This window comes from Lepidochelys kempii, chromosome 2, assembly GCF_965140285.1.
Source record: "Lepidochelys kempii isolate rLepKem1 chromosome 2, rLepKem1.hap1, whole genome shotgun sequence".
NCBI lineage: Eukaryota > Metazoa > Chordata > Testudines > Cheloniidae > Lepidochelys > Lepidochelys kempii.
In genome coordinates this window covers 15,824,530-15,957,187 of record NC_136381.1, presented here as the reverse complement: position 1 = coordinate 15,957,187, position 132,658 = coordinate 15,824,530, and the positions used below count along the sequence as shown (strand labels likewise).

The following is a 132,658-nucleotide window of genomic DNA, read 5'->3' as shown; positions in this document are numbered from 1 at the left end:
AGTGGTGCAGCTGTGGCATTTCTAGCTCTGAGTCTCCAGCCCCAGGAGCACCTGACTCCTGCATGGGTGCACTAGCTGGGGAGCAGATGCAAAGAGCCACTCTACCCCTCCATCCCCACCCCCACCTCATGAAACGTCCAGGAACCAAGGAATGTCGAAGTCCTAGAACTCAGTGACTGCAAGGGCTGCTGTCTGGGGGAGACGGGGGGGCAGGTGTGAGTTGTGCCAATCATTCCAAATCAGTGCTCATGAACCTTCGTACCAGACCCACATGATCATGCTTTTTTCCACTTAAAACTCCATAATGCACCATAAAAGATTTATGGTGCTATAATGCAGCGTGGCCAAGAAATTGAACCCTGATCCAAAGGGCTCCAAGGGATGAAGAGGTTTGTGGCTGGGCTTCCAGGTCATCCCTCACGCTAGATGTACCTGAGCTGTGAAGTGAAGATCAGGAGCTAAACTTTTCCAAGTCTGAGAGAGTTTGAATCCAGTGTTCTGATTCAGGCCAATCTGTAAAACCATGTACATAACCCCGGGCCCTTGTTTGTGGATATATATACACACACTTACATATAGTGCACCATAACATATTCTCCTAGACACTTTCAGTGGCAAAGAGAGGGACCAGGCAAAATGATCAAAGGATATAAAACAACCAGAATCATGCTCTAGGGTGCATTTGTTTAACTTTTTTTCATAGTGTGATTAGCTAAACATTAGCGATGCCAGAATGAACTGTTGGCAGTGGACGTGACGCATTGTTTACATCAATGGCTGAAAGACGCTCTTGTGAACTGATACACGACCATCATCTCCAGGATACGGCCATTTTCAAGTGAAGTGAATGCCTATCAGCCACAGAGCTTTTATCAAGAGAATTCTGTGTTTTATTTGTACCAATTGAGAGAATAATAGCGGAAGGAGGTAAACTCCATTTGTGGTTTGAGATGGAGACCTTCTCCTATACTTTCAAGAGAAATATGAACCTTGTGGTGCAGAGACTGAGGACATCTGGGTTCACGTCCTGCCTCTGCCACAAACTTCCTTTGACAAGTCACTTAATCTCTCTGTGCCTTAGTTCCCCTATCTGTGAAATAGGAACAACAAGAATCTTATTCTCTAGGCTTTGTCTGTCTAGTTAATTTAGACTGTAAGCTCTTCAAGGCAGGACTGACTCTTGCTGTATGTTTATACAGTGCCCTAGCACAATGGGATGCTGATCTCCGTTGGGACCTCGCGGTGTTACAGTCATAGAAATAACACAATAATAATGCTAGGGAGGAAATGCCAATCTCTGAGCTGGTGCTAGAATTCTTTTGGTGCTACGTTCTACAGCAAAGATAAAGCTAAAATACTCTGTGCTGGGGGGAGGCCACAGACAAGGCCCTTTGGCCCAAACCCTGTTCACTCCAGGCACAGAATCCCATGGACATTCATGTACTTGTATGAGGAGGGGTGTGTGTGGAATTTGAGGGTCTGTTCCCGCTGCCATCAGCAGCGAACCTCCAGTTGGGTTTGAGGTCGGTAAATTTGTGATGTCTCACCCTCTGTGGGTGCTTTACCTCTGTAAGGACTGAAGGCACAAGCCTCAGTGGTTTGGAACCATTTAAAGCAATAAGTACATCTGATGCAAAAATAAAAGTACCAAATATATAACTTAAACAAGGTGTCTTTGCACTGAGTCAATTAGAACTTAAAAACACTGAGAAACGTATATGGGATTGTAGCCCCTGCTTGCTAGAAGTGGCACTCTGTCCCCCTCCAGTGGTGGCTAGGCCACCTAGAGATCCATAAGCCTGCTACAGCTTTGGAGAACAGACACGTGCCAGTCAGCTCCAGAGGTCCCAGGTTTGATCTTTGCTGCCTACTTTATGGGTCTTCAGCGTTACATAATTAAAATGCAAGCACGTTGCATTCTGTCGGTAATATGATCACTAGCATTGTATTGTATATAGGTAATGTCGGAAGTTACAGAGCTCATAAATACTAAGCGATATTTTAAATTAAGCCACTGATTACTCACCCCCCGCTTTTTGTTTTGTTTAGGAAGACCAAAATGTGCAAGGTACTTTAAGAAGAGCAGCGTATTAAAATGATGGGACTAAAATGCTCAGTGTTACAAATTAAATCCAAGCACAGCCTTGTCCATACACATATATCATTTCAGACTGTGATTTCATTATGTATAGAACTGCCAGAGCTGTATTTGTACGTATCATTGTTCTGAGGTATTTAGAAATTTGTTGGGAAGGTGCAATTGGTTGTGGTCAAGAAGCCTTTGAGTTATGTTAGCTTCATAACAAATGTAAACGTAGGACTTGGCTGTACAACACGGTGTGTGTTTTCCCAGCTGAAATGCTACAGCTACACTTTAAAGGGAATAAATAACTGCAAAAACAGTGAATTAATACACAACTGCCTCCTTATTTAGAAACATTTAGAAAGTGTGTGTGTGCGCGTACGCACAAACATATACATCTGTCCTGTTCCTTCCTTCTCTTCTGTACCCCTCAACCTGCAGGGCCCAAATATGAGGTGTCATGTGTGTCAAAGACCCAAAATGAAAGACACACAAAAAAATTAATCATTCAGGAAACTTAAAACGTGATGGGATCCTTTCCTCTAGCAAAAGGCCCCTCATGCCCCAACTACCCTTTGATTTGTATCTACAGGTCTCCTTCCTTGTACAATACATGTCACTGGACCAGGACAACCCAGTCCCTACCGTTTGCCCAAGCCTGAGTGGGTAGTTTGGACTCCATAATGCCTTTTGACGCCTCCCCTTGGAGGGTGCAGGGTTTTTCCTTGCTGGGGAGGAACGACTTGCAATCCCCACACAAGATTTATTCACAACAGACAGAAAAAAGAATTAAAAGAAGCTATTAGTATATTTAGATTTACACTTCTCCTACGCTAGAGAAGATGCTTAACTACAGACAAAGCTCATTATTGTGCGAAGTTTGGTCACCTTTTTCCTAAACCAGCTTTTACTAACCAACCCCACCCCACCGCGAGCTAGGTTACCCAAACCAAGCGGAACTGTAGGGGAGCAACTGTTCTATGGAAAAGCGCTTGGAGGCCAAGGAGGACAGTATGAGGACAGATGCCTCTATCTGTAACTTCTATGACTGAGGCATGTTGTAGCTGTGTCGGTCCCAGGATATCAGACAGACGTGATGTGTGAGGCAATATTTTTTATTAATATTCCTTAAGGCATAGACACGCTCACCCCACTTTCCAAGCCATAAGACTCAAGAGGGACGGGGCCTTGCAGAATATATCATGCTGTTGGGTATCAGACACACAGGAGGAATGCACCTTCTCGAAAGTAGGGGCTGCCCTAATTCAGGGCCTTGATTGCACCACAGCATGAGTCCTAGCTGGTACCAATGGTACCGCATGGTGGTACGTACCCCAGTTGCAGTGTCAGTCACCACCGTGGGTGGAGTATTCCTCACCATGGAGATTAATAGAAATGCCAGCTCCGCCATCACATGTAGATCTCCTGGTACCACGAAGGTCCTCAGTTCACCGATGGTGCCACAAATCTCCATGCAGGAATAGACTGCACCAGGATGGGTGGTGCGGAAGTAAACAATGCTGAAACAAACCCTGTCAAGGTGCAAGGGAGCCTGGGGATTTGGTGTGAAGGGACTGGCACTGAAGTGAGTTGTACCAGGGCAGAGAATGGCACTATGGGCTTGGTATCCAAGGCAGCAAGTCATGGTGCCAGAGATGGTGCCAAGGATGTACTGTGCACCCTTGGGGCTCCAGCAGTACTCATCCCACTCCATGAAGTCCCCTTGGAGTGGGAAGTGACTTTGAATCTCTTTTTGCTGGGGAATTTCCAATGGATCTTTCTCCCACTCTCCCCAGAGGAGTGATGTGCCTACCTGAGTCCCCATCATGGCCGGCTTAGAAGATGGGACTCAATGCTGATCTGGAGCTCACTGATGCAATTATGGACGTAGACTGAGATGGTCTGGAGGGAGCGGGGGGAGGGGTGCATCATGCTTGGATGAGAGGAAGGCCGCACAGAGTGAGCTAACTGGGATAGTTTACAGCCCACCTCTCTTGCCCTTGGGGCACTTTTAATAAAAAAACTTACAAACAGAGCTTTTCAGGGATATAACCTTCCCCAAGGCAGAAACAGGAACTAGTGTGGTCGCCATCAGAAGGAAAGGCTGAGGTCTGAGGCTTGACCATGGTACCAGGGAAAATCTTCTGGCCAATAATCAGACAAAATCACTCCACGATGAAAGAATTGCCAGTGGACAAGCTGCACTAACACATTAGTGCTCACTGATGGGACCCAAGTATTTACACTAACGTTCAAAAGAAAGGGCCTTGAGAGGTGCATGCTGGGGCATTCTGAATCACAGCCATTGAGAGGGACCTGAGGGGTGGTTGGCCCTGCACTGCCCGATCACTCCTCAGTTCCCTCTCTGCCCAGTTTGTGAACAGCCAAAACTACTCATGTCAAATTTGCAAATAGTTTCAGGTTGACCAAAGCTGTGTTTTCCCCTCAAATAAATTATTCATCTGGAAAACTTCCACCCAGCTTTACTGATCAAGAGAGTCTGATCTCGAATACATGGGGGTGGAGGTGCAGGCATCCCAACGGTGGAAAACATCTGGATGTTCACGCGAAGAAGCAGCCTCAGTTTCTCCCCCCAGGTTTTGTTTGCAGACTCTGTTAATTCATTCGTTCAACCAAGGCAGCTTTGGCTTCAGTGGATCGTTGTCATAGTCAAAGCCCAAACATCTGGTAGTTGCAAGGAAAAGCATGAAAACACGCCCTGAGGGCTCGGCTCCAGAAAGCAACCAAGCAGCACTGTGCTACTGTTCCCAACACAATGGGCACCTGCTCGATGCCTGGGCCTCCTAGGTGGCATTGCAAATAAGACAATACAAATAAGAGACCTAAATGTATTAAATATCCCATGTTTTTTTTTCACATTTGGGGTGGGCAGAACTGCCTTGCAACAACCGATCCTGGAGCTTGCTCCAGCAAATTGATTCCCCAGACAGTGAATGCATAGCCCTGGCTGTTTCTCAGCTACTTTCACTACTGTTCCTGTCGCTACTAGGTTCTCAGCAAATTTGTCTGTCAGCTCCTCAGACAAGATGAGAAACAGCTGTCCGCTGCTTCTTCCTCCCAGACACGTGGCATCCCCCAAAGCATGTGGTCTCCGTTTGACAGCCACTGGCCTTTTTTTTCCCCCACTGGCCACATCTGAACCAGATTACGGAAGCCACCTGCGTCTGGGTCATCTATACTTTGCATGCTGAGACCCCGTCTCTGGGAAGAGGGACACACTTGTCACATTTTATGCATGTGATAAGGTTCCACTGAACCAAATGAGTCTGCTCAAGTGAAGATTCGCAAAAGGACTTGCGTGCCTCACTGCCCCTTTAGGTGCCTAAATCCCAGAGTCAGACCCACCGGGATTCACAACCCCCACCCCCCAGCCCACAAGTGCCTAAAGTCACTGAGCACCCTCAACATTTTTTTTTTTGCAGTAAAATCTCTCTGGGTGCCTGTATTTCTGCCTCAGAGCATGTGCAGTGCAAAAACTCATTGGCACAGGGGCCTCTCTCTCTATGACAGCGATTCTTTCATTGCTTATCCAGTGGAACTGCTTCAACAGGAGAGACTGAGACCACTACAGTAGACTGGCCCATAGCCCAGTGCTTTGAGCTCCTGCCTGAGAAGTAGCATATCCCAGCTGAAATCCCTTCTCCCCCCCAGGTGGGGATGGGACTTGAACCAGGGACCTCCTATCTCCCAGGTGAGTACCCTAACCACTGGGCTAAAGTTAAGAGGGAGGGGGAGGGCTGCCACTGCTGCCTCCTGTTCCCCCACCCTTGCTAAAATGGAATAGGCCCCTCACCCGAGAGGGCTTGCAGCTGAGAATCCCAAGCAGCGGGAGGTGCCTCCCTCCAGCCCAGACTTGGGAGCCTATCTAAGAAAGGGGCAGAGCTTGGCGTACACCCCTTGGCTTGGCAGCTACCTTAGGTGGGGAGCCTCCAAGGGTGCTGGCTTTTGTGACTCCCCTTCTGAGGTGCCTGTCTCTCCCCGTTTGTTGTACAGGGAGCAGAGGTGCTGAACTCAGGCTTTGTGAATCCCAGGGATTTTTCTAAGCACCTAGAAGTTAGGCGTGGGAAAGCTCAGCATCACCAAGCCTAAGTGTCTTTGGGAATCAGGGTGACCAGACAGCAAATGTGAAAAATCGGGACAAGGGGTGGGGAGTAATAGGAGCCTATATAAGAAAAAGACCCCAAAATTGGGACTGTCCCTATAAAATCGGGACATCTGGTCACCCTATTGGGAATCAAGTCCCACAAGCCGATAACTTTTCAGGATCAAGGTTTTATTCTTGTCTCTCAAAGTCACAGAACTGAGCTGTCTCATTTCTTCAGCTTGCCTTGCAAAAAAAGAATTTCGTTTAGATTTTGTTTCCCCAAACTATGCCTAACACAAATGTGCTAAAAACCCCATGTGTCTAGCACCGTGGGATCCCTATCCTCATGCTTCCAGTGATATCACAATGAATTGTTTTTATTAGGGCAGGGCCCACTGACAGAGCAGGAGCTGACCCGAGTGGAGCTCCAGTAAATATTTTCAACCCCCCAGGAGTTTTTAATAGCATGTGGGGGGGGGGGGAAGGCGCTCCAGGAAATTACCAGAATTTAAGCCCTGCACAGGAGACAAGCATTTACCAGAAAAGCTCACAATCCGTATCACTCACCAGCCTCAGAATGAGCAAATTCAATGAACACAACCACAACAAAACACAAAAATACTACCTAAAACAACATGGCCTGGTAAAACTCTCTATTTGCAGAGCCCACAACTAGTTAAAACAAAAGAGGAGCACAGCCACATCGATAGTATAATTAGTGCAGATGAGGAACAGCCTCGGGAGGGGCTCTTTGGATGAGCAAGATGAGCTTTCGTACGGGCCAGTATTGTCAGGACCAAGCATTCAAATTTTACCAGTCAGATTCCCACCCAAAGTGCCGAGATAGACACAGAACCTTGTGGCTGTTAAAGCAGTCTGTATAATGCCTGCCTTCTTCCCTTTGAGCCTTCGGTGCGGAGCAGCCCACCTCCCGTTTGTAGCTGATCCTTTCTGATTCAAGAGTCAACCTGAAATGCGGGCCCAAAATTGCAGGCTGCCCATCTACGTATTCAGAGGAATTTCCCCTGCTTCTAATCTCTGAGAGGAGGGGAGCTGGTGCCTTCCTTATCACTCTGTAGCCTCCTTCCCTAATCTTCCAGTCACTTCCTCCCTCCCTGTCTCTTGCCCAGTCCCATTTCCCCTTATGTTGCTCCACAATCTCCTGTCCCACAGCTGCTCCCGTATACTGATCGCCTCCAGATTTTCCCTCCCTCTCTTCCTCCATCAGTCAGGTGCCTCTCATAGTCTCCCTCTCTGGTGCACCTTTCCCTTGTCCCCACAGATCCCTATCCTCATATTATCCCTCAACTCCCCAACCTGTCCCAGCCACTTCCCTCTGGCTTCCTCTTGCCCCACACATTCCTTTGACCCCACCACCACCCTCCATCCCCTTAGGCGTCTTGCTCTCCCCACTGGCTCCCACACTGTGAAACGACAGGGGAGTTGTATCCACCAGCTCCGGCTACATGGAAAGGACACTGTGCTCTTCATCTTCTTCACTTTGCCATGGCCAAAGGGTCTCTGTTGTCAACAGTGTATGCGCCACATGGCTTCTGCTCGGCAAGGAAGGTGGCTATGGTCCATCTGTGTAAGAACCTTCATGGCTGCTCATTTATAGGGCCACCAGGTGGCAGCACAGAGTCAGGAACCGGGAAGCAGCAGGGTGCTCGGTAAAATTGCCCAAATTTCACCACAAGAAAGCAGTAGCCAAAAAATTACCCGTCGCCACTTCAAGATTAACTGGCTAAGGCGTTGTAAAAGTAGCCCAGTCAGCAAAAAATCACAGAGGTTGGCAGCTCTGGGCTGAGGCCCGGGATTGCCCTGCCCCGCTGGCATCTCAGCTTCCCAGCTCGCAACAGCCCCCACACCTTAGGCCCTGGCTGGGCTGGGTTTAATCTGAGATAAGAGCTCCATCACCAGACATGCCTAACTCTGGAAAGCTGCAGCAGGGAGGGAAGCTTCCTTGACCGTACTCCAAAAGACTCAGCAAGTCTCCTCTTTAGTCCAATTGGCTCTGGGCAGGTCAGACAGCCCCTGTGCCCACTTGCAGAAAACGGACGTAGGGTGTTCAGCAGATTAGGCAAGCACAAGCCCTTTGGGGCTATTACTAGTCAGCAGGTGTGGGGGGGGCTGTGGGGGGGTTGCACACGCTCTGAGTTGTTTAAATATCAGACATAGGGGTCACTAGTTACCAAACATAAAACCTGCATATGGCTGAGTGGAAATACCATATCCACACGTTAAAACCTTGCCTACTGTGGCAGCAACAACTGCTCACATATGCAGGGGCCCGGACTGCAGAGAGACTGTCAGTAACCCGTACTAGCCCATGATGCCAGGAAGGCAGAATGCACACGAGACGTAGCAGCGCAGTGGCCACTTATAACCCATACATGCTGGAGTCACAGCTTTATGGGACAGCACAGCTGAAAGCAGAACATACTAAAACCATGTCAAATGCTGCAGCAGCTGCTTGTTGCCCGAGAAGTACCGGACAGACACGAAGAGGATTCCAAACAGCAGGGAGAAAAATAAGCAGCTTTACTGAAAACTGCTTCTCCCGCCTGGCCCATCACTCACAGCAACACGTGACACTAATAAAAATCACATCTAGGTTATTTATCTGGAACTGGAGCTCTCCAGCTATTTGGCCTGCAGCAACATGTACACAAGCTCCCTTCAGCACACACACTCTGCTGTGTCAACAGGAGCCAGGTAGCAACTCATGCCCTGCTGTTACTGTTCTGCATTTAAAAGGACAGAGGGGGAAATCTGGGCCAAAAATCTATTCAGAACTCTCCAGAGGGGTGGCCCTGGAGGGGAGGGGGGGAGCAACATTCACCCCCAGATTTCAGAGATAATATCTCTCCTTTCCTGAGTGTGGAGAGAGAAGGTGTGATGTCTCAGCTACCCCAGATGGCAACCAGTGATCTCTCTCATGGGCCCCCTCAGTATAGTATCTGGGAACCAGCATAATGACAGCGCTGTCAGTGAGCCTGCAGGGCCACTTTGGCCTTTGGTGCTGTCAGGTAGCAGGCATGGAAGGATTGCTGGGACAGGGGTGGGGGGGATTTTGTGTCAAAGTTTTTACTGCTTCTCTTCAGGTAAGATCCTCCCCTGTGGTTCGCGATACACAGCCCAGTTTATTCCTTCCTTACAACTGCTTCTATTTCAGAATGGGCTGTTGGTGACTGGCTAGGAAGAGTGGAGCACTAAGTGAATTAATACTCCTGTACTGGAGTAGCCAGTCTAACCTCTGCCTCCCATGAGGCAAGCAACACAGAGCACACATCTTCTGAGCTCCAGGTAGGGGCCCTAAAGCAGATTTAAAAATGCATTCAAAAGCCACGCCATGACCTTCAGTGGAGTAAAGACAAGTCATTTGAAGACCAGCACTGGGAAATTGTTATATCCTACCCTTTGCATCACTTTAGTCTTAGCTGACTACATACCCACCCTTTCACAGAGCCACCACACATCTTCACTCTTAGGGCCCTGAAACCTTTTGCAGTTGATCACAGAGGAAATTGGTCATTTTTCAAACAGAAAGTCAGATCCATCTCACCCCAGCACACTGATTTACACCACAAGAGACTTGAAGGAAAGTTCACAGAATAAGTCACGTAAGGACTAGTTTGTCCTCTTTGAACAGGAGACAGTTACTTCTTAAACCAGCTCTACTAAACATCTGAAAACACAAGTAAACTTTGACAGGCCAGTCCCACAGTTTGTTAATCAAATGAAAGGTGCATACTCATAGTAACTTAAGCTTTTCTGAAGCACTGGGGAACACCTATAATTTTTGTATACATGTAGTTGCATCCTGCCATGAAGTTATTAGAAGAAAATCTATTTAAATATATAGTATTGGCTAATGTATCTATTGAAAACTGACATCTACCAACCCTGGCATTAATGCCTGAGGCACATACTAAAAGCCTTAGTAATGTAGTAGGACTGATATCACTACAAGATGCTAGCTAGGTAAATTCTGCTGTAGCTCAACAGGAAAAGTCTGCTGGCCAAAATTTGGAAAAATGATTGGGAATTTTGGATGCTTCAGGCGGGCCTCTTTAAGGCATGTTTATTTGGGCACCCAAAATCAATATTTTCAAAAATCTTGAGTCTGGATGATTCTTTAGTTCTGTACATATTGAACAAAAATTCACCCGAGCAACACAATTTGTAAAGTAGGGATGTGAAAGAAGGATTCCAAGTACAGCAGCAGAGACTTGGGAGGAGGATCATGAGGAATTACTTAAGAACTGTGGGAAGAAAAAGCACATGTTGATTCAGGTTGTGATTAAATATCTGTAAGTTACCCTACTATGAGATCCAAGTGCTAACTCACCCTAAAAGCTACAGTTCTTCAGCAGCATCAAGCCTAGCTCTTTATATAGTTCAGCATTGTTCCTTACCAAATGAGTGCTTTTGTTGCAAAGTTGCCATTCATCATAGAGGCCCTGAGCAGCAGGTCTCTTTATTGCAAGAGGGATTGGATAGCTTCCTGCTCGTCTTAAAGCCAAGCAGTTAATTTTTATTTAACAGGCAGACTACACTCCCTGGTAGGAGTGTTTACCCATTCCTGGAAGAGATGAGAGAAGGGCACAGTTGTACCCTTGTTTCATAGGATGGTTGGGCACACATTCATACTTAGGTTTTATAGACTGGTTATTAAAAAACAAGTCCAGCTCTTAGGGTCCATACTGTCTAATCACTGCTGCCTGAAATGCTGTTACCGGGCTCAGGTACATTAATGATTTTTAAATCGTTTATACTTAGACCAGAGGGAGAAAAAAATGGGACCAAAATAAAGTCCGAGCAAAGCTGAAAATCCATCTGTTGAAAATCCTGATCCTTAAATCGCTCCCCATGTAAGGACAGTTGATTTATCCAACATGTATTGACTAAGCTCTCTTTATCCAACACACACCTGTGCCCTTTGTTAACCTGCTTCAGTCCTCTCTACAGAACCTGCACACATTGAACTTGATCAATATTTCCTCAGCTCTCCTCTGTCAAACACTCGCTCTACGTATCTTTTTTGAACTCCACTGCTAACTAGAGCTTGCAGGGGCTGCTTCTCAGTGGAGTGTGAAGGTCATGGCTGTCCCAGGGAGAACGACTCCAATTCAGGCTTCATGTGACTTTTATGCCACTACACTGCAGAACAAAATGAGAGTTCTGCAGTAGACACTCAATGTCTAACATCCTGTGGCCTAGAAAAATACACAATTCTGATTAGTTTTAAAATGGAATTAGGTGTAGGTGTAGATTAGCTTAAGAACAGACCTAGGTTTTAGTTAACAGGAAGCTGTATTTGAGATATGTTCTGGACAGGTCTATTAATGGGACTGAGGAAAGTACAGTTCAGCACTCAAGACCATTGTCCTATTCCTGCAAAGGGGGGTGGGGGGAAGAGAGACTAAGGGATCTTCTCCAGATCTCCACCAAGGGAATGCAAGTCTAGGCTCCTGTATTCCACTCCCAGCTTTACTCCCATGTGACCTTGGCCAAGTATTTTCTCTATTTATAATAAAGTGGCAATAACATCTCCCTCCCCCAGGGAGGTTGTGAAATTCAACTTCTGTGGAGCACTTGGTCACAGGACCTGAAATCCAAAGTATTAAATGATCCCACATCCTATGTAAAGTCCCCATTATGCCTACACATGGGAAAACAATCCTTGCACTGAACAGCTTACAGCAACAATGGGCAAGGGCAAAGAGGATCATAGAACGGGAAGGGACCTCCAGAGGTCATCTAGTCCAGTCTCCTGCACTCAAGGCAGGACTAAGTATTATCTAGACAAGGGGTGGGCAAACTACAGCTCAGGGGCCACATCCAGCCCTCAAACACAAGCTGGGGAACAGTCTCAGGCTTGCCCCACTCTGGCACTCCAGTTGGGGAGCAGGCTTGCGGGCTCACCCTGCTCCACATGTACTGTGGCTCCACACAGCTCCTGGAAGCAGCAGCAGCATGTCCCCACTCAGGCTCCTACATATAGGGGCAGCTAAGGGGCTCCATATGCTGTGCCTGCCCCAAGTGCCACCCCCACAGATCCCACTGGCTGGGAACCAGAGTAGAGCAAAAGAATCTTGCTTACAATACTCCTAATACATCCCAGAATGATGTTTGCTTTTTTTTTTTTTTTTTTTGGCAACAGCATTACACTGTTGACTCATATCTAGCTTGTGATCCACTATGACCTCTAGATCCCTTTCTGCAGTACTGCTTCCTAGGCAGTCATTTCCCATTTTGTACATATGGAACTGATTGGATTTTTTCTTATTGAATTTCATCCTATTTACTTCAGACAATTTCTCCAGATCATTTTGAATTTTAATCCTATCCTCCAAAGGATTTACAATCTCTCCCAGCTAGTGTATTCTGTGCCATTATCTAAATCATGAAGATATCGAACAGAAGCGGACCCAGAACCAATCCCTGCAGGACCCAACTTGTTATACGCTTTAAGCATTACTGAACCCCTGATAACTAGTCTGTTGCTCTTGTACTATAGCCAGAATCAGGCCTGCTAGTTCACTAATGTATAATAGGGCTGGGCAGCCTGAAGGAGAGCCAGAATGAATTCTAGGAACATTAGAAAAATGAAAGGGAAGGAACAGAATCCAAGAAGAGAGTGATCTCTGATGCTGCATCCCTGCACTTCATGTTATCACTTTTCCAGATCCTGTCAGAATAGCTGGTAAGAACTTTGCTGCTCACTCTACCTCTAGGACTTTCATCTGTTCTTCCTCCAGGATGGTTCAGAAGAGGGTAGGATGCCTTAACCCTCCCACCCCAGTATAAAGTAGCATACCACAGTAAGGGGACTATATTTTTCAAAATGGACACCACGGTGGGCTGACCTGAGGCCACCCCTCTAGTGTGTGGAGCCAGCCCAAGCCCCCCTACCAGCCACCCACCTAGGGTTGACCTAGGCTAAGCCAGCCATCCCATGTAGACCTGGGGTTGTTGCTCCTCCCCCTGAATGTTCCTCCACACCCTACTAGTGGTTGCATCCCCCATTTTGCCAAAAAGTGACTGTCCCAGCTGAAACAGGATGTATAGTCACCCTACTGTGCAGGGATACTAAAAACACTTACTGGATGGCTTTAGAAAGTAGATACTATGCTCATGAAAATGTGAAGCAGTATGTCAGCTATGAGGGGCTAGACAGCAGGCAGGGTAAGCTAAGCCTGAGAGTTAAGGCATGTGGAAAGGATAAAGTGCAATCATCTCAAAAGATCTGTGCTCAGGATACAGGATTAAGACAAGACACTGCAAAGTTACAAATTTATTTGTTTTGAAATAAATACAAATAGTTCATTAAGAAAAACTTTTGATAGACTTTACACAATAGCTTTATTCTCTTTAATGTTTGTTCTTTCTACCAACCACCATGGAAACTCTGCACAAGAGTGTAAGTTAAGTCAATGTGGAGTAACCTAAATTGTGTTCTTCTGAACAAGAACTACCCAAAATATTTAAGTTTTACCACTTGCTATTTAACTACTCAGTTAAACTTTTCATAGCTACATAAGAATTGTGATGTAGCAAATATGTATCAAAGCAAATGAAAGACTGTCCCAGTATGTATAGAAGAAAAACTGAACACTATGAAAACCTGTGGGTAGTAGAAAGGTGCCATACCCACTTACTTCCAAAAGAAGATAACCTGGAGATATCAGTAGGTTACACCAAGATGCAGAATCATGCATTGCTAAGTTTACAGTCACTAAATATTATGTTTATCAATTACAAAGTTGCCCCTCCCACTGCTGTGGAATACATTTCTCAGCACCAGCAAATTCAAAGTCAGAGGTTTTAGGAGCTAGTAATTAGTGACAGTTGAGTGCACAGTAATTACAAACCATCTCAGTTTTTCATCTTTCCTCAACAATTAACAGCTGTATCTGGCTTGGTTTACAGAATTCTGAGTTTTACAATTGTGCTGAATACACAAAAAACCTCAAACCCCAACAATTAAAAGCCATACAATGTGAAAGTAAAAACTGCTTCCACTGAGCAGTCATCATGGTCAAGTACAGCTGCTGTAAGTGTCAACTTTGCCACCAAGTTGTGAGCTCTTTGGTTCAAGGTCCCGCCAAAGAGAAAATATTAACCTGCTTTTAAAAGTTAAACTGGGTCTTGTTAAGCAGGTTTTAGGATCCAGGAGGGTGGGGGCAATAGGAACTAAATCTCAAAAAACCCCAAATACAAAAAACCTTGCCTATTTTAGTAGCATATTATTGTACTTAGGAAAAAACAGGTTCAAATACTAATTAGGAGGCCTATAAATGCACAAGTTTAATTTTTTCCTACTCTTTGAAATTAAACTATATACAATTTGAGTTTAGCTCCAGCTTCAACATGAGGCTGTACCATTTTTTTAAGTCAACCATAAAGCACTGCTTCCCCTCCACCAACAAAGCCTTAGGTTTGTTTTTTTTGTTTTGTTTTTTTAAACATGCCAGAAACTGGGTCACTTTATTTAGCCAAAGAAAACGAGATAAGTGGGCATATCGTAGCTTCAAAACTTTGTTTGAACAGGATGTTGGGTAAGTCTGGTTTGATTTTGAAATTTTCACAACCATGTAACTTTTGGCACGCAGCCCTTAAATTTTGGCATCAGTTGGAGGAGGGCACAATAGCAGCAACCATCTGTATTAAGTAATAAAAATAGAGCAATTGAGATGTTTGCTTTCTTTGGTCTCTTTCAAACTGGTAAACAGAGTTCATCTTACAGGAAAGCTTGATATTAATACCAGCTATGTGTTGCGATACACAGTGGGCAGTCATTAAAACTTTTACAGTTTCAAACTACATCCAGGTTTGTGTGTTTTCTTTTTTCTTTTTTTTTTTTTTTTTTTAGGTATTTAACAAGAAACTTCCATGGATTTGGGACTAGGTTGTTCAGTATTGCCTGCAGAGTTAGGAGTGAGCTCAATGCGTGCGTCTGGGTGGGTGCGGTTTCTGGACCCATCACCAGTATGGGATCTGCTCCTGGTACCCTCACCAGTATGGGACCTGCTTCTTGTTCCTTCCCCAGTGTGGGATCTGCTCCTCTGTCCCTCCAAAGATGTGACGCTGGAACCAGATGCTGTACGGGACCTCATAAGCCTGGTCATACTAGCTGAAGGCACTGAAAGAAGAGTCTTGTATTAGTGGATTTGTTTAGAATAATTCAGTGCGTTTGAAAGCACGCCCTTGTCTTGAATTCCCAAGCTGACAGACTAAGGCCCTGATCTCGAACACACTTGTGCACATGCTTAATTGTACACATTTAAGTAGTCCCGCTGTTCATAATGCATGAAGTTAAACAGGGCTTCAGTAGAACAGTACATGTGGGAAATCAGGTACAAAACTGAACAAAAACAGGGACTAATTAACTTTAGATAGGCATTAAGAAAAAGACTGCCCTTCAATTCACGCACAAGTGTTTAAAGCAGACTAGTAATTTTATGCCAACAACGGACCTTTATTCTTCAATTCTAATATACACACTTCAAGTCACCTGTGTCTGATGGTTATTACAATGGAAGGGAATGTGTAATTTCTAAAGCGAAGTCATTTTAGACTCATACTACACGTATTATGCATGTCACAGCAGAGCTAATGTTGTATACAAAAGATGCTAACTCAAACATTCACAAGGAGGGGTTGAGTTTCCCCTTATTATTAAAATTCAGTTTAAATATCCATGCATTATGTGCACACAGGGGAGATGCACAGAAACCAAATACCAAATGTCAGCTTTGCAACCGAATTGTGCATGCATTTCTAATTGGGCAGACCGACCGCCAGGGTCATATCTACCTGGTCTTTACACAGCCAGGTCAGATGTTTGCAAGTTTGTGCACTCCTGCTAAATGTGCAGCGATGACCCACAGTTGCATGTGGCATTTGAATCAGGCTCTGAAATTATGGTTCAAATTATGCAAGAGATTCATTTCTCCAATACATGAAGCAAAAATGGAGAAAGGGGAATAAAAGGCAGTAAAGAGATTCTCAATAGCTCATGCTGCAACTCTCCCAGGAATGCTATGCAACAGCTCACACCGTTCAGGAGTCAACTTAGTTCAATTCATCTCTGCAGATTTAATATAGTAGCATGAGAATATTTCATTCTCTGTCTTCTAGTTGGAATGGAGCACTTTATTTAAGGGCATCTTTACAAGCTATGCAGCCAAACCACCTCAGGTGGCACCATGGCAAGTTATTACCAGCGAAGTACATACAATGGTCACAGTCAAGTCACACTGAGATAGCAGGGACAAGATAGGAGAACTACAGTATCTCAGGTATCACTGCATATATCACCTGTGGGCACCAATATTACTGATTGGACTAAGTCCTCATGCTACTCTGCTGTGGTCCACATGCCCTTTCCCTCAGACAGCAGATATTTTGTGGTGTAATCTAGGTTTTCACAAACAGGTTACTCTATTACCCCACTGTAGAACTTAATTATAGCTAGGCATTCTTTTAATAAATACATACTTACTGTATCCCATTCCCTGAACAAAATATTTGAAAGCTTCTGCAAGCTTTGCAGGCTGTAAAAGGAAATGGAAACACATTGAGTACAGTAATTGTCAAATGAGAAACACTAGTATAAGTAGTCTTATTCTCCCCCTGGGCTCTACTCAATAGTGTTACACATATAAAGAATGAGTACACAACTGAGAAAATTCCCTAGGTCAGATTTTGTTCTCTCCTCCTCTGCCCTGCCACCCCTGTTATATACCTATTGTACATGAACATTACTGTACAGCATGTTAGTTCAGTCAATTCTCCAACTGACCTCCAACAGGCCCAAGTTTTGCTGATTTGCATAGTTTAATAGACTGCTACTACTCTTGAACTGCTGTGTGTATACACACAAATGTTTTCCTCTGCTACTGGGCAAAGCAGTGACTCAACAAACTGGGGTGACAATATTTTTAATTGAACTTATGCAATATTCTTTTGCACCCCAAATCTAGAGAATAATGGCTCTTCGGTTTAACTTTACATAAAATCAACAGGAGGAGCAGAATAAGCTCTACATTGGTATTCAAGCTTCTTAAGGTTTTGCCATTCTAAACAACTTTTAAAAAAACAAAACAAGGATGGAGTGTCTTTCTTGCACCCCTCCCTGTCACTAATCACATTATACACCGCTAGCGCAATCTTGATCTCTTTTCAATTGTAGCTGTTTACAAATTCCAGTTTCTTCAGAGTAATTTCATACCTACATTTCAGAATGCCTCCATTTGGCTCAAACTAGAACAAAACGTATACCCTGCAAGTTAGTGTATAGGGTCAGCTTCTTTAGTGAATCGCCCTAAACAATAGTTAAAATAGTAGTGTACAAAGTCTGTTGTATGAGGAGCCTTGGAATTTATGTCTAAACAGATTTCAAAAACACTTGTGCATTCTACTAGACCAGATTAGTGCACATAAGAACAGACTAGTTATTTCCTGCCTCCCATCCTGAACCAAACTATAAATAGCACAAATAACTAAATATTTGACTTAATGATCGTTCAGAAGCAGTAATCCATGTTAGTTTAGTCAGTAAGCAAAAGGTAATGTCTATATTCCAAATACAAACCCTTACACAGTTAAGGCTTAATTAGTGGAAATATCCCATCCTAACCTTAATTTTGTGCTTGGTTGATCTTTAAAGAAGAGAGATCAGGTGACAATGACATTACTACTCATGAATGATAGCCACTTAACACTTGGGAACAATGAATACCCTTCAGAATGGGGCCCCATTTGTCACATTCTGCAAAACAGACTAGTGTAATGAGTTTCAGAGTAGCAGCCGTGTTAGTCTGTATCCGTAAAAAGAAAAGGAGTACTTGTGACATCTTAGAGGCTAACAAATTTATTAGAGCATAAGCTTTCGTGAGCTACAGCTCACTTCATTGGATGCATCAGATGAAGTGAGCTGTAGCTCACGAAAGCTTAGAGACTAACAAATTTATTAGAGCATAAGGTGCCACAAGTACTCCTTTTCTTTTTACTGTAAGAAGCATTAGCAAGTTCAGTCAGTCAAATCATACCTGGGAAACTTGAGGGAGACCACCACAGTCTGCCATCTATAAGAAAGTAAAAAGGTAGGTCAGCACAGTACCAGAACAGGAGTTCCTTTGAGTTCAGAGATTGTACCAAAGAAATATATTCAAGGTTTGTGTATCTGGCACTTTGGAGACAGACATTTATTCTCATCACACAGATAGGAAAGCTTGAGTAGAAGGCAACAGGTAAGGCTTTTTATAAGGTGAACACCAGTTTCTTAATGCATTAGAAATCCAGATGGCCAGCGCTTACTGGATTTCAATGGTATGCCTTGGCTATGAACAGGAAGATGGCACACAGGTGAAGGAGGAAATACCCTTACAGGTGAGGGTATTAAAGTCAGCAGCAATGGCTGAGATGGTGGAGGACTCCAACAGGAGGTAGATTTGTTAAGGGAAGCAAGATCTGTGAAAGCAGTCAGACTGTCTACACATTTTTTGTAGCACTTAAGTTTTCTTGCTTGTCCACCCCTTCAAAAACAAAAAAAAAACAAAAAAAAAAAAAACAACCACACACCAAAAAACACAGGAACAGGAACATTTCAGTGAATGCTATGAACAGAAAGTCAAATTGTGAATTACAGGAAGCCTGCAGTCCTATCGGGGATTAGCTAGCAGTAAAACAAATCTTGCTAATGGTCTAGTTATAGGAACGTAATTCATAACCTCAATCTCAGAAAGAGTGGTCATGTACAGAGGTCTCCAGCTGAACAATGACAGATGAGAATTTATGATTGCAGGGTGAGGGGGGCAGGAGAGGATTTAGACAGCTAAAATTCTCTATTAATGTTAGACCAATGCAACAAAACATTGAGAATCTATTGCTTTGACAATAGTACTGACTGCCTTCTTAATTATATCCTAGTATGGAATATGGCATGAACACCAAGTCTTGACTAGACACTTTCTATAAGAGATTAAATAAAAAAGTTCAGTACTGCAAACTACAGATGCACCCACTCCATGACTGAAGAGCAAATACTAGAAACAAGCTCTCTTCTCCCAAAACTCTTGATTTGGAAATCCACTGTGTCAAATAAAGGGAAACATTAAAAGCCACTTCTGATTCTGAGCTATGCTGGAAAGTAGCCCAGAGTAACAGAAAAGGCAGCCAGGTAGGACAGTGAATGAAAATCAGAACATTACATATTTATTCTACAGAGTGATTACAGCTTGTTTTGTTGTTGCAGGAAGAGAAGAATCTAAATAAAAATGAGTTTACAAAAAAAACTTCAATAAAGATTTCAAAAGTAAAGATGGATTCAACACACACTATGTCAGTTGCAAAAGGTTTCAGACAAGGTCCAGGGGGTATTTGGGCCTGCATATTCATCTTTTAGAAGGAGCCTTCAGCTCTAATCAAGTTCTATAGGAGCAGAGAATGCGCTGCACTTCGCAGGAGTCAGAACCCTGAGGTTAACTGAACTATTTGAAATCTCCCAAATAAGTTTTGCTGAATTAAAGGGTGACTCCAGATGAACAGGTGCACTGTTTAATTATTTAGACCAATTCCTTTAGGATAAGGACATTCTATCAAATCACAGTTGAATGGGAAAGTTGAATGTTTCCTAGAGAGGGGCACTATCTAGCTAACAAGTCTGTCCATCTGCCAGTCAGAAAAAGCAATTAGAAAGTCTTAAAGGAGATAACTGAATTGGAGACAATGTCTATACTGCATGTTAGGGGAGGGCTTCCTCAGCTCGGTTACACATACTTCTGCTAGCTACCTCTCTTCAAGCTAGTAGAAGTATAAATAGCAGCATAATCATGGCAGCTCTGGAAATGGCAGTGGAGGCATTACTGAGCTATACCAAGTACAAACTCTGCTGCAACCAGCATTTATACTTGTGCTAGCTTGATGAGAGGTAGAGAGAGTACTTGTACACAAACAGGGGAATCCCAACCCTAACTCGCAGTGTTAACAGTCTAGGACGACTGAGGGCTTGTCTATGCTAATCTGCAGTTTGGACTTTAGGGGGAAGAGTTACAGCATGCAATAGATTGCTGTGCTGTAATGTTAATGCAAACGAGGTACCTTTCAGTTTGCATGTGCAGTGTCCACATAGAGCAATTACAATGCAGCACTTTGAGTGCAGTAATTCACAACCATGTAATGCAAATGTGGGGCAGGGCAGACAGTCTGAAACTTGTGCAGAAAACAAAGCAGAAAACAACTCTTTAGGTGGGGCAACCCAGCCACCCTGGGCAATGGCCTGTGATATGATCATGATGAACATATTATGCAGTCAGTCACTATGCTACTTGCAGTATTCTTGAGCCCAGAATGTTTGTGGATGAGTCTGCTCACAGAAAGCGTGCAGACAAGAGAACAGAGCAACTGCACAATGTACATAGGTGCAACTATGGACCAGAACAAAACTAAATCCAATTTTAGGTTTATGAGCATCAAATACATTTAATCAGGCATGTCATTCCCTCAGTCAAAGTTAATATTTAACTAAGGTTTAGCTCATCTGTCCCCATTCTCTTCCCTCAAACCCTCTTTTGAGGTTTCAGGAGGTTTGTATGAACCAGAAGTCTTTAAACCACGATTTGAGGCCTTCAATAGCTCAGACATGGGTTAGGGGTTTGTTACAGGAGTGGGTGGGTGAGATTCTGTGGCATGCGTTGTGCAGGAGGTCAGACTAGATGATCATAATGGTCTCTTCTGACCTTAAAAAGGGTATGATTATGCCACTCCAAAATGACCATTCAACAGGTCAAAGTCAGGGTCTCAAACTTAGTAAAATTGATTTAAGTCTGTTTCTTTACATATGTAAAAGATTTAAATGGTTTTCATTCTACTTCTGGTCTAGCCTGGGCCTGACATAAGGCAATTAAGAGAAAGTTGTTGATCACTTGTGATCAAATAAATTCTACAAAGTGTCTGGCTACTGAAATCCAGAACGTTATTTGTGACTACTCCTTTGAGGCAAAAATATCCTATTAGCAGAAGCCTGACTAGTTCACTCTGCAGCAGCATTTTGCACTGACAATACAGTTTTACTTCATTAAATGACCCCCTCCTAATCCTGTCAAGTACCAGTTTTTAAAATCTGTTATAGGATAAGTTTCTAACTATATAGCCAGTATCATCCTCTTCTTAATGGTTAGCTCAGGGTTTCAACCCCGAGGTTCTGTATATTGTCTGTGAGTCCACCGTTTAAAGACACTTTTGTCCGCAAGTTTAAATTACTGTATACATATGTTGTATAACTAAAATGGTCTTTAAATTTAAAACAAAAAAAGACCAACCCCTTCCCCCCCCCCAAAGGTGAAAAAGTGTGTGAGCCCACAGCTATTTCCCCTCCCTCCTAAGTCTGAAGCATGCAAACAAATTCTCTCCAAATATTGTTTCTGCAACTGATCTGTTTTCTATCCTCCACTCCAGTAATGATTTCATTCACTAGTGCTGACTGCTCTGTGCTCAAGAACAAAAAACACACTTTCCCCAGTTAAAACTAATCTTACACAAATTTAGTATGTACTGGCATGTACCACACTGAGCTCATTTGTGCTCTCTAACTTGTGGTCTCACTTAAGACCAATGTGGTTGCATCATCGTAAAGCAAATATGTAATTTACGGTTCTTATTCCTATTACCTTTAGGAGTGTGGTCTTTGTTGGGTCCAGCTTAGAGTTGCACTCTACCTATATGGAAAAATAGCCGTGTTAGCATCTTATTTATTCTCATCTTCAAGACCATTAGTCTGAACTTATTAGTTCTTTGTGGTTCTCTCATCCAACTACTTTTTCCTTAAGTTAATTGCATTAATACCTTGTTCTCCAAAAGGGTTTGGCATACCCTAAATATTATACATCTTAGATTTTACCCCCTGTAGCTTTTCTAAAATATTATTCAAATTTTGTTCTAATAGTCTATTCCCACATGTACAAGCAAGTCCATTAGCAAGGAATTAGGAGAGTTTTGTGCTTCAAACACTGTAGTGGCAACAAACTGGGTCATGTGACTGGGGATCATGTGGTAGAATCCCAAATGGTAAGCAGCCATATGGCCAAAGAATAGACATACCCATTAAGGCACAATATTTTAAGTCAAGCAGCCATCTGAGGCTAGCTATATTGGCCAAAGCAACACACTGCTTCCAGAGTCACCAACTGCAAGACTCCATTTAACAGCAGAGAACATGCTACAATACTGGATTCAGATTCTCCTCTAAAGGAAACACATTTTTAGACCATTTTTCTCAACCAGCTCCTTCTATGCCTAAAGTACTGCTATGGCAACTGTCCCTAGAACAGTAGCCATTACATAATGGTATCCAGACAGAGGCTTAGACATCTAAGAACAGTGACTGCTCTGTCTTGAAAGGTCTGACAGGGAAGAGCTAACTGTGCTGGGTCAATAGCAGGAGACTTTCCTATATGGGTGTGATTTCTGCAATGCTGCTATAACTTCCCAGTTTGCATACCGATTAATACAAAGGAAAAGAAGTCTCTTTATTATGAAAGTCTGACTATACATACCACAGCATCAACAGCAGGAGAACTGTCACCAACCACCAACAGTGAAGGGCATCTGGTGGGGGCGAGGGGGGGGGTGGAGGGAAGAGATACAAGGCCATGGTTATTTCTATGCTCATTTCAACTTTCTCTGCCTCCACCCTGCTTTTCCCAAAATTCTCCTTTAGTATGATTGGAAGGATCCTGACCTGGTTAAGTGAGTAGAAGCAAGTTCTTGCATCTAATGTCCTAAAGATGTACCTGACTAGTTTTATTACTATTCCTGGAATCCTCTATATTAGTGAACAGCCATGTATTTTCTTCTACTTTTCTCCTGAATTCTTGTACATCTTCCCCTTTTTCCTACCACTTTTTTCTTAAGCATTTATCAGAGAAATGGTTATATTTTTTAAAAAGTGGAATGAGTTTGATTACAGAAGTTTAATGTTAAATTTAAAGTTTATATGTTATCTTTCATTAACCTTATTTTTTCTACTAGCTAATGAGCAAGTTTGTCTTTTTATTCCCTCCCCACCCCAGTAAACAAAAGTTTTGTAAAAGCACTCATGCTTCTAGTGGTTATATATTATACATACTTATGTTCAAATTGCAAGGTGATTGTTTTCTTAAGTGGGGTAAGGCTTCAAATTAAGCCAATTACATCCACTTTCTAAGCAAAGCAGTTTAAACCCCTTAAACTCAGGTTTGCAAATCCATCATACTTAAGAGTAAAAGCACCACCAGGCATCACCATCTTCTCCACTATTTAATCCCCACTTGAAGTACTACCCATCATGGACATGCTTCCCCTGTGACAAATTAACTGAACAGGCTGGGGAGGGGGAGAGATGAGTGACAACACATGCAAAGATTTAAATGCTTGCAATTGCTCCTCCCTTACGGCTAATTAAAGTTTTTAAACAGAATGCTATAGTCTGACCTCTTCACTGATTCAAGTTTGAGGATCACTTTACATCCAACTTGCTGAGACTGCAACTTTAGGAGGCACAACAAACTCTTCATGAAGGAAGTCATGATGTGCAGCAAGTTTTTAAACCCGAAATCCAAATTTTGAGACCCCTTTGTATCCATAAGCAGCAGCATGCATCTGCAATACTGAGCTGCCTTTTTATTATTATTATTAATTACTGAAGTGTACTGAAGCTTATTTCAATTAAAAACCTGGAATGTATATGCAAAAACACCCACCAATCATACCATTGCTTTAAGGCCTTTAACACACTGATATATTAAAGAGCAACTTGAGAGCGTCTCCTTGTGGCACACGATATTAAAACACTTAACCAATCAGGATGCTTTTATTATGTTCACCAATTGTAACTGGTAAAATATTTGGTCAACCATTTTTATTTAAATATACTGTTTAAATATGAATATATTGTAAATAAAACAAGGAGTTCACATTCCTGTGGTTCTTTTGGGTAATGCTGATTGCTAATTTGGCTCCTGAACTGAGATTGAGTATCACTGCTCTAATGACTGTCCCCGTGACAGTATCCATGCCACCGATAGTTACTCAAATCTAGCACAGATTTAACGTTTTTCCAATTCATACAAACCAGTAATATACTTACTGTAGAGTAACAACATTTGTTCCAGGAACAGGACGCTCAATCTCAAGATCTCTTCGACTGAAGATTGAGAGAGAAAAAGCTTATTGATACATTGGGATTCAGGTATTCACGTGAATCTCTACACTTTTCCAAACACGAAAACATAAGTTACTTAAAGAAAAGTATATATCAGAGATACAGCTGAGCTTTCTTTAGATTTGTAGTTTTAGTTTAGTCAGCCCCTGAAGTTTAAAAAACAAAAACAATACACGCGGTAGTGTTAAGATGACCCTTTGATAGAGTTATGGTTTCCAATACACTCTAACAAAAGATCAAGCAGAATTGTATCTGCTGCATAAATTATATTTGCTTGTCCCTTGACTAATTGCTTAACAGATTTCACTGTAAAGACTAATTGGAGAACAAAGTATATTACCTGTTGTATGAGTTGACAAAGAGATGAAGATTAGTTTGATTCATATCATGGACAATATGTTGGCGATAAGTCTGGATCAGATCATGGCTGTTATGAATCTCTTCCTAGATTAAAAATAGGATAATTTAATATTAAAATACTACTATGATAAGTGGCATTGTAGCATTGGTTAATTACAATTAAGACTTAATAAAACAAGCAAGACCCTTTAAGAAGCTTGTTACTTATTGGTGTTCTCAAACCATTGGTACCAGTATTTTTTTTTAAGGGTTGAAGTTCTGCGAATTGTCTGAAAGTCAGTTCCAGACTTAAATATGTTGATGTATAGTTTTATTAATTCAAGGCACTTAATCTCATAACAGTGCATGGTTTGCAATTTGCTTGTGCAATGTTGATGATCAACCTGAAATACACATCCTTTCTAACAAACCAAAAGGATGCAAAGAAAAGTCACTGGAGAGATATATAGTATCAAGGAAATACAGTTAAAACTGCTAACACTTCAGGATTAAGAGCCAGACTTTTAAAAACATTTAGTAATTATGTTCAGACCAAAACAGACGTTCACTAATTTGTCAGCTTTGAACATCTACAAAACTAAGCTCAATTCTGCAAGACAAGAGCAAGGAGCAAAGCTTCAAGGTCTTTAAAAACTGCAGTCTTTGAAAGTTAGTACTTTAAGAGTCTCACTCTACACAAGCCTTAGAAAATAGAGCATCTGACATTAAGGTAGGCACAAAAAAAAGCTTAGTTTATACCAGTAACTTGTTTTCTGGATTTAGGAATTGTGGTGCCAAAATACAGCAGGAGCGCTCTTATCAGGAGCCAAAACAATAAGCTGTATTGTACTATCAATGTTTAGAGTAGAAATTGCCACTGAAATCAGTGAGTTGTGCTTAGAACTTGACAATGATATTTAGTTCACCAATTTAACAAGCAATTAAATCTCTCCACTATGGCTATATGCAGCCTTTCATACACTGCATATCAAACTTCAGTGATAGGGGAAGTTGCACCTGGAAACATTTGAATTTAAAATGTTGCGTTTCAACCACAAACTATTCACAAGTTATAGCTTGGGTTTCAGTTTGGGGTATTTTAAAATTGTACAAAGTACAAGTTTTCAAATGTTTGAAGGATGATACATTAGCATCACTGGGCGCAGTGGCGCGCACCTGTATTCCCAGCTACCTGGGAGGCTGAGGCTGGCAGATTGCTTGAGCTCAGTAGTTCTGGGCTGCAGTGTGCTATGCCAATCAGGTGTCCGTTGCCACTGACAGCCTGGCCAGCAGGCAGCTGAAGGAATGGCTAAAACATGAATGATGTGTTATGATCAGTGCTGGACCAATCGATCAAGGTGACATTAGCTTTCCCCACAATACGAGAGCTAAATAAGTGGAGCCTCAAAGTAGCTTACCTTCCCAAAAAGATGTGAAATGACCATATCTGGAAGGGCATGAGCCCATCCTGAAATCTAAACAGTGAGAAACAGTTAAACAAGAGTCATTGACCAGCATAATCCAAAGGAAGATTTTTCAGCTAGAAGTGCTAGCTCTCCCAGGATTAGGTCAGATATTTACACTAGTTACTAGTAATCATGTCAGAGGGCACTACAAGTGCAAGTAGCACAAACCACACTGGAAAAGTGCCCACAGGATAGAACTCTTGGAATATCCTTGCAGTTTACTTAGTGTGAGCATATAAGCATCATAGTGAATGCACAGTAGATGGAGGAAAGAATGCCCCATACTCATGTAATCATTCCTTCTTAGAACTTTGTTTACGAACAGCCCACAAACAGCTAGGCCAAAAATTCTACCTTTAGGACAAACCACCTGCATCTGGATAGCGTTCCTACATTGGTACCCAACACATGTGCAGTAGTAGTTCCCAGAACAAATGCAAATAAGTTTTGAAAGGAGCAAAATCCAATGATACCACCATGAGGCTCAGTGATTCTGAATGAGTGTTGAGAGAAGCACGGGGAATGGGACACAAGAATTTAAGTGAGCCAAGGCTATTGGGTGAGGTGATCACCTATTTTGCAGGCCAGTTAGCCCATCTTTATAAGTAGCTTTTCAGTCCCTCCCAGGTCAAGTAACATTTGTTAATCCAGTAAAGCCCCTCTTCTGTTAAACCAAGGAGGTAAATATCTCAATCTTATGAGAGACTATCCTACACCCCGCCCCCCCATCTCTGGAACCAGAGCACATTTTGTCATGGCATTACAAGATGTGCCTTGATTTGCTCAATTCAGGACTTGGCAGACAAGTTGTTTAGCCTAGAAATACCAGAGTTTTTGTAACTTCCTCCATTTATCCATTGGAAGTTCTATATGCAGAGACTTAGAGCCACCCACCTGTTTTCTGGGGTGCAAGTATGCCCAAACACTTAATATGAACATGTTACAAACATGTCCAAAAACCATGCGTCTTGTCCAGTATTAGCTTGTACATACCATTTTTAGGCTTGCATTGTTCACTCATTTAAACGTTAGACCTTGAAGCTTAAGGTCCTTAGTATCCCTTAGTCTTTAGATTAAAATGTGGTCAGAAGATGCATGAAGATTATTATGCATTTTACTGCACAGAGGTGTCACTTCTAAGACAGTGACACATTCTTGATGATCCTGTGTCATAACCCTCCTGGCTATTGCAGTTAATTAATGCATTTTTCCCTGATGCCCTTAACATTTTTGAAACATGTACTTTTCCTAATTTTCAATGCCCTAGCTCACATTATGGATTTCTGGTTGGCAGGCAAAGCTATGGGCAAAGAAGTGGTTACTTACCTGTAGCTGAAGGTTCTTTGAGATGTGTGATCCCTATCTGTATTCCACTGAGGGTTTACACATGAACACGCATCTTGAGCTGGAGAATTTGAAAGTAGTAGTCTGTTGGTCTGTGCATGCACCCTTGCTTTACCTCCTGGTTTCAACTGAGGTAATAAAGAGCAAAGCAGACTGACTGGACCTCCTGTTCCTTCTCCACAGCAAACTGAACAGATCCGCAGCAGAGGGGAAGAAGGGTGGGAAGTGGAACTGCACATCTCAAAGAACCTCCGGTTACAGGTAAGTAACTGCATCTTCTTTGATTGAGGGTCCCCATTGTATTCCACAGAGGGTGATTAACAAGCAGTACCTAATTCAGAGGAGGGTGCGAGGAAGAGGATGGAACAGTGGATGGGAAGACAGTCACGCCAAATGAGGCATCTGTGACAGTCTTGTGCCAAGGAGTAATGCGTAGCTAAGGAATGTACTACCCTACATAACTGGAAGCAACACATTGTGCAGGGCGGCTGTAGTTGATGCTTGCACTCTTGTGGAATGGGCTCTCACCCCAACAGGTGGAGGCAATCCCAATAGCAAAGCAGAATGCATCCCAAAATCAATTTAGAAATCCTGTGTGGAGATTGCCTGCCCCTTAATTATTCCAGCTATAGCAACAGTCTAGGAGGTTTCCTGATTAGTCTCTTCCTCTGCATGTAAAAGGCCAAGGTCCTGCAACATCAAGGGAGTGAAGGTGCTGCTCCTCTGATGAGGTGTGAAGGAAGTAGGTAAGTGTATGGGTTGGTTGAGATAAAACCAGGAAACAACCTTGGCCCTGAACCTGCAACCCAGGTTTCTACCAGAATGGTCCACGGTCCTTCTGTTCTGGTCAATACTTGCCTATCCCTCATTGGCCACACGGCATGTACATCACAGCCTTTCTTGCTTCTGCCTTTGCAGTCTTCAGCTGTGGCTCCAGAGTCTATCCACGCATGCGTCTCCCCTCCCCCCAAAGTACTCTCCACCCTCCAGTGGTGGATAGACCTGGGGCAGATTTGCGCCAGAATTCCATTCTTCCAACACTTCACAGATGCATCATTTGCTAGATGGGGTGAGCACATGACGCAAGGGACTTGGATCTCTCAGGAATCCAGAAGGCACATCAACATTCTGGAGCGCTGGGCACTATGGACAGCATGTCTCTCATCCATTCTTTCCCATCATGTTCTCATTGTGTCTGAGACCGTTTATTACAAACAGACAAGAAAGCACAAGATCAACCGTACTCAGTGTAGAAGCAGTTCATCCGTGGGACTAATGCATTGCCCACAAGATCCTGTTGTCCCCAGCCTATCTTCATGTACCACAGGCAGCACTGATGTTTGTTCATGTACAGAGAAGAATGTAGGCAGGAGACGCAGATCTTGAACCCAGGCATAATCCAGTTTCCAGGCATAGGGACTGGTAAATGGATTCCCCAAAGTCTCTCTCCTAAAAACTACTACTATACACTAAAAACAGCAAAACCAAGAAAAACTACATGCAATTTTAAAACGGGTTGGGGTGTTTTTTTTTTTTAAAGTGTGTCAGACAAGAGGACACTAACAGCTCCTACTCAGACAACAAGGCAGTGAGAAGGAACTGGAGGCATGGTCAATCCACCCCAGTTTATCACCTTGGTCAAAACCATGAGGTGAAGACAGGGTGCAAACCAATGGACACTACTACTTTCAAATTCTCTGGCTCCGGACACATGGCATGCATTCTGTGATGGGGCAAGGCCAGATGGCTATAGAAAAGTAAAGTAGTGGGAGAAATATATTAGCTCCAGGCTAAACAAATCCCTGGTACCAGGATAAGCGAAATGGCAGCTGTTCCAGGTCAATTAAGACACCTGGGGCCAATTGAGAACTTTCCAGAAGGCAGGGAGAATGCTAGGTTGATTGGGACACCTGAAGCCAATCAGGAGCTGGCTGAAACTAGTTAAAAGCCTCCCAGTTAGTCAGGTGGGTGTGCACATTAGGAGCTGTGGGAGGAAGTTGTGTTGGTGGAGAGGCTGAGTAGTACACACCATATCAGGCACAAGGAAGGAGGCCCTGAGGTAAGGGTGAAGTGGAGCTTGAGGAAGTGAGGGCTGCTGTGGTGGGAAGTAGCCCAGGGAATTGTACATGTCATGTTTCTAAAAGGGTCAGCTACCATAGCTGATACTATTAGGGTCTCTGGGCTGGAGCCCAGAGTAGAGGGTGGGCCTGGGCTCCCCCGACTTTGCCCCCTGATTAATCACTGAGACTAGGAGAGAGAGACTGCAAGGAAGGATAACTTCTCACCTCCCTCGCTTGGTTATGATGAAAATGGCTCGGTAGACTGACCCTTGTCTCTAGAGAGAAGGGTTATGTGGAGGGTCACAGTGAGCCTCTGAGGCTAGTGAAATCTGCCAGGAAACACAGGACCCATGGAGGCAAGGACAAAGCTTTGTAACAATGCATAAACCTGCTAGTGGAATATAGATAGGGACCATCACTTGAAAGATGGAAAACTATGTACTGCACTAGCTTGTACAATGAAATTGTTTCCAGATCTAGACCTCAACAAAAGCATTTACAATAAATTGACAGCTACAGTACAATGGCACTGCTGGGTACAGCTACAGCAGTGGTCACCAACTGGTCTATTGCACTCAATTGGTCAATCCTAGAGGAACTCCCAGTTGATTGCAATCTCTGGTAGTGCAGTGTGGCTGCTGCTAAGGCAGGCTCCCTGCCTGTTCCCAGCCCCATGCCGCTCCTGGAAGTGGCCAGTGTGGCCCTGCAACCCCCTGCCCCAGCCTGGAGCTCCCTTCTGCACCCCAACCCCCAGGCTCAGCCCAGAGCCCCCTCCCACACTGTGAACCCCTTAGCCCCAGCCCAGAGCCTGCACTCCCTCCCAAACCCCTACCCCAGCGAAAGTGAGGGGGGAAATGGAGTGAGTGGGGCAGGGTAGATCCTGGGTTGCCCTTAAATTCCAAAAGTGATCTTGGTCATAAAAGGGTTGGAGACCACTGAGCTATACTTTATCAACCCTACAGGAAGTACTCCAGTTAAAACTGAGGAATGGAACCAAAAGCAATTATCCTTTAATATTACAGCCACAATTTTAATAAGGGAATACAAACTGAAAAAAGCTTAGCTAAAATCTGATGTGACATTTTAAGAGCCCATTGTTCAAGTGCAAACCTTTTTAAAAAAAAACCAACCAGCCAGATTGCATGTGATTTAAAAAAAAAAAGTTTACCTTAGTTGCTGCCCAGTCCATCCATCCTTCAGCACAAGGGTTTACATTGATGAGAACTAGTCCTTCCACCATTTCTGGATTGTTCAGCTGCAATTTAGGAAATCATGTGAACATGCAAGTCGCCAGATATATAACAGTACAGAGTTTAAATTAGAGGGATAATCATTTTGGGGCAGGGCATTGGGAAGTATAATTTTATCATGTGAAAGAGAGAAGCTTTGTCTTTATTATCAAAGTTGTCCAGCCAAATTACTTTGAGTATTTAACTTCTTCACTTTAATGGGAATTCTCTACCTTAAATGTAAGAAACCACCATCCACAAGTTAACTGGGTAGAGCCCTGGGTTTAACAGATCTAATCTTTTGAATTAGCCATCCTGCAGATAATGTTATTTCACTTTAAAAACTTGACTGCTTAAATAAGTGGGTATGGCAGGGTAGGAAGTATTTACATAGGCTACAGGTGTCATGTAGGTTAGCTTCAAGGCAGCTCCATGAAACTTACAGCAAACCTAGTTAAGATGTAGGCACCAGCTCCAGTTCCCATTCCAATAACACTTTTCAGCCTATACAGAGCAGTTATGTGCAACAAAACAAAAAAGTGTGTCAGTAAAAGTGCACTGAAACAAACAAGTTCCATCCAACCAATTTCTCCCTTTTAGGTAAGACCTCCTACATGCCAGTTCATGATTATATAGCTGGTCAGCAGCTGGCGTAAATGGTCACAACTGCATTGACTTCAGTGGGGCTTTGAAAATGTACAACAGATCTGCTCCTAGCAGTTAGCAAAGTAACTTAGTGCTCTTGGTTTCAGCTAAATAGTTATATTCATGGGACATCTGTCCATCTGCATTCTAGTAATAGTGACAGTTACAGTATTTCTTTACAGAAATATACTGGGTGAGCTATAGTATTCTGATTCTGGAAGGGAAATCAGCTGCCCTGATTTGCAAGATTTCCCTGGCAAATACCAAGTGCTGAAATAGGTACGGCTTATTTTAACAGCCTCCTATCATGACTATGGGACAATGTCACCCCAATCTTTTCTTTCTTCAGCAGTGAAAGTGAAAGGCTGTTATGCCAGTTATCAGGCAATACATAAGTTACCAGAATACACTGAACTGAAACTAGTCTTATGAATAACTTGAACAGCATATACCAATAAGGTACAAATAGTACCAATTTCAGTACAGTGCAAATTAAAGCATTTTACTACAGTAGAAGGGGAGAAAAATCAGTACAAAACAAGTCATACAATATTTTAATAAAAACATGACAAGAGACTGGTGTACTCTAAATCAGTGACATTAAGAAGTGGGAAAAAATATATATATACCAAACAGGCTTGTTTAACATTTATCTGAATTCAAATTAGAATGTCTTGCTCTGAGAGGCTAGATGCTAGAAATTTAGTGATTCAGAGTCTTACACTGAACTATTGACACATTTGAGGACATTAAATTTTCAAGATGACAACTTTATCACTGTTGGAGCAGGGAAAGAGTAAGACAAAAGGAGTACTGTCCAAGTTTCTGCAATAAGTAGTCTGCACCATGAACAATTTAAAATTAAACTAAATGAGAAGTCTACCCAGAGAAAAATTTGAAATAGTTTGCAAATTTTTTGAACAAGCAATAACTGAACAAGACTTCTCAAAACAAGGAAAAGTGCCAGTAAAACTTACTACTTTTAGAAAAAAAGGACAAGTGCAATATAGGGAATAAGGTGGAAATTAAAAAGAATGACAGTGAATCAATCTTTCTAAAAAGGACTTATGAAGAGTTGGGACAAAAATTGAGAAGCAGCACATGAAAATTTGAGTTTAGAAGCTGGACACATTCTCCCAAAAGTTAGGTGAACTTGCTTATCCATTCAGTACACCACATGCTGAAGAAACTGTCAGAACACCAGAGACCAAAATGGAGGCTGAATGACAAGTATACAACTCTACTTACCCAAACTGTTTTAGGATCCCAGGGAGCATTTCTGCCAGCTGATCCATGGAGGGATACATGTATCTACAGGGAAAAAGGGTATTGGTAAAATTTGTAATTACCCACCAGTAGGGTTTCATCCACTGGATCAGATGGACATTTAAGACTAAAGTAAAAAGATGTAGGTGTTATAGATGTAATACTTTGCACTTCTGGCTCAATTCAGGCAAAGATCTGAAAGTGATTTTACAAAAAATAAAGCCTTGGCACTGGTACAATGGAGAAGTCATTTTGCAAATGGGGTAAGTAGGGCTGGCAGGAAAGTTACATTTCATTAAAAAATTAAGTTTTATTTGTTTTTGTTCATATATGGAACCAAAGCCATCATGAGTTTTTGTAAAACACAACCTGGTGGTTGGGGCACTCACTCAGGACATGGGAGACCCAGGTTCACATCCCTGCTCTGCCTGATTTGGAGCAGAGAGACACAGCTCAGACAAGTACCTTAACCATCAGGCTATAGCAGCAGTTTCTCCATCTCTGCAGTTGCAGCCATTCCCCTCTGTGGAAATAAAATACTCACTGGCCCAGAGAAACTGACTGTATAGCCCAGGGGCTAGGGCACTTCACCTGGGTTGCAGGAATTAAGTAGAGCCAGGATTTAAACTTGGATCCCCCACATCCCAGGTAAGTGCCTTAACCACCAGACTACTGGCTATTGTACTCCGCCCCCCTACCCAGATCCTGGCTGATCTGTATTCACAAAACATTTCAGTTTCAACAAAACTGCATTTTGATAGAAAAAAGTTTAGTAAAAAAATCTGACCAACTCTCAAGGTAAGTGACTTGCCTAATGCCACTAGTTTTGTGGCAGGAGCAATTAAATTCAGAACTCTTGACTCAGTCTTGTTGGTCATTAGATGCTTCTTCAGAAAGGAGGCTGGTCATTGACTTTAGGCAGTAAAAAAACAAACCAAACTCACTCCCCCTTTAGATCTGAAATACAAATTTTGTACCAGTCAGTCATTCATCACATGCAATCTTAACTATGGAACTGTTGTGACACCTCCAAAAATGCACGCACACACACACACAGCTGAGTTTAGTGATCTCAGGATTCACTGGGCTCAGCTTCCAGATCTGCCAATACTTCAGTACTTTCCTATCTTGTAGAAGTGCTGCAAGTGTTAACATCTGTTTCAGAAAAAAATTACTTCTAAACACTTGCAGGGAGGGCACCAACCCCCCCACCCCGAACTAGAAGTGGTTTACAAGTAATTCATATTGGGGAAACTAATAACTCTGTTCAAGAAGTCACCCACAAAGGAATATGCCTAAAACCAAAAAGTATAATTGTTCACCTGGAGTTTGAAGCAAAACTGCTGTCTATGTGCTGGGAGAAAAAGTGGTGCAAGATGAACTACTGCTACTGGTTCAGCTTACAGAGTATATTTCAGAAAAAAATTTATTTATGTAAATTTTTCCACATTGTTTAACAAGCCTAAAGCATCAGAAAAAAACAGTAGGAAATAAACAAAAATGTACCCTGAAATCCCACCATGCAGTGAATAGGCTGGAGAAGTTTAAGGGTCAAATTCACTGTGGATAGAAATTGGTGCTCTATTAAAAGTCAGTAGAACTATGCCAGCTTGTCCCCAAGGGTTTTAAATAAGCCCTTTTGCCTTAACTGTGCTTCATTATTAGCATTAACCTATGGCAATGCTAACAGTCAGCTTGTCTATTGAGTGTCGAAGAGAATCAGCTAAATGACTAGCTGGGCAATACTTTGGGAACTAACTCATTACTAACTGGCCAGAATTTTAATACCTTGAAGTACTGTTCCCTACAAGGGCAATACTACAGGACTTTTATAGAATGTGTCCAAGTGGATTTTGTTTTGGAATCCAAGAAATATCCCACCAGAGTAGATGTTACTGGGGTAAGCAAATAAAGCCCTTGCTGGCTAGTGTTCAATAACTGATGAGCCTCTCAAAAACACTAGGCAGAAAAACCAGTTCTCCTGTGAAGTGTCTACTTTCATCCATTATCAATTTCCTTGAGGTGAAGCTATGTTGGGTCATGAAAGAGGTTTTGTATATTGGGCAAGAGAGGAACGGTATTTGACTTCCTACTTCCCCTTTAGCCACAAGCCCCCACTGGCACTTAACTGTAGGTTAGAACTACATTTAAAAGTTTTGAACAAAGGAGGCTGTCTCAGTGATGCCAACTGGGGGAAAAGGAGGAATGCCACCATCCCTGCCCTCCTACCCACCTGGTTTTTGCACTTGCTCAAAGTTCTATAGGCCATGACCTGACCACTTTTAAGAACCATGCTTAATACAATTGCTGCTGGAGCATTACTCTGGCCACATGGTTGTAATGTCACTGAAATTTGACCTGCCATTCCTCTGTACTGACAGGAGGGGCAGCCAGGCCAAATTTTAGTAGGTGGCATTGCAAACTGGCTAATGGGGTTGCAATGCCACTCAAAGTTGGCCAAGCTGCCCCAGATAAAGTGGCAGCTGAGCCAAAGTTTGTTGCAACCTAGCATACAAAGTGTTCCAGTACAGCAGCATGCAGGGGAGTCCAGAGAACTCAACTCCTGGTGGCACTGGCTCACACAGAGTAAAAGAGGAGACTTCCTGGTTGAGAGAGACAAGGGTCTCTGCAGGGAGATTGGAAGGAGGGATGAGCAGGGACCAGAATGGGGTCCCGGACAGGGAGACTGGCTAGAATTTGCCACCCCACTCCAACAGTGAGAAATGTATGAATTGACACCACACTGCTATCTCTACCCACTTTGGACTAGAAAACAAGAAAAAAAATGTGCATTTGTAAAAAAAGTGTTTTCAACTATTTCTGCCAACATGGTTTAAGAACATATGTACAGAAGACAAACTGGCACAGGTGAAGAATCTAATCCAGTGGTCCTGCCAGAGACTGAAGGGACATTCCTGACAGGCCACTCAAAATGACAGCAAGCACCAAAGAGAAGATACTCTACAACATGTACAAATTGCATTTGTTTCCTAATTGCATTTGTTTCCTAACTAGTGAAAGCAAGAACACTGTTGGCTGTGGTACATGTCTTTTCAGTAATGTCAGCGAGGGGTGTGATGGGGGAGGAGGGAGAAGAGAACCACCATTTCTATACTGGCAAAAGCCCTAGTGTAGATAAAGTTGTCCTGCCAGGTACCCTTGCTTTGTTAATATACTGGATTTCACTCAAACAGGCGTGAACTAGCAAGCTTAGACTAGGCCTTTGTCTATGAAGCCACAAACTCCAAGGTGTTTTTTTTTATTATTATTATTATTAAGTCTGTTATAGGAAATGGGCAATGTTAGTGGTTAGGTTGCTTTGAAGCACAAAATCCACAAGACTGAGTAGATGAGACAGCTATTGCACCAAGAAGTACACTGAATTCACACAAGGCCAGATTATCAGATGCTCTAAAAAAAATCTGTGTTGCTTCAGTTACATCAGTGGAGCTATGTCAGTTTATGCCAGCTGAGAATCTGGCCCACAATCTTTTCCAACAAGACTTCACACAGCTTAAAAGTAAGGGATCTAGCCCAACTTCCATAACATGGGTAAAAGCTCATTAATTAGTACTATTATACCTAGCTCTTACACAGTACAACTCTTACTTCATTTGCCCATTTCCCTTTGCCTGTTGGCAACTCCTCCTATATCATGTTGATTATCCAAAATACATCTTAATTTAAGGCAATCCAGTCTTGAGACACACACTTTGGCCAAGATAATCCATGCAAGCACCAAGATCTTTCCCCAGCTCCAACTCACCCAGCTGGGAAAGATGCTGCTCCATCTTGTTGCCCTGGTGCATCCACATGACAGACTGCGAAATGTTGTGTTATTTCTTGCATATCTTCAAAGTTGAAGAGGGGGTTGAAGCAAGTTTTGTCTTAGAGGGAAAAAGAATGTAACAGTCATTAAGATGAAAGACTGAATGGCTTACACAGTTGTAATGCAGACACCACAAGAAACCGCAATTTGAGAGTTTGTACAAGTATTTTAGTCTGCGTTTCTTTAAGTTTGAGATAAATGGTGTTACTTTACTACTTTAACACCTTGAGGCAGAAAGCTGAACAGTTCCCAAGAAATTCTCATGTAAGTAGTTAAATTCTGGCACTCGGTCAAAATTTGTGGCAGACCAAAGTCTCAAGGAAATTCCTGACATGAAAGTTAAACTAGAAGTCAGGTGGGGCAGAAGCATTTATCCCAGGATTTGTTTAAAAACAAAAAATTTCCATTTTACTTCAGTCATCTTAGAGTTATAATAAAAGTGAAAGAAAGCAAATCCAAAGTAGAGCTGACAGTCAATTATCTTTTTGCAGAGTTCTCTTGTCCTTATCTCCAAGGACTGCAAGTTACACCATGCTAGTCTGAGGTTTCCTATGCTAGCTACAAGCAGAATACATTAAAATGAAAATGTTTTACAGAAATACTATGAAGCAGATTAGGCCTCAACATTTAGGGTTCTTTAGAAATATGAACTTCTCACTTTAAGATTTCAGCAGAAGCCTGTTTAAGGTTTATTCATTTCCTCCTGAACTTAAAACCCAATGCCAGCTGTATTGCACTAGGGTGAGACCCAGCAAGAAATAACCTATTTACACTGTTAAACATGAAAAGAAATTCAGAAGTTAGGAAATGCACCACAAATGGATATGTTTTTTAATCCTTCCCTTGTTAAAATGCAAGGTAAGGAACAGCAAAGTTACTTAATCTTTTTTCTGCTATCAACCTCTAACATCACATGTAACTGAACTGAGTAGTTTTAGTATAAAATGTGATGAACAATAAAACTTTATAGCATAAAGACAGGTTTTTCTTCCTTCCTAGATAGAAATCTCAACTATTGTTAAGGCCAAGAGGTCACCTGTCCCTCCCTAATCCATGGAAAATACAAAATGAAGTATAGGGATACTTCTATCAAACTACCATGAAGAAATGAGTTACAATGGGCTTACTGATGGAAAGTAAACTCTTTGGAGCAGGGACCATGACTGTGTTTACACAGTTCAATGAATCCCTAATTCTACTTGTGGTAGTGCCTATGGGTCTAATAGTAAACATTAATAACTGAGTAAAGAAATGCCAAGTCTCGTGGAGTGAAAGTGGCAAAAACATATTTGGTATTAGATCTGATTTTTTGGTCTAACTGGCGTTATTAGATTGCATCTATACAAGATTAAATCATGCAGCACTGAGAAGAAACATCACATTTTGTGCTGACACCATTTCATCATCCATTGATTTATTCTGGTTTGAATCTATACAAAGTTCTAGATATCCTGACACATACATAGCTAAATAAATACTTAAACCCTCAGCAGCATTAGGACAAAATTCAAAAAAGGAGTCTTCCACAAGCTTCTTTTCATCCTTTTGTCATTTTGTGATGTATACCCTTTTCCTGCTCCAAAATCCCTATCAAGCACATGTTGGTGCATGGTCCTTGGAAGATTCCCAAATATAGGCTATTTTTGACCCAGAGGTCCTTCACCTTTTATCTAGAAAAATTTTGTTTATAGGTACAAGGATTATACAGGAGGGGAAAATCTCTGCCGATGGGAAGGCATGAGATGCCCTGTCCTAGGCTTGGCAGTTCCACAACCGCCACTCCCAAGAGAAGGAGGCAGGTGGTGGTGGTGGTCGGGGACTCTCTCCTCAGGGGGACTGAGTCATCTGCCACCCTGACCAGGAAAACTGAGAAGTCTGCTGCTTGCCAGGAACTAGGATTCACGATGTGACGGAGAGACTGCCAAGACTCATCAAGCCCTTGGATCGCTACCCCTTCCTGCTTCTCCACATGGGCACCAATGATACTGCCAAGAATGACCTTGAGCGGATCACTGCAGACTACGTGGCACCTCCAACTCCTTTATCCTTCTTCCCAGAGCAAGTAGTCTTCTTGTCCATCCTCCCCATGGAAGGAAAAGGCCTGGGTAGAGACCGTTGAATCATGGAAGTCAATGAATGGCTACACAGGTGGTGTCAGAGAGAAGGCTTTGGATTCTTTGACCATGGGATGGTGTTCCAAGAAGGAGGAGTGCTAGGCAGAGACAGGTGCCAACTAATGGAGAGGGAAGAGCATCTTTGCTAGCAGGCTGGCTAACCTAGTGAGGAGGGCTTTAAACTAGGTTCACTGGGGGAAGGAGACCAAAACCCTGAGGTAAGTGGGGACATGGGATACCGGGAGGAAGCATGAGCAGGAGCATGCGAGAGGGCAGGGCTCCTGCCTCATACTGAGAAAGGGATGATCAGTGACTTCAGGTGCCTATATACAAATGGAAGAAGCCTGGGAAAGAAGCAGGGAGAACTGGAAGTCCTGGCAGTCAAGGAATGATGTGATTGGAACAACAGACTTGGTGGGATAACTCACATGACTGGAGTACTGTCATGGATGGATATCAACTGTTCAGGAAGGACAGGCAGGGCAGAAAAGGTGGGGGAGTTGCACTGTATGTAAGGGAATAGTATGACTGCTCAGAGCTCAAGTATGAAACTGCAGAAAAACCTGAGTCTCTGGATTAAGTTTAGAAGTGTGAGCAACAAGGGTGATGTCGTGGTGGGAGACCACCGGACCAGGGGGATGAGGCTTTCTTCCGGCAACTCACAGAAGTTACTAGATCGCAGGCCCTGGTTCTCATGGGAGACTTCAATCACCCTGATATCTGCTGGGAGAGCAATACAGTGGTGCACAGACAATCCAGGAAGTGTAGGGGACAATTTCCTGATGCAAGTGCTGGAGGAACCAACTAGGGGCAGAGCTCTTGACCTGCTACTCACAAACCAGGAAGAATTAACAGGCGAAGCTAAAGTGGATAGGTACCTGGGAGGCAGTGACCATAAGATGGTAGAGTTTAGGATCCTGACACAGGGAAGAAAGGAGAACAGCAGAATATGGACCCTAGACTTCAGAAAAGCAGACTGACTCCCTCAGGGAACTGATGGGCAGGATCCCTTGGGAGAACAACATGAGGAGGAAAGGAGTCCAGGAGAGCTGGCTGTATTTTAAAGAATCCTTATTGAGGTTACAGGGACAAACCATCCTGATGTGTAGAAAGAATAGTAAATATGGCAGGCGGCCAGCTTGGCTTAACTGTGAAATCCTTGCTGATCTTAAACACAAAAAAGAAGCTTACAAGAAGTGGAAAATTGGACAAATGACCAGGGAAGAGTATAAATATTGCTTGGGCATGCAGGAGTGAAATCAAGACGACCAAATCACACCTGGAGTTGCAGCTAGCAAGAGATGTTAAGAGGAACAAGAAGGGTTTCTTCAGGTATGTTAGCCACAAGAAGAAAGTCAAGGAAAGTATGGGCCCCTTACTGAATGAGGGAGGCAACCTAGTGACAGGATGTGGAAAAAGCTAACGTACTCAATGCTTTTTTTGCCTCTGTCTTCATGAACAAGGTCAGCTCCTAGACTACTGCACTGGGCAGCACACCATGGGGAGGAGGTGACCAGCCCTCTATGGAGAAAGAAGTGGTTCGGTACTATTTAGAAAAGCTGGACGAGCACAAGTCTATGTGGCCGGATGAGCTGCATCCGAGAGTGCTAAAGGAGTTGGCCAATGGCTCTGCAATCACATCCTCCATTACCTTTGAAAACTCATGGTGACTGGGAGAGGTCCTGGATGACTGGAAAAAAAGCTAATGTAGTGTCCATCTTTAAAAAAGAGAAGGAGGAGGATTCTGGGAACTACAGGCCAGTCAGCCTCACCTAAGTCCCTGCAAAAATCATGGAGCAGGTCCTCAAGGAATCACTTCTGAAGCACTTAGAGGAGAGGAAAGTGATCAGGAACAGTCAGCATGGATTCACCAAGGGCAAGTCATGCTTGACTCATCTAATTGCCTTCTATGACAAGATAACTGGCTCTGTGGATGAGGGGAAAGCAGTGGATGGGTTCCTTGATTTTAGCAAAGCTTTTGACAGGGTCTCCAACAGTATTCTTGCCAGCAAGTTAAAGGTGGATAGAAAGTTGGCTAGATTGTCAGGCTCAACGTGTAGCGATCAATGGCTCCATGTCTAGTTGGCAGCCGGTATCAAGTGGAGTGCCCCAAGGGTCGGTCCTCAGGCTGGTTTTCTTCACGAATAATCTGAAGGATGGTGTGGATTGCACCCTCAGCAAGTTTGCAGAGGACACTAAACGGGGAGGAGAGGTAGATACGCTGGAGGGTAGGGATACGATACAGAGGGCCCTAGACAAATTAGAGGATTGGGCCAAAAGAAATCTGATGAGGTTCAACAAGGACAAGTGCAGAGTCCTGCACTTAGGATGGAAGAATCCCATGCACTGCTACAGACTAGGGACCGAATGGCTCGGCAGCAGTTCTGCAGAAAAGGACCTAGGGGTTACAGTGGATGAGAAGCTGGATATGAGTCAGTGTGCCCTTGTTGCCAAGAAGGCCAATGGCATTTTGGGCTGTATAAGTAGGGGCATTGCCAGCAGATAGAGGGATGTGATTGTTCCTCTCTATTTGAGATCGGTGAGGCCTCATCTGGAGTACTGTGTCCAGTTTTGGGCCCCACATTACAAGGATGTGGAAAAATTGGAAAGCATCCAGCAGAGGGCAACAAAAATGATTAGGGGACTGGAACACAAGACTTGAGGAGAGGCTGAGGGAACTGGGATTGTTTTGTCTGTGGAAGAGAAGAATGAGGGGGGATTTGATAGCTGCTTTCAACTACCTGAGAGGTAGTTCCAAAGAGGATGAATCTAGACTGTTCTCAGTGATAGCTGATGACAGAACAAGGAGTAATGGTCTCAAGTTGCAGTGGGGTAGGTTTAGATTAGATACTAGGAAAACTTTTTCACTAGGAGGGTGGTGAAACACTGGAATGCATTACCTAGGCAGGTGGTGGAATCTCCTTCCCTAGAAGTTTTTAAGGTCAGGCTTGACAAAGCCCTGGCTGGGATGATTTAGTTGGGGATTGGTCCTGCTTTGAGCAGGGGGTTGGACTAGATGACCTCCTGAGGTCCCTTCCAACCCTGATATTCTAGGATACTCAGAATTCAAGCCACTTTCTCCCTTAAAAACAGGGTATTAAGGAAATCATGTCTGAGAGGTAAGAGTGGCTCCACACATGCCAACAATTAGTCTTTTGATGCCATTTATCTTAGTGGAAAGCTGTCAAAGGGCACCACTTTCTGCTCCTATTTGCCTGCATTCAGGCTCATTTCCTTCCTCCTGACTGCCAGCTAGCCCAAAGTCTACCATGAACAAAATCTGGGCCCCTTGTTCCTCTGTACCTCCATATTGGTTTTATGGAATGGCTCATAGTTAAGACTGGGATGCAGCAAAGGCCAGTCTGGATCAACCTGCACTGATCAACAATTTATTGGCAAGCTGACACACCAAGATCCTAATTTTACCCCTGAAAACAAATGTGCTGCAAGGATCATGGCAGGATGTAAGTTAAAGAACCACAAAGTGATCAGCTGTTACAACAGCACAGTGATGGCCAGCTGTATGAAAGATCACACTTACGATTCAATCCAATATCATGGTATGTTAGGATGGCAGGCCTGTTTCCTTTGGGAGTCCCATACATAGTAACATGGACAGAGCCATGAAGGGTCTCAACATCTTGCTCCTGCAAATAAGAAACAAGTGATTACTTATTTAAATGCTTCACTCAGACACTAACTTGATCTTTTGCATCATGCACATCCAGCATAATTTGGACATCATTCAAAGTGAAAGGAAAAACAATAAGGAACTCATCACAGCAATATTCAGACTCTTGATACAGACACCAAGTTCATGGTCATTTTTATCTTATGGGATAGATGGCAAGAGCACTGGATGGTGTTGATAGAAGTTTTAAAATTGGACTAAGACAGACTGGGGGGGTGCCATACATTTTGCTGCTTCTGTAGGCCAAGCTTATTGCACATGCAAAGGGCCCATTGTATCCCTCCATTCTCCACCCTCCCATTCCCCTCTATTTTAGAGACTCAATGCAACCCTCCTCCATGCCAAGGCCAGGATGCCCCCCCATACCAGAATTGATCATTCCCCACATTCTAGGGGTTGTGCCCCTCAGTCCCCCTCCATGCCAGAGGATCCGTCTCCCACCAGAGTCCCCCATTCTACCCCCACCAGGTGTTTTACATGCTTCTCCAATCCCACATGCCTGCCACCCTTCCCATCCCAGTCATTTTCTCTCCTTTCTTTGGTCTTTCAGGAAGAAAAGATCTCAAAATGTACTGAGAAAATGGGCAGACCTAAAGTGAACACTGTTAATGCTGGAATGCATTAATGGACACCATCAACTGGTTATTTGATCTACAAACAATTAAATGGGCAACTGAAGCGACTAGCTCAGCTAACAAGATGCTAGGGTCTAATGTGTTGTTGCCCTCCCCCATTTCTTCCTTTCAGTTTTCCAATCATCACCAAAAAACCCAACATTCTGTCCTCTAATGCCTTGAACACTCCCTGAAGTTCTGGGATTGACTGGATATGGTGTTCAAAAGTTAGTGTTACATTATCCAAAGAGATAAAGGCTATGAAGTGACTATAAGGCCTTGCAAACTTTGCCAATAAATAACCACCATTAACAGCCTGTACAGAAGTCAGTTAAATAGACACATGCAGTGCTGTTGTAGCCATGCTACACTGTGGTGCTTGTCATGACTACAAACATAGCCCTCTACTTTAAAGAGTAAGTTTCACTATGGCAAAGTGCCCAGTGAACTTTACTGATTTTTACTGTAAGCATCCACACAAAAAAGTGTCACTCAGATATAGAGATGATGCAGTCATCCTAATATGTCTGTGGTCAGTACTAGATAAAACCACTCCATGAGTGTTATAACAACTAGTGGTAGCCCAAATCTTAACTCCATTAGAGGAAGACACTAAAATACAAATTAGTACAAATAAAAAACCAGACATCTCTCACTATGCCTACAAGTGTTAAATGACAAACACTTATACTGTACTAGTCTGAAGTTTAGACTGACAGCACTCTGAGGGAGGCCATTGTTAGGGGGCTACATTTCTCATTAAGCAGTTATCAGTAGCTTGCTCCTGGGGAAATTCTGCACCACTGTGAAATGTTGTGTGTGCATAATTTCTCCCCCCTTCCCCCCAGAAATGGGCTGCAGTGCTGCTGGCTGCCACTAGATCCAGCTCACACATAGAAGACACTGCTGGTGGAGGGAGCTAGAGGGCTCCTGGCAGCTGCAGTTCCCAGCACACCCTGAGGGAAGGAGATGGCAATGCACAGGCAACTCCATGCAAGCCTGGGACCAAGTATCTGGCTGTTTCTCCCTCTGGATCCCTGGGCTCTGGTGGGGGGAGGGAGCAGGTGTCAGGGGGAAGGGAACGCTTGTACCTGGGCTGGGGGACCCTGCAACTGGGCTTGAGTGCACTGGCTGGGAGGGCACCATGGCTGGGGGGGTGGGGGGGAGAAGAGTTGTGGGTGTTTGGACCCCTAGCTGGGCTCTGGGGGAGGGAGGAGACAAACTGGAACTGGGTTTTCATAGGGGTTTCTTTAACTCACTATTCCTGGGGGAATTGTGTATTTGTATTGTTACAGACATACTTACTGGTATTTTGAAACTTATTACCAAAATATTTGAAACTGATGTGATTATGTAATGTTATTTTGACAAATAAAATTGGCAGAATTTTAAAAATAGTGTGCAGAATTTTGTTGCAGATTTTTTGCACAGAATTAATTTTTGGGTGCAGAATGCCCCCTGGGAGCAGTAGCTATAGGAGTTGTGGTTCAATCTTGTACTAAGAAGTCTAACATCTACATGATTTTTTTTAAAAAAAATCAGTTTGAAGTTTTCAGCTGATCATACATACATGTGACCATTAGTACAAAATTCTCGACTTAAGTCTCCTTAGGTTTTAAATGCCAAAAGAGGTGGTGGTGGTGAATATAGGAGTTTGTGAAATATTTTATTCACGTTTGTGGTCTACATTATGATTGACAATGCTTATCTAGTGATATGTACCTACAATACTTATTCATGAGATGTGTCAAATGTTTTCAGTCCCATAGCATACTCCACCCTACCCACCAGTTAACTACAAGGGTGAAGGAATGCAAGCCAAAATAGGAAAAGAACAATTGTGACACTATACCTCAGGGGAACACCCTGCATCCTTATAAAATGATTGTGTGGTATCCAATGCAAAGTTTGTCATGTCCAGTGTCTTCGGAAGGCTTATAATGCACTGAGCATTGTTGTTCTAGTAATGTTATAGGTTGCAATTTCATGTATATAGTTATGAAGCTGAAAATGTGTCCTCATGGTTTAAAATAAGCCCAGACAAAAACTCCAAGAGCAGAGGGGCAGTTCACACATCAGGGCATGTATGGGACATACCCAGCCCAGCCACACAGGAACAAAGGACACTAACCTAAGCAGCAACAAAGGATTCTTGAGTTGCCCCCCCCATTCCTTGGTCAGTTTGGGACTACAATGAGGTAATGCTCACCTGACTCTGAAGGGGGGAGCAAAGCCAAGAGGGAAGAAAGGACATGATAAAAGGGAAGGGAGAGAAAGACATACATATTTGCCATGCTCTCTCTCTCACCTCCATCTACAGATACCACCAACTGACTGAAGTCCTAATCAAAAGGGGAGAGCCTGGCTGAAAGGCAGCCAGCCAGCGGTGAGAAGCATCTAAGTTTGTAAGAGCACTGGAAGTGCTAAGATCAGATTAAAATGCGTTTTGCTTTTATTTCATTTGACCAAATCTGACTTGTTATACTTGGACTTATAATCACTTAAAATCTATCTTTAGTTAATAAAACAGTGTTTATTCTACCTGAAGCAGTGAATTTGGTTGGAAGTGTCAGACTCTTCTTGGGATAAGACGCCTAATGCAGATCAATTTCTTTGTTAAATTGATGAACTCACATAAGCTTGCAACATCCAGGGGTCATAACTGGACACTGCAAAAAAGAGAGGCTCCTAGGATTGTGGCTGGGACCAGGGGTATTGGCTAGTGTCATTTGGTTGCACAATCAAGCAGCGTCTGGCCAAAAGTGCTCACTCATGTAGCTGGGAGCAGCTTACATGCTAGAGGCTGTGTGTGAACAGCCCAGGAGTGAGGGTTCTCACAGCAGAGCAGGGTAAGGCTGGCTCCCAGAATCAAGGATTGGAGTGACCTAGCAGATTACTGGTCCAGATAATGTCAGGGGAACATCACAATATTTAGATAAGTTAAATACATTCAAGTTAGCAGGGCCTGATAAGTACCTTAGGATAAATTTTAAGGAACCAGCTGAAGCAATCTTCAAGAACACATGAGGATAAGTTTCAGAGTAGCAGCTGTTAGTCCTATGTTTGCTCTTCTCCATCTTTGTGAGAACCTCACTTATCCTCAAAGAAAAAAGGAGGACTTGTGGCACCTTAGAGACTAGCAAATTTATTTGAGCATAAGCTTTTGTGAGCTACAGCTCACTTCATCAGATGTAGCTCACAAAATCTTATGCTCAAATAAATTTGCTAGTCTCTAAGGTGCCACAAGTCCTCCTTTTTTCTTTATGAGGATAAGTGAGGTTCTCACAAAGATGGAGAAGAGCAAACATAGGACTACCTTTTAAAAAAGGGAACAAAGACGACCTGGGAAATTAAAGACCAGTCAGCCTAGCTTTGATACTCAAAGATGCTGGAACAACTTATTAAGCAAGCCATTTGTAAGCAGCTAGAAGGATATTAGAGTTAAGGAACAGACAACTAAGCATGCCAAACCAGCCTAATTTGCTTCTTTGACAGTGTTCCTGGCTTAGGGGATGGGGCAAAGCAGCAGACATATATTTTGATTTTAGTAAGGCTTGACAGTCCCACATAACATTCCCATATGTGAAGTAGGGAAGTGGGGTCTAGATGAAGTTATGAGGTAGGTGTACAACCAGTTGTACGACTACTCAAATAGCAGCTATCAGTGGCTCAGTGTCAGAGGACATATCTACTGGAGTTCCACAGGGGTCACTCCTGGTCTGGTACTATTCAATATTTTCATTAATGACTTGAATAATGGAATGGAAAGTATGATTATAAAATTTGCAAATGACACCACTAGAAGGGTTTGTGCAAGCATTTGCAGATGGATTAGAATTCAAAATTATCTTGACAAATTGGTCTGAAGTCAACAGGATACAATTTATTAAAGACAAGTGCTTCACTTAGGAAAGGGGGGAAATCAAATGTACAACTACAAAATGGGGATAACTGGCTAAGCGGCAGTACTGTTAAAGGATCTGGGGCTATAATGGATCACAAATTGATTATGAGTCAGCAATGTGATGCAGTTGTGGAAAAGGGCTAGTATTCTGAGATCTACTAACAGAAGCGTGGTGTAAGACAGGTGGTAATTGTCCCACTCTGCTTAGCACTGGTGAGCCCTCAGCTGGAATAGTGTGTCCAATTCTGGGTGCCACCCTTTAAGATGTGGGCAAACTGAAGAGAATCCAGAGAAGAGCAACAAAAATGATGAAAGGTTTAGAAAGCCTGATCTATGAGGAAAGGTTAAAAAACTCATGTTTAGTCTTGGGGGGGAAAAAGCAGCTGTAAGGGGACCTGATAGTCTTCAAATATGTTAAGGGCTGTTATCAAGAGGACTATGATTGAAGGTTCTCCATCTCTACTGAGTTAAAACCAGAAGTAAGGAGCTTAATCTGCAGTAAGGGTAGTTAAATTCTGGAATAGACTTTCAAGGGAATTTGTGGAATCCCCATCATGGGAGGTTTAAGACCAGGTTAGACAAACACCTGCAAGGATGGTCTAGGTTTACTTGGTCCTGCCTCAGCACAGGAGGCTGGATTTGATTACTTCAGTGTCCTGGCCAGCCCTACATTTCTATGCTTCTGTGAAAATCAGTACTAAAAGATAGTTGAAATAAAAACAAAGAAAGCTAAACTACACTTGAACATAATCTTTTGTAATGAGTGACTAGCCAAGCAATGAAATTCAGGTAAGAGCAATAGTGCTTAGTAGAACCTTAGTCCTAGCCACCTCCAGGCATGCTTTGACACCCCCCCCCCCTCCTTTTTAAAAAAAAAAAGAAAAGAGTTTTGCCTTAAGGCATACTTTCAGGGTAGCTTTGTTTCTCAAAATTAAAGGACTGCACAGAGGAATGAATATACATCTACATCCAAACAAACACCTTTACAGTACAAAGCCAGAATACCTAATACTTGTAAATAGGGTCAAACACACAAACAAAAACTTTCACCTTTAATCCAATTCACAACTCAGTAATATTAAATACACAGTACACCTTCAACATCTAATGCTGAAAGTAAATGCTAGAATTTGTAAATTCTACTCAAGTTTCTTTAGTCATTTATTCACATTTTTGGTTTATGCACCAAAAATGCAAGACGCACAAACACCAAGTGAGTTTAGATAACACTTTATCTCACCTATGTTCAATGTCACTAATGTTCAGTCTCAAAAGTCTTTTTACACACCCCAGATCAATACTTACTGCATTATTTATTAGATAAGCAGTATCTTCCACATCCAGCACCATTTTTAGACACAGCAGTATAATATAAATTCAACAAGTCACTAGGCAGAAACAAGCAGCAGGTTTTAGTTTGACTCTGTAGAAAACCAGGTTATATAAACAAGCTGCTATTCTGCATAAGCTCACAGCTCCTGTGAAGCTCCATACAGAAAACCAAAACAAATTAATTTAGGAGGACGTCATTCTTAAATAGAGTTTGAGTCAGGTTTGACCAGAAGAAATGCCTATTCAATACAGTTCAGACAACTACCAAAAAGGTGAAAATGTAACTCTCCACTGTACATAATGCAACACATACACACACACCCTACCTATTCTGAGGGGGGAACCCTCCACACACTTAATACACACAAGTCAAATAATTAATTCTGGATGCAACTCTTGTTATCTTCATACACACTGGCAGAAGCAAAATTCCAAACTAAACTATTTCAGATACAAGAAAATTCAAAGCTTTTAATCTCAAAGTCTACCCCTGCCCCCAAGGTAAAAGTAGATTCAGAACTTTTCAGAAAAATGTGTCTTTGAAGAAGCTTCTAGTAAGAATTTCAAGACAATGACTTTAAAATAGCACTTTCTTCCAACAGGAATGATCAGACACATGCAGACACTTATTTTGCACTTACATGCCTTATTTTCTAAAGGCATGAACTACAGCATTTATGGATTTAGTACAAGCTCACATATCATACAATTATTTTTTATTCTACCTAGAGAGGTAACTGGTATGGGATACGACTGCATGGTAGCTGCTGTAAACTCTCTCCAGTTTAGTGGTTGCCACTGGAAAGAACAAAACTCCCCTCTTTTATAGAAGAGTCTACATTAGACTTTAAATACTTTTTTCCATTTCATCCATTTGACAGAAAGATCTTTAGACTTCAGCTAGACAAAGGTATTAACATTTAACCTATGCAACCCACTGACCCTTCACTATTCCAATTTACCCAATCTAAAGTTTGTCTCAATTTCAACCCCCAGCATCAAACTATTTTTGGTTGAATCACATGTAGGACAGGGAGACAAAATTCAAATGGTTGATGTGAATAAGACTGCTCTTTTAAAGAGGAGGTGTAATTCTTCAGTCTTTATTAGGAGACCATGGTATAGATTTGTAACTGACTTAAGCTATTTTCCCCACAAGAGTTTAATTAAGAATTCCAGAAATTCTTATACCTGGCCAAATCAAATCAGTTTCCTTTATATAACGCTAACTACTTCACATCTCCACTGATCCTTAGCGATCCAGAGATCTGTCCATGCGATGTGTGGGATGAGTGTTTTAAAATGTAAAGCACCAAAAACAGATGGCAGCACATCCCAATCAATGTCAATGTTATATTAAGAGGCTCTTCACTGACCAGTTTATTAAAAACAGTCTTGGAAAAAAATCCAAGGTACACTAATCCGATAGAAGGATAAAGACAAATGTGCCATCTGGTCTTATATCTCTAGCTTTTAAAAAGAGGCACATCCCTACCGAGTGTCCTATAAACAAAAAAAACACCAGTTATGGTAATGTTCTATATAATGCAATTTGAGAGAAGACATCTTAGTCTGAAAAGAGTTTATCCATTTTAAAATAGACTTTTTGGTCATCAAATGACACTGTTGTGTAGTCATAAGGTTAGAGGAGTGAAGCAATTTGTACACTGCTAGCATGCAAAGAAGCCCATTTATTTCCTCTAAGGCTTTGTCTACACTGGCACTTCATTGGCAAAATTGTGTCATTTGGGGTGTTAAACAAAAAACTCACCACCCCTGAACAAAAAGTTTTTACCAAAGAAAGGCTCGAGTGTGAACAGCTCTTTGTCAGCAGGAGAGAGCTCTCTCCTGCTGACAAGCAGTAGCCACACCACGTGCCTTTTAGTGGTATGGCTGTAGGGGCACAGCTGTGCCACTAAAAGCCTTGTAGTGTAGCCATAGCCTTAGACTGTTGAGGAAGGGGGTTAAGTTGGATGTGTTTACAGTTTTTAAGTTATGGGATATATGCTCATAGCATTGTGGACACTAAATAAAAAAAAGTTAAGTAGGCATCTTGCTTGAAGCCAAATATTGTGTTTCAACTCAAACTAGTGCTACATCAACACGATTTGAAAGCTAAAAGCTTATCCTTAATCCCATAGTCTCTTCAAGTGCTTTTATTTAAAGTGTACCACTACTTCATTCCACACACACAGTCTCCCTCCTTCAAGAAATTCTAGGGAAGCAGCTTTTTTTTTAAATATATTAACCTAAACTTGTGCAAACAGTATTCCCCTTTAGGCTTGTTTTAAATCCACATTACTTATAACTTCTTGGATGACAAACTGAAAATTTAAAATCCCAGTTACTAACTACTGTTTATGTTCTATTTAATTTCATTCTATTCCTCTATTGATTTTTAGATGTACAAAGCATTTTTACTTCTAATTTAGCATGCAGTGTCTGGTTCTCTAATTGCAGGGTAATGTTGGTCTAAAACGGTTCACGGATTTTTATTTTTTTAAACAGACAGTCACCACATTTTACCTATGTTTAGTTCTGTGTAAAAGCTTGGTCAGTTTATCCATTTAAATTTAGGCCCCATGTTTAATTTTCAGTTTAGTGGTCAAAAATCTCCCTGCTCCAGGAGGATGGAGAGTTGGGCACCTTAAACAGCGATTTCAGTGGCGCTCAGCACCACTGTCTTCCATAGCAATTGTAGTTACTCAGTGTCAGGCCATTTATAACACTCCGTATTACCAATGTCTCTAGATGAGATTTTGGTACCTTATTGCAGGAACTCTAGTTTAGTTCTGGCCAGTGATTGTTCACACCGTAATTAGCAAATGGGTTATGTTGAAACACTATCTCCCCTCAATCATCCATTTGGGAGAGCACAGCAATGGGGCTGATCACTGCAGCTATGACTATTTGCACCAGCTGGGAATGTGCCCCTATAGTATTGGAAAAAAAGAAGCTCTTCTTGTCCATTTTATGACATGGTTCTTTTTGTAAGAAAGACAAAGCAGTAGGGGGAGATGAACCGATGGTCACTTTACCAGTGAACAATGGCCAATAGCCATGGATTTTTAAAAAATGATTGAAACTCATCTCTGCCACCTACAACTATAGTGCAGCAGAAACAGTTGCCTTCAGTTATTTGGTAAATAAAAAGTTTTATGGCTGACAACCCACTTTTGAAGTGTGATCATAATTAGGAAAATTATGACCAATAATGTCTACCAACCCTTACCTGCTTAGGGTTATGTCTACACTATGAAATTAGGTTGATCTTCTAGAAGTTGATTTTTAGAAAATGATTTTACAGTTGGTTGCATATATCCACACTAAGCGCATTAAGTTGGTGGAGTGTGTCCTCACTACTGTGGCTAGCATTGATTTACAGAACGGTGCACTGTGGGTAGCTATCCCAGTCTCCACCACCCATTGGAATTCTGGGTTAAGCTCCCAATGGGGCAAAAATATTGTCACAGGTGGTTTTTGGTCCATGTCATCAGTTGCCCCTCCCTCCATGAAAGGAATGTCAGACAATCGTTGTGCCTTTTCTCTGTGCAGATGCCATACCATGGTAAGCATGGAGCTACCCACAGTGCACTGCTCCATTAGTCAGTGCTAGCCACGGTCGTGAGGATGCACTCCACTGACTTAATGCACTTAGTGTGGACATATGCAATCGACTGTCTAAAACTGAATTTTAAGAATTGACTTCTATAAAATAAATCAGCAATAACCCAAATTGGAGTTCTGCCTGCAGAGATTCTTCTCCCCATACAGCAATCTAGCTCCAGCGTGGACCGAAAGGGAGACGCTGGATCTAGTTTGTGATTCTGGGACTGCATGGTTACTTGTGCTGCTGAGTTCGCCACGCTGACCAAACAGGAAATGAAATTCAAAAATTCCCGGGGCTTTTCTTGTGTACCTGGCTAGTGCATCGGAGTTGAAAGTGCTATCCAGAGCACTCACAATGGAGCACTCTGGGATAGCTCCTGGAAGCCAATCAATATGTACACACACTACCCCAAATTCAACCCAGCAAGGTTGATTTTAGCACTACTCCCCTCATTGCGGAGGAGTACAGATATTGATTTTAAGAGCCCTTTAGGTTGACGCAACGGGGTTGGTTGTGTGGACGCAGTCATTTTTAAAATCAACCTAATGCAGCTAAATTTGACCTAACCCTGTAGTTTAGGCCAGGCCTTATATTTATGATGCAAAACCAAAAATTTTATGCTCTATTCTGCATCAGTTTAGCATAAATTGGTGTTAAAACAGCTCACCTCTAGAATTTCTAGTGCTCATGAATTATGATGTTTAACAATTCCAAGGGATAACTCCAAAACCTAAGTAAAGTACCCACTAATACTGGCCAACATATCCAGACCACAGTTGCCAACTTTCACGTGGTAAATACACACCTCAACTTTCACAATAAGCCAAAAAAAAAATCAAGCTATCCCATTTCAAAACAAGACCAAAACAAGCCACTCCCTAAGAACCCCAACACTATGTGATTAGATCCTTCTGGTGTGCAGCCTGGGACTGTTGTGTTGGGCCCACTGTGCACCCCAACTCTCTCCCTCCCCCTGCTTGCCTGTGGCTGATTGGGGGGTGTGGGGAGGGGAGAAGAGTGTAGAAAGCAACAAGCTACAAGCCAAGAACTAGGCAATAAGCAACTCACAAGCTAACTAAGCCAAAAACAAGCCCAATTTCTGCATTCCCCCCTCCCATGGGTTTGGCATGTCTGAGCCACACAGGAGAAAATTTAGGAGTTAATTGTGTCACCAACTTTCCCTTGTTTTTATTATACTCTTTAGTAGAGAGCTTCCACAGAGTGGAGGTATCAGCCATATATATATATATTTGTATTATATTATAATCTCTTCAGGACAGGGACTGTTTTGCTATAGGTTTGACAGTCAATTTCCCACTATCATAATCTGTCTATTTCTCTCCCAAATCTTACAGTTCAGGTGGGTATATAAAAACAGACTGACTACTTCCTAATCTCAAAATTGCATTACCAGCTTAAAAATGTCTCCTGAAATTCAAATGTCATTGTAGAGGAGAACCACTGCTATAGACTGCAACCGGGGTTGGGGAACCCCTGGAGGACCACAAGCAGGTTTCAGGGGGGTCCACCAAACAGAACCAGTGTTAGACCTGCTGGGGCCCAGGGCAGAAAGCCTAAGCCCTACTGTGCAGGACTGAAGCCTGGGGCCCTGAGCCCTGCCACCCAGGGCTGAAGCAGAAGCCTGAGCAACTTGGCTCTACAGGGTTCCCTGAGGCACAGGGCCCCAGGCAATTGCCCTGCTTGCTACCCCTTAACACTGGCTCTGGCTTTTATATGCAGAAAACAGTTGTGGCACAGGTGGGCCATGGTGTTTTTACAGCATGTCGGGGGGTTTCAGAAAAAAAAGGTTGAAGTTTTCATTAACTGGAAGAAATAAAGTAACTAATTTACAAATGTTTTAGATAGCCCCATAAGATTTTGAACAACTTTTCTGAATCTAAAGGTAGGCATCCAAATCCATATTTAGGCATGAAATAAGCTGATTGCCCCCCCCCCCCCGGTGATCTTAGCTCCCAGTAACATTTGACTTGTGGGTGCCCAGCACCTCTGGAAAAAAAAAAAAATCAAGCCACCTATTTAAATGCATAGTTTTAGGTACCTTAATTAGCAGCACATGTATGCTCTTCAGGGGTGAAAGTAATAAATTCTTAGTAGTGTGGGATTGGGGTCAGTGTCCCCAGCCAGCCCATCTATGCTGTCTGGCCCCTGCTGCCTGCGGCTCCAGAGGCGCTTTTAAAGGACCCAGGGCTCTGGTTGCTGCTGTGGTAGCAGTGACAGTGGCCGAAAGCCCCAGGCCCTTTTAAATCACTGGCCCCAGGGCAGCTGCCCTTTTGCCTCCCTGGTCAGTGGGGAGGGGGGGGAAGCGATGTTAAAGTGTGGGCTGCGTACAGGCTGGTACTGGTACACTGTACCAGCCTGTACTGGTTCATTTTCACCTCTAGTGCTCTTCCTTATCACCAGTAGCAATTCAATATACTGGACTATTGTGTTTCAAGAAAAATATATAACTGCTACTAAAGATGGCAGCTGTCTTGTAAGCTAAGAGAAAGATCATAGAGCAGGAGTTTACACAAAGTTATTGTTGGCTAAACATTCAGGACAAAAAACCTGTTGGTCTGGATTAGTGGCTGTTAAATATCTGAATTTTTATTTTTGGTTTCATTCTTGCAGTTAAGACTGATTTATAAATCATGCAAATTTGAAATTAAAGTAGTCAGAATAGAGACAGGACACAAAAGGTCATTTCTAGTCATATTTAACCAAAATATTGCAATACTCCAGTTAGCAAACTTAATCTGGGATTCAGATTAATTTGGAACAATTGATCAATCTGGACCCAAACTGAAATCTTATCTTCCATGTGCTGCTTAAAAAAAGCCTGCTTTTGCAACAATTCTTTGATATATGTAGTTAACTAGATTTAGAGTAGAGTGCCAAAATTCACAAAGATAGAAAAAGGATTTACTTGAATAGATGCTATAAAACAGATATTTACTGTAAATAATAAACTAAGGCTTGTTCCTGTGTTTAAGTGCTGTATTTTCATAGCAAAATTGCACAGCAGATACAGTACAAACTTGCAAAATCCAGTACATCTTTCCAGTATCAGCAGAAGTCTGATACTGTATTTAATGCCACTCATTTCATGGAGAAACTGCCTCCCTGCATCCTTTGGACAAGAATGATAAGTTAAGGTCCCACACCAAAAGGGTGGGGTTTTTACATTGTCTATGGGCTCTGGCAAATTCTGATGTATGAACAGAGGAACAGTCTTACAGTCCTTACTCAGGCAAAACATCCATTTGAGTCAAGTAAGAGATAAATGGAAAATGTGAACATTAAAATATTGTTTCAAAGTTACATGAACTGGCAAAGATGTAAACACAGGCAACATGGAAAGAATAAGCAACAGTGTTTCTGGACATTTGTTTAGATTAACCTGATCAACCATCTTTGACTAAAGAGGGTACTACTAAAAACAAGAGCCACCACAACTTCAAGTAAAGAGAGACTGAAAAATTTGGGAAGTCTACCAGGCCTTCAAAGACAAGTGTGGCTAATGGTGAAGACATCACTCTTTGAACTGGACATGGACAATTCACAAGTTTAAAACTGCAGACAATGGACTTTTCTGGAAAAAACCTACAAGTGCAGACATTAACTGCTTTCCACTGCTCAACATGCTCCAAGAATCTCTTGGAAACTAGACACTATACAAGGCACACAAGACCTACCTGCCAATAAGAAAATATTTAGAACAATTGATTTCACCTTCATCCAATCAGCTAGTCACATCCTCATTAGCAAAATAAAACTACTTGCAATGCTTTTTCCCCTCTTTAAGTGGATACTTCCTCAGAACCAGTTTCTGAAGACCTCTTCACAATGTTATGAAATAATTGATACTATTCAGCTTCATGCTTTGCAATTACATTGTTTTTAAATAAGTCACACTTTTGATCAGATTTTGCATAAATTGGTTTACCAAATGGAAGAGTGGAAAAAAGTGTTTACTTGCCTGAACATCAAAATCTTGAAGAAGGCGAGTGATTCCCTGTGAAGAGAGATTTGTAACATATTAATGCAGATATGCATTGCAGCTGCAAAATTAGTCCAAGTATATACACTTAGTGAAGCTCCCAAATTTACAAGAGACCAAATTCTATAGCCACTCCCTCCCCCACCAAAATACAGTAAGACTTCCATTACCTTCAATGGGAGTTTTACTCAGCAAGTGAGCAACTTAGCCCCAAGTATTTTACAGACACTAGTTATGCTTTGACAGATATACTTGCTTAATTTATAGCATGTATAGTGAAGTACAGAGAAGCTAATGATTAACCTAAAGTAATGAATTAAATCAATGAACAAGTCAGAACTGAATAGAATCCAAGAATTTTAACTTCCATTCCTTGTTCTAGCAGCTAGACAGCACTCTTTTAGGGCTCCCCTACACTGGAAAGTTACATTATATTAGAATCCGAGACCCCTTGGGACTGCACGCAGGTTTTTGTGGGGTCATCAAGCAGGGAGGCCTCAGAAAGGTTGAGAGCCTGTTTGAACATGCGCTAATGTTTCAGTTCATTCATGCAGCTGTTACTCATTTATGTGAATTTCCACTTAAGTCAATGAGACTACTTGTTTGTTCTGAGGGTTAAATCTCTCCTGCCTTACATAGGCAAGGATTGTGATGCTTAACCCTGGTATTTACCTTATGGTTAGCCATCAACACTAAACAAGCCATTAAAGGCTGCCCAACACGAAGTAGGCATACGGTACCACTCCTCTACCTGCAAGCCAAGAGACTTTATAACCTCCTCAAGACAATAAAGAGCTAAATGTATGCCACCTTAAATATTTCTATGTGCAATAAAGAATGTAGATATATTAGCTGCATATATTTTAAGAACAGAACTTAACTAGGAAGGAAAAAGTTTTGATATGGTGGCTGAGGACAATATGGATAAGAGCAGCAGGACCCTAGAACTCCATATTCATCAAGCTACGCTAGTGAAAGGAGAAATATACATGCAAAAAAACAGACCCCTCCCCCCGAGGCAATGAGGCCCTAGACGACTAAACCAGGATACTTTAGTGACTAACATTTTGGTCTTGACCAATGGCATCATGATAAAAAACTATCAATTAGAAACACAAGCAAGGCCTCAATGGAATGATTGCTTTATCAGAAGTCTGAGTCTGGATTACAAGAGGGCTACAGAACCAAGCTATTTATATTGGTAGCTAGGCACTCTCTCATTGTGCAGTAAGATATCATATAATGTAAAGTTTGTAACTCCAAAAAGCATTAGTGTTTCAGGATGAGACGTTTCTGGAACCTCCGAGAGCTGGTCCTGTTAAAAATAAATAAAAATCCTATCTTGTAGGAATGGGTTTGGTTAGGTTATAACCAGGAACAATGTTATACATAGGAACAGGTCATAGACAGCTCTGGAAACGGTAAGGGTAGAAAGCATAGCTATTTTGCTTATTCACCACAGGGTTGTGGTACTCTAGAACTGGAAAGCAGATAAATAATATGCATCCAGAGAGATTGTGTGCTACTTAGACTGCTTGTGTGTTTAGAACTAAGGTAGCATCTTGGTCAGAACATGTATATATTCCTCTTTTACTCAAAAAGACCAATTTTCCATCTGCCCATGACAGAGATCCAGAGAGTTCTCCAGTGTACTGTTAGAGATGTTGACATCTTTTAGAAATAAAACATGTTTAAGAGGAGTCTTCAGTGATGACACGCTTAAGATCAGTGCTTCTCCTCTTACTTTAAATTCCAGGTGATATTCACATGAAAAGAGGATCTTTGTTTCTGAAGAGATTTCCTGTTTTTATTGCCAAGAATGTTTGCATGAAAACAATTTGGAATCTGGGTAAGAGGAACAGAGAACTATTTTAACACAACTGAAACAAAATGGTTAGTGGATTTCCAAAGTTTTGGAGTGTGTAATCTTAATGAAGGTGGGTGGATGAAAGTTACAAATCTAGGAATTAAGAGTTTAGCATGGGAAACAGTGCAGAAAGATGTCTAAGATTTACTGTTGCCAGGAATTACAGCCACATGTTAACAAAACTAGGCAATAGCGAACTATTTGCTAAGAATGTATTCCCATTACAGCAACTTTCCACTCAGAAAAAGTGAAGGCAAAATTTGCCTAGAATTGCAGATTAACAGAACAATCTGGCCTACATATTGAGACATTGGTGCTACTTTATGAATCATTGGGATGAGATGTTCTAGGGATAGTGGTGCTTTCCATCCAAGTGTACAGGTGGTCTAGACTATTTATTAGAATGTGGAACCAGATCCACAGAAGCACACAGACCGTTAGTGCTATTCATGATTAGGATAGCCAATGAACGTGAATGCTGTGGACAAAAAAAAGTTTAAAAAAAACCAAACACTCCAGTACATGGGGGAAGACGACTAACATTAAAGTAGAAACAGTGGTATAAAGAGTTAAGTAAGGGTGTGTTTACAAAGTTTCTGTGCTGTTTTAAAGTGCTTCTATCAGTACAGCTTTTCTGTAAGTTTCAGTAAAAAAAATATATAAAACTGCATCCAAATTAGATGATTACACCAGTGTAATTATCAGTTTCTAAACTGATAAGTGGCATAAAAATGATGCAGACCAGCCCTAAGCAGGAGGAATGGTTGAAAGGGGACCAAAACAGGACAACTTTCCTTGTGCTGTGTCATATTATGACCTGTATTAAGTTTTATTTACACAGATGAAGGAGGCAGGGGTGAGAAAAAAGGATTTGTGTACAAGTTTGTTTTTTAATTAGAGGACTAGATAACAAGGCCCAGTCCTACTTGGATTTTCAGACACAGCAAGATTAGCCCCCAGTGTTTCCACATACCTAGCATTTGTCTTTATGACCAGAGTAAGAATTTTACAATTTTTCATAAGAAAAAAATATGCAGTTCAAGCTAATTCCAGATTACAAAATGTAACTATTTAGTTAAAATTACCTCATCTTTCTCTACCAGAGGTTTCACCTCTGCGAGGTGAGCATCCTGGAGCTCCGTCGACATGGTTAGTAGCGGATATCTGCAAAGATCAAGAAAGCTTCAGCATATTTATGTTTTTATTTTACACCAAAGCATTTTAAACGCGAAGGAAAAAATAGAGACCACTTCCCAGAGTTTCAGGTTGAAGACTGAATCTGCTGGGAAGTATACATACACACACCTTCTCCCCTGTCCATCCCAGTTAGAATATGAAGGTTACAAAATCAATTAACACTGCACAGAAGTGAGGCAGGGATTCTATAGCAAAAGATATGCGTTCATGTCACTCAAGGGTGTATCAAAGTGTATGCACAAGGAGTCAGAATAAAGGTTACATAATCAAGGTTGTAGGGGTACTTACTTCAGATATGTCCTAATTGGAATATTTGATTTTTGTAACCCTACTATTTTTTCAAAGCAGGCTTTCCCCATGTAGTTTTCTATATTTATGGAAGTGGGGGGAACAAATTCAAGTACATGTATAAGCCATCCTGCTCATCAGTTTGAATCTTGGACAGATTCACAGCACAGACCTCTACCACTTCAGCTAACAGAATAACCAGTAGCAAATGTAAACTGATTTCCTCCATGTGGACAGCCACAAGAGGGATGTAACACACTGTTCTTTGCTTGACAGACAGTAGAAGAAAGGTGGAAATCCAGATACTTGCATTCTGTTCCTGGTTCTGGGAAGGGAATGTAATCTAAGTGCAGAAGTAGGAGACCTCATAGCGAAGGATATACATTTGGCACATTCAGTCTGAAAGTTAGTGTGGCTCAGTGGATAGGATTCTGGATTTATTCTATTGGATACCTTGGCTCTGCCAGAGATGATCTTGTGCTCAATAACATGGACAGAGAAGTGCACAGCAATATTAACATGACAGTGGTAGAGGTGCAGTCTGAACTCAAGTCATCTGGTTCCCAGACTAGTACATCTAAGATGGTATGTTTTTTGACATTGGAAAATAGGCTGGTGCAGGCAGTTTAAAGCTTGAGCCTAAACAGTGGTGACAGGGTTTCCAGAAAACTAAGAAACAAGTGTTGAACAAGTTTGGCTGTGCAAAGGCACAGTCAATTTCCAGGATTTAGGAATCTGGATTATAATTCATCCAAATTGGATGACTTTTCATAGGGGTCAGTAATATTCCCAAAACCATCCCTCTGTCAAATTTCAGTTCCAAATTTACTGCTCCAAATTCACTGCTCCAAATTCCCAATCAATGATCATTTGTATTGTAGTAGCACCAGGAGACAGGGTAGGGGCAGACTAAGTAGCATCCCACTAAGGGGTTTTCAATCCAAGTATGATCAAGTGCCAGCAGAGGCACCCTGATCAGACATTTTTGCAGCATGACGACCGCAGGCCCAGCTGGAGGCAGTTAACCATTTTCTATTCAGGGATTATGGTTAAGGCTGTGGGTTTGTCATGGAGGTCACTGAAGTCAGATTCTGTGCTTTATGACCTCTGACTTCTACAGCAGTTGGGGTGCCTGGATCAGGGGCAGCTCAGGCAACCCCTGAGCCAGTTGCACTGGATCACTGCACCCCCACCTGCCCAGCAGGAGCAGAGTTTGGTTGTGAGGGGGGTGCTTACCTGGGGGCTCCCTGGAAGTGGGCATCCCCCTTGCTCAGCTCCTAGGTGGAGGTGTGACCAAGCAGCTCTATGCACTGCCTCTGCCACAGCAATGGCTTTGCAGCTCCCATTGGCCAGGAACCATGGCCAATGGGAGCTGTGGGGGCCACATCTCTGCCTAGGAGCTCAGCAAGGGGGATGTTGCTGCTTCTGGGGAGCCCCCCAGGTAAATGCTACCAGAGCCCACCTCACCTTGTCCTATACCCCAACCCCCTGTCCCTCCCCACACCCAAACTGCTGCAAGGGGGTGTGGGGGGGGGGGGAAACCAGGTAGGGAGCCTGCTGCACCTCCCCCCAACCACATGTTTTAGTCATGGGTATATAGTATAAGTCATGGGCCATCAATTTTTGTTCACTGCCCATGACTTATACTAAAAATACCCGTGACTAAAATGTAGCCTTAATTATGAGCACCTGGGTGGTAATTACTGGGGTTAAGGATATAATTGGGAGGATATAATTAGAAGAAACAGAAAGCAAAAGTGCAATTGCACTAAGGAGGAAGGCTGCATGGAAAGCTCCTGCGACAAAGTGTGTTATGTTCTGGATGTAAAAGTGCAGAGGAATAAAAGATACACATGATGAAAGTGAAACAGCCTGGGCATGTTTATGACAGTGAGTTGAAACCAAGTACTAAAGCTATTCAAAGTGGTCAGGAGACCAAAAAAATTACTAGCATGACTAATTTCCATCCAATCTTGTTCTCTGAAATGGATTTACCATTTTTGCTTAATGTTTCCAGAAAAGTTTCAGAGGTAGAGACTAGGAATAAAAAAATTCATCTAAAAAAAGTCAGAAGTGTCAGCTGCCTTCATTTGCAGTTGCTTGTAAGGGAAAAATATTAGGCAACTGTGAGAATAGAAATCTATACAATCAATACATAGTAAGCTACTGTTCACACTAAATGCACTATTAAAAGCTAGAGATGAAAAAGCTGCAGCTTTTTCATTAAGATATTTCTCAATGGTCTAATAGCCCCAAAGAAAACCACACCTTGCTAAAAAACTTATTTCACAGTATCCCTTTCACTGAATTCTACAATATGGGACTGAAGAATGTAAAAAACAAAAGTGTCACGCTTTGCTACTAATCCATTAGTTTCAATTCATGTTCATAAAAGTAATGCAAGCATGTCTTCATGAGGGATTGTGAAAGGTCAGACTACATTTTTCCCCAGCATTATTAGGTGGGAACCACACCACAACTTTTATTTGTGGTGGAAATACTCATAAGTTTTTTTGCATGGAATGGTTTAGGTCTCCAGGAGGTTAGACCACAAAAAAGGATTTAAAAAGCCATGCCAGAAAGAATATCTTAGGTATCTTATGGCATCAAAATTGTTTTTGCAATAGTTCAAAGTTGTTACATTATTTTTGTAAAAAACTAAAGCTAGGAAGTGCTGACCAACATGCTTCTCCGCTACTTCTGTGAAGATCTGAAAAGAAAAAGCTGTGTGTGTGTAACCAGATGTATTTGATCTCTGGAAATCTACTGGATCTTCAAATCATACTTTGCATCAGATCAGGTATTTCTGATTTAGTAGGTTTTCCTTTTATCAATTAAGAGCACTTGAAAGATTCTCAACAAAAGCTAATATTCCTAATATAATTGGCATAATATTGTTCCACTGGTTTAAAGACTGAAGCACAAACAGTATCTGACTTCACTGAGCCAATTTATTGTCTGAAGAGGAAGTGGCTTGGGTGAAGTGGTTTTGCACATGTTCACTGCAAGTTTCATTATGTTTAAATAGGTGCTTTGTGTTGCCTTCTAATACTACACTGTAGCTTGTAGCTGATTTAACAAAATAGTTTTCCTGGATCAAAATAGTTTGCTCTTGCACAAGTGCTCAATACACAAAGTTCATCTATATTTGCAAGCATTTGTGTAAAGTTGCCAGCACTGGGGGGGAAAAAAACAAAACCAAGGTTCTCATTTCACTTCACTAGTTCAGCTTTTGGGTCTATATTAATTGAACATCCTTGCAACATTCAGCAATAGGCTCCCACAAACTTGAACCTGGTTATTAGATGCAATTCCAGCCAAGTTAAAGGATTAAAAATTTCAAAAGGCTCACACATTATTACGAGGAGAATTAAAGGCTTCATGCACCTTAATTATTGGAACAGAATCTTCTCAAAACTGATCACACATCAGTGATTGCCAACCTGCAGGAGCAGAATCAGATTAGTTTATGGCAAGACAAGGGGAACAGGAAAGGAAACCTGTTCATCCATTACAATGGGGGTTCCAACAGAAAAGGTGGGGAATCTCATGTTTTTAGGCCCCATCATGAGGTCATCAGCAGCAATCCCTAGATTCGAGGATGCTCTCTACCACAGATTTACATATGGGTCCTGAGAGGACTCAGGAGTCACATCCTGGAATATCAGATCCACCCACAACAAGTGCAGACATTTCCTGGCATGTCAGCTGCCTGCTGGGAGAAATCCTTGTTCCTTCCTTCTCTTTTCAGCTTCAAGGACAAGATACTTCTGCTCAAAGCAGGCCACTGCCTGATGGAGGATGTGGCATCACTGAAGTCAGCTGGTAGTTTACTTCTCCCAGCTTGTGATGTCCACATCAGTTTTCTTGAGATATGCTTCGTTTGCCTTTGTAGCATTTCCTCTGGCCACCATGGGATCCCTGACCATAGGTGATCTGAGAGTAGGTTTGGTATGGGAGGTGAGAGTCTGGCATTGGCATACAATATCCAGCCCAGCAGAGTTGATGCATGAGGATCATTGCTTCAATGTCATAAAAAAAATCCAAACCAAGCAGAAGTTTAACAGGAAAAAATGACACTTTCACTAGGTTTTCTGGGGCAAAACCATTCATGACTACTTTCAATTACACTGGTATCTGAATAAATACTTGAGAACAAACAGCCAGTGTTAACTCTTGTGATTTAGCGTTAGAGCCTCAGAGTCAAGTGATAATTGAAAAAGGATTCTCAAGTAAAGAGTTACTAGTCTTGAGATTCAAGTTTTAACTCAAAGTGTGGCCCAAATGTACCTTAAAAAGCTAAAACCAAAGAAACAAGAACTACATATTATCTTTAAAAATCACTACTTAAGTCAATCAGGATTTTCTGGGGCCTGCCTAATGGTTACTGAACATTTGGGGTTGGCAATACAGTAGAACCTCAGAGTTACAAACTGACCAATCAGCCACACCCCTCATTTGGAGCTGGCAGCAGCAGAGAGAAAAAACCAAATACTGTTTTCTACCAAACTACCAAAAAAATAAAGGGAAAGCAGCATTTTTCTTCTGCAGAGTAAAGTTTCAAAGCTGTATTAAGTCAATGTCTCATTGTAAAAACTTTTGAACAACCAACATTTTGTTCAGAGTTACAAACAACCTCCATTCCCAGGATGTTTGTAATGGAGGTTCTACTGTACTATGATTCCATAAGAGTAAACTCATTTATTCACAAAAAATTGTGAACCACTGTTATTCTGCCAACATTATTGGAGAAACCTTTCAGTATATTTTCATTTATTGCAAATTTGATAACTAAATGGAAGTCACCCTTTGGCAACTACTCCAGAAGCATTTCATGCACTATTCCAGTGATTTTCAAACTGTAGGTTGGGACCGCAAAGTGGGTCATGACCCTGCTTTAATGGGGTTGCCAGGACCAGCATTAGACTTGCTGGGACCTGGAATTGATGCTGAAGTTGGGCCCTTCTCCTCCGCATGGAGAGATAGTAATTTTGTTGTCAGAAGAGGGTTGTGGTACAATTAAGTTTGATAATCCTATGCAATAGTGCAAGGGTTTTCATTTAAAAAAATAAGACCAGTTCAAGTATTCAATGGGTCCTTTAAATAAGATATAAATGGTAGCAAAATCTTGTTTTCAAAGCCAAAATATTTTAATGTAGATTTATACAATGTGGTAGTCAATTTGGAAAACCAACATCTTAGCTGACAATCTGCAAGTCCTGTGCCAAATAACATGTATACAGCATAAGCTGCCACAATGAGACTACTGTTTGTAATTGAGCCAGAAGCTGATCTTTAACTGGGTTTCTGCAAACCAATTCAACTCTGCAAGGATACTAAGCCACAGTATACTTCTATGAAATCATGCCTTCCAGAAATATCATATCTTTGCACGTAGGAGGCTAATCTGCCTAGACTCTTCGCCAGTCCAGTATTGTTTAATCCAGGGGTGGGCAAATGTTTTGGTCCAAGGGCCACATCTGGGTATGGAAATTGTATGGGGGGGCCACGAATGCTCATGAAATTGGGAGTTAGGGTGTGGGAGAGGGTGAGGGCTCTGGGGATGAGGGTGGAGGAGGGGGATCTGGGCTGGGACTGCAGGGCAGGAGGGGGATCTGGGCTGAAGCAGGAGATTGTGGGGCAGGAAGGGGTCAGGAATACAGGCTCCAGGCAGTGCTTACCTCAAGTGGCTCCTGGAAGTAGCAGCATGTCCTCCCTCCCAGCTCCTATGTGGAGGCATAGCCAGGCAGCTCTGGGTGCTGCCCCATCTGCAAGCGCTGCCCCCTGCAGCTCCCAGCCAATGGGAATTGTGGGGGTTGTGCCTGGGGCAGGGGCAGCATGCTGAGCCCCCTGGTTGCCCCTACATCTAGGAGCCAGAGGGAGGACATGCCACTGCTTCTGGGAGCCATGCAGAGCACAGAAAACCCCAACCCTGTTCTCTGGCTGGAGCTCAAGGGCCGGATTAAAAACATCTGAAGAGTTGGATGTGCCCCTGCGGGCTGTAGTTTGCCCACCCCTGATTTAACCTCTGAACTGTATGATTTTCACTAGAATCTGTTATCCATGGTACTGTTCCACTGTAACCACTTCAGGGCAGAGACTAGATGCTATGCCTTTAAACTGGAAGCTCCTCTAGAACAGGATTCACTTTTAGCCCCATGCCCTATATTTTGACAGCAGTACATAGAATATATGGTTAAAACCTGTAAAGCTGGCAGTAAACCACTACAGACTTCATTACAGGAGAAACACCCTACTTCTACTACATAAACATTAAGGGGTCTCAAACTCTATTTATAAATTTAAATTACATAAACCCTCTGCTAAGTGAGAACTAAAGATATTCCTCTAAAGTATTGGTCCCTCCCCATTTAAAGATTGCAACTTCATTCATTACACACAAAATATCATTAAGTGGGCTTCCCAATATTCTTTATTGTGTACCTACAGATGTGCTAGGCATCTCACAGCATAGAAAAGCCAGCCTCTGTCCAAATAGAATGCAAACAGACAAGCAGCAGAAGCAAGCTATTGTCCCTGCAGCTCATTAGTGCCATAGCATGTTCCTCTCCCCATTCATTTTTTGGATCTGACTGTGGCTGATATTTCCAAGCTATATCTACTTGGGGGGGACAGGGACGGGACAGATAATCTATCAAGGAACAACCCTCATGAGACAGTATGCCAAATCCAAATACATAGAATCACAGGAGCTAGAGGGGGAAGAGACCTATTTGGTTATCTAGTTCATGCCCCTGCCAGTACAGAATTGCTCCATAGATGCCATACCAAAGTCTACACTGAAGGAACATTAACATTGCAAAGTAAAGCACTCAAGTTACAAAATGCCAGAATTAAGGTTGGCTCTGCACCCTTAGTTTGTCCCCCCACCTTCTTATAGGCACAGAGGGTAGTGCCTCAAGTTCCCTCTAAGCTGTGTGGCCATACAGCAGGCTATCAAGGGCTGCTGCAGCCAGGGGAGAGGGCTGGGAGGAGTTCCCTCTCCCTGCCACAGCCCCAGGGCAGCCTGTACCCTGAACCCCTCAACCCTGGTCCCATCCTGGAGCCTGCACCCCCAGCCAGAGCCCACACCTCAACACTCTGCCCCAGCCCTATGTCCCCTCCCACCCCTCTGCCTCACCCCCACCACACATCTCCTCCATATTGGGTCACAACAAAATTTGTTCTGCACATGGAGGTAAAAAAAATTAGAGGGTACATTGGTAGTGCCACATATTAAGGTTGCCTGACACTTCCTGTTACAAGACTGATTTTAGTTGCTTATAACTTTGCCAAGTTAACCATTTGGATTGAAGTTCCCATGCTGGATATCTCCCTCAGGCAGATTTTTTTGGGGAAAACATGTTAAAACGTATTTTGCCCACATTAAATTCTGATGATCTTTCCTTTAGAGAGCTCTAGCACCCTGGTGTTCTGGACTAGAAACTTTAAATTTGGCAGATGGTGCTTACATGTCAGGGATGTGCCTTCTGTTGCCCATGGGGGGGGGGGGGGGAAGAAGAGAAGAGGGGGAAAGGTGGGAGGACACAAATTTGGCCAAGTTATAAATCTTTGAAGAATTGTTGTTTGCACATGCTCAGTAGAAACTTAGATTTTACTTGCTAAAAATCACTGAAAATTCAGTCCTCACTGAGCATGCTCAAGCTGCTCTCAGCACCAAATGAACTGCATATGTGCTCCACAAAACAACTGAGGATGCTTCAGCCCAGGACTATAGAGGTGAGCTGGATTTTCCCTGTGATCTATGATCCCAGCCCAAGATAGAGACACAAAAGGAGCACAGAGCCCTACTCCTGTTCTTTCAGCCATTTCAGTAGCAGCCAAGCAGTGTGAAGGAGAAAGCCATGTGGTCCAAATGCAACGGGGAAGAGAGCCAGACTGCAGGAGGGAAAAGGAATAGATTGGGACAAGGAGTCTGGTAAAACTGGGACCTGATAGGGAGAAGAGAAACTGGTATAATCTGGGAAATCACAGATTGGACAAGAAAATGGGTGGAGGGGAAATACTGAGTTTTACCCATATTAATTTTTTTAAACATGCTTTGACTAGCTAAGCATATCAGGAGTTCCAGGTAGGACCCTGGAATTCAGCATGGGAGAACTTGTTCTCTCTCTCCCACCCATGATAACTCTACCCTAAACTCAGCATAGTTAGTTCCTGAAAATTTCCATTTGCACATATTCAATAGAAGTTGTTCTACATTTGCTCCTTAACTTTCTGAACCTTCCTACTGCTTGCTTTCCTGTCTACCCTCCACTTCAAATTACCCTGAGGCAGTGGCTCTCAAACTTTTACTGGTGACTCACATAGGAAGTCTGAGTGCGACCCCCCCTTAGAGATTAAAAAACACCATTATAAATGCTGGAGGCAGAGTGGGGTTTGGGATGGAGGTTGACAACTCATGACCCCGAGTGGTCCCAACCCCAGTTTGAGAACCCCTGGGCTAAGGGAAGGTGCATTGATGTGGAAGTGGCAACTTGCCTTTTCCACAGATGGTGTTAATTTTGGGTATAACCATTTATTATAAAGCAGACCCCCCCCCCATTTACCCTAGCAAGCAGCCAAATATCAATCTGAAGTTGCACATGGACGCTACTGGCAAAATTGGAATCAATAAGCAGATTCACACACCTTGCCATGTGCCAAGTCACCACACTTGACTTTGCTTTCAGTGAAATTTGACTATCCAACCAAAGAGTTGGGAGCATTATTAACAACAAACAGTACCCCAGACTCCTACTTCTGTCCACCTGTTCTGCCAATAGAGCACACTTAGAGCCAGGGTGAAAACTCAGGAATCATAATTCTAAAGCATTTCATTGCTGTCTGGCAGTTGTGCAATCCACTGGCAAAGTAACACATCCCTCTCTAGTGGCTACTCCACAGAGAATCAGTTATTACTTTTTTAGCTCACATATGAGAAGTCTGCTCAGTTTGTAATAAGTAGTGTTTATCCACAAAATTACTAAAATGTACCATCTAGAGAAACAGGAATTAAGAGGAAGTTTAAGAACATTTAACCCAATACCAATCAGGAACATGACCCCCACTACTTAATGCAGGGTAAGAATCATATGTGGATAAGGTATCAGAGTAAAACAAAATACTAAGTAAATTACACTAATAAGAATTAAGAAAAAAGGTCAGTTCAATCAATCTTTTCTGTTTGAATCACTTTTGGAAGCTACCCACAACAGAAGCCTTTAAGAGAGTCTGAGGCACGACCAGAAAGGGTTAAGCATCCTGCAGGAGGATGTATGACTCCAATTCAATCCTTAAAGACATATGGGGATAGAATGTTCATGTTTATTTACCACTACATATATATGTAATGCACAAAATGTAATCAAACTGTCCCTGTCTATGCTGTATTCTGATAATTCAGAGATCAAAAGGACATCTTAGCATTTAAATGAACTGTAAACATGGATATTGCTATATTCATCTCTTTGAAATATATAGCAAATCTGTTAATGATGGATAATTACCAGTGATGCTTAGGAAATGGGCCCACTTCAAAGTCCCCATGAGTGCCTATTGTTTGACTAAAGGCTCCGAACTGTCAAAGAAGGCCTGAAACTGTATTAAAAACATGGCTTGGGTCCTGATCCTCTGATGAAGCTTAAGCAGATCTGCGATGACAGGAAGTTTGAGATGCAAGACTGAGATCCCAGTCCTAAGCTGGTACACCCTGAATAGGATATTGGACACTGGACTATAACAAGGATCGGCAACGTTCAGCACATGGCCCATCAGGGAAATCTGCTGGTGGGACGGCAGCCATCACATCATTCAGCCTGCGCTGCTTCCTGCAGCCCCCATTGGCCTGGAACAACAAACCATGGGCAGTGGGAGCTGTGGTCAGCTGAACCTGTGGACTCTGTAGGTAAACAAACCATCCCAGCCTTCCAGCTGATTTCCCTGATGGGCTGCGTGCCAAAGGTTGCCAATCCCTGGACTATAACCAATAGATTTATTCTAGAATAACTCTTTGCAACAACAAAGTTCATCATCTCTGTTATGAATCTGAATTTCAAGATTGTACTCATGTTTGTATGCATACTGATAGTTTAACCAACTCTTTTCTTTAAAGAATTTGTTTAGTTAATAAGAATTGGCTATAAGTGTGTATTTGGGCAAGATCTAGAATATCTGTTAATGTGTCCCTGAGGCAGAGTTACTGAGGCCTGAGGCAGAGTTACTTTAAGGAAACTTGGTAACTTCTGAGTAACCAGTGAGCTATAATAAAAGCTGTTTTATGCTGGCTTGGTAAATTTAAGTATTGGAATATCCACCAACTTTGGTGAATGCCTGTCCCATTATTTGCAGTTCACCCTCATTGAGGGAGCTCAGCTGGCTCCCCCTTAGGAATCCAGTCACAGAGTCCAATTCATTTTAGCATAAACAAAATTCCTTTTGCCACTTATGTTTTAAGAGTAGGTGAATCCTGTTTGGCTTTTAATAAAGCATCTCTTTCAAGCCTCCAAATTTCTAAGAAAAATAGATCTTTTCATATATGACAAATCTTCAGAAGTGATTGATGATTTTGAATCCCCAACTTTACACTTAAAGAAGGCCTGATTTTCAGCAAGTACCAAGCATTCTCTGAGAGAAGGGAAACTTTAAGTTGCCTCACTGTAGGTGGTCAAAAAATTGAAATGCCCAAAATTACTACATACTTTTGAAAAATCTCTGCCTGTGTTCCAGGACAGCATGTATTGACCAGGAGGGAGGCCCTTCAATCTCCCCCTTCTAGACTTCATTTAGCAGATAAGAATGACAAATCTTTAGTTGTAATTAAAGACTTTAACATTTTATATGTAATATTTGTAACAGGTTCTCTTTATAAATTCTTGTAAAATAGAATAAAATGTGTAAAGTTTGTTATTTTATGTGAAAGCAAATGGTGATATGACTTCTGTGCTTGCTAATGTAACAAGTGTTGCGTCATTGCAGAAGTAGTTTAAACCTGATGTCAAAGACTAAGTATAAGTTAACATGGTATAAGCGTATCCACAAACATGACTCTTAAGTATTTATAAGAAGCAAAACCAAGTTTGTAATAACCTAAAAATTATCACAACATGAAAAGAATTTAACTGTACATAAACAACTTCATTGGAGCATAATAACATCCTAGATTCTTTAAAAAGGAAAAGTAATGAAGATCTGCAAAAAGATCAACCACACTCCTTCCTACGAATCATGTACTCTTGCCACCAGGCTGTCTATTCCATTGTATAACTAGTTTAGTAACAAAGAATGCCTATTAAAAACCTGTATTGTTCAAACATGAGACTTACATTTGTCTAGCACCATAAGTATCCCTGGTACTTAATTTCTTACATGAGAGGAAAGTGATCAGGAACAGTCAGCATGGATTAACCAAGGGAAGGTCATGCCTGACTAATCTAATCGCCTTCTATGATGAGATTACTGGTTCTGTGGATGAAGGGAAAGCAGTGGATGTATTGTTTCTTGACTTTAGCAAAGCTTTTGATACGGTCTCCCACAGTATTCTTGTCAGCAAGTTAAAGTAGTATGGGCTGGATGAATGCACTATAAGGTGGGTAGAAAGTTGGCTAGATTGTCGGGCTCAATGGGTAGTGATCAATGGCTCCATGTCTAGTTGGCAGCTGGTGTCAAGTGGAGTGCCCCAGGGGTAGGTCCTGGGGCCGGTTTTGTTCAATATCTTCATAAATGATCTGGAGGATGGTGTGGATTGCACTCTCAGCAAATTTCCGGATGATACTAAACTAAGAGGAGTGGTAGATATGCTGGAGGGCAGGGATAGGATAGAGGGACCTAGACAAATTGGAGGATTGGGCCAAAAGAAATCTGATGAGGTTCAACAAGGACAAGTGCAGGGTCCTGCACTTAGGACGGAAGAACCCAATGCACAGACTAGGGACCGAATGGCTAGGCAGCAGTTCTGCGGAAAAGGACCTAGGGGTGACAGTGGATGAGAAGCTGGATATGAGTCAGCAGTGTGCCCTTGTTGCCAAGAAGGCCAATGGCATTTTGGGATGTATAAGTAGGGGCATAGCGAGCAGATCGAGGGACATGATCGTCCCCCTCTATTCGACATTGGTGAGGCCTCATCTGGAGTACTGTGTCCAGGTTTGGGCCCCACACTACAAGAAGGATGTGGATAAATTGGAAAGAGTCCAGCAAAGGGCAACAAAAATGATTAGGGGTCTGGAACACAAGACTTGAGGAGAGGCTGAGGGAACTGGGATTGTTTGGTCTGCGGAAGAGAAGAATGAGGGGGGATTTGATAGCTGCTTTCAATTACCTGAGAGGTGGTTCCAGACTATTCTCAGTGGTAGAAGAGGACAGGACAAGGAGTAATGGTCTCAAGTTGCAGTGGGGGAGGTTTAGGTTGGATATTAGGAAAAATTTTCACTAGGAGGGTGGTGAAACACTGGAATGCGTTACCTAGGGAGGTGGTAGAATCTCCTTCCTTAGAGGTTTAAGGTCAGGCTTGACAAAGCCCTGGCTGGGATGATTTAATTGGGGATGGGTCCTACTTTTGAGCAGGGGGTTGGACTAGAGGACCTCCTGAGGTCCCTTCCAACCCTGATATTCCATGATTCTTCTGTGTCTGTAGTCTAGGTATTGCACACTTTTCTGAGTAAAGCCTCCGCCCTGAGGATCTTACTATCAACTAGTAGCTAAAAGCCCAGACTGTCACATGTGTAGAGTCATTGTGAAAAACAGCCAAAAATGGCTCATTTGCCTACACTGTGCTGTAATAAGCAATGTAGCAGTTTGTTCACGTTCCCTATAATTTGTGCACAGAGCTGCTTTGGGCTAGAGGCACCATCAGCTGTGTTACTCCACATAGCTATTACTCCCACCTTCTCTTAACAGCAGTCACATTCCAACCAGCACAGAACCTTGGACTCCAATGGAAGAATTCTTCTGCTGACCTAGCTCTATCTACCCCAGGGATTAGGTTAGTTTAGCTATGTCCCTCAGGGACAGATTTTTCATACCCAAAAGACCTACCTATACTGATGTAAGTCCCAGGGTACACCTGTCCTCAGATGTTTAGGCTTCAGCATGACAGTGACAATCCTGGAAGATCTGTATTTATTTGTGAAGATGGCAAATCATGGGCATGTGCTGAGGTGAGAACCTATGTATATTTGAGGTTACAGCATGCGCTGTTTGTGTTGGGGGGGTGGGGATGCTTTGAGAATAGCAGCTGAGCCAGGCAATCTGTCCATCTCTTCCTCACACAACCAATGAAAATCACTGCACATAAGTTAGCTTAGAGTAATGGTGGGGATTGGTTGAGTTAGCTCTGACATCAGACTCTTGGCCTGGGATAACCTAGACCCATGCCTTCCAGTAGCTATAGACTGCATGGATGTAATTAATAAAGTGAACATGGCTGAAAACTTAAATTGGACTGCAACAGACTGCAAAACCTAGTCATTCAACCTGGTGATATTCTGAACAAAATGAACTCTCAGCCATGTTTATAGCTGTTTCCCTCACTTCACAATGATTCTACAGACATGACATAGGCTTCAGAGTAACATTCCTGGTATCTTGCTATAAAGATTTCATAGGCATTAGGGACCAATCATAATGTCCAGTCACTTTCCCTGCAAATACAGATTAAAAAAACGTAAGAAAAAAATAACTGTTAAGGGTGGGGAAGTGGTGGAAACAGGGAGAAGGGTAAGGATTAGATCACTAGGGAGAGGTGTGTTAGAGCAGTACAGCTTGGGTATGAGCTTTCTTGGTATTGTGATTTCTAGGGCCCTCAACATAATGTTTACATAGTGAATGCAACAGTGGAAATGGAGTGTTCAAAACAGATCAGCGGTTATAAGTCAGATTTGAAAGGAACTGTGTGGTCAGTCTCCAGCTGTGCAGAGAAATACTATTGACAGCTGAAAAAGATTTAATAGAATGGTAACAACTGAAAGGGAAGTAACTCAAAACAAAAGGAACACAGGAAGTGTGTCTGCCACACATTAAAATCAGAACTGTAATAGTCACATGCATCCTGCTTTGTGCAAACATGTCTGTGGGGAAAAAAAAACACTAGACTACTCAGTCTTACATCAGCAAACACACTGTATACCTATGCTGTACAAAGTCAAATTTGGCCTATGGAACTGGGGATAGTCCAGAGACAGTAACATTCTGTTATGCAATGTATGAAGAAAACAGGCCTGATCCTGTGCCATCCATTTGATGTAAGTTTAACTGGAAACTGACTTTAGTTCAAGGTGTAGGGTTTTTTTTCTACTCTTGGGGCTTCAGGACCCAAGACTGATAAATATGATGCCTGCATGTAAGTGACTCATGTTCTCCTGTGTAAGCAGCACCTACTACTCTTAAGTCGATGCAGAGAACCCACCAAAAAATCAAGCACTGTTTATATTGTGTTCTATTCAGATATAACTATCTGAAGTGATGCATATTCAGGAACAGTTCTGAATTGCTTCTTACTGCTGCTATTCCTTAGCATAGCTTAAAATAAAGATGGATACATTTATGAATGGAATCGTTTGTTGGGTTGCTTGTGATGCAAGGAACTGGACTCATAACAAAGGAGGTCCCTTTCAGTCCTGTCCACATCATTGACCAGATGGAAAGATTAGAGTTTTATTGTGTCAGGAAGGGTTGTTTCACCATGCACACACGAAAAAAATTTCCATTGAGAATCAAAGTTCACAGATAAGCATTTATTTTAAATTGCCTAAAGGTAATTGATATTATCCAACAAAAATTATAAAAATCTAATTCTGCCAAGCAGAACTGGCAATGGGATTACATCCAGCCAATTGTTCACTTCATCTTGAAGAAAAATTACAGAAGGGAGAAGGGTAGAGAGGAGAGCATGACTGGAGAGCATTACTGAACAGTTCAGTAATCAGTGGTACTGATAGTTTGATTTTCAAGTGGTCTTCACTGGCATCCAAATCAGTATTTGAAAAGGGAGTTGCTGTCCACTGCCTTATATAGAAGGTTTAAGGCTACTGCACTAGTTTCCAATGCCAAGGAAACTTTTTTTTTTTAAAGAACATGCATCTCTTTGAAGTACATTGTGACCCAAGTACAGCTTTTAAGAGAATGGAGTTTACTATTTCTTCCTCCTTTTGCTATAGAGTAAACTGCATATTGCATGATGGTACAAATTTGCCAAACACCAATCAACTTCCAAATATGATTACAGTTATAAGGCAGTGATGGGAGGAAGATTAATATGGTACATGCAATTTTGATTAATGGTACACAAATTTTCTAACATTTCATTTTGTTTCAGTAAGTAAGTGATAAGTAATGTGGTTATTGATAATTGCATGCATTTTGTTTTTAGTATTCTGTTCAGTTTTCTATAGTTCAGGTCTAAGTTTCACATTCTTGTCCCTTAAATAATAAAGCAAGTTTGAAAATGACCACGATTCCAGGGGTGTTTTTTCTAAAATCAATCAGCATTTAGTCATTCATTATTTCAATGACCGATGCATGCAATTACTGCTTGATGTTCTCATTGCTACCACAATATTCCTTCAAGCATGCTGCAATTCCTATTTTGTTGTTAAATTAGGGAAAACCACAGATTTGCTCATTGGTCCTGTATGCTGGCAAGGTCTGAACTAATTCCATCTAGTCACTTTCCCAGGTTCTTCTATTTGTTTCATAGAACTAAAACACTTCTAGACTCTGGAGAGGACATATGTTGAGCTAAAGAGAGTAAACAGCTAACTTTCCAGAAAGGCCTCCCCACCCATGATGCATAAGTATATGGTTGGTAAATCTTAAGTGCAGTTTTTATTAGTTTTGGGGGACAATAGAGTCTACTGGATAAGGCATTGGCTATCAAACCACTTGGATTCTGTTCCCAACTGTGTGTGAGCATAGGTAAGTTTTTTGCATGAGTCAGGGAAATCAAAACATTGTTTTGGAGCTGACCCAAACCAAAACACTTATTTTTGTCAAAGCAACGTTGACCTTGATCTGTCAGCTGCTGCAGTGTCTCATGGAAGTTTTAGTTTGAGTGCCTTGTGAACTCATTCTTTTTAATAGGCCTGGTTCCCAACTGGACTACATCTCCCATGACGCACTGTGGTTCCATATCTGGTTGGACAACCACTGTTCATCATGGGAGATGTAGTCCAGCTGGGGAGCCCGGCCTATGAAAGGAAGAGGGGGCACGAGATACCATGGCAGCTCAGGTGGATGCAGATTAACATCACTGACCCAAAGTGTTTTGATTTTCTTCAAAGAAACAAAACGTTTTAGTTTAGGACTATTGTAACATTTCAAATCAGATGTTTCCAAACTGATTGAACAGAACTTGCTGCTCAGAGAAAAAAAGATGTTTTGTTCCAATCTGATGAAAACAAATGTTGAAATGGAAATTCTGATTTTCATCCAGATTAATAAATTTTCAAGAAATACAACCTCACTTAGTGAGCTATCACCAATACTTCATTTGGGCCAAAGTATTCTTTTTATCCTGTAGCACAAGAGTTCTGCTTTGTACTGCAATTTCAAATAGATTTAGCTGTCCAAAGAATCTTTCTGCCATAGTTCTGACACCCATCTTGCATTTTATTGAAAAACAAACTGTCCAATTCAGAATATTCAGCTCTTTAAAAACTTCTAGGCTGTGCTCACCACAAGTTTGGCTGAGTCTAACCACTACCCTATGTGTTCATTTCCCTACCATGTGACAGTTTTCATGTCTCTGCTCACCTTATTTTTAAGAATTTGGGCCGGAGTTTCTAAGTTAAATGTCAACACTCTTAAATCTCAAGTGACTACCTAGCTTTAGTTTTTACCCCAGTTTGAAAATACTCCATACTATAAACCCTATGTCATGGTATCTGGGCAGGTTGTATTGCAAAGTACTAAGTAAACAAATTTCTGTAATATTCCTATTTACATTCATCAAAACATTCCATCCTCACTGAATTAACTGTTTTCACTGTATTGAGCCCTTTACAAATGACTAGCTCATACTAGTATTTCATAAAGGAGAATACTCACACACAAAAGTGCACTATACGGTTTCTGAAAACTCTTGCTTTCCAAGCAGACTAATGCACAAACTTGCATGGAAGAAATTTACTTGTATTCTGGGTAGTCTTATTCTCTTGCTTCCCAGTTTTACTATTTGATCTGTAAAATCGTATGATTCTTGCAGTCCACAGAAGTATCTGGAGCATAAACACACCACAAACAGCAGTATGTGTTTTTAATCACATGCATAGTAGAGGCATTATGAGTCAAACTATACTAGAACAAGGATTTTAGATTAATACAAGTATCCATTTCCAGCACTAAATTTAAAGTGACATCATTTCTAATGAATTTGTCTAAATTTTTGCTTCAGTTTTTGTTGTCATTGTTACAAGTTACATCCGATTGTTGGAACTGCAAATTAGACAAAGAATGTTTCTCCCTATTTTTAGCATTTATTTTGAGTGTCTGACAAGTCAGTTTCATGGTTTTTTTCCCAGTGCGGTCAGTTTCTCTTTGCATGTCTTTCACACAAGGAGACAGAAAAAAAAAAATGTGTCAAATATAGGAAATCATGACCCTATAACCACATTTGGCAGGGACACTCAACAGCTATAGGGCCTGAAACCACCTTTTATTTTTTACGATTTTCTAGATTTCAAGCTGACCATTTCCAAACCAACCATTTCCCTTTAAATTACTTCTTTTGGTCCTCAGAGATTTATTTTTAGATAGATGCCCTCAGACTGCAAGAGAAATTAACAAATGTTTACTGCCATCTTACTCATTAACCTCTGCAATCCTTAAAAAGGGAACATAAGGAACATTTCTTGTGGGCTGTCTAAAACAATGGGTAAGATACAGAGGGGGCCCTCAACTTGCAAGCATTTCAAAGGAAGGCAGCAACACTGGGAAAAAAAAGAAATATCCTTAGCCACACACTTTCACCCAGTTCCATCTTCAAAGCAAGATGCTTTGAACATGAACAGTGCCCCAGAAGTATTCAATATACAGTACTTAAACTACAGCTATAAACACATAATGAGACACAAGAGTAAACAATGAAAACTGATCTGTTGCAATCAAGGCTACAGTTAAGCTAGAAAATTTGGTAGATATGGCTGAATTACACTAATAACTAACTTATGTAACGCCTTTCACACAGAGAAATAATTTTTCCGTTCCAAACCCTTCCCAATTCTGTAAGTGCAAAGAGGCTGAATCATAACATCAGCATCTAACAAGATTCCAGCTGTTTTCACCGCTTTCAGAGAGGGGCAGGGAGGAGATCTGGGACATCTGCTATGGAAACCTGAACTGCCAGTCCATGGTGTCTCTCTCCCATTAGCCACAAGTCTCCAGTGACATTTCCAAGCCCTAAGATTCTAGCAGATTTAATATAGAGCCCAGCTAGTAAATTTGTTCAAGATAATACAGTAGTAACTGGTCAAACTGAAGTCCATAGGTACCAGGATTTCCCCCAGTTCTTCTGGGTCCAGCTGGTAGACACCAAAGATTTCACCCATCTTGACTTCTGTCAACACGCTGCTGATCCTGCCTATTCCATTCCTTCCCCTCCCACCCATTCCAAGGAAAGAACACAAGGGACTACCTTCCACCCCAGGGTGCAGCCTCAGATTCCAGACCCTCCCTGTCCCTCGGGCCCACCCAGAGCCAGCACGCACCCTGCCAAGCGGGAACCGCTGCGCAGAGAGGGGCAGGTGCGTCCCTTTCCAGGCAGGGCTCTGGGAAGCAGGGCGAGGAAAGATAGAGGAGCTCAGTGCACAGACCTTCTAGGGCAGCAGAGCCAGAGTGGCTGGGATGCTCAGCCCTCAGAAGAGTCACATTTTGGGAAGTTAAGTAGTCCTCCTTCCAGCCTCTTGCAGCTCGCCACAGCAGAGCGGCTCTGACCACTAGGTCCTGTGGGAGGGAGGGAGTGAAGACTGGATCCCCACACCCAGGGGGGGGCTAACACTCTCCGCCCACACCCACCCAGAAGGGCAGGGCACTTGCACCCCGGACAGCAGCACCAAATTAAGCCCACCGGGCCCCCTCTTCCCTGCACGCAATGGAGAGCCAAGCGCGCCCAAGGGCCCCCCTCCCCTGCCCTGGGGGGGGAGAAACATGGAGAAGGAGGGGCACGGCCAAAGGAACCCCCTTTCCTCTACCCTCAGGAGGGTCTGGGGGGCAATATGGAAGGGGCCGGCAACGGCCGAAGCACCCCCCCCCGGGTATGGGGGGAGAAATACGGGGGCCGGCAAGGGCCGAAGAAGGACCCCCGTCCCCTGGGGGGAGAAGTGGGGGTCGGGCATGGTCGGCCCCTTGTTCACGAGGTTTCCCGGGCAGCCCGCGGACGAGCAAGGCAGGAGCCGGGCTAGCGCCGCTCACCCTCACAGCCGCCGCCGCCGCCGCCGCCGCCGCCGCCCCCGTCCGTCCGTCCGTCCGTCCGTCTCGGTAGCAAGGCTCCGCTCCCCGTCGCCCAGCGCCGCGACCGCGTCTGGGTCCGAGCCCCGGCTCGCGAGCTATTTATCCCGCTCCGGCCCCGCCCCCCGCCCGCCCCGCTCCAGCGCTACCTGCGCCCGCCTCTTGCGCGGGGCCCCGCCTGTCCGCGGGCGGGGCGAGGAGCGCGGCGGGGCTGGCGCAGACCCCGCCCGCCCCGGCCCCTCCCCCGGGCCCGCGCTGCCAGGCGGAAGCTGAGGGACGCTGCCCTGGCTCGTGACAGGCCCGGGCTAGCAGCCTCCGCCCCACGGCCCCAGGCCCGTCACAGGCCCGCCCGGCTGGAGCTGAGGCTGCGGGGAGCTGGGCCCCGCCTGCCGCTTTGGGCCCCTCAGGCCAGGCCAGGGACAGCCACAAAACCACCCTTCGGCTGCCAGCCAGCCAACCCCGCAGGCCCCGATGTTTCTGCCCCCTGGCCCGACACCATCGGCAGCCCGCGAGCGGGGGGTGCCTTTGCCAGCGCCCCACCAGCGAGATGGGCGCAGGGGGCGTTCGTCGCCTGGCTTGCTTGCAGGGCACGCCTGGCCCTCACCAGAGGTGGCAAAACTCACCCCCCGAGTGACACAGTTGACTGACCTAGACCCCGGTGCAGACAGTGCTATGTCGACTGGGGGGGCTTCTCTCGCCTACGTAGCTACCACCTCCCCGTGGGGTGGAGTACCGGCCCGGACAGGAGAAGCTCCTCATCGGCATAGGTGGCATCCTCGCTGAGGGCTTGTCTACACGTGACTGTGCCGCTGTAGCACTTAGTGAAGACACGAACTACACCTAGGGGAGAGCTTCTGTCAGGGTAGCTAATCCACCTCCCCGAGAGGGTGGTAGCCGTGTCGATGGGATGGGATAAGTCGACAGAGCGCTGCCTACAGCGGGGGGTTAGGTCGGTGGATTTTCCACACCCCTGAGTGACGTCATTAAATCGACGTAAGTGTGTAGTGTAGATCAGGGTGAGCGCTAGAGTGGTGGAGCCGTACCACTGCGGCGCTGTAAATGTAGACAAGCCTCGGTCCTCTTCGTGAATCTCTAGTCCCTGCTCCTCATAGGCCCAGCCCGCACAGTTTGGATCCTGACTTCCCCCATGTTCAGTGGTGTTCAGATTCAGTGTTCTGGTTTGGGCCCAGGGTGCAAATGTCCTCAGTGTCAGATCCAGTGCTCTGGTTCTCTAATGTATTCCTTGATGTTTAAAATGTTTTTTTAAGCTTTATTTTTTAAATCCTTCTTTTCCCCCATTTCAAAGGGAAAATCAAAATGTCAAGTGGGAATAAAATAGGTTTAATTTCTAGAGGACCCTTCATTCAAAAGTTTCCTTAAACCATACATTTCCTCAGGCAGGGACCCTGGCTTTAGATTGCCCAGCTCTTGTTTGAATCCTTATTCAGTGGTGAATGTAGCATCCTGATTCAATATATGCACTATACTACACTGCCATGGGACACTGACCCTTGCTGTAACTCTCTTCACCCAGGCACTAATCCTGGCCTGTGAGAAGGGGAGGACCCAGAAGGAGGGGGAAGGCTGGAGAGCAAACTGACCCCACATTCACCCCACAGCAGTAGCTTCTGTTCCACAGGGTGGAGGGGAAACCAGGCCAAACCTGAGTGGTCCTGTGACCCCATAAGCCAGCTCGCAATGCCTGCAGAGGCATGTGTGCAGTTTCTGTGGGTGCAACTGAACCAATGAACCCACACTGAAGCTGCCCTATACATAATAATCCTAAAGCATTTGGAAATGCTGTTCCACATAAATAAATAAAAGCTATAAACAGGGATCATTTTGCCCATCTCTGAAATGCAGCAATTTGGGTGTGAAATGCAATAATAATAAAAATAAATATCTAGCTCTTATACAGCACTTTTCATCAGTGGGTCTCAAAGTATTTTACAAAGGAGGTCAGTATCATTTTTCCTATTTTACAGATGTGGAAACTGAGGGACAGAAGTGACGTGACTTGCCCAAGGTCACCCAGCAGGCCACTAGTCGTTTAACAGTGCATGGTGATATCATAATCAGATTAGGACAGGAAGTGAAGCATTCTGGCAGACAGAACAGTGTGATGGAATTTGCTCATGACACAGATTAACAATCATATTTTATGTGAATTTAGCTGATTATATTTAAACTCTTACAAATCACTTTATATATTTACTTATATTGGAGCATTTCACAATCTTTAATGTATTGATCTTCACAACATCCCTGTGAAGTAGAGGAGTACTATTATCCCCATTTTATGGATGGAGTAACTGAGGTACAGAGAGTAAGGCTATGTCTACACTTAAACTGCTATGCAGCTCAGCTGCAGCTGTGCTGTTGTAGCGCTTCAGTGCAGACACTCACTACAAGGACGAGAGGGGTTCCCCCATTGCTGTAGTTAATCCTCCTCCCTGAAAGGCAGTAGCTAGGTTGACAAAGGAATTCTTATGTCAACATAGCACTTTCTACACCAGGGTTTAGGTCAGCATAGCTAGGTCTCTTGAGGATGTGGATTTTTCACACCCCTGAGAGACGCAGCTATGCTGCTATGAATTTTCAGGGTAGACCAGCCCTAACTGACCTGCCCAGGCCCAAGGCCATAGAGGAAGTCTGTAGCAGAGCAGAGATTTAATTCTAATCTCCTAAATCCTAGGTTAGTGCTCTAGCCACAGGACCATCTTTCCTTCCAATTGTAGATAGGTGTGATGCAATGCCAATCAAGGGTCTAAACTGGCAACAAAGTCAGTGGGGCTACTAGCATGAGCAAGGACTTTAGCATCAAGTCCCAAGAAATGACCAAAATATAGTGAACTAGTGGAATAGTTGAAAATAGAAACCCAGCTTCAGGGTTCTCAGACCCCACACTTTTCTTCCCCGCACAAGAACCTTTTTCTCACAGTTCACCTACTGGATACAGGTGGGGTACAGTGGCAATTTATAAAAGGGTCCAAAGCTCAGTAGTTGTAGGAAATGTTGAAAAATTAATGTGTATAATAGTGAAATCTTGTTGTAGAAAGTAGAAAGAGTATCATGTACAAGTATCAGTTTAAAATAAAGCAAAACCAGTATGACAGAAAGACTATGAATTTCAAAATATCACATCTGTACTCTAAAACATGGTCTGCTTGTGCTCCCATTGAAGTCAATGGCAAAACTCCAATTTATTTCAATGGGAACAAGACTGGGCTATAACCAGTGAAGAGCTGCCAAAATCTTAACAACCTGTTCCCTATAAAAAGTTCTTATTTAAGGGATGTGCCCCAGTATGTATTTTTTGTACCAACAGGGTTCATACGTCCGTATTTTCAGGCGATTTAAGAACCAAAAAGCCTGACCTGTCTGGGAAAATACAGATGTATGTTAACCCTGCCTAAAGTTCTTTTTTAAAAAGATGGGCCTCAACCAGAAATGAGCTCCGTTTCACATGTGTGGGTCCCCGCCACACCCTGGGGGTGTGCTAGGGTGACCAGATGTCCCGATTTTATAGGGACAGTCCCGATTTTGGGGTCTTTTTCTTGTATAGGCTCCTATTACCCTCCACCCCCTGTCCTGATTTTTCACACTTGCTGTCTGGTCACCCTAGGGTGTGCACATGTGTGGGTCCCAGCTGCTCCATGCCCCCCTCATTGAAGCAGGTGTGCAGGGTTACTGCCCTGGGAACTGCAAGGCAACAGTGGACGTAGGGCCAGCTGCAGACAGGGGTGTGGGGCATGGCTAGCTGGAGGCAGGGGGTGCAGTGCTGGCTGCAGGCAGGGCAGGAGGTACGGGGGTGGCTGGAGACAGGGGCTGGCTGCAGGCAGGGCAGGGGGTACGGCAGGAGCTGGTGCAGGCAGGGCAGAGGGTGCGGCAGGGGCTGGTGCAGGCAGGGGGTGCAGGGGTGGCTGGAGACAGGGGCTGGCTGCGAGCAGGGCAGGGGGTGTGGCAAGGGCTGGCTGCAGGCAGGGGATGCGGGGGTGGCTGGAGACAAGGGCTGGCTGCAGGCAGGGGGTGCGGGCAGGGCAGGGGGTATGGCAGGGGCTGGCTGTGGGCAGGGCAGGGGGTGCGTGCGGCAGGGGCTGGCTGCGGGCAAGGCAGGGGGTGCGGCAGGGGCTGGCAGTGGGCAGGGAGCGCGGGGGTGGCTGGAGACAGGGCAGGGGGTGCGTACAGCAGGGGCTGGCTGTGGGCAGGGCAGGGGGGTGCAGCAGGGGCTGGCTGCGGGCAGGGGGTGCGGGGGTGGCTGTAGATGGTCTGGCTGCGGGCAGGGGGTGCAGGGGTGGCTGGAGACGGGCTGCTGCGGGCTGGGGGTGTGGGGGTGTGGGGGTGGCTGGAGACAGGGGCTGGCTGCGGGCAGGGCAGGGGGTGCAGCAGGGGCTGGATGCAGGCAGGGGGTGCAGAGGGTGGCTGGAGATGGGCTGGCTGCGGGCAGGGGGTGCAGAGGGTGGCTGGAGACAGGGGCTGGCTGCGGGCAGGGTGGTGGGTGCTCACGGGGAGAGCGGCTCCGAGCAGTCCGAGCAGCAGGACGCAGCCCAGGCCCAGCAGAGCAGCTGGGGACCCGCCAGGCAGCAGCGGGATCCCCAGGGCCAGTGGTCCGGGGAGCAGCAGCAGCAACAGGGCTTGTGCCCAGGGCCAGGCAGCAGCTCACATGCCCCCCGCTCACATGCCCCCACCCCCCAGCACCGTGCCCCCGGTGGCCAGAGGAGGAATTACGTCACTTCCTGGCTGGAGCCCATCAAAGCCTCAGCACCCCCTGCACAGAAGCAGGTTAACAACCGGTTCTAAAACTGCTTCAAAATTTAACAACCGGTTCGAGTGAACCAGTGCGAACTGGCTCCAGCTCACCACTGGCTATAACACCTTTGTAGCTAGGTCCAGGCAGAGTAGTGGGGGTTACAAATGCTCCATGCCACAGAAACATCTGCTAGCACCCCCTCAGGGAGCTGTTTCTGCAAGTAACAGCCTGGGCTCTGTTGAGTAAAGATTGCCAATAAATACCATATTTGTGGGTATTAGATTTATGATGTCCACAAGTCCACAATGGAGTAGGTTTAAATTGTTACAGGCTTGAGCTACTTTGGTTTCTCTGGTTTGCTGTGAGACATGCTGTTTACTATTTCAAAGAGGAGTCCTGATTTTAATGTATCTGTTCTGCATCCTGCACTAGCCAATACTATGAAATACTAACATAATAATAAAGTGTCCTCATGGTGCGTAGTTGTCTGAACAGCAGAACAAAAGCCAGGAACTCCTGAGTTCTAAACTGAGCTTTAAAACTGGCTCCCTTAAATTCTCTGCATCGGTTTTCAGATCTGTAAAATAAGCCTAATAATGCAAGCTATGGTGTGTGGTGTGTGTGTGTGTGTACAATTCGGAACTGCTCAGTTGCATGCCATGGGGTAGATCTAAACTTGCAGCGGCGTGTAGAATACGGACACTGCATGCCCTGCTACCATAGGTATAAATAAATGTGTAGACAGTGAGGAACTGCTTAGGCAAGTACAGGAAAGCCATGCCAGAACCTTAGGATGTATTTCCTGTATGGGTCTCTATACGCCCTAGTAGTGCCTCCCACATCTACACATCTACATTTAGTAGTGTCATGCTTCTGGAGCCCCACTGCAGAGGAAGGCTCCAGCGTGAGAGGTGGGGGAAGGGAGCAGGGAAAGGCTCCAGTGTAGGGCCCCTCTGCGGAAGCTTTTCCTCTCTGCTTCCCCCATGCCAGAGCCTTTCACTGTGGTGTAGCTACACATATGCTACATAGTACATGCCACCACAAATGTAGACAAGGCCATAGTCTTTATGCTGCTACCAGCACACCGGTGCCTCAAATGGAAGGGGGTTTTGCTTCTGGAACAAGAACACTCGAATTCTATCCCCACTTCCACTGAACAGTTCCAGGTAACTATGTTGTGCAGCATAAAGACAACTATTAAGGCTAGGTTGATGCAGGTTTATTACAATACTTACCAACAAAACGTTGTTGTGAATATTAATTAGTTAATGTTTGTAAAAAGTACTCCTAACAATAATATTATTTGATGCAAAGGTCATAGCCTCATCACATCATTTCCCCCGCACTGGCCAAAACCAGCAAAGGTAACAACTTTAAAATATGGACGTTTGCTTAGTGCATTTCCATGGTCTTTTACATTGGACATAGTAGTTCTACCGTCTTTGTACTCATTTTATAGTTTGAGACCTGGAAGCTAATGAAGCCATCCAAATCCGTTCACTTGGAACTTGAGCCTATTTTGAATCCAAACCTTCAAAAATAAGAGGTGAGCACAATGCACTGCCCCACTGAATCTCACTGCATTTGTTATGATCATGCCAGAACATCTATATAGCTCATCAGTTTTTAAAACTATGCAATAAGAACGAGAACACTGGAAGGAAAAGGTAGACAGGACTATTTTCCCAAGGGATTAATCCTTCATAGAGATGAGCCTGAAATAAACCCCCAGCTCATAAACACCCAAATTTTGGGAAAATTCCAGTCTGGGTCAGGATCTGGACTTTGTGGCTCAGTCCATCTTCATGCAGAGCTTAAGAGTTCTTCAGTCTGCTCTGCTTCTGTGCTTCCTGGGGAAGGGTCCTGCAGATTGAAGAGATTCAGTGGAACAAACCGGAGGTCAGACTAGAACTGGGCAAAGCTTTGGCAACATTTGCAATGAAACCAAGAGAACGTCTCTTGGTTTCAGGTTTTATTACTAACCAGGCTCATTGAAAGTTTTGCTGAGTTTGGGATGAAAACAAGGCAAAAGTTGGTCATTTCATTTGAGTTTCACTTTGAGCTTTGCAGTTTATTTGAAATTTAGGTTACACATGGTTAGAAGCACTTCAGAAATACTTGAGACAGACAGAAAATAGATGGAAAGATGCATCCACAATGTAAGGGGTGCAAACCCATGTGAACTGAAACCCTGGGAATCAAAACCCACAATGGGCCAACATTCCAAGGTATATTGTCCATTGTAAGGATGGGATTTATTACTCATTGTAAGGCTGAGAATATCATAGTGGTTTATGATGTTTTTCTGGGCAGGAAGATGGATTGCAAGAGAAAACAGTAATTTCAGAAGTCCAAATTAGGAAGTATTTACTATGTGAAGATGCAATATCTAACCTATGCAAAAGGCCAAATCCTGCCCTATGCTACAGAGGAGCACTGACAAGGCTTTGAGGAGTCTCTTTCTGCCGCTGCCCCAGTTCACAGCAAGAGGCCTACCTAGGGCTCAGAAGAGTGCTAGAGACTTACGCAAGTTGCCATACAAACTAGTGTACCACAATCCCTATGGAGCTAATTAGTATTTATACTGCAGTGTGCTACACGTCCTAGCCAGGGGCACTCTCAGCACCTGCACAGCAAGATCCGTCCAGCCCCCACCATCAGTCTGTCTCTTATAACTAATGTGCATGCAATACCATCCTTCCCCCACTTCTATGTGTGGGTGGCTCTCACTTGCAGTGGCAGTATTTATCACAAAGACTTTTAACCTGCAATATAACAGATGTTATTGTCTGTTTCATTGCCCAAGTAGCTGGAGGCCTAACAGGCAATCCTATCATTAGTTGTTTAAAGTAAGTTAGAGATGTCATAAACTTTGTTTTATTAAGATGAATTGCTAACAGTTATGGAGGTTTTTAAAAACAGGTTAGACAAACAGTTGTCAGGAGTTGTCTAGTTATTACGTAGTCCTGCCTTGAGTGGAGGGGACTGGACTTGATGTCCTATTGAGATCCCTTCCAATGCTACACTTCTCTGATTCTATGTATCTATATCTATATAGCTATACAGAAAGACTTTAAATCCCAAGAGAAATTGTACACAATTCCTTCCTGAGCAAAGGACTGACCAGGTTCTCTCGCCTACCTATTGTGTTCTGATTGCGAGAAGTCATAATGCTTAGAGCTTGCCTTATCTACGCTTGAAACACTACAGCAGCAAAGCAGCGACACTGCAGCTGAAGATTCTTCCATCGAGTAGTTATTCCATCTCCCTGAGAGGTGGTGGCTAGAATTCTTCATCAATCTACTGCTGTCTACACTGGGGGTACGGTCGGCTTAGGTACCTCGTTCAGGGGGGTGAATTTTTCTCACCCCTTAGTGACATAACTGGGTCGACTTAATTTTTGAGTGTAGACCTGGAGCAGGTATTTAGATCGCCCTTTACAAACAGAAAAGGAGGACTTGTGGCACCTTAGAGACTAACAAATTTATTTGAGCATAAGCTTTCGTGAGCCTATGCTCAAATAAATTTGTTAGTCTCTAAGGTGCCACAAGTCCTCCTTTTCTTTTTGTGGATACAGACTAACAGGGCTGCTACTCTGAAACCTGCCTTTACAGACATTAACTAATGAATCCTCTAAATGGCTCAGGGAATGGAGGAGGGGGGAAATGAAGCACTAATAGGTTAAGGGCCTGATCTAAAATTCACTGAAGTCAATGGTAAAACTCCCATTGAGTTCAATGGGCTTGGACTTGTATCAGGCTCCAAATCAGTGTCAGCGCTACGATTAGAACACAGATGTTCCTACTGTCCACATTTTTATTTAATCCACTAACCCACTCTGTCTCTTGTGTCAGTAGTGCCTTGCGGACTTGAAATATGTCTAAATACCACCTAACAAACTGCACTAAGTGCCTTCCATAGAATGCTGCTGTTTGAGGCAAGGAACGTAAAAATATAGGCAGGTTAACAATAATGCTTAGCGCTAAAGGTGGACTCAGGAATTCCGGAAATGTAGGACATGATTATTACTTGTATTAAGTATTGCCTAAAGCAGTGGTTCCCAAACTTGTTCCGCCACCTGTGCAGGGAAAGCCCCTGGCGGGCCGGGCCGGTTTGTTTACCTGCTGCGTTCGCAGGTTTGGCCGATCGTGGCTCCCAGTGGCCGCGGTTCACCGTTCCAAGCCAATGGGAGCTGCTGGAAGTGGCAGCCAGTACATCCCTCGGCCCACACCGCTTCCAGCAGCTCCCATTGGCCTGGAGCAGCAAACCACTGCCACTGGGAGCCACGATCGGCCGAACATGCGGATGCGGCAGGTAAACAAACCGGCCTGGGCCACCAGGGGCTTTCTCTGCACAAGCGGCGGAACAAGTTTCGGAACCCCTGGCCTAGAGGCCCCAACCTGGACTGGGGCTTCATTGCCATAAGCACTGAACAAACACATTAAACTAGACGGTCCTTGCCCCAGAGAACTTGCAATCTAAATACAGACAGACCAGCAAAGGGTAGACTTATTATTTCCATGTTACAGATGGGAACTGAAGCACAAGCTCATCCAGGAAATCTGTGGCAATGCCCAAAATTGCTCCCAGGTCTCCTGGACTTTAACCACAAGACCATCCTTCCTTTTTTTTTTTTGACTTATAAATCAGTGCAATTCTAGTGTTAAAAGTGGGAGTGGACGTGTTACTGGTGCCAGCTGTAAACAAGGCTGAGTAAAAGTTAAAGTTTAGTATCATTTTTTCCAGTTAGACCATTGTGCATTTAATTAAAAACAAACAAACCCTACACACTCTTTACATTCATGCAGCAGTAAAATGATTGTATGGTAACTTCCAACTTATCTGTATGTATATATATATATATCTTACTATATGTTCCATTCTATGCATCTGATGAAGTGGGCTGTAGCCCACGAAAGCTTATGCTCAAATAAATTTGTTAGTCTCTAAGGTGCCACAAGTACTCCTGTTCTTTTTGCAGGTACAGACTAACATGGCTGCTATTCTGAAACCAGAAAAATGATTAGTCACTGCATGAGTAACTCTGGGTGTTTCCATGTGCTTATTAATAGTGCTACAGTTGTAATTTTGAACAGCTAACCTATACATTATGTACAGTATATTAGAGCTTTGCTGATATATGTTGAAGTGAAATTCCACTCTCGAGAGACACCCTATCAACTGGGAATTATGGTGTAATAGAACCTTCCCTTGCTGTCTATGGATCCCTCGGTGATGTTGACATGCACCCACACAGATCAATTGTCCTTCTAGAAATCATCCATTGCAGCTTTGGATCGAGGAAGCTGACCTCAATTTAAAAATATAAATAAATAACACTACAGATTGCCTCCTGCTGTATCAGCTCCGCCCTCCTTTTCCCCTGCTGCTTTGCTGCTGTCACAGATTTGCCTGAAGCTTGCCTGAAATTAATTCATTACTCATATCCGGACAAAAGTACTCATTTCCAGTTTGTAAACTGCTTTTGGCCTGTTTATCTGACTAATTCAGCAGAATTTATAAGTGGGATGAAGTCATTTTCTGTCTGGGAGCATGAGTCTTGGTCAAATCTGAAACATTTGTAGAGGAAGAGATCCTGTGCTGATGATTTTTATATATTTGTCTTTAAGGTCACTCTCCTTCAATATGCTCTTTTGCTGAAGTGGCAGATGCAGTTTAATAAGGAAGTCTTTGAGCATTTTACCAAGACAACTGCCTCACAGCCAGTTTTGCTATGTAGGGAATAGAATCTATGTGATTAAACTTCTAAGATTGAGCCTGAAGCAAATGCTTCATGTCCTGAGCACACTTTGAGAAACTTTGGATCCAGATCTGAACATCATCTTGGTATCTGTGATGTGATAATACTTAAGAATAACAGAAAGTTACTTTTCATCTAACACTGAACTTTATTAGACAGAGGAAAGGGGTATTATTCCCAAAGCTACCCCATTTCTCTTTCCACTTCATTGTAGAAGCTTCCCCAGCCTGTTCTGCCAGGCTGCCTGGTAAACTTTTAAAGAAACAGTATGTGTATCCTTACAACCTCTAGTGCTGTAATGGGCAGAAACCCTGGATCTAAAGTCTCCCAAACTTTGGGCATGCTTGAATATGATCCAGACTTTGCAACTTGAGCTCATGTTTACTTCCCCCCGCCTAGCCTATCCTGCATTAGTGTGCCCTCCATCACAGAGCTTAAAATCCCTCAAAGCTGGTTCTATAAAAGATACAAAACCCAATTATTTTGCTACTTCTTAAATATATTAAAAGTTGTTTAAATTCACCCTCTCATCTAAATTCAAACCTATGGAACCAGATGCAGTATTGTCAATGGCAAATGTTCAAAATTCATGAGGCAAGCCCCCAAAAGTCATTAGATTGACTTAAAAATCATAAGATTTTAAAACAATAATAAATGTTGAGGACTTTATTTGGCTTCCGGGCAATAGGGCTTTACATTTCCAAGCTTTACTCTGCAACCATCAAGGCTATACATTTCTTTTATTAAAAATGAAAGCTGAGATTCTCATTAATCATTGGTGATGAGATGAATTTACTGAGCAGCATTTGCCACAGCAGACATGTCTGAGGGGCATTCGTGCTTTACTCAGCTGAGGGCTGTACAGGCAACTTGCCACAAGCCCGAGGGCTTTTCTTGATTTGTGTAAAATGTAGCAGTTTGCAACCACCTTGTTCAACACACTTGTATGATCCATGGAGACTACATGGCCCAGCATGCAATGCTCCCTCTTGATCTGATACATCAGGCTACTCTGAGCAATTCGTATTGGGAACTGTGGTTGCCAAAGGCTAAATAGTTGGCTGCAGTGCTGGTTTCTGGCTAACATTTTGCCACCCCTGAATCATTCCATGCATAAGGGATGAACAGACTGAGCGGAGTTTGACATTTTGTGATTAACTTAGTCTGTTATTTGACTTTGCAAAACCATTCGCTCTCCTGCTCCAATTCTGTTTTAAAATATGTTTCTCTAGCTAGATGGAAGCCAGTGCTGTAAATTAGGAACTGAAGAACGCTCCTCAAAAACTGGGCTGGCACATGTATGACCCATATCAGAATGTCTCCCTCTTCCTCCCCCTGCATGGTCTCTCCTTATCAGAATCCTAGTAGCCTTTAAATTGAACTTTTGAACCCATAAAGTTTGAGTGGGTTTGAAATCAGGTGAAACAAGCTTGCAGGTGCCTATCAGTTATAGAGAACATCTGACTACAATTCAGAAACAAGTAGAATTCAGTCTTTACTTAGATCTTATAAGGAAGGCCAGCAAAATGGCACAGTTGCTGTCTAACGTCAGTAAGAAGACAGATAATGTATAGCCGCTGATTGCATTTGAAGGTATATATCCTTCTGGGCTCTAAGGCTGAGTGCACATTCACATAGCAACAGCGAGTGGAATGAATATCAAAAGGAAAGAAAAAGTCTGGATCAGGCAGCTCTGTCCTGAATCACGTGTAACACTTTCAAACTGTGGGATGACCCTGGAATGTTTTTAAAGTCATATGTTGTGAATGCTGAGCTCACCGCTTTGTACCCACTTTCATGCAAGCTCAAAGCAATTAACTTGTTTCCACAGCGTACTAGAACTGACTGTATGAACAAGGACTGCAACCACGTGCCCTTAATTAAGCACATGGTCTTGTGATTCTGGATTCAAAATATAAACACCCAGTAAACAAATACAAATAGCTTGTTTTGGTTTATTCCTTGTTTTATATTCAGAAATAGGGTTTGGGGGTTTGTTTGCATTTACTTGTTTCAACACAAGGGAGAGATGATGATTAGTTGTTACCGGGAATGACACGCCATCTGACTGACTACACAAAATGTAAGGGTCAAATACTGCAGCAGCTCCTACTCATCTGAGTTCTCCTTACTCCTGTTGTAGACAATGGAGATAATAACCAAAATTGGCCCTAAATCAACACTGATTTTGACCCAGTAGCTTTAAAGATGACTCCCTATTAAATCGGACATCATGAGTCTGTCCAAGGTTAGCAAATCGAAATAAAAAATTCCACCATTTCCATTACCAGCTCAGTAACTCAGCTACGATCAAATCCCAATGTACACAAGTGTAAACTTAAAAGGCTCTTGCCTGGTCTACACTAAAAAGTTAGATCAACGCAAGGCAGTTTACGTCAACCTGGTTTTCTATGTGTCTACACTAAAATTGATCTTCCATCTCTGTAAGCACTCTGTTTACATTGACACAGTAACACCACCTCTCTGAGCGGCATAGACCCACGGTCGATGTACTTAGGTTGACACAGATGCTTACTTACGTTGACCCTAACTGGCCCCTCACACTGACCACTCTGGTTGCCATTGTGAACTCCAGTGCCCAGGTGTCATGGAAACTGGAAGCCCTCCCGCCCTTTAGAGCCCTGCAGATTTCTGAAATGCCTTTTCCTGACTGCCCGGCTTGGTGAGCACACCTAGCAGTTCTCCATCGTTGAGTGCAACTGCCTAGCTGACGACGCCAGATACACACTCCAGGTGTGCTCCTGCCTGGAGAAGACAGGAGATACTGGATCTCCTGGGCTTTTTGGGGAGAAAAGGTTGTGCAGGCACCGCTTCGAACCAGCTGTAGAAATGTCAACATCTACGAGCAAATTGCGCAGGGGGTGGACAAGAAGGAGTACACCAGGGACCAGCAGCAGTGCCACATGAAAGCCGAGGAGCTGCGGCGTGCATACCAGAAGGCCAGGAAGGCCAACAAGCTATCTGTTGACAAGCCGCAGACCTGCCACTTTTACAAAGAGCTGCAAACTATCACCACCGCCACAGCATCTGGGATACTTCCAAGGAGCCTGAGCCACAGGCCCCTACCATGAATGATGATGAGGAGGAGGAGGAAGTGGTGGATGAGGAAGAGGAGGAGGAGTATGGGAGACAGGCGATTGGGGAGTCCAGCTGTGCAGTGAGCCAGGACCTGTTTTTGACTCCACTGCAATCCAGCCAGTCAAGCACAGGGGAGCCCAATGCAGGGGAAGGAACCTTGGGTAAGAGTGTAGATAAATTTTCAGTTATAGAGATGCTCCCCCAGAGTAGCAGGTCACAATCTCTTGACTTTTCATTAATTTACTTGTGCTAGAATAGGTACTGAGTGTGGTACAACCAAGAGAGGTAGAGTTGCTATCTGCTTTTCATTCTCCTCTAGAGTTAGGCAGGGGTGGCCATGCGGAGCAGTTTATGTCCACAGTGATGTCCCTTGAATGCTCCTGAGAGATTTCAATGAAACTTTCCTGGAGATACTCTGCAATCCTCTGCCAAGGGGATTTCTGGGGAGGGCTGCCTTATTTCTACCTCTGCGGTAGGATACTTTCCCATACCACTCAGTGATAACTTCAGCAGGTGCCATTGCAGTACCCAGGCTAGCAGCATATGGGCCCAGGGGGCTTCGGGATGCCAGCGGCAGCTGACCTCTCTCTGCCTTTGTGACCCTCAGGAGTGAGATATCAGCTAAAATCACCACTGCCTTTGGAAATTGGTGCCAGTATTCAGTGTCATTACCCTAAACCACTAGATGCATTCAACCAAGCAATTCCCTCCTCATTTCCCCAACCCCTGGCGGGCCATATTCACCATAGCTGGTGCTGTGAGTTTCACTGTGCATGAGCAATCCCAAGCAAAAGTGAGAATGTAGTGCCTAAAACTTTAGAGGAGCAATGGGAATGAGTTTGGTGTCTTAAGATTTGCTTTCCATAGTGAATAGACTGACAGAGGTACCTCTGTGTGTTTTATCTGCAGCCATCTTACTCATTGCAGCCTTTATGGTCTCCCCATCCACATCCACAGGACACCTGAGCCAGATAAGGAGGAGAAAGAAGAGTGCTTTATTGGACCCTGAGCACAGAGCCTGGAGGATGAACACTGTAGACAACCTGGAGAATAAGAGAGTGGAGAGGAGAAAGGCCCAGGAGTCCCAACTGGAAAAGGAGAGGAAGATGCACCAGGACATAATGGGGCTTCTCAGGTGGTAAACACAGATGATGCAGACTCTGGTGGACCTGAAAGTTCAACAATTCCGGCTCACCTCCCACTGCTGTTCATTGGGAAGTCAATATTGGGACCTCCCTACAACCCCCATCAACATTCCACGTGGCATCAGTGGTCTCTGCACTACCCCATCACTCCACCCTGGGGGACATTAAAGACAATCACAGCTTTACATACACTGATCAGTGAAAGCCATGGTTGGTGAATGTGTAGCTGAAATGGACGTGCCTGTTCTTTCCCATTGATAAGTTCTGTTCTATTAATTTATGAAGTTTTATTTTTAAGATGGCACAGGTTTTTTTGCACAGATGTCACAGAATAAAATTTTATTATTTGGAACATAATTCATCTTTATTAAAACATATGCTTCCAAGTGCTCAGCAGTTCTGAAAGCAACCAATTACTTGTTACTGCACAGTGTCCCACAAGTCATATGATCCATCACAAACAAAATTAATAGGTGCATTGATAATGTTATTTCCTACATGTACAGCAAGCATCAAACAATTCCTACCAGGCCACAAAAGAACTAGGGCAGGTAGAGCACACTACAACAACACACATTACTCACTGTTAAAGTGCTCTTTTAAAGCCTCCCCGAGTTCTTCTAATAGCCCTTGTGTCTGGCTATTCAAATTCAGCAGACAGCGCTCCACCTCTGCGCTCCACCCCAGCAGAAACTTTGCCCCCTTTGCTTCACAGATATTCTGCAGGACACAGCAGGCAGCTATAACCAGTGGGATATTTTTGTCACCGAGGTCCAATCTTGTGAGTAGACAATGCCAGCGACCCTTCAAATGACCAAAAGCACATTCAACTGTCATTCTGTACCTGCTGGGCCTGTAGCTGAAGCGTTCCATGAGCACCACCAACAACCTTGAATTGGTTCTTGCTATGTCCCACAGCAATTTATCCTCGAAGGAATTATCATGCTCCCCACTGATTCAGTTGTTCTTTGCAGCTCTGCCAATACTGCAGGATCGTGCGCCCTGTGCTTGCAGCGTTCATGACAATAATGCAGAGCTGTGCAGGCTCCATGCTTCTGTCAGAGATGGTGAACAGAGAGGAGGGCCATGCAGATTTGAGAGATTTTGAAAAAATGCACAAAAATTATGGGATACAGATACCACTATAGGATGGAGACCATAGCAAACTGGAAAGTTGATTGACCATGCTCCCAGTCACCCCTGCGAGACTTGTTTCAGCCCCATCATGCGTTGTCAAAGCTTCCAAAAAGACAATGCGCTGGACAGTGGCAAGTTGCACAGTGGGATGCCTACCCATGCACTGTATCGATGCACCCAAAAATAGCAGCACCAAAAATCACTAGTCACTTTTGAAAATGTGGACTTTAGTGATTTGCCAAAGGTCACTCGAAAAGGCTGTCAGAAGTTAAGAAGTCTCAGCCCTTTAGCATAACCATAAGACCATCTTTATTCTCAAAACTATGAGACAGATTGAGGCAGACAGAATGCAGTTACCAAAACTAGTCATTGGCCTTATACCTCTATTCTTGCAAAAAATACCATGGGATCTTTAAAGACAACAAAAGCATGCAGTATTTATAAGACTTTCACCACATTGTCTCATCTTTTACGAAGTGTACATTTCAACCACAAAGTAAGAATTACGAGTATGATGAATAATGATAATTTCATTCAGGCTGACAGCATCATGTAACGGTACTGAAACAAAACATTTTGAGCTTTTAGGAGGCCACATGGATTGGAAAATTACATGTAGACTGTTTTATTTATGACCCGTTAGTTCAAAAAAAGACCCTGAGGCAAATTTATTAGAAATTAAATGAAGAACATTTGTTGCATCCGATGAAGTGAGCTGTAGCTCACGAAAGCTTATGCTCAAATAAATTGGTTAGTCTCTAAGGTGCCACAAGTACTCCTTTTCCATTTGTTACTAAATGAAACTTCTCCTCTTTAGCATGTATTCCCTGATGGAATGCATTCACTGCTTGGTTTGTTCTGCAAATAATTGGCGACTTTCTTTTCACAAGAAGCTCTTTAAAAGCATGACAAAAGATGTTGTAGGTTTTGAGCTCAAATTTCAAGCCAGAGCTTCTGAACCATAGTCGGGCAAAACTCCAAAGTCATGTCTAGACAAGCAAATTGAGGTTGGTTAAAAATGTGTGAGTTAATACATTTTTAAACACGAGCACATGTGATGGGGAAGCCTGTGATGGGCCACACCCAGCTAACACATTTCTAAAGGTGTGAAACTCTATCTACACTACTGTTTAAGAATGTGCTAGGTAACATGTTTTAAAACACAATGTATTTACCTCATCCAAGAGCCCTCAGGGGGGGTCTTAGCCTGGGAAAGGACTAGGGTGTCAAACCCTTCACACTTTGCTACAGCTTCCTCTCCGTTTCAAGATATGAAAGCATGGTGGAGAACTGCATTTAGCGGCACATCCTAAACCCTCGCCAAGTCTGAGTAGCCAGACTGGGTGCTGTGCAGACACATGGGGGTCCCAGTGGGGACAAACCCTCCCTTGGCCACAGAGCAGCCATGGAGCTGCTCCACAAGGCTGTCTCTTCCCAGTGGTGAAAGTAGCCTCTGTAGGTCCTTACCCAGCCCATCTCACAGGTGGGAGGATCCAGGGTGTGACTTGAACTCTTCTTTATATAGAACCAGCCTATCAGCAGCTCTAGGGAGCTCCCAGCAGGAACTAGTGCTTGGCATAGCCCCCAAGGGAAAGTAGCAGTGGGAGCAGGACCTGCCTTTCCCTGGTGTGCATACTGCCCCTGGAGGCAATGTCTTGTCAGTACAACACACTCAATGTCACTGCTGCAGAGTGAGCTGTATTCCACTGTCTCATGCATAAACAATTAAACTTCCAGCTGGGTTCGAAGAGCCCAAGCCAAGAAAAATAAGCTTTAGTGACTGTCGGCTCCACACACCTCCACACACACAGCTGAAGAACTGCAGAAGCTACTTCCTGTTCAAAGGGGAAGTGGCCCCCTCCAGCAGCTACAGGAAGTTGGACATTCCACAGCCACACCTTCGACCCTGTCCCTACAGACAGCAGCCATGCTCCTGGGAATGGTGAGTCATCAAACATCCTGGCATGGGGATGGGGACTTCCTGACTGAGTAGCAACTAAAAAAAAGAAGTTTCAAGGCTTCAGCTAGTTGGGCTCAATGGAGATGCAATAATGTAACTCTGGGCAGAATTTGCCTTGCAGTTAGAATTAGTTAGCAGTTTGGTTGATGATGCACAAGCCAGAAATGGTGTCTGTCTCTTTTTTAATTGACTCTGCCGGATTAATAGGAGTAAAAAGTAGCAAAAAATTATTTTGATCACTAAATTCAACAGACATGTCGCTACATATACCGACTGAAGAGCTACTGAGTTAAAAGACCCCATTGTTCATTGTAGCTTTGTAGAGGAGAATGACACTTCGCTACAATACACCTTTATTTTCTCTAGCCATTTGTGCATGCTGTACCCCAGAAATATTGCTCAGGGATACATATATTTAAAATTCCCTAGTTATAGGCATTTCTATTTCTATAGTATTCTTCATCACAGAATCTGTGCATCTAAATAGGCAATATGAGGGTCTGATAAATATCAGTTCCTCAAGAAAAGGTGTGCTTTCATAAAGGTGGGGGGGGGGAACATGCTCTGGGCATTTGGTGTTACTGTGAGGACCTTTAAGACTGGGTATTGGCTAATAAAGTCTATACTGATAATATATAATAGCAAAAGAGAGAGAGAGAGAGAAAATAAGAGACACCACATATGCAAGGGTGAAGAGAGAAGTTTTCTGATTAGACTTTATAAGAGATGAGGAGTCAATGAAGTGGGGAGATACTAACTATTATCTCTCAATTAAGAAGAATCAGCAACAATAAATAACATCCATAATATACAAATAGAGAAGCTAGAAGCTGGTGAGTTGCAAAATAACGGAAAGAAAAATTGCCTATTTTAGCAGCTAGCACCACCTTCCTCAGTGCAAGAAAAATACCTTACCCCGATATAGTATTTTATTTCAGCAAACACACCTGATTTGTAGCAATTCTCTTGCCGCAGCAGACAAGATGGTGGTGTGATCTTTTTAGGGCATCTCTGTCGTAGAAGGGTGCAGTGTTTGTGCTGTGTCATTGGAAGAGGTACAACCAAAATACATTTTGTCTTAGTAAAAATAACTCGGGTCAAATTCTGTTACCCCTCCCACTCCCTGAAATCCATGGGGTTGCATGGGTGTAACAGAGGGAAGAATTTGTCTCTTGACATGTAACCCACATGCCTCCACTCCCTGCTCCTGCCCTACCCTACCCTCTTTCCTTGCACATCTGGGTTTGGTTGAGTTAAAATGCTCTTGTTCATGTTTCAGGCAATGAATTGTGAAGAAGCCTAGATAAATTGGACCAGATTGCCCCCCTCCACCACCATTCCATGGCAGAATGTGTGGGAGAGGTAGGAAAGAAGAGCTAGTGAGTTGTCCCCAGATACTTATGTTCTTGGAGTGGGGTAAGGTTGAGGTTTGACCCCTTGGAACTAGCCAAAGATCCTGCCCTCAGAAACTCAGATGTCAGTGGATCAGCCAGGGGCACAACCAAAGGCTACCTATCTGCTTGGAGGGTCTGTGTCTCTACACTGGATCAGGTAAAACTGGCTGCCCGATAGCACTCTTCCAATGGAGCTGTCCCACCAAGGCTTAGCTTCCTGCTGCTGCCCCTGAGACCTCACCACACGGCATGAAGTAGGGTTCCTGGGGAAGACTTTTCAGTGGATTTCCTGCAGGGTTGGAAGGAGGATGATGCACAGTCCTTCAGCCAGCCCTGGAAAAGAGTGGACATTCCCCCTGACCTCCCTTCTTCCTTGTGGAAGGGGGAGAACCACACGTGGACGGTATCTTCCCCACACAGACTGGGGAGAGGGGAGCAGATGACTGGGCCCAGTACAAACACCTCAAATGTATCAGTATCATTCAGGCAACATTGTTCAATACAGTTTTGTCAGTGTCCCAGATCTGAGCTATGCATCAAAAACAGGGGCCATATTGTCCCCTACACTAGTAATTTTGGCACAGGAGACTGGAAAGTCTGTGTGATTTTTAGTCCCAGATCTTCCACTAGGTCAGTCCCTTCTATGCAGCTTCCTAGATTTGACGGTTCAGCGAGTCCCCTAAACCCATGAATTCTCTAAGATTCTCTACTATCTAGAGCCAGATATGTCCATTCAGTCTGTAGTGCCCCTGCGAATACCCTGCACAGGTGGTAGATGGTTGATGCCACAGAGAGCAGCCATCCCCGTGGTCTCTTTGCCTACCTAGATTTGCCCATATAGCAGACAACAAACTGTGCCGTGCACCCACAGATGGGCTGCTGTGAGATAGGTAGGGAAGGGGGTTTTTATATCTCCCTCATTACCATGCTCCTGTTTCACAGCCTCTCGGCTGGGATCGACAGAAATCCACAGGATCCCAGAATGCAATATGGCCCCATGTATTTAATTTTAAAATGTCTAGATTAAATCCCATATCATAAAGCTTGTCCAGCCCAACAAACAGACAAGCCAACCAATCATCTGATGAGAGATTTTGGTTTTCTGCCAGCTACCTAAATGACTCCTCTGCCCCTTCCCCCTGCACTTCCTACCCTAAAGGAATTATCAAGAAACACTGCTTCCGAGGGACAAACAGAGCTGATGGGGTTTCTTCTGCTTATGTGCAGGAGTTCACAAACTTTTTTTGCTGGGAAAATATTTCAGGCTGTGATGCCCCCCTCCCCAAAGTGACCAACCTCCCCCCCCACATACCATGCCACCTTTACTTCTTCAGAGCTGGGCTCCTGGCCAGCAGTCACCACTCTCTGGCTGCACAGCTCTGAAGGCAGCTCAGAAGTAAGGGTAACAATACCGCGACCCCCCTACCTTAGGCTTGTGACCCGCTTTTGGGTCAGGACCCCCAGTTTGAGAAATGCTGTGCTAGATACACATACACAGCATGTATTGTTCTTCGTTTTGCTTTGGCGTACATTTTAATTGGCAACCCATTAGCTTAGGAAGGAACAGCAGTTGATTGAGGCTCTCAAAATACCAGTTGCCGTTCACCACTGAGTACAGTTCTGAGTGGGCAGAGGAGAGGTTATTCTCATTCAACCTCTTTAGGACTTCTAACTGTGTGACTCAATCACTGTGTGCCGAGAATTGTGAAAGAAAGACAATTGTGAAATGGTAAATTTCTACAAGTATATATCTAATCTCTCTCCCCACACACTCGTACACACACAGACCTGTTACTTGAAAGGAAGATAAGGAACAGAGCTCCTTAATTTGATCAGAATGACAGAGAGATTGGCGCCCCTTTTGGTAACCTCTCTGAAAGGGAGGACCAGCTCCTGAGATGATATAATTAAACTGCTTAGAAAGGATATATGGGTGGTGGTGCTTGGATGAGAGGAAAGAAAGGGAGTGGCTCAGTTCACTCATTTAAAATTCCAGCAGACACAAGGACAAAGAGCCTTCTGGGGACACCAGAAAGAATATGGAAAGCAACTGGATCTATTTATCCACTGAAAAAAATTAGCTTTCATTTGTATCCCCACTATGTACCTTCCCAGGCAAAAAGCACAGTTCCAGGATGCGATAAATGTCCAAAATTCTCTTTGTTACAACCAAGGCAGCAAAACACCTTTCAGAGTGGGGTGAGCGGCTGCTTTAAAAGCAAGCCATTCCCAAGGGAAACTGAAACAATTTATAGTCCTCCTTTGCTGTTTAATGTGTTTGATTTGCCTGCACACTTTCATATGTCAATCCTCTCACTGTCTGCTGGGGAATGTTTAAAGAAAAAAATCTGAACTAAAAATGCACAACAATATTTCTGTTTATACTTGGTTTTGTAACCCATCCACGCTATAAAAGAGATACAGATGTGGCTTAATCTCCTGGACAGTGTCCCTTGGACTGCTTCTGCTTGTACATGCCCTTCTCATTCGGGATGTGAGCACTGTGAGCACTGTGTATGCTTCTACTAAATGTGAGCACTGTGTATGCTTCTACTAATCATTCGCTAATTACTCACTTGCAACTGCACTCGCTTAGGAAATTGATCCGTACGCATCGCAGATCCTGGGTGGTTGACACAGCACTTCTTTTTATTTCCCAGTTAAATGCTCACATATGTTGTTCTTCTTGCAATCTTCACAAAGGCCCGGATTGTGCACTGCTTTGGGTACTAAAATGAGCAATGCTGGCTGATCTTGCCCTTTGCAAAGCTGTGTTTTTCTTTTGAAGTCAAACAAAGGCCTTTGTGTCCTAATGGAAAGAATGATTCTAGAAGGGAAACCACAAGGTGTAAAAACACATTGCAACCCAGAATCCACTTCCAAGCCCTATGCTGCTGTCCTAGCTAACATGCCCTTTTGCATCGTTTCAAAAGGGACTATCCTCCTTGCTAATGAAGATGAATTTTAATGACAGTTTCTCTGCAGATCTGGGGAGCAGGAACCAATCCTATATTTCGATTGTCTAACACTTTCTATTATAAAAAACTGTTACAAGTTTTTTAATTGAATTTTATTTTTTTATTTTTTGAGATGCTCTCATATGTCCATTGTTTGCAGCAGGCCTTTGAAATTCAGCAGGGGGGAAATTCTAGGGCTAGAGTTCGTTGTCCGATGAAATTCCATTCAGGGTTAGTTGAGTTATAAACTGTTCAAAAATCACCATATCCCTTCTCTTGCTTGTGTTCCTCAGGAAAATTCTGGCAGTAGTAGGCCAAAATAATAACAACTGGACCCACATGATCTAAATAGCTTTGCCCATTCCACAGCCAAGCACCTGCAGCGACGCACACTGTGCTGGGAAAGCCAAAGGTTATGTCTACACTACAGTTTATGTGGGCATAATTTACGGCATAAATTACATTGACATAAGCGCCAGTGTGGACAGTGGCCTGTCGGTGGGAGAGCTCCTCCTGCTGACATAGCTACCGCCGCTCGTGGGGGCTGGAGTAAATAAGCCAATGGGAGAGCTCTTTCCTGTTGGCGTAGAGTGGCTACATTAGAAAGCTTACAACAGCACAGAGTGTGTCATAATATAATAATATGTGGGTGTGTGCAACGCAGAGGTGTAATGCATAATCTTTCACCTTTAGACAGGCTACCCTTTTTTAAGCAGTTTGTTTGCACTGAATTTTTCTAACTTTCATATAGGTACCTGGGACTTATAACCATATATTTTGGGGGGCACAGTCTTTGATGAGAGCCCAATCCAGCAAGCCTAGTACACACAGCATCCCCGCAGTCTTCCACGGCAGTTCTGACCACATTAGGCTTCTTTTTATAGCATGCCACTGGTACTGAATTCTATGTTCCTCTGTAGTGTTTAAGTGACAACTATTGCAGCTACTGTGGGGAATGGTTCCATATCAATATTTAAGATAGATAATTGCCAGTAGATATTGTCAAAACAGCCAGCAAGGATATATTGTAGAGACAGAACCCAGAAAGAGACTCTCAGGATATCCATTAATAAAGTTCTGCCAAATGACAATTCCCCCAAATAAATACGAAATTCCAACATTTATTTAAAGTCCTTTCCACTCTTCATCAATATTTTTAACTTATAAACCTATGTGCTGTGACGTACTATTAGGGCTAACCTAAGGTTCCACCATGTGTGTGTGTGTTCTGATATTTAGTTTCCCGAACTGACCCACAGGCAGAACGTCTCCAAAGTTCAGTAATCAATGGTTTTGTTACATTTAACAGAAGGAACTTCCCTTCTTTAATGCCTTTCCCCCATATTTATCAAACTGGCAATAGTGTAAATGGATGCCATTGGCTAGGTGAGGTCACTCACTGCAATCCTATTGACGTTAATGGGTAATTTAGAGCAGAATCTGATTCTTTTCATAAAGCTTCTGGTAGCAGGGTCTTCGGTAGCTCCAACTTTGGATCCCAACACATATGGTAAAAAACAAACAAACAAACAAACAAAAATACCGAACAAAAATCCAGACGGTAGTTGGCATCAGTGAGGTATGGCACGATTAATTTGTAACTGAGAGCCAAATTTGACACCATTTATACTGTTGAAGTCACATATTGTAACAAGTAACTACATCCCTTGGGAAAGACAGCTTATAAAGTTGATCCTGGGCTTTTCTGGGTGACTCTGTGCCTAAAAAGAACTGGCCTGTGGTTAAGACAATAGGATCAGGAAAATCCCAAGAATACTTAGATATGAAAAACCACCAGTCTTCCCTGATTCGCTGAACAGCAAACTTTCAGAGATGCCCAGTCAAAAAAATCGTCATGAAAATATGTCACCATCCTTGTACAGCTGTACTAACAATGCTCTTGGGAATTAGGAGTGGTATTATTCATCCAATTTACAGATGGGTAAACCTAGGTATAGAAAGGTTAAGTGGCTTACCCAAGATCACCTAGTGAGTCAGTGACAGAGCCATGAATAAGATCCAGGAGTCTTGACTCTCACAGTCCCCTGCTCTTATCACTAGACATATGGGTTTAGTGTAAAGCTAGAATAATACCACTGAAGTTAATTAATCTTTTGGCTAAAACTGGTCAATTCCTTGGAGATACTCCAAATGTAAATCAATCTAATGGAGAATAGAATATGGCCTATTGCCTCTTAAATAAAAACATCTCATACAGTGTACAGTTTGTCTCTTAATCATTCTGTTTTGCTGCTCAGTTATAAATTTATTAAAATCATTTACCATGATCATGTCAATGAGATTGAGTAATGGGCACTTACACTAGGTTTATAAGACAAGGTTATGAAACTGGTTCATATCTTACAAGATAAGCCTGGGACAAAGTAAACAGCATTACAAATGATTAGCCAGTTTGACTCCAGGTTTCAGCTACAACAATGCCTTTTATATGGAAAGTCTATAAACAGTAATGAAAATTCTAGTGTGTGACTGCAGTTAATACTGCAGTTTATTGTCGGCACTTTGCTCCTCGCATACTTTTAAGAGGCTGGCAATAAAATGTTACTGTTCAAGCTCATTTAACAGGGCTATCACATGACACACACAGGTCAGAATTCATAACTGTGACAATAACATAATGCAGCACACCTTCATTTTGCATACTATCTTCTGTATAAACTACAGGCCTGATTCTTTTCTCACACTGGTTTTGCACCAGACTGGAATAACTCTATTGACTTCAGTGGAGTTATTCCCAATTTACACTGGTGTAAGTGAAAGGAGAATCCATCCAATTCTCTTCTCACTTACACCAGTGTAAATTGGGAGTAACCTCACAAAACACATGATAGTATGAAATACTGCAGTTACACAGTACTGTGCAGGAACAAGAGTTACTGGCCGGACAAATGAAGAGGACTAGGCAAGGAGGGAAAGGTGTGGTTGATGGCCATCTGAAAACTGAGGGTATGTCTACACTACAAAATTAGGTCGAACTTATAGAAGTCGTTTTTTTAGAAATCGTTTTTATATAGTCGATTGTGTGTGTCCCCACACAAAATGCTCTAAGTACATTAAGTGCATTAATTCGGCAGGGTGCCTTCACAGCACCGAGGCTAGCATCAACTTCCGGAGTGTTGCACTGTGGGTAGCTATCCCACAGTTCCCGCAGTCTCTGCCGCCCATTGGAATTCTGGGTTGAGATCCCAATGCTTGATGGGGCAAAAAACATTGTCGCAGGTGGTTCTGGGTATATGTCATCAGGCCCTCCGTCCCTCTATGAAAGCAACGGCAGACAATCGCTTCACGCCTTTTTTCCTGAGTTACCTGTGCGGACGCCATACCACGGCAAGCATGGAGCCCGCTCAGCTCACTGTCACCATATGTCTCCTGGGTGCTGGCAGACGTGGTACTACATTGCTACACAGCAGCAGCAACCCATTGCCTTGTGGCAGCAGACGGTGCAATAGTCCTGAAAATAATCGTCATCATGTCCAAGGTGCTCCTGGCCTCCTTGGTAAGGTCGGTCAGAGTGCCTGGGCAGACATGGGCACAGGGACTAAATTAGGAGTGACTCAACCAGGTCATTCTCTTTAGTCCTGCCGGCAGTCCTATTGCACCGTCTTCTATTGCCGAGCAGCCAGGAGATGAGGATGGGTAGCAGTCCTACTGCACCGTCTGCTGCCAGGCAGGCAGGAGATGAGGATGGCTAGCAGTCATACTGTACCGTCTGCTGCCAGCCAAAGACGAAAAAGATAGATGGAGTGGATCAAAACAAGAAATAGACCAGATTTGTTTTGTATTCATTTGCTCCCCCCCTCTCCCTCTGTGTAATCAACGGCCGACAATCATTTTGGTGAGGTCTGTCAGGGGCTCCTTGAAAACTTTAATGGAGATTCAGTCCTACCTGAAATACCAGAGGGAAGGATAGCTTAGTGGGTTGAGCATTGGCCTGCTAAACCCAGGGTTTTGAGTTCAATCCCTGAGGGGGCCATTCTGTGTGACAGTTGTTTTTGTTTCTCCTTGATGTAAAGCCACCCACTTTGTTGATTTTAATTCCCTGAAAGCCAACCTGTAAGCCATGTCGTCAGTCGCCCCTCCCTCATCAGAGCAATGGCAGACAATTGTTCCACGCCTTTTTTCTGTGCAGACGCCATACCACGGCAAGCATGGAGCCTGCTCAGATCACTTTGGCAATTAGGAGCACATTAAACACCACCCGCATTATCCAGCAGTATATGCAGCACCAGAACCTAGCAAAGCGAAACTGGGCAAGTAGGCAATGTCAGCACGGTGATGAGAGTGATGAGGACATGGACACAGACTTCTCTCAAGGCATGGGCCCTGGCAATGTGGGCATCATGGTGCTAATGGGGCAGGTTCATGCGGCGGAACGCCGATTCTGGGCCTGGGAAACAAGCACAGACTGGTGGGACTGCATAGTGTTGCGGGTCTGAGACGATTCCCAGTGGCTGCGAAACTTTTGCATGCGTAAGGGCACTTTCATGGAACTTTGTGACTTGCTTTCCCCTGCCCTGAAGTGCATGAATATCAAGATGAGAGCAGCCCTCATAGTTGCGAAGCGAGTGGCAATAGCCCTCTGGAAGCTTGCAACTCCAGACAGCTACCAGTCAGTCGGGAATCAATTTGGAGTGGGCAAATCTACTGTGGGGGCTGCTGTGATCCAAGTAGCCAATGCAGTCACTGAGCTGCTGCTATCAAGGGTAGTGATTCTGGGAAATGTGCAGGTCATAGTGGATGGCTTTGCTGCAATGGGATTCCCTAACTGTGGTGGGGCCATAGACGGAACCCATATCCCTATCTTTGCATCAGAGCACCAAGCTGGCGAGTACATAAACCGGAAGGGGTACTTTTCAATGGTGCTGCAAGCACTGGTGGATCCACAAGGGACGTTTCACCAACATCAATGTGGGATGGCCGGGAAAGGTACATGATGCTCGCATCTTCAGGAACTCTGGTCTGTTTCAAAAGGTACAGGAAGGGACTTTATTCCCAGACCAGAAAATAACCATTGGGGATGTTAAAATGCCTATAGTTATCCTTGGGGACCCAGCCAACCCCTTAATGCCATGGCTCATGAAGCCGTACACAGGCAGCCTGGACAGTAGTCAGGACCTGTTCAACTACCGGCTGAGCAAGTGCAGAATGGTGGTAGAATGTGCATTTGGACATTTATAAGCACGCTGGTGCACTTTACTGACTCAGTTAGACCTCAGCGAAACCAATATTCCCACTGTTATTACTGCTTGCTGTGTGCTCCACAATATCTGTGAGAGTAAGGGGGAAATGTTTATGGCGGGGTGGGAGGTTGAGGCAAATCACCTGGCCACTGGTTACACGCAGCCAGACACCAGGGCGGTTAGAAGAGCACAGGAGGGTACGGTGCACATCAGAGAAGCTTTGAAAACCAGTTTCATGACTGGCCAGGCTATGGCGTGAAAGTTCTGTTTGTTTCTCCTTGATGAAATCCCCCCGCCCCTTGGTTCACTCTACTTCCCTTTAAGTTAACCACCCTCCCCTCCTCCCTTCGATCACCGCTGTCAGAGGCAATAAAGTCATTGTTGCTTCACATTCATGCATTCTTTATTCATTCATCACACAAATAGGGGGATAACTACCAAGGTAGCCCAGGAGGGATGGTGGAGGAGAGAAGCACCAGGAGGGGTGTTGGAGGAGGGAAGGACTAGGCCACACAGCACTTTAAAAGTTTAAAACTTTAAAACATATTGAATGCCAGCCTTCTGTTGCTTGGGCAATCCTCTGGGGTGGAGTGGCTGGGTGGCCAAAGGCCCCCCCACCCTGTTCTTGGGCATGGGTGAGGAGGCTATGGAACTTGGGGAGGAGGGCGGTTGGTTACAGAGGGGCTGCAGTGGCAGTCTGTGCTCCAACTGCCTTTCCTGCAGCTCAACCATACGCTGGAGCATATTAGTTTGATCCTCCAGCAGCCTCAGCATTGAATCCTGCCTCCTCTCATCATGCTGCCGCCACCTTTCAGCTTCAGCCCTCTCTTCAGCCCGCCACTTACTCTCTTCAGCCCGCCACCTCTCCTCCCGCTCATTTTGTGCTTTCCTGCACTCTGACATTGTCTGCCTCCACGCATTCGTCTGTGCTCTGTCTGTGTGGGAGGAGCTCAGAGAACATTTGCTGTGTTCATGAGCTCAGAGAACATTTCATCGCGAGTGCGTTTTTTTCGCCTTCTAATCTTCACTAGCCTCTGGGAAGGAGAATATCCTGTGATCCTTGAAACACATGCAGCTGGTGGAGAGGAAAAAAGGGACAGTGGTATTTAAAAAGACACATTTTATAGAACAATGGGTACACTCTTTCATGGTAAACCTTGCTGTTAACATTACATACATAGCACATGTGCTTTCATTCCAAGGTCACATTTTGCCTCCCCCCACCGCGTGGCTAGCCTCTCCCCCCTCTCCCCTCCCCGTGGCTAACAGCGGGGAACATTTCTGTTCAGCTACAGGCAAACAGCCCAGCAGGAATAGGCACCTCTGAATGTCCCCTTAAGAAAAGCACCCTATTTCAACCAGGTGACCATGAATGATATCACTCTCCTGAGGATAACACAGAGAGATAAAGAACGGATGTTGTTTGAACGCTGTTATACCAATAAAATAAAAATCAGCAGGATCTTATTAAAGAGGAAAAGGCAAAATACCACATTTATTGTGAATGCAGAAAGAATCATAGTAAGCAGTTATAGTTATAGCTATAACATTCTATTCAATCTCATATTTATTCACACATTCATTCATACAAACACACACACACAGGTTCTGTAAGGTTGTTATCATAGTAAGCAGTTAGTTATAGCTATAACATTCCATTCAATCTCATATTTATTCACACATTCATTCATACAAACACAGACACACAGGTTCTGCAAGGTTGTTATCATAGTTACCAGCCTTAGAGTTGCTCATGCCAAGCCACTGGACATGAGGAGGGAGCAGGGCCTTGTCAGATACTCATCTGATGCTCCTGGAAGTTGGTTTGCAGAATCAGACCCCAAAGTTCTCACTTTCTAGAGTCCATTTTTATAGGAATTTCTTCCTATGCCAGTCTATGGGAATTGCTTCATCATGCTGTTGCTGAATCAATCAGCAGATGGCACATTCCTGACGGCTCCGTGCTGCTAGATGTTATCTTGTTCTTTGGTTCTCCCATTCTTGAGGCTGTTGGGTGGATTCCAGTCTGCCCTCCGGGGGTCCTCTGGTTATTTCCACTTGACGCCTTCTTCAGCCGATGGACACTGGATTCTTAGGCTGGCACCTCCCTGATCATTCAGTTATTATCCACACCAAGCATCCATCCACATACATCCTCTATCTCTATTTTAATCACAATTGTTAACAAAGCCAGATGACTACAACAAAAGGGTGGGGAGTCTCTGGGTGCTGTTTCTTTGAGTCTTGCTTTGAGTCTCTCTCTGTATGAGTGGTTGTTGTTACAAAGAATTGCTTTGAGAACAAGACTCTGTCTTAGAATGTACTAACACAATTAGCAGCTTGCAAGTTTCACACATAGAGGGAGAGAAACAGTACCAAAAACCAAGAGATCTCTTAATTAGTAATACCCTGGAATTTAAACTATGGGGAAGCAAACTCATTTGTGATTTTAATACAGAACTTCTTTAATATGATCCAACGACGCCAGCAAACATACACTGCAATGCTTTGTTCTACAATGATTCCCTAGTACGTGCTACTGACCTGGAGTGGTAAAGTGTCCTACCATGGTGGACGGAATAAGGCTGCCCTCCCTAGAAACCTTTTTCAAAGGCTTTGGGAGTATATCCAGGAGAGCCGTGAATGCCAGGGCAAATTAATCATTAAATATGTTTGCTTTTAAACCATGTATAGTATTTTAAAAGGTACACTCACCAGAGGTCCCTTCTCCGCCTGTCGGGTCTGGGAGGCAGCCTTGGGTCGGTTTGGGGGGTACTGGTTCCAGGTCCAGGGTGAGAAACAGTTCCTGGCTGTCGGGAAAACCAGTTTCTCCGCTTGCTTGCTGTGAGCTATCTACAACCTCATAATCATCATCTTCCTCATCTCCAAAATCTGCTTCTGTGTTGCCTCCATCTCCATTGAAGGAGTCAAACAACACGACTGGGGTAGTGGTGGCTGAACCCACTGGCATGGCATGAATGGCATGCAGCTCATCATAGAAGCGACATGTTTTGGGCTCTGACCCGGAGCGGCCGTTTGCCCCTCTGGTTTTCTGGTAGGCTTGCCTCAGCTCCTTAAGTTTCACGCGACACTGCTTTGGGTCTCTGTTATGGCCTCTGTCCTTCATGCCCTGGGAGATTTTGACAAATGTTTTGGCATTTCGAAAACTGGAACGGAGTTCTGATAGCACGGATTCCTCTCCCCATACAGCAATCAGATCCCGTACCTCCTGTTCAGTCCATGCTGGAGCTCTTTTGCGATTCTGGGACTCCATCATGGTCACCTCTGCTGATGAGCTCTGCACTCACCTGCAGCTCGCCACGCTGGCCAACAGGAAATGAAATTCAAAAGTTTGCTGGCCTTTTCCTGTCTACCTGGCCAGTGCATCTGAGTTGAGAGTGCTGTCCAGAGCAGTCACAATGGAGCACTCTGGCATAGCTCCCAGAGGCCAATACCGTCTAATTGTGTCCACAGTACCCCAAATTCGACCCAGCAAGACCGATTTCAGCGCTAATCCCCTTGTCGGGGGTGGAGTAAGGAAATAGATTTTAAGAGCCCTTTAAGTTGAAAAAAGGGGGCTTCATCGTGTGGACGGGTGCAGGGTTAAATCGATTTAACGCTGCTAAATTCGACCTCAACTCCTAATGTAGACCAGGGCTGAGTCTCAATGAAGTGGAGAGATACAGGAAGGCTCTCCCAGATGATGGAGCTTCAGAGGAGGCTCCTACATTTATAGTGGTGAAACTACAAACGGATATAAAGGAGGCAGGCATGAGCTTAGCAAAGGAAGCGGGAATGGAAGCAGAGAGACAGAGAGAGAGACAAGATCCACGGAGTATTCTTGAACACGTCTCTAGGGGGGCTTAAAACAAAACAGGTTTGAATTTCATCCATTGGAGTTGCTTGAGGATGGGGGTCATTTGTCTGTGTATATGTGAGGCAGCCAGAAGCATTGTGCCCATGCTGGAGACCTGAGTCTAATGGAGAGCACCAGGGATGCAGTGGAGTAGACAAGATGACCTAATCGGCTTTTCCCCACCTCTAATTTCTACACTCCTGGGTTGAGAGAATTCCAGTAATGACGATGGGGAGATGGAGGATTTCAGGAGAGGTGGAGCTGAGGCAGTGGCATGCAGCAGCAACGTTGTGCATTTGAAATGAAGCCACAAGTTTGCTCGGTAGAGGCAGGCAGAGAGACGTGTCATCTGAAGTGTCAAAAGACACGTACAGTGTCTTGTCAATGTAAAAGTGGTAGTTTGAGGGTAAAGATAGGACTGGCCAAAAGACAGGAAGGAGGTGGCGTCTGGGAGCCTTATAGGGCCATGGCACCGAAGAGCAGCAACAGAAGCACTGACGGAAGCTACACAGGCGCAGTACGAGCCATGACAGGAGGGAAGCTGCAAGAGGGTGGCCTTGGTGGGTCCAATAGTACTGAGGAGAGCACTGAAGTCAAGCACTATGAAGTGAGAGGCAGAGCCTTCACCAGCAGAAAGGCAGCTGCTAATGGCACAGAGCGGTATGTTCTCCAGGCATGCCCACATCCACCCAGATGGGGAACAGCCAAGGATATTGTTCTGTGACGGGAGAGAAGAGAGAGAGCTAGAGCTTTAAACACTCTGCTGAGAAAGAGAAGCTTGAAGAGAGGGCAGTAGTTTAAGATACGGAGAGGGGAAGTGGATGGTAGGAGTAGAAGTCCTTCAAGGACAGAGTGAAGAACTGACTGATGTAACTTCTTCACTGACTGAAAAATGCTACATCCACTGAAACAGGATTACACATTGCATGTTCTGCAGCCTGTTCACGAATGGGACGTGCTGCAAAAACCAAAACAAATCTTGACCTTTAGTTATTCATGGAGACCTTCTGCAGTTGGTCCTTCACTTCATGCAGACTAGTCAGTACCAAAATATATTAACTCAAGTCCCAAACAGATGAAAAGATGCCAGTGAGATGTCTTTAAATGTAATGAGCTTAACCTTCTCAATGTGAACCGACAGGTGCGGAGGAGCGCAGAGTTTGAACAGTCACTTCCCGTGGGGGAGGATTTATCACAGGGGATACTCTATATCCTAGTAAAGAGGAGAGCATACAAACTGATAAAGTTCCGATAAGAACTGAAGAGAAACAGTCAAACAAAAAGAAGTCCTATTCCATTACATCTCATGAAGGTAGACAACTAAATATTGACACATTTTATAAGTGCTTGTATACAAATGCAAGAAGTCTAAATGCTCAGATGGGTGAATTTGAGTGCTGGTATTAAATGAGGATATTGATATAACAGGCATCATAGAAACTGGGTGGAACAATGCTAATCAATGGGACATGGTAATACCAGGGTACAAAATATATAGAAATGACACAGTAGGTCATGCATGGCTGGGGAGTGGCACTGTATGTGAAAGAAAAGCATAAAGTCAAATATAGTAAAAATCTTAAATGAATCAAACAGTAGCTCACAGAACCTCTATGGATAGAAATTCCATACTTGGCTAATAAGAATATAGCAGTAGGAATGTACTACTGATCACCTGACCAGGATGGTGACAGTAAGTGTGAAATACTCAGGGAGATTAGAAAGGCTACAAAAACAGAAAGCCCAATAATAAAGGGGGGATTTCAGCTATCCCCATATTGATTGGGAACATGTCACCTGTCGATGGGATTCAGAGATAAAATTTCTTGACACCTTAAATGACTTCTGTTTGGAGCAGCTAGTCCTGGAACCCACAAAGGGAGAGGCAAGTCTTGGGTTAGTCCTAAGTGGCACCCAGGATCTGGTTCAAGAGGTGAGTATAGCTGAACTGTTCAGTTAACGTACTTGTATGGAGGAAAATACCAAAGAAACCCACAGTAGCATTTAACTTCAAAAAGGGCAACTATATAAAAATGAGGAGACTAGTTAAGCAGAAATTAAAAGGAACAATAACAAGAGTGTAATGCCTGCAAGCTGCATGGAAACTTTCAAAAACACCATAATTGAGGCTCAAACTATATGTATACCCCAAATAAAAAAAAAATAAAATAAAAACAGTAAGAGGACCAAAATAATGCCACCATTGCTAAACAATAGAGTAAAAGAGATGGTTAGACACAAAAAGACATCCTTTAAAAATTGGAAGTCAGATCCTACTGCAGAAAAATAGAAAGGAACATAAACTCTGGTAAGTCAAGTGTAAAAGAATAATTAGGCAGGCCAAAAAAGAACTTGAAGAGCAACTTGCAAAAGCCACAAAAATGAACAGCGAATTTGTTTTTAAGTACGCACAGAAGCAGAAAGCCAGCCAAACAATCAGTGGGGCCTGTGCATGATTGAGATGCGAAAGGAGCACTCAAGGAAGACAAGGCTGTTGCAGAGAAGCTAAATGGATTCTTTGCATTGGTCCTTACTGCAGAGGATGGGAGGAAGATTTCCACACCTGAGCCATTCTTTTTAGGTGACACATCTGAGGAACTGTCCCAGACTGAGGTGTCAGTAGAGGAGGTTTTGGAACAAATTGATAAATTAAGCAGTAATAAATCATTAGGACCAGACGGTATTCAAAATGCACAGTAAACCTGTGGAACTCATTGCTAGGGGATGTTTTGAAGGCCAAAATATAACTGGGTTCAAAAGAAGAATTAGATAAGTTTGTGGAGGATAGGGCCATAAATGTCTAGTCAAAATGGTCAGGGACATAAGCTCATGTTCTGAGTGTCCCTAAACCTCTGATAGTCAAAAGCTGGGACTGGAGGACAGGGGATGGAACACTTGATAGTTGCCCTGTTCTGTTCATTCCCTCTGAAGCACCTGGCACTAGCCACTGTTGGAAGACAGCATACTGAGCTAGATGGACCATTGGTTGGACCCCGTATGGCTGTTCTTACGTTCTTACTACCAATTTATTTCCAAATGCTTAATAATGAATAATTAGTTAAAGGGAGGTATTTTAGTTGTTAGAGTAGGTGACTAAGAGATCTGGGTTCTGTTCCCAGATCTGCCACTGCTGCCTTCTGTGACTTTGGGCAAGTAACTCAATGTATCTGTGTTTTAGTTTTCCTATCTGTTAAATGCGGATAATACTTACAAGAGCAGTGAGAACAAATTATTAGACAAATTCAGCCTCTTTCCCTGTTCATAAGTTGTCCACACACAGCCTATGATTTTTTCCCAATATATTTGTTATTTGAAATTATTCACAAAACAGTTTCTATGAGTAATTCTTTGTCTCCAGATTGTTTGGAAGAAGTTGGTTACAAGTATTTGGTAGCAAAAATTTGAGCTGTGTTGGCTAGAGTTGAGGGGCACATACCGTCAGAGGGTTACATGGTGTACTTTCAAATCCCTGATTGAGTTAAGTATAACTCTTAGAATCAATTCTCATTGATCAAATGATTGTGCTGGATCAATTGATTAGGCAAGGGCTTCCCCGTTAATTTTTAAAATGCAAGTGATGCGTATCTATGCCAATTCTATGCAATTGCTCCTATTGTAGCAGGGCTTTATTATATGATGTACAGAAAAGTCTCTCTTTCTGGAGTAAACTGGAAAAAAAAGTAATTAAACAGATTTTAAAAATTAAAATTAGGCTCCACCTAGCAGAGAAAATCATAGTGTCATTTCATTGCTGGGTTTCAACAAGATATTTACAACATTTGCCAGTAACATATCTGTGATCATCCAGTTTTGCTGAGCAAGGAAACAGCTTGGTATCAGGTATCAAACTCCACAATTAATGCAGCTGAGGTTGCAAACAGAACAGTTTAGCTCCTCAAGGAAGCTGTGAACGCAGAAGCACATTCAAAACTCAGTAAAACTAGACTTAGTATGTGACTTGGACGGAGAGCAGTGCAAATGCATTGCTCCGATGTTGAAGAGTAATGTTGTTACATTCCTTACTGTGAGCAAAATCCTACCCTTTTCTATGTGGTCAAGCTGGAGGGAAAGGGCAATGGGACCCATTTCACCCCCAAACTACTTGCTAATCTGGTGCTCAGAATATCAATTGCCATAGTTTGTACACAGCCCCAAGAGGTCAAGCCCCCAGCCCCCTACTCATAATCTGTGATCAGTACCAGGCATTAGACAGGTGGGTGCGTATTTCACACCAAGAGCTGTAAGGGATACCAGACAGAACATCCGTCCCAACCGCAATGAACCTGAACTGAAGCAGGATGGCTCAGTGATAGGCAGTTCTGCTCTGCTGCTGTCACTAAGGATAAGAAGGGCAGGTTTTGCCCTATATTATTTAATGGGCTATAGTGCTCTTATTTTACATGTTGACTTTAAAAACATTTTTAGCAAATGATAGTATTATAGTAGTGTGAGTGTGTGTGTGTTATATCTATAGAATGATACATACCAGAACAAGAAGCAATGGTCTCAAGGTGCAGTGGGGGAGGTCTAGGTTGGATATTAGGAAACACTATTTCACTAGGAGGGTGGTGAAGCACTGGAATGGGTTACCTAGGGTAGTGATGGAATCTCTATCCTTAGAGGTTTTTAAGGCCCGGCTTCACAAAGCACTGGCTGGGATGATTTAGTTGGGGTTGGTCCTGCTTTGAGCAGGGGGCTGGACTAGATGACCTCCTGAGGTCTCTTCCGACCCTAATCTTCTGTGATTCTATGATTCTATAACTGTATATTTTTAAATCTTCCCCCTCCACCTTTGCCAAGATTAGGCCATTAAAAATCTATTTTCATGGACACAATCTTAAGCCAGGGCAGTGTTTTCTTTAACACCTGAGGCAAAACGAAAAAGGTTATTAGAATGCTATCTGAGTTAAAAATGGAGGTGATTTAATGCTTGGTGGTTCAGTACAACTCCAAAATGGCTTGGCCTAGAATCTCCAGATTTCTGTTGAAGCTGCTGGTCTTGGCATGGATGGCTGCATTCAGCTAGTTGTGTCGGGCTAGTTTCTGCCACCTTTCTTTGTACCGAGTATTACCTTACTCCATGAGTAGCTCCACTGACTTCACTGGGACTACTCTGGAGTAAGGTATGGACTTGATATGAGTCATAGGATATGGCCCATGATGCTAGGATATGGCCTTAAGTCAGAAAAAAACAGTTCTTTATTTGTATTTCAATAGTTCCTAAAAACTTCTACAGTGGCCAGAGCTTCATTCTGCCAGGCACTACACATAAACATACCACTTACATGGTAGCTGCTTTAGGGCTACCAGCTTTTTGTTCAGTGTTTGTATTACACTGAGTACAAGGTGCCCTGGTCCATTTATCTTAGGTATTTATATGGCCCCCATCACCATCGCATCTGAGCACTTCACAATCTTTTAATGTATTTATCCTCACAACACTCTTATGAGGTAGGGCAGTGCTAGCAGAGGGGAAACATTTTACAAAGGGGAAACAGAGGCACAGAGATGCTAAGGGATTCACTCAAGATCACCCAACAGAGAATTGCACCTTGTTCTCCCAAGTCACAGGCTAATGCCCTAACCACTGGGCCATCCATCCACATTTAAAATGCCTAGCCACAACTACAATACACATGAATTAACAGTAATATATTAAGAGACAGGCCTTGCCCTGAGGAGCTTGCAGTCTGTACAGACAATGAATGGGAAGGACCGCAAAGGCACAGCGAGGTAAAGTGACTTGCCCAAGGTCACAGCATGTTAGCTGCAGAGGCGGGAATTGTCCCCAGGTCTGCATTCCAGTCCAGGAACATTAGGGTTCCCAGTGTTTCAGAAGCCAAAGATTAGAAACCATTCGGGGTAACCTCTGTGCCATTGTTTCGTCTTCTTTATTACTGCTGTCATTGTTTGTTAGTTGCATTACAGTAGTTCCTAGAGGCCTTCTTGTTCCTCTAGGGCCCATTGTGCTAGACGCTGTACAAACATGCATCGCGAAAGAGCCCATTGTAAGAAAAAGGTAAAAGAAGTAGAGAAATAAGGGATCATTGGAGGGAGGATGACAGCGAGGAGCATGTTGGGTTACTTAGATTAGATCAGTTAAGTGTTACTTTAAAGGTATAAATGAAATATCAGCACACTCAACTGGACCCTTGTCTGCAAAATGGGGAAACTATTTCCTTACTGAAAAATGACAATTCATGGGCCAACTGGCATGGTACTTCCAAGCAATTAACATGCATTAATTGCTACTCTTTAATTAATGGGAGAACCCAAAGTAAGGGACTTCCAAGACTAAAACATGTGTTAACCTGGAATTAACCTTATTTAGAGGAAAACCTTAATAGAAGACTGTAATTAAAAACACCACCTGCCTGCACAGACCTCAGAGCCAGGGAATTAAGAGTTAAAGTTGTACTGGGGAGAGTTAACTATCCTTAAGCTATTGCAAAATAGGGTGTGGAAGGAAGAGAATATTCACAGAAAGTCATGCCTGCAGACCTCTTTTAAAAACAAGCAATACAGCCCCACCCCAGGTCATTGCCTGGAGAGCCCAGGCTCTCCTCAGAAGTCCAATGGGAAAGTCTCCAAACAAATTGGAAGTCTTGTATTAAAGTTCAAAGCAAACAAAACAGCTCCTTTCTAGGAGGTTTCTTTCCCTCAGACATTTTTATGAGGAATCCAGACTCTTCCTAGAGATCTGGCAGTCAAAGGCCACAAAATTAGTTAGTAACAATTTCCTTCTCTGTAGGACAGACCACCTCCAGTCACGTCAACAGTCTTCCCTGCTATGTGGGGGAAAGACTGCTCATATCATACTCCAGCATGCTACAAATTCCAGTAGTCCAGGGGCAACACTTCTCAGGAGTCTTTTTGACTGGGAGAAAAAGAAGCCTTGACATATTTCAAGTCTCCAGTCCTGGACAGCCTGTAGCCTAAGTTCTCTGACAAACCACAAACTGTCATCCTGGGACCACTTCCTCTTGCTCAGTTGTAGTCTTCAAATGTCAAACTTTATTTCCTTAAAGAGCAGGTATGCCATGTTACACATAGAAATCAGGGTCTACAGTACCCCCAGAGCTTTAAATCGAAGGCTAAACTGAGGTAAATAAAGCAGGTAGCCATCCTCAGACGTAATGGACAAAGTGTTACTTTTTTATTATGACATTTCATATACATGGCACAGAAGTAACCCATCATCTCATCTTCCTAGTAAACTTTGATTGCCCCACAATTTAGATTTTTGCAACCCTTTTAATCCTTTGCTGCCTACAGTGATTGCGCTCCCCATTCTGCAGACATTGGTGAAATTCTGGCGCCATTGAAATCAGTGGCAAAACTTCCACTGACTTCAAGAAAGCCAGGATTTCACCCAGAATCTGTAGATCTCAAAGTGCTTTAGAAAGGCAGGCAAGTATCCGTATCCCCATTTTACAGATGGGTAAACTGAGTTGCAGAGAATCTAATTGTTTTGCCCAAGGTTGCATGCAAAGGCCCGTTTCAGTAAAAGGATCCACATGGGCAGACCCTTGCACTGCCAGTGGAATTCCACTGCTTTCAATGGACTCCATGTGGACATAAGGTTCTGCCAGTGTTCCAAAACACAATAGATCTGAGCCAAATCAACAGCATATCCAGTGTTTAATATCACAACTAGTTGTCATACTGTTATGCTTATTGCAATCAGTCCTCTAGCTCTCATGAATGGAGCATGGAGTTAAGGTGGGGGGTGTGAAGGCATCTTATGATTCTTTTGGCGAAAATTAACTGCAAGCATAATTTTATGGGGTTTTTTGTTTTTATTTAAAGAGTTCCATTCTGTCTGTCATAAAGGTCTTTATTTACTTTTTGTTGCGATTACAGTTAGTATTAACACTGTGGACTGAGGATTTTACCCAGATCCACATTTTAATTTAGGTAATGCTGTTTCCAAAGATTTAATTTCTGGATTCAAACACAACACTGCAAAACACGTGAGTCAGAACCTCAGCTGGTGTTTTACACTGATCTACACTAACTAAGAATCTGACCCATATTACCTAAAAAATAGGGGCCTAAACTAATAGCCAATAAAATATCTCTTTAGAAATCTCTAAAGAGAATTTAATCCTAATGTATTTTGACCTTTTGTACAGCCATCGGAGGGGGAAGAAGAAAAGAAACATTCTGTGATTCCTTAGAATGATTATTTATCGGGCAATATTCTGCCACATTTTCTCATGTTCGTACTTGACTTCGTGGTATTATGCAAAATGATTACAGGTGGCAGAATCAGGCCCTTTATTTCACTGCCAGTAATGTGCTCCGTGCTATGCAAGATGCAGAACATAGATTGTCCCTGCCCCAAAGAGGTTGCAGTCTGAACAAGACAGTCACAGAGTAGACAGCAAACACTGGAAAACATGAAGAGGGAGTTGGCTTGAGGGCTAAACAGATACAAATTATTATAAAGGTGATAATTCGCCATAATACACACGAGACTGTTACCTGTTTGATGATACTGCATGCATTGATCTGTTGTCTGGTTAAAAAAATAAGTTAGTGTCAAAAGAATATCCTAGCTTTCCTGCTTGGCTTGTGATATAAATGGTATCTGTTCAGTAAGCTGGCTGTAATAAAGTCATCTGGCTTTTTGAAAAAGCAAGTGGGTCATCTGTAGCAGCCTGACTAGTGACCTCAATTTGCTGAGCTGCAAGTCAGTTCTTCTAGGCTTCTCCTTTATAAATGCTGTGATTTTCTGCCGTACATAATTCTGGTTACAATTCTGATTGGAAAATGGAGCTGCTTAGGGGGACTTAAAAAATGACATCTGTTCAATAATAGACATGTGCCAGAGCAGCTGAATGGGGCTTCTGTAGGTGGGGCTGCCTCTGGAGTTAAATACATGTGCAGATGGGGACCTATGAAATGGAAATATCCAGCTGTAAATGGCTATGATTTCTGCTTCCATTTTAAAGTATGGAGTTCACAGCATCCGGAGCAAGTTAATTCACACGTAACACAGGGCTCCCAGTGTAACCTATGCAAGAACTCCTTTTCGAATTATTTCAGAAGGAATTGCCTCACCCACCTGTAGTAAGAGCTGTTTGCCTTTTACCAGGGTCTTAAGAAAAGGTGGGTCAAACTCAGTTACACATTTAGGGTGACATTCAGCCCTGTGCAGCCAGCCAGCAAAAGGCTTGTGCACCCCTGAAGTCCCACATAAGGCCTATTTTGAGGACGTGAGTGGGGTGAGTGCCTCAGACAAGCGCTTTGCACAGGGGAGTATTTCACTTTGTTCTGTAAGTGAATCATTCGTGAGCCAGTCTGATCTTTTTGGCTTGTATTCATGATTCCGAAGCATTGCCCAGATACTTTGGTTGAACAGAGTGACTTTCAGCATAGGGATTACTTTGGCTTTTCGCTGTTCATATTGCATGGTCGACTAACTCACGAATAACAAACGAGGCATTTCCAATGCAAACTTTCATACAAATGATGATTTGTATTGCACTTTGTAAAACTTTTCGTTGTTTCTAGGGGTTTTCCTTGCAGGATCTTCCTGTTCTAGTTACCTCTGTGCTCGGAAGATACCACTGGGTTCCAATTCAACAATGAAGCCGATGGCACGAGGGATAGTGAGAAGGAAATCCTGCTTCCCAAGTGGTCATGAGCAGGTGAAAGGTAGCCCTATGAAAACACACAGTAGGTGTTTCCCATCCTACCACCCACTGACACTCTAGTGCAAGCAAAGAGCCTGATCCTGCCAGATACTGAGTGTCCTTAGTACCCATTGATTTCAAAAAGCATTCAGCACCTTGTAACACAGGGGTCCAGACAAAACAAAGACATTCAACTCCTCTCTCCCCAACACACATAAAGGGTCCAGTCCTGAAGTCACTGAATCTACTCAGGTGAGCAAGGGCTGCAAGACCTGGCCCCAAATGAGAAAAAATCTTCTCAAAGTGAAGCCAACCTCCCTCCCACCCCACCCCGCACACACACACTTTAAAACAAATACTTCAGAAAAGGGAGGCTCTAAAATGGCTGAAATGTCAGCTTTATTGAAATGTGCATGTTGTAGCCATGTCAGTCCCAGGTATTAGAGGTACAGGTAGGTGAGGTAATCTCTTTTATTGGACCAGCTTCTGTTGGTGAGAGAGACAAGCTTTTGAGCTTACACAAATATCCTGAGAGAACCCGTTTCAGTATGGAAATAAAAACCCCTCTCCTACCGCACACCCCTAGTTGTCACTTAGTACCCCACACCGGAACCCATATAGGGTATCATTAAATAATGACACCTCATACTTGATGGGGACCACATCCTGAACACCCAGTTCTGGCCTTCAAACAACCCCCCAGCCTCTCCAAGCTCCTTGTCAGAAGCAAACTCCCCACAGACCAGGAGACACCAACTCAAAACGACCCCAGACCCTGCCATAACAACACATCAAGACCTGTAGACATATCTCCACTACTGTGATGATCAACACCCCACACAACCCATCTTTCAAGATCCATGGTCCCTACACATGCCTATCACAACACTGGGTGTGTCTCATCCAGGGTACTAAATGCCCCAATAAACAACTATGTTGGTGAAACCAGACGATCACTATGCTCTCGAATGAACTCACACTGGAAAATAATAAAAGACAAAAAACACAAAACCATCACTCTATATCTGACCTCTTAGTCCTCATCCTCAAAGGAAACCTGCAGAACTCCTTCAGATGATGAGCCTGGTTGTTTAACTTCATAATTGCTAGACACTAAAAATCATGGACTGAATGGAGATGCCGGACTTATGGCTTATTACACCAATATATAAGCCACTACCAACCTCCCCCACCAACACACCCCAGCGGGCTTTTTTTCCCCCTTTCCCCCCTTATGACCTGAGGGGTGTTAACTTCACCTTGAATGGTCCCTTGAAACGTGTGTTAATGACTTATGCTAACCAGTCGGTTCCACGTTGTGATTAGCTGTGACGCTGAGGCTATGTCTCCACTGGCAATTGAACCACAAAACTTTTGTCTTTCAGGGGTGTTAACCCCTCCCACCCCAGACAAAAGTTTTGCCGCAACCAGTGCCAGTGTGAACAGTGCGACAATGCAAACTCTCTTTGGGGGTGGAAGTTTTTTGTTGGCAGAAGAGCTGACAATGAGCGGCTACACTGCATGACTTTTAGTGGCACGGCATGACACAGCCATGTCGCTAAAAGCTGTGTAGTGTCGACATAGCTTGAGGCTATGTCTATACTAGAGACCTTACTGCAGCACAGCGGTACTGCTATCGGTGGGCCGCTGTAAGGTCTCCCATGTTTTAGGAGCATCGCCAGCAGATCGAGGGAAGTGATTATTCCCCTCTATTCGGCATGGGTGAGGCCACACTGGAGTATTGGTTTTGGTCGCCCCACTACAGAAGGGAGGTGGACAAATTGGAGAGAGTCCAGCGGAGGGCAACGAAAAATGATGAGGGGGCTGGGGCACCTGACTTACGAGGAGAGGCTGAGGGAACTGGGGTTATTTAATCTGCAGAAGAGAAGAGTGAGGGGGGATTTGATAGCAGCCTTCAACTACCTGGAGGGGGTTCCAAAGAGGATGGAGCTAGGCTGTTCTCAGTGGTGGCAGATGACAGAACAAGAAGCAATGGTCTCAAGTTGCAGTGGGGGAGGTCTAGGTTGGATATAAGGAAAAACTATTTAATTAGGAGGGTGGGGAAGCACTGGAATGGGTTACCTAGGGAGGTGGTAGAAACTTCATCCTTAGAGGTTTTTCAGGCCCAGCTTGACAAAGCCCTGGCTGGGTTGATTTAGTTGGGGTTGGTCCTGCTTTGAGCAGGGGATTGGACTAGATGACCTCCTGAGGTCTCTTCCAACTCTAATCTTCTATGAATCTATGTAGCCGCGGTAGCTATGTTGGCGAGAGACGCTATGCACACAAGTGCTTCTGTCAGAGAAACTTTTGTTGGTCCGGGGTGTGTTTTTTCACACCCCTGACCAACAGACGTTTTACCAACAAAAGTGCTAGTATAGACATAGCCTGAGAATTTTCCAGACCTGAAGAAGAGCTCTGTGTAAGCTCGAAAGCTTGTCTCTCTCACCAACACAAGCTGGCCCAATAAAAGCTATTACCTCACACCTTGGCTCAGCTTTATTGAAAGATGCTCCTAACCTTTGTTCAAAGTGCCAACATTCTCATCACATGATGTGGAGGTGGGTTTAAAGATGCTCGCTAGAAGACTGCATGACTGAGCGGCACGTAATACGGTAGCTGCTGTGGGGAAACATTTATGTTATGAATTGCAGATGATAGTCACAAAATATGCCCTGGGCAATCTTTCCCAACTGACACACCCTCCTGTAAATCGGAATGCTCCAAACAGCCTAGAGCAGATCAGAGCACACCCTATTTACTTGATCCCATCCTCCCTGCTTCAGGCATGTTTCTCTATCAGGCATGCAATTTTAGATCAAAGGGGACATCCTTGGACTGGGATGGTGATTGTAGGGAAGAGAATCCTCGGGGGTTCGGGCCCAGTGCTGCGCTCCTCACTCAGACAAACTCCCACTGAAGGACATGGGATGAATTCTGCTGTCCTAATGTGTTCCTTCTTAAGGCAAAACACTCACTGAACTCATGAAACACACACACACACACCAACAGAAAAAGAAAGACAGACAAGGTGGGTGAGTTAATATCTTTTTTTGGACCAAATTATGTTGGTGAGAGAGACAAGCATTTCAGCTACACAGAGCTTTTCTTCCAGTTTGGGAAAGGTACTCAGAATGACACAACTAAATACAAGGTGGAACAGATTGTTTGGCATAAGAGACCATTCAAGGTGAAGTGGCCGGTTACCGCCTCTGCAGTCACAGGACAAAAAAGGTGGACCAGTGGGTTATAGATTGTTGTAATAAACCATAAAACCAGTGTCTGTATTAAGACTATGACTTTTAGTATCTAGCAAAGTTATGAATTTAAGCTCCCAGGCTTGTCTTTTGAAGGTTGCGTGTAGGTTTCCTTTGAGGACTGGGACTAAGAGATCGGATGTGGAGTGATCGTTTTGTGAAAAGTGTTCACCATGGTGAGAGGGTCTTTTTGTCCTTTATCATGTTTCTGTTTGAGTTCATTTTTTGTCCTATGACTGCAGAGGCGTTAACAGGCCACTTCACCTTAACTGCGTAGGCTAAAAACAATCTGCTCCATTTTATATTTAGCTGTGACACTCTGAGTACCTTTCCCAGACCTGAAGAAGAGCTCTCTATCACTTGAAAGCTTGTCCCTCTCACCAACAGAAGTTGGTCCAATAAAAAAGAATACTTCAACCCGCTGCTATCCTGGGACCAACATGACTACAGTAGAACCTCAGCGTTACAAACACCTCGGATATGAAGGTTGTTGGCAACTCTGAAATGTTCGCAACTCTGAACAAAATATTATGGTTGTTCTTTCAAAAGTTTACAACTGAACATTGACTTAATACAGCTTTGAAACTTTACTATGCAGAAGAAAAATGCTGCTTTTAACCATCTTAATTTAAAGGAAACAAGCACAGAAACAGTTTCCTTACTTTGTCAAATCGTTTTATTAAACTTTCCCTTTATGTTTTCCGCAGTTTAAGTTTAACACAGACTGTACTGTACAGCAGCGGTTCTCAAAGCCAGTCCGCCACTTGTTCAGGGAAAGCCCCTGGGGGGCCAGGCTGGTTTGTTTACCTGCCGGGTCCCCAGGTTCAGCCGATCAAGGCTCCCACTGGCTGCGGTTCGCCATTTCAGGCCAATGGGGGCTGTGGGAAGCGGCACGGCCCAAGGGATGTCTATACTATGACTCTCCAACTGGATGACTACACTGATTCTGGTTTATGTCCATTTACCACAAATATTGTCCTCATGTTGCCTTTCGTATCCTGGATTCCCTCTTAAAATGGGTTGTCTGTGCTGCAGTTACCCCACTGGTCACTATTTGCATAGTGGAAGACCTTAACCAGGATTGAGGCCGTGTTGACCTAGGTTCCATACAGACACATAGGAAGAGACAATCCCTGCCTTGAAGAGTGTACAGTAGAATTGTAAGCTCCATATGAAGAGTGATCTGGTGCCAGCAAATGGAATATTTTCCAATTATTAAAGTTTGACTTGCAAACCTAAATAACTAAATGATAGCCCTCTCAGCCCCACTGTACAAAAGGGGCAAACCCTCTTCCTTACACCCAGCCAAGTCTCCTGGCGCTACTCCGTGCCCCTGAGTGTGCAATCCTACCCCTCATGGCACAGTGCAGGTTTGTATGTGGACCTGCACTTCAGAGGAACTGGATGCAAGAGAGGAAATTTGCTGTGCTTTGTGGCTGGACCATGACCCAGTTTATGGGGTACTTAGCCAGGAAGAAGCCCGTTATTATCGACTCTGATGCAATCCCAAAAGCTGAGAGTGGAAGCAGTTAGACATGTGAGGTTTGGTTTGGAAGAGAGTTTTGCTGTCTGCCAGCCAGGGGACGTGCTAAAGATCACAGAAAGCACATGCAAGTGCAAAAAGTCATTACCAAAGAGGCAATACACCCACAGGCAGAAGCAGTGAGTCAGCCAGCGTTTGCATTTCCTTGTTAAGGAGCAGATGGAGGAAGAAACAATTGGGGGCGGGACAGGAGGAGTGTTGAGGAGAGGGCAGCAGAATAATGGGGTGGGGCTTTCATTACTTGGGACGTGCTTCTCCGCACCTGCAAATTCAATCTGTGCCTGCCCAGCTCTGTACTGCTCCAGACCACGCAGATGCAGACCGAGCTCCACACCCTCCTCCCTTTCAAGCAGGCGGGCACTTGATCTTGTTTAGTTAGGTGGAGCTGGAGCGTGGTCATAACTGGAAAAGGGTTCATTTGTGAGTAGAATTTCAGGAAGAGACAATATATAATACTCCCTGCAGAGTAAAGACAGAGCTGATCAACTCCTGACAAACTCAGATAGGCAGTTTTTACTCTTCTGCCAGGGGCAATACAGGTGCAAACGGGTATTGTTATTAACCCTGATTATTTTTTCACTTTAAAAAATTATGCACATTTATATGCAAACTAGGTGCGGCCCCAGGGCGATCTGATCGTTATTTTTGTTTTTTTATTTGCATTGTATTAATTCCTAGGAGCCCCAGTCATGGGCCAGGGCCCCGTTGTGCTAGGTGCTCAGCAGACACAGAAGAAAAAGACTGGCCCTGTCCCAAAGAGTTTGCGATGCGTCCTTTGTTCTTCCAGAGTTTGGCCATCCTCGGTTTGTCCCCAGAGCAGAACTTACAGTATGCGATGGGTGCTGTGCTCCAGGTGTGGGAAGGAAGAGGTTTGTAATCCAGAACAAACAAAGGCTTCCCTTGGGTTTATTTTAAACTAGCTGCTGGATGTTAACTGTGGTGCACGTCTCATAAAGGCCCAGTTCTGCTCCCATTAAAGTTAATAGATTCCCATTGATTTCAATTGATCAGGATGCAAAGGAAGAGTAACTCAGGGATCTGATTCACCTTCTTGCCGCAAAAGACTGACACTGTGCCAATGATAAGGGGATAAAGATCTGACCCGTCAGTATAAAACGCTTCCATTGACTCTGTTGGGAACAGGATCAACAACCCTTAAATAGAATTTTGCTGAGCATATGTTAATAGCTGTTACTTATTAAATAGGTTCACCTGACCAGAGTTCTACTACCCGGAGTTCATTCTTCGTACAGTTTTGTAAAGAGATGTCTGCATTTCATAAAGCAGTCTGTGCCCCCTGCAATAAGTCTGCCTGTCAGCATGGCCATGCAAGAGTCATTTACAGCAGTTATTGACTTTTTTAAAAGCTTAGCAGTCCCTTTCATCCATCAGTCACAAACACAACAACAACAAGAATCCTAACGCCAAAGTTGCTCGTTTTGTGACATTACTGCTTGAGTGTCCTTGTTGTTTAGAGACTATGATTCCCTCCTTGCAGCAATGCTGCCATAATCCTGATTTGTTCAACTTTTGTCAGGCTCCCCTTTGAGACCCCAGTTTCCTCATTTCCTATATATTGTCAGAATATACTCTAGCATTTAGAGTCAGCACTGAGTGTCAGGACTCCTGGGTTTGATTTCCACCTCTATTATAGCTTTTGTGACCTTGGGCAAGCCACTTAATGTGTCTGTGCCTCAGTTTACTTATCTGTTAATGATAATTACATCCCGAGTGTGTTGCAAAGCTTAATTAATTAATGGTTGATAGAGCTTACTGAGATCCTCAGATAAAAGGTACTGTAGAGGCTCAGTGTATTACAGTTAATATTCCCCACTAAACCACAGTTAGAATAGTGGTAAGATTGCTTCAGTGCAATTCCACCAAAAATCAAGGAAGTCACAAGTTAAGGCAACTGTCAATCACATGGCATAATGCCCAACTGTCCCACTAACCAAGCAAACTCACAGGCTCCTCCACCCCACAACAAACCCTCTTGGTCCTCCACACTCTAAAAATCACACTCAACCTTGATTCCAGCCACAATCAATTGGAATATAGGTCCAGATGATCAGCTGGTCTAAATGTGAGTGGTTTCACTGATTTTAATGGAGCTATGCTGATATTTATACCAGCTGAGGACATGGCCTCTGTTCCCTCCAAGTGAAATTCACCGCTGTATAAAGGGCTTGCACAATGCCTATGCAATACTTAAGTCTCACAATAGAGAATAAGTTAGGGTGACCAGATAGCAACTGTGAAAAAATGGGACAGTGGGTGGGGGGTAATAGGCACCTATATAAGAGAAAGTCCCCCAAAATGGGACTGTCCCTTTAAAAATGGGATGGATGGCCACCCTAGATCAAGTGGGATATGGGCCTTCTATACACAGGGAGAATTTCACCTTCTAGACACATGCACTGGTATAAAGAGCTTTTTGCACATGGAAAAGTATGAGATCAGAGTTAATGTTGCCCATTGGAGTCTCTAAAATACTACAAGATCCTCTAATGAGGAAGGCTGCATCCGTGCAAAGTTTAGGGGTGATCCATAACAGTGGAATGGCCATGAATATTGAAAGTCCCCAGAGCTTATATTCAACCAGAGACCCAATATGTTGTGATTCTTGTTCACCAAGGGTACTCAGCTCATAACTAAGAAGCATATCAGGATAATGGGAGCTTTGATGCTTTGCAAAGAAAATATCAAATGCAATAGGCTTTTTTAAAAGAAATAACTTTCTTTTTTCATATCACAATTTGCCAGCCATAATAGCTGCAAACCCTAGAAAAAGCATAATAAAAATAAGCATCTCACATTCTTCACAGCCCTGCTAGATGATACTCTTTTCTTAGTCCTTATTATAAACAAGTATAAAGGAGGCAAAGTCCAAAAGAAACAAAATAACGTTTTGCTGCTTCGCATAACGAATAGTCTTAAGTGGGCGATATGTCTCCAAGTCAGCTGAATGGGAAAAGGGAGCTGATCTACTGGTCAATGCTAGGCATTGTCTTGGCCTTCCATGTTGACTATAGGAGCTTTTTAACTACCAGAGTTGCTCTGATGAAGCAGTTATGGTCAGCATTTTAACAGTACAAAAGCCTAGACTGTAAATAGATAATAATACTGTAGCTCCTTTAGCCTCAGCAGTTAGCCAGGATTTGGGGCCTGTCTTGTGAATTTGTTTCTGTTTGGAGGAGAAATCAGTGATATGAGTCTTCCTCCCTCTTCTCATTCAAATCCTCCCTTTAAGACTCCTTTGTAGTGTAATGGACTACAAACACTAACCCATTGCCTTCTGCACTCCTGCCATGATCAAATGGGACTGTGCTGGAAAATCTCTGGCTCTATAAACTTTCCCCTTTGGCTGTTTGTCTTGTGGGATCACAGAGTATCTCAAAGGGATAGCCTTGAGGATGCAGACAAAGCATTTTTGCAACAGCACATTACATGGCTTTTAGTTTGAAAGTAGCTATTATTTGGTGACTAATTGTACTTTATTTACAGTTATATGTCCAGAATCTAGCAGCGCATGTCCCATTTACAATAGTGGTTTTCACCGTGGTCTCAGACTCCTGAGGATAACATAAACGGGTTTCGCAAAAAGAAAAGGAGGACTTGTGGCACCTTAGAGACTAACAAATTTATTTGTTAATGCTCAAGTAAATTTGTTAGTCTCTAAGGTGCCAAACGTCCTCCTTTTCTTTTTGCGAATACAGACTAACACGGCTGCTACTCTGAAACCTGTCATAAATGGGTTTGGTATTATTACTGTTTATTAATTGCTGACAATGTGTTTCAGTTGGTGACCCCGCTCTTCGAATTCCTCTACTGGCTTCCCTTTGCAATTGGAAAATAGCCCAGATCAGATTTAAACTTCCAACACAACTCTGCTCTTTCCTTCATGCAATATCTTATAGTAATAGGGTGCATGTGGGGGGTGGGGGGGAGATAGTTTATGAAGGTGCTATTAATCATCTTTGTTGCATCTGTCATGTAAGTCTGATATCAGGTCGATTTATTTGCTCATCCAAGACTCCTAGTTACACATTTAACTACCCAGAACAGTGTTGGCATCAAACCCAGTGATCTCCTTGGCACAAATCTACAAAGGAACGTAGGTGTTCCAATTCTGAGCATTGCAGTGCCTAATTAGGTGCCTGCTTATCCAGTGGAATCCACAAACCCTGAGTTAGGGGCCCAGAATCCCAATACAATGCATAGGGAGAGATAGGCACTTAAGAATTGGATCCACAAAATATATTACAATCACAAGAGCTGGCCAGGAGATATGTATTTTCCATGAGATAATAATAACCAAAAATTATCCAAATACTTTTTCCAGCTTCTGGAATTGAAAACCAAAAATTATTTGGATTTTGAAATCAGATTTTTTTCAAGTTTCAGTTTTAAAAAAAAGTTGAAATCCTGCAAATTTTTAATATTTTAATATGGAGAAAAAAGCCTTTTTATCAACAAAAAAGTTTCAGTGGAAACTTTTCAATCAGCTCTAATAATAATAATTAGATGTACATGGGCTCCCGTCTTAGAAATGGTTATGCTGTAAGGAATCCATTGAGAGCTAGAATAAAGGGGCCCATCTTTCAGAGCTGGTTGAAACAAATCTGGGGTCCCCTGCAAAACCATTAATACCCGAAGTTTCACCATGGAACCTAACTTGCCCCCAGATCCTATATCACACCAGCTGGTAAGGGGAGTCAGTCCTATGGGATAAAGTAATGGGAACATGTCCAGAACTGGTTTGTGTTGAAGAAACCAATAAAGGGAATAGTCAGTGAAAGTATCTTTGTGGCTTCAGATTTGGCAGACATGTAGGCAGTGATGAGCTGCCAAAATCTTAATAATGGGTTCCCTCCTCACCCCACGAGGGGGTCATTGCCCACTCCCATCCCCCAGGACTCCTGTCCCATCCAACCCCCCCGTGTTCCTTGACGCACCCCCCCCAGGACCCCTGCCCCATCCACTCCCCTCCCCTGTCCCCTGACTTCCCCCAGAACTGGGCAGGAGGGTCTCGTGGGCCACCGTAGTGGGTGCCCACCACACCCCTAAGAGCCAGAGGCACCTGCCAGGGGACGAGGTGGGGAGTCCCAGCGGTGCTTACCTGGGGCAGCTCCCAGGAAGCATCTGGCAGGTCCCTCTGGCTCCTAGGGGTGGGGGAGCGTAGCTGGGGGGGAGCAGGGGGAGCGGGTACTCCCTGACTGATCACATCAAAAGTGGCGCCTTAGGCACCGACTCCCTGGGTGCTCCGGGGCTGGAGCACCCACGGGGAAAATTGGTGGATGCAGAGCCCCCACCGGCAGCTCCCCGCCCCGCGCCAGGCCCCAGCTCACCTCACCTCCACTCCGCCTCCGCCTCCTCCCCTGAACGCACTGCCCCGCTCTGCTTCTCCGCCCCCCGGCTTCCCGCGAATCAGCTGGTCAGCAGGAAGCCGGGGCTGGCTGAGAAGCAGGCCGCGGCTTCACACTCAGGCCGAGGGTGGCGGAGGTGAGCTGGGGCAGGGAGCGGTTCCCCTGCGCCCCCCCCCCCCCGGGTTACCTGCTGCGGTGCAGGCGGCCCTCCTCGCGCCTCCCCGCCCAAGCTCACCTCCGCCTCCCTGGGCCTGAGCGGGAAGCTGCGGCCTGCTTCTCAGCCTGCCCCAGCTTCCTGCACAAACAGCTGATTCGTGGGAAGCCTGGGGGGGGGGGGTGGAGAAGCAGAGCGGGGTGGCGCGTTCAGGGGAGGAGGTGGAGCAGAGGTTAGGTGAGCTGGGGCCGGGGGTGAGGCGGGGAGCTGCCGGTGGGTGCTCTGCACCCACCAAATTTTCCCCTTGGGTGCTCCAGGGCTGGAGCACCCATGGAGTCGGCGCCTAAGGCACCACTTTTGGCCGGTTAAATTTAGAAGCCCTTTTAGAACCGGTTGTCCCTCATGGAACAACTGGTTCTAAAAGGGCTTCTAAATTTAACAACCGGCTCCAGCTCACCACTGCATGTAGGAATTGGCTTTGGCTAGTATCTGAGGAACCTACAGCATTTGCCTGTGTGATGCCCTTAGCATGCAGGCAGACAAAGACTTTGATGTAACACACATGGGAACTAAATAAGGGGAAGCTGGTGAGAGAAGGTTTTTCAGAATTTTCCATGAGGGATCACTGGGAATAGACAACCACCTGTATGCAAACATCTTTGGAGTACAGTGCATCTGCGGATGAAACTCGATATTGATTACTCTGTTTTGATAAGGCACATTTCATATGGGCTGAGAAATTTACTAATTCATCCCAGCTACCTTTCTTAGCCAAAGATCTTGAGGTTTTTTAGCGCAGTCCTTAGTACATTCTCTGCATTTCCAACACAAAATGGGCCAAAGCCTCTTTTCCCCAATGTAAATAATTCTGAAAGCATGCAAAACAAGCTCGGCAAGATCAGGCTGGCATTGTTCTGTAACCTGTGCATAAGTAGAAATCCTTGTTCTGCTCTATGAGCTTTGCAGAAGTCTGCCCTTTTTGTGAAATGCTAGCAAAATGTCCACTGAATGCATCCGATGAAGTGAGCTGTAGCTCACGAAAGCTTATGCTCAAATAAATTTGTTAGTATCTAAGGTGCCACAAGTACTCCTTTTCTTTTTGCTAGCAAAATGGATATTCAGGATAAGAAATGAAGGCACCTGTGTTCAGAAGATTAGCTTTGAAGGTTTAATAAATATCTACATGACAAACAGCAAAGTCAGATGGCAAGACTGTCATCCATGCAACTGCCTAAGCAAATGATAAGACAAAGTATAAGAATGATAAGAAGCTGAAATTAATCGACTGGTTCTTTCTGTTTCAGATGCATGGAGGGTATTAGAATGAGCAAGTGCTATATGATCAGTACCAAGAATGGGGGTATTTTAATCACACTGAATTCTAATCATTTAGAGGGGGCTGGTAGCCCTACCTGTGATGAAGGTTGCCTGAAACTTTCCATTATATGACCCAGTTTTCAGTTCCTTATGACTTTGCCAAACTTTAACTGTTTGGCCTGAAATTTTCCATGCTGGGTTTCTGCTTCAGGCTGGAAAAAAAAAAAATCTTGGAAAATTTCAGCTAAAACAGTTCAGCCATTTCTGAGAACGAAGTTAGGGGGGAAATATGCTATTTTGCCCATGTTAAAAATTTCTGAGGACCTTTTCTTTGAGAAGCTCTAGTGAACCAGGGACTTAAAATTTGGTGGAGCAGTGGCCTTCATGTCAGTGATGTCCCTTTTGCTATCCCTGTGAAAATCTTCCCAAATTTGACCAAATCATAAGCCTTTGAAAAAAAAATTAGTTTCTGCATGCTCAGTAGCGACTTTCTAGAGCTTTGCTGCTAAAAACTCAGAAGACTCTGTCCTCACTGAGCATGCCTCAGACTGGGCTGAGCAGGACTGTCTCTGCAATTGCAGTTCTGGGCTGCTGGGGCTGTGTTGTGCCAGGGCCAGATACTGGAGCTGCGAGCAGGGAGCTTGTCTCTCCTGTGCTTTCAGTGACCACCCTGCAGTGCCCAGGCAGTATGGAGGAGAAAAATATCTGATCTGAATGCAGAGGAGACAAGAACAGGACTGGGAGTAGGGGAAGTCGATTGGGACAAGGGGCCGAGGCAGGAGGAGGACTGGGTCTGGAGGAGAACTGGGACTTGGAAGTGGTGGGAAACTGGGACTGGCTGAGCTAGGGTGAGGGACTAGCTGGGACAAGAGTCTGGGACAAGAAGAGTGGGGACTAGGACACGGATGCTAAACAAAGAGCTCAGGGAGGGAGACAAGGACTGAGAGCCAGAGTGGATGGGGAACAATGAAGGGGGAGTTTGAGCAATGAAGACCAGGGGCTGGAGAGAGACAGAGCATACAAGAAGCCAGTATGGGGTGGGTTGGGGTAGGGAAGTCAGTAGATTGGAACCAGGAGGACTATGGAGGAGTAGACTAGAACTTGCTGGGCAAGGAGACTGAGATGAGAAACCTGAGGAGTGGGAGATGAGCTGGTTAGGTGAGGAGAATGGGTCTGGGATGAGGAGCCAGGTGTGGGACAGAAACAGGACTGGGAAGGGACAGATAGGAGGGGGCGAGGCAGAAGGGGACAAGATTCGGAGGGAAGGGATGGGAAAAAATGTCTGTGCCCGCTTGAGCACATTCCTTTGCAGAGTCTGGGTTGGAACTCAAGATTCCAGACTCTCACCGTTCCACTGCTGTCAGCAGATATCTGTGGAACTCATTGGCAAAGTGTCATGTCCCCGTGTAATGCTGCTTCACATAATGAAAGACAACCTATTACTGCCGTCGGTTTCTCTGCTATCTCAAGTGGCAGAGATCCCTCCGGTGGCTAA

The 132,658-nt window shown here is 43.6% G+C and overlaps 1 protein-coding gene across 3 annotated transcripts; it reads right to left on the bottom strand.

Moving 5' to 3' along the window:
- Positions 1–13,473: 13,473 nt before the first annotated feature.
- Positions 13,474–78,668, bottom strand: NDRG1 (N-myc downstream regulated 1). 3 transcript variants are annotated; one of them, XM_073330065.2, is made up of 16 exons: positions 78,593–78,667; positions 58,792–58,870; positions 55,819–55,854; positions 42,230–42,335; positions 36,512–36,632; positions 32,728–32,790; positions 31,278–31,338; positions 30,774–30,860; positions 26,154–26,210; positions 24,737–24,840; positions 24,322–24,378; positions 22,751–22,802; positions 21,866–21,913; positions 18,248–18,283; positions 16,699–16,750; positions 13,474–15,336 (listed from the first exon to the last, which is right to left on the bottom strand). In XM_073330065.2, exons 2-16 carry the CDS (start codon positions 58,852–58,854, stop codon positions 15,071–15,073), a joined length of 1,209 nt encoding a protein of 402 aa, XP_073186166.1. In that variant the 5' UTR covers positions 58,855–58,870; positions 78,593–78,667; the 3' UTR covers positions 13,474–15,070. The 3 variants fall into 3 exon arrangements, with proteins under 3 accessions (XP_073186166.1, XP_073186167.1, XP_073186168.1); XM_073330066.2 differs by lacking the exon at positions 78,593–78,667 and adding an exon at positions 77,995–78,019; XM_073330067.2 differs by lacking the exon at positions 26,154–26,210 and having other exon boundaries at positions 78,593–78,668.
- Positions 78,669–132,658: the final 53,990 nt, after the last annotated feature.

Excerpts from the sequence above, each read along its gene's own strand:
- NDRG1 (XM_073330065.2), bottom strand. The coding sequence starts at position 58,854 with ATGTCGACGGAGCTCCAGGATGCTCACCTCGCAGAGGTGAAACCTCTG. Across the intron at positions 24,379-24,736 it reads TTTGTCAACTCATACAACAG|TCGAAGAGATCTTGAGATTG; the intron begins GTAATATACTTT and ends CTCAATCTTCAG. Across the intron at positions 22,803-24,321 it reads ACAAATGTTGTTACTCTACA|ATGCCCTTCACTGTTGGTGG; the intron begins GTAAGTATATTA and ends CGCCCCCACCAG.